The sequence below is a fragment of the Orcinus orca genome, chromosome 1 (genome assembly GCF_937001465.1).
Source record: "Orcinus orca chromosome 1, mOrcOrc1.1, whole genome shotgun sequence".
Taxonomy (NCBI): domain Eukaryota; kingdom Metazoa; phylum Chordata; class Mammalia; order Artiodactyla; family Delphinidae; genus Orcinus; species Orcinus orca.
The window spans coordinates 168,172,011-168,313,053 of NC_064559.1; the positions used below are offsets into that span (position 1 = coordinate 168,172,011).

Below are 141,043 nucleotides of genomic sequence, written 5' to 3' on the forward strand. Positions count from 1 at the left end.
AACACAGAAGGAGGAGCAGGTTTTTAGGAGGATGCAGAGTTCCATTTATGGTCTATTGCAGCCAGCCTAGGCTGCTTGCATGACAGACAGCCCCAAATATGTTGGGGGATGGGGTGGAATATTGGGTTGGAGCTTAGATCCCAAATGGTCTAGCTTCCTGTGATGGTCCCCCTGGCACCCTTTGAGGTCACCCACCTTCCCCCCTACCTGCCTGGAGCTCTGCCCAGGCACATAGACTCCTGCCTGAATGTGGAGGGTGGACCCTGGAGGACTTCTGTTGGGGGGCACACACCAGGGGTGTTGGGCCACCCACAGTTCTGCAGGGTCACCAAGACGGCTGCTGGGTGACCCGTGGGATCTGTGGGAGTGGCCAGACCCTAGGAAGGCAGCCTGGGGATCTAGGGCCTTGGGGGTGGGTTAAGCTTGGTGGAGGGGAGAGGGGGTTACCCAAAGCTTGCTCAGACCAGCCTTGGGCTGGGAGGTCTTGGGCCACCCTATTGTCCCCAGGTAGGGGGAGATCTTTAAAGAGGGTTTGGTTTTTTATGGAGGGGTCAGCTGTGAGAGATGTGTGGTGGCAGGGGGCATCATCCCACCAGCCTGTAGGGGACTGGAGATCCTCCAGGATGGCAGCCAAATCCTCATAGGAATGAAGACCCCGGAAGAGCACAAACAGGGTGTTTGCAGGGAGAATGAGGCACCCATTGGCACTATCAGAACATTCTATCCACAGGATTCTATAATCAGATTAGCTCCCAGGAAGGATGAGAAGATGGGGTGGGGAGAGAAAGTGGGCGAGGAAAAGGCCTCCACTCTGAGCTCTCCTATTCCCACCCGGCACTGTTCTAAATGTTTCACCATCTAATTGCCCTCCTCGCTGTTCATATGGGGAAGCTGAGACCCAGAGAGGGAAAAGGACTTGTTGGGGTCCACATTGTCAGGGATAAGTCACGCCCCAATCCTGCCCTTCCTCTGCAGTGTGCTGTTTCCCTGTCCCCTTTGGTGACAGTTTCATCCGCCCCCACAGGAATGGTACATAATTTGCAGGACCCAGTGCAAAATAAAAATGTAGGGCCCCTCATTCGAACATTATTAAGAATTTCAAGATGATGGTGACTGCAGAGCTTGAAAGCCCTCTGATTGCAGTTTCCTGCTGATGGAAGTTCACAATACTACTCATGAATTTTTTTTTCTAGAAAATGAGCATGAATACGATAAAGTCTCTAGATCTAACCACCAATTTACAGGAAATACAGGGGACAGAGGAACATGTTAAATAATGTCACTGGTAAGCAAATAAGAAAAATCCAGATGGTGAAAAAAAATAGAGGCGAGAACTTTTAGATCAAGAGACTTACATACATCTCAGGATCTAATGCACTGTGTGGACCTTATTGGGATCTTCATTCAAACCAACTGTTAAACAAAATCATGAAATGATTAGAATTGGATATTTGACAATATTAAGTGTTTCTGTTTAATATTTTAGGTGTTATAATAATATTACACCTAAATAAATAAATATAACTCTGTCTTCTCTAGTTTGCTCAGGCTGCCACAACAAAGTCCTACAGACTGTTTGGTTTAAACAAACAGAATTTTATTTTCTCACAGTCCTGGAGGCTGGAAGTTCAAGATCAAGGTGTCGACAGGATTGGTTTCTTATGAGGACCCTCCTTGGTTTGTAGCTGGCCCTTTTTCCCCTGTGTCTTCATATCTTCTTCCCTTTCTATGTGTCTGTGTCCTAATCTCCTCTTCTTATAAGGACACCAGTCCTTTTGGATTAGAGTCACTCTAATGACCTCATGTTAATGTAATTACCTCTTTAAAGACCCTATTGCCAATACAGTCCATATTCTGAGGTTAGGACTTCAACATATGAATTTTCAGGGGACCTAGTTCAACCCATAACAGTTGTGATTATGTTTTTTTAAGAATTCGTATCTTTTAATATTTTATTCTGAAATGTTAATGCATTAAATGATATGCTATCTGGGGGTTGCTTTTAAATAGTCCAGTTTGTGGGGGAGGGTTGCAGTGGAAGTAAAAATGAAACAAATTTGGCCATGAGCAGATAATTGTTGAAGTTTAAAGACAGGTACGTGGGGTGAATTATTCTATTCTCTTTACTTGTATACAGATTTGAAATTGTCTACAATAAAGTGTTTTTTTTAAAAAAATGCTAACCTTCAGTGGCTTTCCATCATTTACGGAGTAACCTCCAAGTTCCTAGCCTGGGACTCTTTCATTTCACCTGTCTGCTTCCTAACCGCTTTTCAGCCTACAGCTTCTACCAAACTCCCTGCAGTTCCCCAGACATAGCAGGCCGGTCCTCATCTCTCCAACTTAGCTCCTGTTCTTGCCTTCGCTTATCATGCGCTTCCCCTGCTTTTCTTCTCCTCCTCCAGGGTTCCCACCTCCAAGAAGTCTTCCCTGATCTCCAGGCTGGGAAGGTTACCTCCTTTGTGATTCCTCACCCCCATGTTCCCTGGTGCCAATCGACCTACGCAGTCACCATCAGCTTCTTTCCTCCCTCTTCTCCTTCTCTACTTCCTGACCCCCAAACATTCCCCACCGCCATCCACATGCATGCGCGTGCTCCTACCCCGCAACACACACACACGCGCACACACGCACGAACACACACGCACATGCGCGCCCGCACACACGCATGTAAGCCTGTGAACTACTTGAGGACTGTGACTCACCTGATCAGGTTTCTGGGTCCCAGTGAGGTGAGCATGTGGCCAAGGGGAGCAGGGATGACTGGGAGATGCAGGCCTTCATGTGGCGGTTGTCACTCTTGTGATAACACAAGAAGGTTTCACTGCAGCCCATGGGCAGCCACTGAGGGCAGGGGTGACTTTTAAGGAGCGCTGGTGTATACAGGGGGGAAGAGGTTGCTCCCTGCCTCTTCCCCAGGGAGATTCTGGCCTGGTGTCGGGACCTGGTATCACTGGAACCCTGGCTTTCAGGAGCTGCTTCTCATGGACAAGTGTTGAGAGGTTCCTAAGCCCCTCCTTTGCTCCTTGGGACCCTCTCCCAGCTTGATACCCCCTTGCACAGATGAGGAAACTGAGGCTTGGCAAAGAAGTCACCTGCCCACTTTCTAGCTGTGTGCCCTTGGGGCCTTAGCCTCTCTGAGCTTGGATGTCACCCTAAATAGTCAAGATGTGTGACATGTGCCTGCTCACGATGACTGTTCCTCTCCCCGGACAGAATTGAAAGACCCATCGTAGATCAATATTCCCAGCCTGCCAATCCCTTTATTAGTTACATAGCATGGGGTAAGTCCCTTCCCACTGCCAGTCTCAGTGTTCCCATCTGCCAAATGGGCATGCCTTGGGGCTTGCTGGTCACTGTCTCCCTCATTGTCCTGGGGCCGGGGCAGTGTGAGGCACCCAAGCAAGAGATAACAGATCCAAGGGCTTCTGGGTCCGCTCCCACCTGAAACAGTGGGGCTGCCTGCTGGAAGTGAGATTTCTGCAGACCCAAGTGTCCTAGTCAGAAGAAATGTGCTCAGTCACTTACAAATACCCACAGGCCTGGGGTATGGGGTAGACCCCTCAGGAAGCTCACAGACTAGAGATGATGCACCCCACCCCATACCAATGAGGGATACCCAGTGGCTGCAGTCTCAGAGGAGCCCCTGACCCACCTGGAACTGAGGAAGGCTGGGACCTACCAATGATGAGTGATGGGAGGGGGCGATTCACCAGGTAGAGGGAGAGGAGTAACAGCACCAGGGAGTACTGAGCAGGGCTGGGTCAGGGCGGGCTTCCTGCAATCTGTGCACTCATTTTGTGCTATTAGTGGTCATCGATGAACATTGACTAGAGCCATCAGTTCATTAAGGTTTGCAAAATGAAGATATTCTGATTCTATTATCCCATTATCATCTTTCAGCTAGGCTATTTCTCCAAAGAGAAACTTCCCTTTATTAAATATTAGGTTACCATTAGAAACAGTCACTGCAGGTGACTAAGCAGGTGTGTGATAGGGTCAAATTTGCCTTTTCTGAAAGAAAATGTTAAAAGGCCAAATAGCAGAGAATAAACAAAGGACATTGTTAAAGCGTTATTCCCTAAAACCACCATACTCTAAAGGTTTTACAGAGGCTTCTTCTAAGCCTTTAAGGGACAGATACGTTCTATTGAAGTACACTGTTCCAGAGCAAAGAGGAAGGAAAGCTTCCCATTATTACCATGAAGACTGTTTAACACGGATAACAAAACACAACAAAGCGCAACATAGAAGCAATAAATCAATCTCGCATAAATATTGGGGGAGTGACTATCCTAAGTAAAATAATAATTATAGGAATTGTGATGGTTAATTTTATGTGTCAACTTGATTGGGCCACGGGGTGTCCAGATATTTGGTCAAATATTATTCTGGGTGTTTCTGGATGAGACTAACATTTGAATTGGTGGACTGAGTAAAGCAGATTGTCCTCCTTAATGTGGGTAGGTCTCATCCAATCTGTTGAGAGCCTGAGCAGAACAAAAGGCTGAGGAAGGGGGAATTCTTTTTCTCTGCCTGACTGTCTTCCATTTAGGACACTGACCTCCTGCCTTCAGATTTGGACTAGAACTGGAACTTAAACTATCAGCTCTCCTATTCTCAGACCTTCAGACTCAGACTAGAACTACATCATCTGCTGTCTTGGTTCTGGACTTCTCTGCTTCCATAACTGCATGGGCCAATTCCTTATAATAAATCTCTCCCTCTCTCCATATATATATATATATATATATATATATATATATATATATATACACACATACACATATATATATACATACATACATATATACACACACACACACACACACACAGACATGCACACATATCCCATTTGTTCTGTTTCTCTGGAGAACCCTGACTAATCAGAAATATCATTCAGTATCCAGAAGCACATTAATAGCACACATCTGTAACTAATCTTTGCATGGTTCAATTTTAGAAAACCTAGTCATGTATATTAATATAAATAATGTAATATTATAAAATGTCATCATTAATAGATCAAAAGAGGAAGAAAATTGTTATCTTCTGTATAGATGCTAAAAGGACATTTGATAAAATTCAAGATTAATTCCTGATTTTTAAAAACTTCTTGATAAAATTGGAATAGATGGATACTTCCTTAATGGGGTCACGTATATCAAGGCAAAATCCATCAGCATGTGTAATGGTGAACAACTTGAAGCCTTCCCAATAAATTCATGAGTGAGGCAAAGATGTCCCCTCTCACCAGACTTAACATTACTCTAGAGATATTAGCCACTAAAATTTCACAAGAAATGAGGAGCATAAATATTGGAAAGAAAGAGACAAAAGTATTGTTATTGGTATATGATATGATTATACACTTGAAAAGCCCAATAAAATAGAATAATTATTACAAGTAATATAACTTGGTAAGATAACTGGGTACAAAATTAAAACATAAAAATTAATAACTTCCCTATACATGTACAGTGAGTTATAGAAGATACTTAAAGGAAAAATCCCATCTATGAAAATAGCAAAGAAGACAAAGTACAGAAGATAAAATGTCTAGCAACACATTTAATAAGAAAAATGCAAGATATACATGAAAAAAATTTAAATGCTACTGGAAACCTAAAACAAAACAGGAATAAATGGAAGGGATAATTTGTTCTGTGTAGGATGATAGTAAAAAGAAATCAGTTTTCCCTATATTATTATATACATTTAGAATGTTTCCAATAAAAATAAAAATAGGGTTCTTAGGAGTGTATATTAATTAGAGTAGGCTAATTGCTTTAACAAACAAACCCTGAGTATATAATGGCTAGAACATGATGGATGTTTATTTCTAACTTACATAAATCCCAAAATGGATGTTCCTGATTTGTGGGCATCTATGTGTGTGTCTTTCTCAATCAGAATTCTTTAATCTTTGGCTCTGCTATTTTCAACACATGGTTTCCAAGGTGACTATGCTCATCTGCCTGAAGCTGGCAGAGGAATATGAATGATTAAGCATGGCAGGTTTTCATGAGCCAGTCTGAGAAGTAATACACATCACTTCTACTTGCATTCCATTGGCTAGAACTCTATCACATAATTATATTTAATTACAAGAGGTTATGCTATGTTGTCCGAGTGCTCAGGAAATAGAGGAACTGAGTTTAAAGCACTTTTTGTCATGGGAAAATTGACAGATCCTTAAGTTCACGTGAAAAATGTACATGGGGGGCTTCCCTGGTGGCACAGTAGTTGAGAGTCCGCCTGCCAATGCAGGGGACACGGGTTTGTGCCCCCGTCCGGGAAGATTCCACATGCCGTGGAGTGGCTGGGCCCGTGAGCCGTGGCCTCTGAGCCTGTGCGTCCGGAGCCTGTGCTCCGTGGCAGGAGAGGCCACAACAGTGAGAGGCCCGCGTACCGCAAAAAAAAAAAAAAAAAATGTACATGGGGAACATTATAAACAATTTTATGCAAAATTTGACAACTTAGATGCAGTGGACAACATCCCTAAAAATGCAACTCTAGCAAAACTGACAAAAGAAGTTATAGAGAACCTAAATAGCCCCATATCTATTTTAAAAATGGAATTTGTAATAAAAATCCCTCCCACAAAGAAAACTCCAGGCCCAGATGGGCTTCACTGGTAAGTTTTCTCAAACACTTAAGGAAGAAATAATAGTGATTCTACACAAGTTCTTTCAGGAAATAGTGCTTTTAAAAATCAGCAATGAGGGACTTCCCTGGTGGTGCAGTGGTTGGGAGTCCGCCTGCCGATGCATGGGACACGGGTTCGAGCCCTGGTCTGGGAAGATCCCGCATGCCGTGGAGCAACTAAGCCCATGCGCCACAACTACCGGGCCCGCATGCTGCAATTACTGAGGCCCGGGAGCCTACAGCCCGTGCTCTGCAACGAGAAGCCACCATAATGAGAAGCCCGCGCACCGCAATGAAGAGTGGCCCCCGCTTGCCGCAACTAGAGAAAGCTTGTGCACAGCAACGAAGACCCAACGCAGCCAAAATTCAATAAATAAATAAATTTATAAAAATGGGGAAAATAATATTTAAAAAAAAATCAGCAATGAGGGACTTCCCTGGTGGCACAATGGTTAAGACTCCACGCTCCCAATGCAGGGGGCCCAGGTTGGATCCCTGGTCAGGGAGCTAGATCCCACACGCATGCTGCAACTGGGATTTCGCATGCCACAACTAAGGAGCATGCAAGCCGCAACTAAGGAGCCTGCCTCCCACAACTAAGACCTGGCACAACCAAATAAGTAAATAAATATTTTTAAAAATCAGCAATGAATGGTGAATTTTATTATCTATGGAGAAAAATAATATGAGCTCTTCCCAACTTGATTTAATTTCAGTTTTCTTAAATTTACCAAGGCCTAGGTGGTCCAGTGGTTAAGACTGGTGGTCCAGTGGTTAAGACTCCACGCTCCCAATGCAGGGTGCCGCGTTCAATTCCTGGTCAAGGAACTAGATCCTGCATGCATGCCACAGCTAAGAGTTTGCATGTTGCAACTAAAAATCCTGTACGTAGCAATGAAGATCCCACATGCTGCAACTGAGACCCGGTGCAGCCAAATAAATAATAAAAATTTCTAAAAAATACTAGATAACATCAATTAAAGTTTTAAAAAATGTACCAAGGTTTGCTTTGTGGCCCAGCATGTGATCTATCCTGGAGAATGTTCCATGTGCACTTGAAAAAAACGTGTATTCTGCTGCCTCTGGGATGGTAGGGGTGGAAGTTGGCTGGGAAGGTGCATGAAGAAATCTCTGGGATGATGGAAATGTTCTGTCTTCTCTTGAGTGGTAGTTATACATTGTATGCAACTGCCAACATTTAGTGAACTGAACACATAAGATCTGTGTACTTTATTATATGTAAGTGATATCACAAAAAACACAAAAAGAATAGCTGGGTAGATGATAAAAAAAGAATCCAAAATTAGACACAAACACATATTAGGCTTTAATTTGATACAGGTGTCGTTTCAGGTGAGTGGGTAAAAATGGATTATTTAACAAATGATACTGAGATAACTGGAAAAAAGTAGTTTGGAACCACAAATTACTGTTCACACCAACATTAATTTTCGATGGATCAAAGATTTAAAGGTAAATAAATGAAACCATGAAAGTACTGAAGCAAACATTGATGATTCTTTTGTGGTTCTGAGTTCGAGAAAGGGAAAGACTTTCTCAAAATGATTCAAACTAGACGCCACAGAAGAAAATATGAATATGACCACTAAAATTGAACATGTCTGATTTGAAAAAAAAAACCACAAATAAAATTTAAAGAAAATGAATAAACTATCATATAAACATGAGAGTCCACATGTCAATTTTTTTAAAGATCAAAAATCTGAAAGAAAAATGGTCACAGGACATGGACAGATGGTTCACAGAAAGTGTATACAAATGGCTTGTAAACATATGAAGAGATGTCCATGGTCAGTTACAGTAAGAGAAATGCCAACAAAAACTACATCAAGTTACCACTTCCCCTTAATAGATGGCATAGACCAAAATTTTTGATAATGTGCTGTGTTGGTGACAGTGTAGGTAGCAAGCTCTCTCATGCATTGCTGATGGGAGTAAAAATTGTTACAATTCTTGAGAAGACAATCTAGAGATACCTATCAAATATAAAACTGCATATACTCTGTGACCCAGACATTCTTCTAGGAATGAATTCAACAGACACACTTCCACATGTCCAGAAAGATGAATGATGGAGATAACCAGTGCAGCCTTGTTCACAGTGGCAAATAATGACCATCAAGAGGAGGCTGGTTAAATAAATGACCGTGTCTGGATGTAATGGGATTCCATGACACTGCTTGAAGTAGATTAATGTGGTCCCTCAGAACATGGACTCTAGAGCCACAATGCCTGAGTCCTAACCCCAGCTTTCCCACTTACTGGCTGGGGGACTGACCTTGAGCCAGTTACCTAACCTAACCTCTCAGTACCTCAGTTTTCTAATCTCTAAAATGGGATAAGTAGCAGTAATAATAAGTCACCTACCTCAAAATATGCTGAAGAGTAAATGAGTAAAACTGGTCTTACGGCATTTAGACCAGGGTGTGGCACGTGGTAAGTACCAGGTACGGATAGACTAGAATTATTACTGATCTGAAACCATCTCCAGAATATATAAAGGACAAAAAACCAAAATGCGGTTCCAGTGGTATAAAACCAGGGTGTGCAGCATAGTTCTACATATTTATGCTTGCATATGTATAAAATATCTCTAGAAAGAGGCACTAGAAACTAGAGATTGCATCTGGGGAGTGATTGGGGTGGGAGAGAGTTCTCGACGAATAACTTGTATACTTTTAAATGTATTTTTTACAAAGTATGTGTATTATCTATTCCCAAATTTTAAAATAAAAAATGTATATTTTGAAAAGAAAATCCGTTGAAGTGATGTAACTCTCTGTGTCCTGATTACGGTGGTGGTTACACAAATCTATACGTGTGTTAAAATTCATAGAACTGTACATAAAAAGATAAAAGTAAATTTTTCTGTGTGATGATTAAAAAATAAAAATTGAAAAAAAATGTCCCTTTGGCTCTAATGCATAATACAGAGCAAGCCTGGTCCTCCAGGAGGCCAGTGAGGAGCTGATTGCATTTTAGGAGAAAAGAAATTCTTAGAACCTGGGGAAGGAGCATCAGCGGTGGGGACAGAGAGGAAAGAATTCAGAAGTGTAGAGGAAAAAGGCTTGTGCTCCATTCTTTTTTTTTTTTTTAATTAATTTATTTATTTATTTATTTTTGGCTGTGTTGGGTCTTCGTTTCTGTGCAAGGGCTTTCTCTAGTTGCGGCAAGTGGGGGCCACTCTTCATCACAGTGCGCGGGCCTCTCACTGTCGCGGCCTCTCTTGTTGTGGAGCACACGCTCCAGACGTGCAGGCTCAGTAGTTGTGGCTCATGGGCCTAGTTGCTCTGCGGCATGTGAGATCTTCCCAGACCAGGGCTCGAACCTGTGTCCCCTGCATTGGCAGGCAGATTCTCAACCACTGCGCCACCAGGGAATCCCTGTGCTCCATTCTTTTATGGAATACACCCCGACTTAGCACACACTGTTTGCTGGGCAATGTGCGCTTTCTCCTCATAACAATCCCAGAGGATGATGGTTATCTTTTGTCATCCCAATTTTCCAGATGAGGTAAAAGTGATTTGCCCAAGGTATAAGTGGCAGAGCCTTTGAACCAGGTCTGACTCCAAAACAGGTTCTTTTTGAAACTGCACTCCTTCTCAGATGGGACTCGAACCCAGCTGCACCTCAGATTGGGACTTGAACCCACAATCCCTGATTTAGGAGGGGACACGAACCCACTGTCTTTTAATTGAAACCATTCACCTGGTGTCAGGACTTACTGAAGCTCAGGTTCTTTTGTCTCATGGCAGAAAGAATTCAGTGTGAGGTGAAGAGATGGGCAAAGAGTGGGTTTATTAGCAAAGGATGCTAGTGAGAGATACAAGCGAGCTGGCAAAGGAGTGCAGCCCTGAGAACAAGGAGGGGTACATTTTTATAATCAAAGAAAAAATGGAGAGGGGAGAAGACCACCTTCTTCCTCGTTCTTGGGCAGATGTCAACACTCACATCATTATCTCCTCTTTTGACCCTGCATGGTCTAAACGGGACTGTCATGGCACTATTTCAATAATATGTATTTTAGCAAAAGTGTTGCAACATGTACTAAAGTATGGTCATTTATCTCAGGTTTAGGTATAATGTTCCCTTTCCCCTACTTTTTTTTTTTTTTTTTTTTTTTTCACCTTTCACCTATATTCCTGTTTTGGCTACATGCAGAAATGCTACTCTTCAAGGGCTGTTACCTCTCTGACTTCATGTAACAAGATTCAGACCTCATATCTATTGTCCTGTGTTTTAACTATCAGGGTTTGTGGCTTGAGTGTGCCTGGTGTTTGGATGCACCTGGTCTTCCTACAAGGTAGTGTAGATTGTTGCTAGGTTACTGGATTCTTTTCTTGAGTGGTCATTAGCTTACAAGAGTCTCTCAAACTACCTTAATATTCCCTTTCTGTCTTTAATCCCCTAGTGGGATTTCTAAACTAATTATTTAATTATCCTACTCTATCCCTATCATTTTCAGCTCAAAAGACTTCTTTTCCCTAGTAAACTAGATCTGGGGAAGTCTGGGAAGGCTTCACGGAGGAGGTGACATTTGAACTGGGGCCTTGAAGTTTATCCAGGATTCTATCCCGCACAATTTCAAGTGCTGCCATTCACAAGGTAGTCTCGGGCTCCCCCTGCAGTTGTGCAGGGCAACTCTGAGTTCTTCACACAGAAATGGAGAAGGTGCACCAGTTAGACTTGGCTGTCTAACAAATCACCTCCCAAATTCAGCAGTTGATTTAAAACAATAAGCATTTACAGGTCAGCTGGCTAGTTCTGATCTCAAGCAGGCTTATTCCTGTACCTGAGTCTGCTACTGAGTCAGCTGTAGGGTGATCGACCATCCTGGTTTGCCTGGGACTGTCCCAGTTATAGCACTAAAGGACCCGCCTCCCTGGTGACCCCTCAATCCTGGACAAACGGAAACAGCTGGTCACCCTAGTTGACTGGGGCTGTCGGGTCTAGGTGGGCCTGGGCGAGGATGGCTGGTGCCTCTCTATGTGGTGTCTTTCATCGTCCAGTGGGCTAGCCCAGGTTGTTCTCATGGCAGCAATGACAGGGGTCCAAGAGAGCAAGTAGACACGTGCAAGTCCGGTTAAAGCCAAAGCTCAGAACTGGCACATCGTCACTTCTGCCACATTCTGTTGATCAAAGCAAGTCTTAAGACCAGGGGTAGGAAAATAGCCTCCCCCTCTTTATGAGAGAGGCACATTGCCAGGGGCATGGATATGGGAACAAGTGTGGGAAATGGGCCAATATCATAATCAATCTGTCACATAAGGGAAGTCCTGACTCAGGTGTAGCAATAAACCTGGCTGACCTGTAAATGGTTATTGTTTGAAACCAGCTACTGAATTTAGGAGGCGGTTTGTTACACAGCAAAATCTAACTGATATACTCCCAACTCATGGGGTATATTTGGGGAAGGGCAGGAAGTTCAGTGTGGCTAGAGCATAGTGGGCTGTCAGAAGATGGGAGAGAGATAAGAATGGCTGGGTCTGTGTGTTTTCTCATCTCCTGGACTGGCAAATGAGGACAACAGGAGAGGGACCATGATTCCTTTATACAGATGAGAAAGACTGGGGCCCAGATAGGGCAGGCACACACCCAAGGCCACACAGCATGGGTAGGGACTGGAACCAGGGCTTTCCCTGCTGGGCCAAGGGAGGCCATGGGAGGAAGGGGGGCTTGATGGTGCTTTTGCAATCTCTTACTTAAGACCAAGAGGCCATCAAGTATTTGTAAAAGAATGGGGAGGGGTGGCTTGATGGAGATGGGTGGGTGTTGAAATCACCAAAACCCACTGGCACCTATACTTCTGCAGGACTGTGCTTATTTATTCCCTCAATTTGAATGACTGGATTTTTCCCCTCCAGATATTCCCTGGGGCTCCCTCTCTATCAGTAGTAGCAAATGGATTTACAGGTTTTTAATTAGGCTGGAAAATTATAGACCGCCGGAAGCCTTGACCATGATTCTCCCACCTCCTGGGGAGGCGCCCCTAGGCCAGGAGATCAGCCCAGTTCCAGTGAAAGGACCTTCCTGCTGATGAACCGGCCAACCAGGCCCCTGTAAATCCACTGACCTGCCACTAACTTATTGTGTGTCTTTGGAAGAGCTGCTCTTCTCTATGGGCCTCGGGCTCTTGGTCTGTACCGTGAAGAAGGGGACGAGGGAAGACACAGTGTGGGGGGATTTGAGAAAGCAAGGAGACCTGGAAGTGGCGGGGACAACCATGAGCTGTGCAGAGGACATTACGGGCCCCAGAGTGGCTGTGAGGAGCGGGGTGGCCCGTGGAGCGGGGAGGAGATGGGAGAGGCTCTGTCCTCTCTTGGAAAGGGTAGATGATATTCCTCTTTGACCAGCAAGCCCACTGTGTGCCCAATTGCACGTAGTCTGCACGGACTCACTTCAGCTTCTCCGCACTCCTGGAGTGGGTGTTTGCTACCGTGATAGACAGACGGGGGAAGCAACTGCCCTGTATCACACAGTAGGTGTGAAGCACACGCAGTCTGACTCGGATTCCTGGCTTTCTCCGCAAATCTGCTGAATGTCTGCAGCCACCCTCCCACCGCCACCTGCCCGGGATTAAACCGGATGTGCTCCACTGGCCCTGCAGACACACCCTCTGCCTTGCCCTCTGTTCCACCAACTGCATCACATGAGCCCCCTCGCCTCCGACTTCCGGTTCCTTCAGCCCCCGGGAAGCAGCAGCAGGAGCTCGGAGGGTGGAGGTGAGGGAGACTGGGGATTTGTTCCCCGGGCCCCTCCCTGCTGGGCCAGGCTGCATCCTCTGTCAGGTGGCACCCCCCAGAGCCTCAGCCCTCAGGGTCCTGAGCAGGGCTGCCTTCACAGCCCTACAGGCGCTGACTGCTGCCCACTCTTGCTGGGCTCAGGGAGTTTCACCACCCCTAAACCTGTCACTGGACTCATTTCCATCCTGACTCTGAGAAGGACCCTGGCAGACACCCCCGCAAGGCTGTTCCTGCCCCCAAAGTGCCCTGTGCTCTGTCACCCATAATTCCTCCTTTCCCCTCTCCCTGCCCCACAAGGCCTTCCCCTGTGGACACAGGGTTGGGAGGAAAACAGACCGATCAAGCTGGTTCCCAGCAAAGAAGTGTTTCCCACCCATCGGTCCCTACAAATCTCCAAAGCCAGTCTTTAATATTTCACCTTAATCAACTCTCTTTTCTGTAAAAACTTAAAAAAAAATTGAATCTGAGTTTTTAGAATAAATTTTTAATTTTAGAACAGTTTTAGATTTATAGGAATATTGTGAAGGTAGTTCAGAGACCGACCAACTCTCTTAAACTTTATTTTAAAAGGAAACTTTTCATTATTCCTGCAAATGAAACCAGCATGATGTGCCTCAGACTTTCATCTTAAAAATGAACAGTGAAAACAAAACAATGTTATTAAAATTTTTAAATTAAAATAAAAAATTAACAGCCCAATAGAAGTATTAATAAATCTGATTGATTTATATAATGCATTTTGAATGCAGAATTGGCTGGGATCTGTGCGTGTGTGTCATGAAGTGCTCCCCAGTGCAGGGCCATCACCGGGCACCAGGCTGTTTTCCACCATGACCCACGTCAGTGCCCTGCCAAGAGTCCTCTGAGGAATGGACCAGCTATAGCACAGCCAGCGTTTCTGGAGTCCTGCCTCTGGTGGGGCACTGTTCCGATGCCTTACATCTATTAACTTGTCAGAGCCTCAGAATAACCTGATGAGGTACCAGGTACTATTACTACCTCAATTTTTAGAGGGAGACACTGAAGCAGGTGAAGGAACTTGTTCAAGGCCACAGGCCAGAGCCACACGGGGGTAGTCAGGCTCCCAAGTCTGCATATGGCTGTGCTCTATTACTGAGAGCAGAGAAAACAGGCGTTTTCCCCATCCCACGGCAGCCTCCCCGGACCACGGCAGCAGCTCCGAAGTCACCTCTGTTCTCTCCCGCCTGTCCATTCTTCGCTCTGCAGCCGTGCGCTCTCAAACACGTGGAGCTCTGTGTAATAGAGCTGCCCTTTCAGACCTGCCCTTGCTCAGCATTGCACAGTGACATCCACCACTCCTCAGTTTTATTCTCCCCCAACCAACTTTGTACTCTGCAATTCCTCTATTACATAGAAGAGGTGAAAGACTAGAAAATGAACACCCTATATCCTTATCCAAAATTCAACAATCGCTAACATTCTCTCTCTACCTGTGTGTATTCTTCTATTTTGAATTGAAACAAAGCCTTTCTTCATGTGTCCTTGGCAATAATACCAGGTTTGATGTGCTTGTTATTTTTTTCTAAATACACTTGAAAATAAATACATTACTGTGAAAAGAAGATATTTGGCCATGTATCGCCTAAAATCACCCTGTGCATCCCTCCCGATATGACCGCCACACACTGGGGAAATCAGTCCCTAATGTGGGATGGATCTCCGTGGACCTCCATGGTTGTTTTCAGCAAGGATGCCACCTAAACTCACCAGTTCCCTCTGGTGGCAGGGCTGGGAGCTGTGTAGGGAGATTCTGTGGGGTCTAGGTGGGGAAGGCAGAGGCATCCTGGGGGTCTTCCACCTAGGCTGGGAAGGGAAGTAGGACAGTGCAGTCATGGCTTTGCACTGGCTGTTCCCTGTACTCTTCCTGTGTATTTGGAGGCACCCTCCCTTCCTTTAAGTGGGTGTCTGCTCAGAGAGGCCTTGCTAACCACCTAGCTACAGTTCCCCCACCCCGCTCAACCTGCTTAATTTTTCTTCAGACAAACACTTCAGACCACGACACTGTTTTCTACACTAGTCTGTCAGCTCCATAAAGGCAGGGACACAGCTCTCTTTACTCAGCACTACACTCCCGTGCCTGGCACAGAGACTGACACTAGCACGTGCTAAATAAATGAGGGTTGAATGAGCAGATGAATGAATGAATCAGTGGCCTGGGGTTCAGATTCAGACTCTAGGCCTGGTGCTGTCACTAGGGGAAATCCAGCCTCCGCTTGCATGCCCTCAGTGACGGGGATCTCAGTCCCTACATTCCTGAAAGATGACCACATTCGAAGAGTTACTTTCTAGGTTTTTCCCACAGATACGATTTTTTATGTTTTCCCCAAAGCTGAGACTTATGTTTATTTCAAACAGTAATGTAACTTCCCAAGGAAATGAGAGGGAGTTCGTGCCTGCCAGGGACTCAGGGAGGGCAAGGACCCTCTGCTTTCTTCTCACTCCCATTTACGCATATTTCTGAGTAAGAGCCCAGTTTCCCATCAGGCTCTGGGTCCATGGGGTCCCCACTGCCCCCACACTTCCCTACTGGTGGAAAGATGGGAACATCATCCTCTCACCTGAGAAGACTTGTTGACAAAATCCTGAACTGGATGAGGCAACGGAAAGTGCTCCAGCTGAGACGCAGCAGGCCTGGGTTCTCTGCCACAGAATCACTGTGTAACCACGAGCCTTACCTTCCATACCTGTAAAATGGGGACAGTGAATTTGCTCTGAGCCCAGGGATAAGAAACTATACTAGGTCAGATTTCCAAGCCCCAGGGGCCTTCTGCAAATAGCAACGGAACCACCCCATCCCCAGAGGCTCCGGGCACAAATCAGCAGCAGAGAAGCACCACGGGGCCCACTTTACCTAAGCACAGGCAGAATTGTAGCAGAAGAACAAGGTAAGTGGCTCCCGTGGCGGCCTGATTCTGAGCTGTTGGCGTGATGTGTGGGACAAATTAAGTTCATAAAATAAAGTCAGAGTGGGCTGTGGCAACTTGGCCACAAACTGTGCTCCTTGGCCACCTTGGCTGGGGACCTGGCATGGTTGCCCCTTGGAAGGCCCAGCCCATTGTCCACCATGTCCACCTGCCCTCCCCACAGGCCACACTGAGTCTGGGCCCCAGGCATTTGCTCAGGCCGTGTTCCTGCCTGATGTACTCTCCCTGACTGGCTCAGCCCCACAGTTCCTGATCCAGAGAACAGGGTCTGGTGGGAGTTGAGGTGCTCCTGGGGGTGAAGTACCTGGGCCAGTAGTCGAGGTTCAAGGCCCAGTTTTAGGGTGAGGGCTGCCCCCTGCCTGGCATCCAATGGGTTAGGAGTGAATCAACTCCCAGGTTCCATCAGGAACCCCTCCTATTGGGATTCTCACACCCTGTGTACTAACCTCCCATGCTTCAAGGTCAGCATCAGGATGCCTCCTCCAGGAAGCCCTGCTGGAATGGCTCAGATTCAGCCCCCTAACTCCCAGGCACATAAGCTTCTCCCAAGGTGGGAAGGTCCTGGGCTGGGCCCAGCAAGATCATCCCTGGCCACCCTGTGTAAGATGCCAGCATCCTCCTTGCCTTAACATTTCAAGTCCCCTTTCTCTGCTTTAACCTTTGAGCATGGTCCTCATCTGATGCACTTTAAATTTGCTGATTTGTTAATTCTCTGGCTCTCGCACTAGCATGTAAGCTCTCTGAGGGGAGGGCCTTTGTTGTTTTTGTTTGCTTTCATATTTCTGTGCCTAAGCAGTGCCCGTGTGCAGTAACCTCAAGTATTAGTTAAACAAAGAATGAATTAAAGGAAGGATGCACAGCACATGCAGAGACTCAGGGGTGTGAAAGGGCGTGGGAAGCAAGAAGGCGCCACCGAACGCAGGATTCCTAGAGTGTGGTCTCTAGGTGGGAAAAGGTAGTAAGGCCCAAACTGAGAAGGGTCTTGAATGCCGGGCCAAAGGTTAGAGGGGGGTGGGAGCTACGGCAGATGGGGGAGCAACAGTGTCACATCGGGGTTTAGAAAGACCCTTCTGGCTGGGTGGGAGGGAGGACTGTGGGGCAGAGAGGAGTGGGAGTGGAGAGAACAGTGAGGAGGCCATGGAAGTAGTCAGGCGAGAGAGGGCGGGCACCTGAGGGGGGGCGGTCATGGTGGGACCTGGAGGGCGAGCAGGAGGCCTGGGCTGGGCAGGGACTGACAGGCAGTGGGGAGCATCCTCTGGGACCGGCTCTGTCTGGCTAGCCTCGTCCCGCAGGGCTGCCCCACGAGGGGCAGGGAGCCAGGGGACCCAGTCTGGCCCTGCCTCTTGGGACTCCAGGGATGCACGGTGCCTTCTGTTAATGGCAGGAAACTGCAGCCAGCATTGCCCACCTGGTGTCTGCCATGCGGGGTGTGGAACAGGGAAATTAAACCAGTGTGGGGAGCTCAGCTGACGCCACGTACCTGGCTCCTGAGGCTTCGGGTGTGCGACCCTGTGGGAGAAGGGAACCGTCACTGACTGAGCACCTACTCTGTGCCAGGCATGGGATCGATGCTCTATATGCATTTGATCCTTACAGACAGCAAAGTGGGTACTATTACCCCCATTTTACAGATAGGGAAACTGAGACCCAGAGAAGCTAAGTAATTTGGGGGATCACACAGTGGCAGAGCTCTTTCTACTCCACGATGCTGCCTTCTGAAAGGAAGCCAGGCAGAAGGCACACAGAAAAGGAATTTATGATCAACACGGCAGCCCAGCAATGGAGGGGTTGCTTAGGGAGGGGTAGGTGGCCCGCCTTAAGATGTGCAATTAGAGATCAAGTGAATGCTTGGTGGTGTCTGCGTGGAGGGGAGGGGAGGGCGAGCTGTCTTCTGGGTTCCCCTCTAGCTGGGCACCTCACGGGGTAGGAAGGCCTGAGCTGAGGGACAGCTTTGCCTCTGCCCCAGGCCCCCACAGATCCCCTTCCCAGGAGAAAATGCCCCCTTCCTCAGGCTAGACCTGATACTCTGCAGAGCCACGGACCTGCCACTTTTGCTTGCTCTCTATCACATAGCCCTGGAACCATCAACCCTGCAACACAGGCCCAGAGAGGAAATGGGGCTGGCCCAAGTCACAGTTATGCCCCTGGAGGATTGGACCAAACATGTTCAGTGGTGTCCAAGGGCTCTGGCCACTGTCTAGTCCGCTGGCCCCAGCCCTGCCCTGGCCACCATGATCGTCCCAGCTGCTGGACACATGCCTGCTGGTCGGAGCTTCTCAGAAGAACCAGGAAGCTGGAATTGCTGTGACTCCCGGCCCTGTCCCCAGTACGGCCTTTGGGGACTCTGCATGCGCCTGCACAGGTGTGCAAGCTGGAAGTGTGGGTGGGGCCAGAGCATTTTATCTCTTAACATGGCTTGAGGGTTGGGCTGCCTGGGGTTCCATCCATTAAAGCAGCTTCTCTTTTAGTCCCAGGGGCATCTCTCAGGTGGCCAGTCCCCACTGGAGGGCTAATGACCTGAGTCCACTCCACCAATTCTACATGTTCCAGACCTGATGAAGGGGATGCAGTCTCAAGAGTCCTGGGTCTGAATCCCAGCTCTCCCCCCAGCTGTGTGACCTTGGGCAGGTTCCCTCACATCTCTGGGCCTCAATTTCCCAGAGGGTTCAAACATTCCAAGAGCAGGACACAGCCTGTACTGTAGTTTGTTTGTTTGTTTGTTTGAATCAAATTGGTTGCCAACATTTAAAACATAAAAGATCCGGAAATTTCACACAAAAAAATCTAGATTTTCAGGTTTCACTGAAAAATCAGAAGATCTGGGCTCACTGGGTTCCCACCCCCGTCAGGTAATAACCCACTAGAGTAAGTCATTTTCTCCAGTCCTGACAGGCCAGGCAGCCCCTGGAAGCTGGTGGGTTTTCTACCCCTGAGTCAAGCTGGGAGCCCCCAGCCTCTTGCCTCAGCAACCCCAGAGCTCCTGGCCCAGGCCTGGTCATTGTATATGTGCTGGGTTGATGAATGAATGAATAAATAGATGAGCACAGCAAAAATGATAATAATAATGCCTGCTCCCTGCCCCCCACTTTCCCAGAGGAGCACAAGGAGGTCCTGGCATTTTATAAACCTTGAAGTCCCAGGAATAACAATAACCAATATGTAGGTAGCACTTACCAGGTGCCTAGCTCTGTCCAAGGCAATTTTCTTCCATTATCTCATTTGTCCCTCACCATGCCCCTGTGAGGTGGGACCTTCTCCATCCTGGGGAGGAGAGGGTAACAGGGAATAGTATGCCACTTACAGGGTTGGTGGGAGGATTAACTGAATTAATGAAGGTAAAGTGCCTGGAAAAGAGCCTGGCACACAGCAGGTGCTCAGTAAGCACGGGCCATTGACACACAAGCCAGGTACTTTCACAGCAGTGATCTCGTGTGGTGGACAGATGAGCCCCCCCAAGCTGGGAGGGGTTGAGACTTGCCCAGGGTCACAGGGCAAGTGGCTCGGAGAGGATTCTCAGATGCGGAGACGCGTGACTTCCTGCAGCGGGGGCCGCTGCTATGGAGCGGGTCCTGAGGGGGCTGGGTCCAGGAGAGGGTCTCTGGGTAGAGAAGGTGGGAGGCAGGAGAGCAGAGGTCTGGAGCCTCAGCAACATAATTCCAGCCCTGGCTTGGCTTTGGCACTCTGGGCTTCCTCTCTCCCCTCCCAGGTTTGCAGCTGGTGTCTGGAGGCTGCCGCCCTGCAGCCTGAACCCAGTGCCCTCCCTCCGGCTGACCCACCCGCCCACCCTCTCGGCCCAGCTCCTCGCCCTCCAAACGGGGGAACCAAGTCCTGGGGACAGGCAGCCTGGCAGGGTGGAGGTGCCTGGGTTTTACTCCTCCCAGCCCTGCCACTTACCGGCTCTGTGACCCTCTGATTCTCCTTTCCTCATCTTTTATGACTCATCAAAATTGTTTGCCTTGGGCTTCCCTGGTGGCGCAGTGGTTGGGAGTCCACCTGCCGATGCAGGGGACACGGGTTCGTGTCCCGGTCCGGGAGGATCCCACATGCCACGGAGCGGCTGGGCCCGTGAGCCATGGCCGCTGAGCCTGCACGTCCGGAGCCTGTGCTCTGCAAAGGGAGAGGCCACAACAGTGAGAGGGCGGAGTACCGCAAAAAAAAAAAAAAAAAAAAAGTGTTTGCCTTGAACCAGGCACTGGGCTCAGAGCCTTGCATGCATCCTTCCACGTATTCCCGATGACAGACCCGTTTCATGGCTGGGAGGATGGAAGCTCAGTCTTTCCCCTAGTTGCACAGCTGGGAGTAGATTCAGAGTCAGGTCCGGGTGAGTCCAAAGCCTGAGTTCTTTAAATGAAGAAAGTGATATGTACCTCATCTGGTCATCGTGAGAACATAGAATAAAAAATAAAATAGGGCTTCCCTGGTGGCACAGTGATTGAGAGTCGCCTGCCGATGCAGGGGACACGGGTTTGTGCCCCGGTCCGGGAAGATCCCACATGCCGCGGAGCGGCTGGGCCCGTGAGCCATGGCTGCTGAGCCTGCGCGTCCGGAGCCTGTGCTCCGCGGTGGGAGAGGCCACAACAGTGAGAGGCCCATGGACCAAAAAATAAATAAATAAATAAATAAAATAAAATAGTAGTTAAAGCTTCCATAGCCTTTAATTACCGTGCCAGTGGCTGTTCTAAATATTTTACATTCTTTTTTTAATATACTTTTCCATTATGGTTTATCACAGGATATTAAATATAGTTCCCTATGCTATACATTAGGACCTTGTTGTTTATCCATTCTAAATGTAACAGTTTGCATCGGCCAACCCCAAACTCCCAGTTTGTCCCTCTCCCTGTCCCCCTCCCCCTTGGCAACCACAAGTCCCTTCTCTGTGTCTATGAGTCTGTTTCTGTTTTGTAGATAGGTTTATTTGTGCCATATTTTAGATTCCACGTATAAGTGATATCATATGGTATTTGTCTTTCTCTTTCTGACTTACTTCAGTTAGTATGATAATCTCTAGTTGCATCCATGTTGCTGCAAATGGCGTTATTTTGTTCTTTTTTATGGCTGAGTAGTATTCCACTGTATATATGTACCACATCTTCTTTATCCATTCATCTGTTGATGGGCATTTAGGTTGTTTCCATGTTTTGGCTATTGTGAATGGCGCTGCTATGAACATAAGGGTGCATGTATCTTTCTGAATTATAGTTTTGTCTGGATATATTCCCAGGAGTGGGACTGTTGGATGATATGGTAATTCTATTTTTAATATTCTGAGGACCCTCCATACTGTTCTCCATAGTGGCTGCACCAAAGTTTCATTCCCACCAACAGTGCAAGAGGGTTCCCTTTTCTCCACACCCTCTCCAGCATTTGTTATTTGTAGACTTTTTAATGATGACCATTCTGACTGGTGTGAGGTGGTACCTCATTGTAGTTTTGATTCCCATTTCTCTAATAATTAGTGATGTTGAGCATCTTTTCATGTGCCTACTAGCCATCTGTATGTCTTTGGAGAAATGCCTATTAAGGTCTTCTGCCCATTCTTTGACTGGGTTGTTTGTTTTCTTGTTGTTGAGTTGTATAAGCTGTTTGTATATTTTGGAGATTAAGCCCTTGTCTGTTGCATCATTTGCAAATATTTTCTCCCATTCCATTGGTTGTCTTTTTGTTTTTTGGGTTTTTTTTTTTTTTATGGTTTCCTTTACTGTGAAAAAGCTTGTAAGTTTGATTAGGTCCCATTTGTTTATTTTTGTTTTTATTTCTATCGCCTTGGGAGACTGACCTAAGAAAACATTGGTACGATTGTTCTAAGTATTTTACACATGTTAAGTGGTTTCACCCACACATCAACAGTATCAGCAGGCATCAGTGCTCCTATTATCATCTCCCTGTTATAGATCTAGAAACTGAGGCACAGAGAGGTTAACATGCCCAAGGTCACAAACTAGTGAGTGGTAGAATCAGAATTTGAATTCAAGCCTTCCAGCTCCAGAGTCCTTGCTTTCACCCACTATGCTGTGAACATAGAGCATCATGCATGAGGCATGTGCTGAACCCCAAACCCACAGGAGCTCTCCCCATCAGCTCCGTCATCAGTATGTCAGCTGCAGAGCCAGCAATGAGGATGCAGGCCCCAAGGATTCCTGCCCCAGACTGCTCCCCAACCCCATCACTCCAGCCCCACCCCACGGTCTAGTCGGGTACACAGGCCATAACCACCAGGACAAAGAATCAACAGCCTGAGAACAATGTAGGAGTCACACCACCCATCTCCCTAGAAACCCAAGACAGGGCTGGCCCAGCTGATGCAGGGAGGGATGAGGTGTTTGCCTCCTGTTCTTTATCCTCACCCGGACCTCCCCCTCTCAGTTCCCTGAGCCTAGACAGGGAAGACACCACAATCTGGGAGCCATGAGCATACTCTCCACTTTCTTCTCTCCTGTATCCCACCCCTCCAGGTCCCCCTAAGTGAGGACACTTATGACGCTGTTTCATTATGCTCTTTCCAATTTCTGGGCCTTTGCTTGGACTACTCCTTCTGCCTGAAGGCTCTCTCACACCCCTTCAGAAAGACCTCCTTTTCCCTGTAAGCAGAGTTTGTCTCGCATTCCTCTGATACCCTACGGCCCCCATCGCCCCTTTCATGTCCCATCACACACCATTGTGATTGTGTATGTGTCGTTTCAAGCACACAATGCCCTCTACACACATAGCAACAAACTCAGAAACATGTAAGCACATAGAAATATACCACTCTCTTCTCACAGGGTACACTCCCACACCCAAAGGCCCACGTATGCACTATGACCTTCTAACCAAGACACGCATGTACGTGCTTACACTCAAGCAAGTATCAAGGTAACATCTGTGACTTTACATATGTACACACACACACACATACACATACACACTCACAGCACACAATCCAAGCACACAGGGCCAAGCTGCCCACAGAGAATCACATACTGCAGAAATAGTCAGGCTTCTACACTCTTGAACACACATAGATGTTCAATCATGCAGAAACATGCAACAACACCCACCAGTGGGATCACACGTGGGGATGCCGAACTGCGTACATTCCGGAGTCATTCCCTGGGTAGGCTGGCCTGAGGCTGGGAGACTGTCTCCTCGGAGACAGTTGGAGCCTGGGTAGCAGGGCCTGGGAAACCAGGCTACCACCTCCCACTGGAGCTTGCGCCCGGAGGGGAAGATAAACGATGTGTCTATTGGGCTCCTGGGTGGAGGGTCCTGTGCGGGAGGGGGGCTCTTGGGATGATTCCTGGCTCCTGTTTCCTACTTGCCACTTGTGCTTTCAGACCAGCAATCCCCTGCCCTCAGGCCAGGCCTAAGCTTTTCCTCTAGGCGTCCTTGGCAGCCTAGTCCTTAAATAATGGAACCAGCTTTTACCAGCATTCGCTGAGCACAGGGCCAGACTGGGAGAACACCACCCCAGTGGCCTCACAGGGCTCAGGCTGGTGTCTACCCTGACAGCACTGACACCATCTGGAGGGATCCTCTTGACACCTGACATGTAGGATTATTCTGCACATTTTAAAGGAGTGGAAATGGAGGCTCAGAGAGGTAAAGAGACTTCCCCAAAGTAACACAGCCAGGGGGTGGTGGGGCAGAAATGGACCAGCCTTCCCAAGGGAGCTCCTGGTGCCTGGGCTCCCAGAACAGCACTGGGTCACCCTCACCTACTCCTGGGGGAAGCAGCAGGAGCAGGGAGACCCCAGGGTGAGGTGGAGTCTTTTCTGGGGTCTGGGGAGGCATTGAGGTAAACTTTGCTGTGGTGCAGCCTGGACTTTCTGCCTCTGAGAGGTCAACTCCTTGACAAATCAGGAGAGGGACTCCAGGCCTGAAAGCCATAGACATTGGTGGAACAGCAGTGGCTGCTGTTACCTGTACTCCCAGCCCCATTTCTGGGTCCTAACAGGCTGTGACCCAGTTACCAGGTAGAGGCAGCATCCCTGGAAGATTCCTATGGGACTGCAGGCTCCTGAAGCCCCTGACCCAAAGGGGTTGAATATCTCAGTTTATTGTGGGCACTGCAAGGGAATGGCTGGGTCTGGCACCAAGGGTTTCAGAAATGACCACAGGAAAAGCTTATAGCTAAGAAACCTCCATGCCAGGCTGATTGCCTTTAAAAATTAGGCAAGACAGCCAGGAGCAGACAGAGCTCAGATCTAGAGGAAGCATGAAGCTGCTCTAGGCCTGGGCCTCCCCAGCCGCTGGACTCCAGCAGAGATTTTCAAACTATGTACCCCACTTGGGGAGGGGGCCTGGGTGGAGGACTGCCAGCTTTGGGGCTCTAGGATTCCTCTCCACCCTTCAGCAGGAGCACTCAGTGTGACTACAGGCTCGCCAGTCTTATTTCTGCTTCCTGGGCCCACAGGAAGACTGCATTTCTCACCTAACTTGCCAAGGTGACAAAGGCCAGTCACTGGGTTCTTTGGAAAGAGTGTGAGCAGAAGTGATGTACGTTGTTTCCAGGCCCAGTTTTAAATCCCCTAATGTGACACTCTTTGCTCTTTTGTTTGCTTCTCATAGTGACAATGTATTGAACTTACATCATAGATAGGAACACTAAGATGGAAGCAACTTGGATCCCTGAGTAATCATGTGGAGGAGAGATGCTCAGGAGAGCCACTAACCCACATTGTATTTGTGTGAGTGAGAAACAAACTTTTATTGTGTTACCCCACTGAGATCTCAGGGTTTATTTGTCATCTCAGCAGAACCCAGACTAGCATGGCTAATATATTCCTCTTGGATGGATTTTATATCTTGAGGTTGCACAAAGATTTTTATTGAAGAAAGAACTCTGTGACTAAAATCCCACGTCCAAAGTGTCCTCTCTCAGGGTCTCCCAGTTCTGATGTCCTGACATTCTGTATTTAGACAGCTGTGGGCAGTGGAAGTCAGGTGGCTTGAACTTGGTCATATACCCTGACTATGTGGCCTTGGGCAAGCTTCACACTTTTCTGAGCCTCGGTGTCCTCACCTATAAAGTAGAGGCAAAGATGCTTCACCTACAGGGCTGCTGTTAAGATCAGTGAACAACTTGTAAACTGTAAAGGGGGGAGATTTGCTTCAGGGAATGCACTGACAGTTTGTCATTATGCTCATCCCACCCACCACAGGCAAGGTCAGGGGAAAGAGACTTCAAGAAGGCATGAAATTTCATTCATTCAGCTGGGGGACACTTCCAGCCCTGTGTGGGGCCCTGGGCCACAAGGCAAGGCTCTGCAGAGAGACCGTCTCTCTTCTCAGCTGTATCTTCTCTGTCTTGGAGGAGGGGGTGGCATCTGACCTAATCACGGTGATGGCTCATTAAGAGGTTACTATGTTCCTGGCCCTTAATGATTCAATTAAGCCTCACTCAGGCAGGTACATTCCTCATCCTCCTTTTACAGAGTAGGAAACTGGAGGCACCGAGAGACTGAGCCTCTTGTCCAAGGTTACACAGGTAGGATGTGGGCAATGCTGGGATTTGAACCCAGGAAGTCCTACAGCAGTGCCTGGACACAAGACCTCTGGGCTATTCAGACCTTTTAGCATGTGTAGCATCGGTGTCTGGGTGGCGGATGCAGGACGGAGGAGGGGAGGCTGTCCAGGGAGTGGGCTTCCAAGATTTAGCCGAATAGTAAAATTTCTCTGTTGCTTTGTCCCCTTCTGTCTCTCTGACTCTCTCTCCCCAGTTTCCTTCTTAAGCTCATTTGACACCACTCTTCCCAACTTCATAGTTTTCCTCGCCTCACTTTAATTCTTTCAGAGCCTCCTCGCTGCCCTCAGGATAGAGCCCAAGATCTGAGGCTTGGCATTCAAGGCCCCAGGAGGTGCCCTTTCCAGTCTTGCTTCCTGCCGCTGCACTGTCTTGTTGTCCTGTGCCCTGTGCTCTACTTAGATTGAACTGTGTGAACTGCCTTCTCTTTCCCACCCCATGTCTCGCTCCATGTTGTCTCTGCCTGGAGCTCTCTCCCCACCTTTCCCACCAGCTCACTCAGCTCCAGGCAGCCGTCCCGGGGTCTCCAGGTTTGGCCATGTTTTCTGCAGTGCTGTAGCCCAGGGCTGTGTCTCTCCTCTGATTCTCTGGGTTGCCACAGTCTCCATCTCTGTCTGAACCTTAACAGCTCCTCTAGGGCAAGACCTGGGCTGGGACCCCAACATTGCCCAGCATAGGGCCTGGCACAGAGGGGACATCAGTGACCTTGGGTTGCAGGCGAGGTCTCAGGAACTCTTGAGGATGGCCTCACACAGAGTGACAGGTGGAGAGGAGTCGGGGGTAAGACCCAGGGTGGGGGGAGGGTGTGAGGACTAGGGCATAGGGAGACTAGAGTGGCTGGAGGGGGTCATTCGAGTTCTTGGGGACAGATACCCAGACTGATTCAGAAGGATGCCAGGGCCAAACCACAAACATCCCTTTAGACCGTGGCCAGGCTGTGGCCCTGGCATTAAAAATTACACGTATTATCTAATAATAGATATATATAAAATAGACGTGTTGCATTTTTATAAGAAATAAACAGACTAGTCATATGCTTTATTATCCAAACCAGAACTTTCTGAGAAAGAAAGGGATTGCAGTGAATAATTATGTGGGACAACAGGTATCAATCAGGACTGTTCTGGAAACCCCAGATGTATGGCCACCCTGGGTATAAAGCATAATAATGAACACCTTTGAACCCAACTTAAACGTGAGAGATGACTAATGCTATGGGCTTCTTCCTTATCCCATTTCCCTGCCTCCCCTACAGAAGTAACCATTATCTTGAATTTTGTTGAATCATTTCCTCAGTTAAGCTTGTATCACGTATGTATGAAAACCTAAACAATATACTTTATTTTTGCTTGTTTTTGAGCCCTCTAACTGTTGGATTTTGTCCTATGAAGTCTTCTGCAACAAGCTGTTCTCCCTCAGCGTTGTTTCTAAGATTTCCTCGCATAGTTGTCTGCAGCTATATTTGATTCATTTCCACTGCTGTATAGGATTTCATTATACGGAGATGGCATAATTTATCAATTCATTTTCCTTCTAAGGACATTAGCTTAGTTTCCAGGTTTTTGCCATTATAAATGGCACTACTATGAACATTTTTGTATGGGTCTCCTGATGCTTGTATGCATGAGTTTCTCTAGGGTTTACACTTAGTAATGAAATCACAAGTTCAAAGTGGTTGCAGTAATTTTCACTGCATTAGGAGCATAGGAAAATTCTGTTGCTTCACATGCTCACCAATACTTGTCACTGTCAGATTCATTTTGTGTGGAAAATCTCATTGTGGTATAAATTTGCTTTTTCCTGATTACTATAAGGTTGAGCATCTTTTCTTCAGGTTTATTTTCCATTCATATTGCCTCTGCTGTGAATGCTTGTTCATATCTTTTGCTATTTTTTGAGTTATTTGTCTTCTTAGCATTGGTTTGTAAGAGTTCTTTATGTATTCTGGCTAGAATGCTTTGTTCATTATTTGTACTGTAATGTATTCTCCCAATCTGTGGCTAGTCTTTTAGACAATGAGAAAAAAATTAACTTGGAGGAAGCAGAGACTATACATGGTGATAAATACTCACAGAAAACAACAACAAAACACTATTAACATCCTGAAAGAAATACGAGAAAATATTGCATCATGAAAAAAGAACAAGGTACAATAAAAAAGGAATAGACATTGAAAAAGCAAAGAGCTCTTGAAAATATGATCAGAGGAAAAATAAAAATCTCTGTAGAAGGTTGAAAAAATGTTCTAGATAGAAAAAAAAAAGAGGTGAAAATATATATATAAGAAATGTAGAAGACCAGTTCAGGAGGGCCAATATTGGAATAATTAAGGAGATCCAGAAAGTAAAAAACAGAGAAAATGGAGGCGAGGAAATCGTTCTGTTATAGAGGTAGCTCTAGAAAATTTTCTCCAAACTGAAGATGAGTTTCCAGAATAAGAGGACCCACTGGGCGCCCAGCACAGTGAATGGAAACAGATTTACTCAAAGACACACTGAGGACACAGGTGCCTAAACACTTCCAGGGAGAAAGAACAGGGTTCTGTAAACAGGAAACAAAATGGCATTGGACTTTTCAACAGGAACTAGAAGACAATGGAGCAAGCCTTCAAGATTCAGAAGGAAAATTATTTCCAGCTTAGAAATCTATATCTCATCAAACCACCAATTAAATGAGAGGCACTTTTAGAAATGCAAGGTCTCAAAAAGTTTACCTCAGATACCTCCTCTCAGAAAGCTGTGAACATAAGTTTGTTTTTATGTCTGTGAGTCTGTTTGCTTTGTAAATAAGTTCATTTGTATCATATTTTAGATTCCACATATAAGTGATATCATATGATATTTGTCTTCCTCTGTCTGACTTACTTAACTTAATATGATAATCTCTAGGTCCATCCATGTTGCTGTAAATGGCATTATTTCATTCTTTTTTACGGCTGAGTAATATTCCATTATATATAGTCTTCTCAAACCAATTGTCTATTGATGGGCACTTGGGTTGTTTCCATGTCCTGAGATTACCAAAGGGAAAAGGGATAAATTAGGTATATGAGATTGACAAACTATTATACATAAAATAGATAAGCAACAAGGATTGACTGTATAGCATAGGGAACTATGTTCAATATTTTATTGTAACCTGTAATGGAAAATAATCTGAAAAATATACATATATATATATAACTGAGTCACTTTTCTGTACACCTGAAACTAACACAATATTGTAAGTCAACTATACTTCATTTTATCCTTTTTTTTTTGACAATGTGGTGCAGCTTGTGGAATCTTAGTTCCCTGAGCAAGGATCGAACCCACGCCCCCTGCAGTGGGAGCATGGAGTCTTAACCAGTGGACTGCATTACAAAAAAAAAAAAAAAAGCTATGAGCAGATGTTGCCCCAAATAAGGTCGTGAGGAAGACACGGGATGTCAGAAGCAGGAGATTCAACACAGGAGAAAAGTGCAGAGAAGCCTCCAGATGATGGGGAAGGGAAAGCCCACAAGGAGAGCTGAGCAGCTGGTCTTGCTATCAACCAGTCCAGGATGGAGAGTCAGAAATCTGCAGCAACTTCCCAGTCAAGTAAATTGGTAGAGTACTAATATGGGTGATTGTATTAATAGGAGTTTACACAAATGAGGGAGAGTTTGGGGATAAGGGATGAATACTTAGAAATGAAGCAAAAAATAAAATGATAAATAAATAAATATCCATTACTAACTCCAGGAAAAACACAGTTATGCAGGAAAAGATGCTAATCATGGCACACTGTGAATAGCATTTATTTTGTTATGATCACATAAAAATCCTTTCAATATATGACACTAAAGCTCAGGCAACAAAAGAAACAATAGATAAACTGGACAACATAAATAAAAAATAAAAACTGTGTATCAAAAGGCACAATCGACAGAGTGAACAGGCTACCCACAGGATGGAAGAAAATATTTGTAAGTCATGTATCCAGTAAGGGATTAACATCCAGAATACATAAAGAACTCCTACAACCCAACAACAACAAACAGAAAACTTAATTTAAAAATGGGCAAAGGACTAGAACAGACATTTCTCCTAAGAAGATATACAAATGGCCAAGAAGCACATGAAATGATGTGCAATATCACTATCAAGGAAATGCAAATCAAAACCACAACGAGGAGACTTCCCTGGCGGTCCAGCGGTTAATACTCGGCACTTCTACTGCAGGCATATGGGTTCAATACCTGGTTGGGGAAGATCCCGCATGCTGGCAGTGCGGCCAAAAAAAAAACACACCACAATGAGATACCACCTCATACCTGTCAGGATAGCTACTATAAAAAACAAAACAAAACAGAAAATAACAAGTGTTGACAAAGATGTGATCCCTTGTGCACCGTTGGTAAAATGTAAAATGGCGCAACTACTATGGAAAATAGTATGGCAATTCCTCAAAAAATAAAAATGGAATTACTATATGATCCAGCAATTCCACTTCTGGGTATATTACCCCAAAGAACTGAAAGCAGAGACTTGAAGAGATATTTGTACACCCATGTTCATAGCAGTATTATTCACAATAGCCAAGAGGTGGAAGCAACATATGTGTCCATTGACAGATGAATGGATAAACACAATGTGGAATATACATATAATGGAATATTATTCATCCTTAAAAGGAAGAAAATTCTGCAATACGCTGCAACATGGATGAGCATTGAGGACATTATGCCAGTGAAATAAACCAATCATAAAAGGGCAAATACTGTACAATTTCACTTACATGAGGTACCTAGAGTAGTCAAATTCATAGAGACAGAAGTTAGAACGTGGTTGCCAGTGGCTGGGGACAAAGGAGAATGGGGAGTTACTTAATGAGTACAGAGTTGCCGTTTGCAAGATGACAGTTCTGGAGATGGGTGGTGGTGATGGTTATGCAACAATGTGAATGTACTTAATGCCACTGAATTGTACACTTAAAAATGTTAGGTAAATTTTATGTTATGCATATCTTTCCACAACTAAAAATAATTTAAAAAATTTTAAAATCAAAGAATCACAACCATATTGGAAGGATGGGTGACGGTTGACTCAGAGAGTGAGTGTGTGAGAGTCCGTGTGTGTAGGTGTCTGGGGGTGCAGGGGGGTGGTGGTGAGAGAGCTAAATCATTGTCTTCATGGTGGGAAGTCAAAAGATAGTGCCTGAAACCGAAAGATCAAGAAATAGAAATGTGGGACTTCCCTGGTGGCGCAGTGGTTAAGAATCTGTCTGGCAATGCAGGGGACACGGGTTCGAGCCCTGTTCCGGAAGATCCCACATGCCACGGAGCAACTAAGCCCGTGCACCACAACTACTGAGCCCACGTGCCACAACTACTGAAGCCCACATGCCTAGAGCCCGTGCTCTGCAACGAGAGAAGCTACTGCAATGAGAAGCCTGTGCACCGCAACGAAAGTGTAGCGCCTGCTCACCACAACTAGAGAAAGCCCGCGTGCAGCAACCAACACCCAACGCAGCCAAAAATAAAAGAAATAAAAGAAATAAATTTATAAAATAAAAAAAAGAAATAGAAATGTGTGTTATTTAACTATAGGGAGGTAAATACCAAAAGAATCAGCTAAAAGATTTGAAAGTGTTTGCGTCTGGGGAGAAGGAGATGGAGGTGGGGAGTGAACGACCTAAGGTTCTCATAACAAAGTGTACAGAACGAGTTGATTCTTTAAACTATGTGAAGTAAAACTCTGATAAGAAAAAATAAAATAAAAACTCAACCAAAACAAAAGCAAACAGAACATTGCTGAGCCTCCCCTAGAAGGCCCTGTGACTCAGGAGATGGGTATCCAGGGCCTGACGACCTCTGAGTCACCTTGAGGAGCCTGTTGTCACGGGCAGAGTGGCCAGGGCGTCTGCCCTCTATCCTTTTTCCCAGATTAAATGGGGGACGCAGAGCTGGCGGCCCTGAGAGAAGCGAGACACATCTGGATGGACGGAGGAGCATTGTTTATTTGAATGAGCACACATTTATTTTAATGTGTATTGGAGAATATGATTAGCATATCAAACCTGTGATTTCACGGAGATTATTGCTTAGGACGAAGCGAAGTTTATTAAGTGAAAGGATTTAAAGGGAAATACTAGGATGACAGTAGAGCAGTAAGGGGAAATGGAGAAAGTCATTCCCCGGCGATAAGAATGACTGACTGGTCATGGGAAATACTGACCTAGTCCAACCCTCATGTTAGGGATGGGGAGCCCAGCCCAGAGAGGAAAAAGGACTTGCCCAGTGTCCTCTAGTAAGGCAGTGAAGGAGACAGATGTGACTCCCCTGAGAGCACATGGCCAGGAGGCAGGAAACCAACACTGGGTCTGTCTTGCTCTGCTCTGGTCAGCTCTGAAACCCTGAAACGCCTTCATCCTCTCAGTTCCCGGGTGCATTCCTCTGTATGAGGTTCTGCAGCTAATAGCAGTAATGTTCACGATAATTGTAGATAGTCCTTAGGAAGTGTTTACTGTGTACCAGAAAAAGCAGCAACAATTATAATAGCAAACACATATACAAGGTATACTGTGTACAGAAAACTCTTCTAAATACTTTACTTATATTCACATATTTCATCCTCACCAACCCTATGAGATAGTGTGGCAGCCAGTCTCTGAGATGGCCCACAGTGATTTTTGCCTCCTGGCTATTGCTCTCCTATATAGTCCTTCCCACATGGAATAGGGCTGACCTGTGAAACCAACAGGATATTGCCAAAATGACGGAGTGTGACCTCCCTAGTTAGGTCACAAAAGACACTGTGACTTCCTCCTTGCTTTTTCTCTCCCCCTCTTGGATGGGGAAAGCTGGCTGCCATGTCATAAGGACACTCAAGCAGTCCTGTGGAGAAATCTGTGTGGTGAAAAACTGAGTCATCCTGCCAACCGCCAATATGAACGTGCCAGCCATGTGAGTGAGCCAACTCAAACCCTCCAGCTGCAGTTAAACCTTCAGAAGACTATAGCCTGGCCAGCATCGTGACCCAACGAAGTTGCTCCCAAATTCCTAACTCACAGACAATGTGGGGGATAATAAATATTTGTTGTTGTTTTGAGTTGTTGTTGTTTTGAATTTGGGGTATTTTGTTATGCAGCAATAGGTAATTAATACTCGTAGGTAACATTGTCATCCCCATTTTATAGATGAGGAAATTGAGGCACAGAGAGTTCAAGTAACTTGTCCCAGATCACACAGTTAACAAGTGATTTAAACCATGGCGGTTTGGATCTGTATAAAGTTCATGTAATAAATTAGAATCCCTTTTACAGGAATGAAGACACTGCTGGGAAAGAGAGAGAGAGAGAGGGAAACACAGGGACAGTGGCAAAGAGAAATTGGCAATTGGTTCCCAGTACAGCATAACAGACTTAGGCTAGACTTCTGTAAAGTGATGATAGTGGACAGTGGGAGAGCTCTGCTGCCCTTGCAGCTCAGCTGTGATCAGCTTGGGGCCACTGGTCTCTGTCCCTGGCTGCGTGGTTGACGCAGCCTTGGATACCTCGGGGTGGGGGTGTGATGCCTGTGGGCAGCCCCTCTCTGGGGCTCTTATCACCCTGCACTGACACTGTCTGCCCCCAGACCAGAGATCCTCAAGGGCAGGGATGGAGTCTTGCTCATCTGTGCCCCTTGCCTGGTGCAAGGCCAGTCAGAGCAGGCTGGGGGAGGTATATATGCAGAAGGCTCTCTGGCCCTGGCCCTGGAGAGAATTCATATGGTCACACTACCCTTTAACAAATTATCACTGGGCACACAGAAGGGACCAGGATGACCCAGTTTCTGACTTGAGCAGCTCCTTATTGGATGGAGGATACAACAATGATAGCCCAGTGCGATCAGAGAGATTGGGACACGGCGTGTTGTGGGAGGCCAGAGGGGTAGGGAGGACCTCTCTAGAGGAGGCCTGAGGACTTCCCAGAGGAGGAGGAATGTGAGCTGAGGCCCAAAGGATGCACAGACGTCAGCCAGCGCAAGGCTGTTCTCAGCAGAGGGTGCAGCCTGGCAGAGGCCTGAGGCCTGAGGCTCTCGTGGAGGACAGGGTGAGGGAGTAGAATGTGCAAGGGGTGGGCCACTTAAAGCAGGACACAGAGACTTGGGATGCGCAGGGTGACATGCTGACAGCAGCTGGAATGTCACCTGTTTCTGTCTCGTGGGGAATTCATTGCACTTGGGGTTGGGCTTGAGGGTTTTCTTTGGAAACCCAGGACTGGGCAAGGCCTGTATGCTTGAGTCAGCCCAGGATGGAGAGAGAGGACAGGTGAGGACAAGAAGTCACTTGGGAACAAGTTGTACAAGGGCCTCAGTGTCCATTTGGTGTATGGTGTGTGTCAAAGCTTTCTTCATTTGCCCTTCGCTAGATTAACCAACTTAGGTGCCCTGAAAAATTCCCATTTCTGCCCTCTGGGTTCAAATGCTAGGCCTGCCATTTACTAGCTGTATGACCTCCCCACCGCTTAGTTTGCTCATCTGTAAAATGGGATCAACATAAAACCTGCCTCATGGAGATGTTGTAAGGACTAAATGGGTTAAAGCGTTTAAAACACCTAGATGGTGCTTGACCCCCTCCCCACCTCCAGCAAGTGTACAATAAGTATTAGCTATTATTATTACTTGATATGGTTTTCCTTTTAACCTTTTCAAGGATTTAAACATCATTTATCTAATGCCTGTTATATGCCAAGGCTTGTATCTATCCTCTGAAAATAGGGATGAATAAGACATAATCCTCCTAGGCATACAGAAACCATGGTAAAGGCAACAACAAACAAACGTTGATCAAACGTGCCCTGTAGGAACCCAGAAATGCAGAAGAGCTGGTTCCTGTCCTCAGGAAGGTCACAGGCTGACTAGGGAGAGAGAGAAGTAGTCCAAATTGGGTGGGGGCTGAGAGGAGCCTGGAGAACCTCCAATGAGGGGGTTTTCGAGAGACAAGGAGTTGCCCACTTTGGCAGCTGGATGTATGTCGGACAGTATGAGCAAAGACCCTCTTGGAGGGGAGGTGAAGGAAGGCTCAGTCTTTATTCTCTGAGTGTTAGGAGGTTATCAGGGTTGTTTTTTTTTTTTTTTGCGGTACGCGGGCCTCTCACTGTTGTGGCCTCTCCCATTGCGGAGCACAGGCTCCGGACGCGCAGGCTCAGCGACCATGGCTCACGGGCCCAACCGCTCCGCGGCAATTTGGGATCTTCCTGGACCGGGGCACGAACCCGTGTCCCCTGCATTGGCAGGCAGACTCTCAACCACTGCGCCACCAGGGAAGCCCTATCAGGGGTTTTTGACAGGGAATTATGTTTGAATAACAGTAACATAACTAATAGCTATCATGCACCTACAGTACAGTGCATGCTACGCATGTCCTCTAATGTAATCCTCACAACCTTGTGAGGTACTGTCACCATTCCCATTTTACAGATAAAAAAACTGAGCCACAGAGGTTAAGTGAGTTGTCCAAGGTCATGTAGCTAGGAAGGGAAGGAACAGACTTAAACTCAGGTAGTCTAACCCAGAGCCCATGCTCTTCATCTCTTTACCCTGCTGCCTCCCAACTTTAATCTACACAATCTTAAAACTAGAATAGACCTTTGAAATTCTCCATCTCTACTTTGCAGAAGAGAAACTGAAGCTCAGAGGTGGGAACTGACTTTCCTTGAGACCACAGAGTGAAGGAGGGGCTGAGATGAAGCAGTCAGTCTTGGCTGCAGGAAGGGCTCCAGAGTCCCAGGCATCCTGCTGTCACAGTGGCCATCGTTGTACTTGGAACAAAATCCAAACCTCCTGCTGGGGCCTACAAAGCCCTCATGTGATCAGAACATTGCTGACTCTGACCTCGCCTGGTCACCCAACTTCTCCTCACCGAGCTCCAGCCCACCTCAAGGCCTCTGTCCTGCTGGTCCCTTTGCCAGGAATGCCCTTACAGCCAATCTTCCTATGGTTGGGCTCCGTCTTAGTCCATATGGGCTGCCATAACAAAATATCATAGATTGGGTGGCTTGAAAACAACAGAAATTTGTTGGGAGCCTGAGAAGTCCAAGATCAAGGCGCTGAAAGATCAAGATGCCAGCAGAGTTGGTGTCTGGTGAGAGCCCACTTCCTGTTTCATAGATGACTCTCTTCTCGATGTGTCCTCACATGGTAGAAGGGGCCAGAGATCTTTCTGGGGCCTGTTTTATAAGGGCACTAATCCCATTTATGTCCTAATTGACTCCCAAAGACCCCACTTTCAAATACCTTCACATTTGGGATTAGGTTTTAACATATGAATTCTGGGAGGACACAAACATTCAGTCCACAGCAGGCTCCTTCTTGCCATTCAGAGAAATGTCACCTCCTCAGAGAGGCCCTCCCTGATCACCTCTCTAAAGTTACCTCCCATCACTCTCACATCACCCTACTTTATTTTTTCCATAGCAGTTATGATGATCTGAAATTATTATCATTTCTTGTTTGTTTGTTTTCTTGCTTTTGTGTCTGTCTCTCCCAACTAAGATGTAAGATGTAGGAGAGCAAAGAGGGACGTCATCTATTTCTACACTGTATCCCTGGGCAATGCCTGGCACATAGGAGGTGCTCCATAAGTTTTTGTTGAAAGCATGCTTGCATTTCATTGTCTGTCCGTTGATAGTCTGTCTCCCCACCAATCAAGCTGGTACCATGTCTGATTCACCTTGGCACTCCTAGGCCCAGGGTTGGCACAGAGCAGAGCTGGGATGTGCTTGCTGGATGACCGAATTGCTAAGGGGCTGTCCTCTGTGGGAAGAAACAAGGCTCAGTAACAGGACTGCTGATGAGACAGAGTGGCTTCCAGGCCTGAGACTAACAGCTCCTGAAGCCCCTTCTTCTGCCCCTCTGCCATGGATGTGAGGCAGCAAGAGAGGAGGGGAGGGTGGACTTACACTGGGCCTAGACATCTCCCAGTCTGTCTCTTTTAGTGGCCAGTGCCCTCAAACTCATTGTCCAAAAAGGCTGGGCTGGTTGGGCCTTGCTTACCAGCAGGTAGCTAAAATCTAGTCACCCGTACCCTGGCATGGATGAGATGGGGCTGAGACCTTCCAGGGGAGAGGTCTTATTCATGCCAGCAGAAGCAGACAGCAACCCTGGGTATGTGTCCCCTATTAGCAGGGATGAGGCGTCCCTTCTGTGGGGTCCCACAGTCTCTGCCCTTCTCCATCACAGCAAGGACTACCCTGTCGCCCCTGCAGTTCCCCCTGATTGTCTGCCCCTCTGCCTGGCCCAACAGAACACTGAATGAGAATGAATGGATCAAGTTTGTGGGCCAGGCCCAAGCCACCTGCCTCACATCCTTGGCCGTGGGAAGTCTCACATGAGAATGCAACATAGGCATGTTAACCAGCTACACAGACGTGTAACATCCGGGTCGGAGTCTTGGAGGGGTGCAGAGGTTCATTCCTGCTCCCCCAGCTTCTCCCTGATCACACGAATCCCGGCACCCCAATCCCTGTCCACTACCATCCCTGCTCCGTGTGCACATGCCCAGGCCTGTGCACCCGGGAACATCATCACCCCTCCCGTCCAGATTCACTCCTAGGCCTCCCTCAGCCACCTATCAGCATGTCACCTCCTCCAGGCAGCCTGTGCTACTTCCCTTGGGCCGTCTACCACCTCTGGGGGTAGGGGCCTCGCCTGGCTCATCCCAACGTCTGCAACGCCCAGCACGCGGCGGGCCTTGAGCAGGGTCACCGAGCACGGGCCTAGGGAGAAGTGGACCAAGGGCATGAGGGAGGAGGGAAAGGAGGCGGCAGCGGGAGGAGCGTGGGGCGGAGGCGGCAGCGGGGGGCGGGGGGGGGGGGGCGCGCGCAGGCTGAGGCAGCCCAGGCCTGGGGCCGCGCGCCCAGCCTGAGCCCGCCCCGCCGCCGAGCGTCACGGAACCTGCTTGAAATGCAGCCGAGGAGCCGGGGCGGGCGGCAGCGGCGGCGGCGGCGGCGGGGGCAGCGGCAGCCCCGGCGCCGCGGCAAGGACTCGGAGGGCTGAGGCGCGGCGGCGGCACGGGGTGCGCGGGGAGCGGCGGCCGGAGCCCGGGGCCCGCCATGGGCCGCCCCGAACGGGGCGCGCTCCGGCCGCTGGCGCTGCTGCTGCTGCTGCTGCAGCTCCAGCATCTCGAGGCGGCGGCGGATCCACTGCGCGGCGGCCAAGGTGCGTGCGGCCGGTCTCCGGCCCGGCTTTGCGCCGCCGAAGCGGCCAACAAAGCACGGCCCGGCGGCCGGGGGGCGGGTTGCGCCGGGGCCTCCGAGCCCGGGCCTGGCAGGGAGGCGCCCGGGTGGGATATGCTCCTCGGGACCCAGCTCTCCCTTAATTTGCCCTAGACCCCCGCCCCCGCGGCTTCCTGTGTGGTGGGCTCTGCCCTCCGGCACCTGCTCTTGGGGGATGGGCGCCGTGGGGGCCGGGCGGGCCGGGAACTTTGCTGGGGGTGATCACTGATGCTTTCGGGAGGGCTGTGTGATTCTCGCCGTTGGCGTTAATTTGACACGCGCGCTCCGCGGCGGCGATGAGCGGAGCCCGGAGACTACCCCGCCTGACAATGCGTTTCCGGCGACCCCTGCGTGTGGCAGAGAAAGAGGGAATGCGTGCGAGGCGGATGTGCCCGCAGCGCCCAGTGCGCGTGTCGCGGCGTGTTCAGGGGCTCCCTGTGGGCTGTGTCTGCGTGCATCTCTCACTAAGGGCCGTGTGTGCGGGTGAGTGTTCTGAATGGGGGGCATACCTAAGTGGTGGGACACCGACTGTGTGTGCCTGCCACAGAGCAGCCCGTCATCCCAGGAACCCTTACCATCCTGCCCTCCTTCCTGATCGAGGGTGCCAGAGGCCTCCAGGTCGTTGGCTTCAGCATCGGGCCCTCTCCTTCACTCAGTAGACCCCTCCCCGCGGCCGGGATCGCTTGTTCCGGGGATCCGGCTCACGCCCCCTCTACCCCGCGCAGGGTCGGTCAAGGAGTGCGAAGAGGACCAGTTCCGGTGCCGGAACGAGCGCTGCATCCCCTCTGTGTGGAGATGCGACGAGGACGACGACTGCTCGGACAACAGCGACGAGGATGACTGCCGTGAGCGGCCGGCCGGGGAGGGAGGGAAAGGTGGGGGACTCCTTGCTCAGCGTCCACGTGGCTGCAGCCGCCACCGGGCCACCTGCCTGGACCTTTACTGCCGGAGCCTGCAGCCGGGAACCCTCCCGGGAGCCCTTTCCCTCCAGGCACTTAGGGACCCAGCGGGTTCTGGGCCGGCAGGTCCTGATGGAGCCGGGGGCGAAGCCCGGCGCAGCACGGCCCGGGAGGAGGGCACGCCACGCCCAGGTTGCTGGGCCGGAACTGTGGGGCGGCGACGCGACGGTCCCTGCAAGCGTCTAGCTTTCTGCGATCAGGCCCTCCGGGACTCTTGCCTAGGCCCCACGGAACGCGCTCGTGTCTCAAAGTTCCAGGCAACTCTGGGCCTAGCCTCACTCCTTTTCCTGCTGGGTTTTGTGAATGAATGGGCTCCCCGGGGCCCCTGATTGGCTGTGCGAGGACCACCCCATAGGTCCCTGTGGCCGGAGCAGGCCAATCGTGGAACGGCTGGGTGTGCAGTTTTCTGGCGCTCTTGGCGTTGGGGCCCTGCCCTGGCCCCGCCTTGGCCACACCCCCGCTCCTCCCCTGGGTAGTAGGTGCAGGCGGGGCGCTGGCGCTCGCTGCCTTTCTGCCTAGTCATGGTGAAGACCTTTCTTGTGCCACCCTGGTTGGCCGACTGCGCTCTCCTGCCAGCCAGACTGAGGCATGAGTCATGGGGCAGAGCAGGAAGGAGGGGGCCAGAGGGATGAGTTTGTTTCCTGGAAGGGGGGTGAGGATCCCAAGGCCGCGCGTGAACCATGGTCACATGCAGGTGGCCGGCCGCCTTTGCTGAGTGTGGTGTCTGTACACCTGGGCACGACTGCTTTGGAAGTTGTTTCGTGAGGTGCACGTGGTTTCTGTGGGACCTGAGGCGAGTTAGCAAGCAGTTGCCACAGTGGAAGGAGTATAGTTCCAGGAACAGATAAACAGGACTCTATAAAACACAGACGCGGGCAGTCATTCATTCATCGTTACTGAGCACCTGCTGTATGCCAGGCACCGGGACACTTTGGAGAACAGGCCCACCCCGCAGGCCAGGGAGTGCAGGTTCTGTGGGAGGAGGGCAACAGGTGGACAGGCCCACAGCACCACGCAGTGGCAAGAGGGGTAGAGAGACCACCTGGACAGGCATTGTCTGTTGAGTTATAGTGGTTTTTTTCGGGGTTTGCTAGTCAGCCCCCAGGTTCATTCTCAGACCAACCCAGATTTGGCTGTGTGACATGGGCGCATCTTTCCCTCCTGTCTCAGTTTCCTCTCCTGACCACTTGGGCTAATGATTCCTGCCCTGGTTTTGAAGACCAGTTCTAGAAATGTAATTGAAAGTGATGCGACTAACATGTGCCGACTGTTAGCTGTGTGCCAACCACTGTGGTAAGTGCTTATCTTATATAAACTCCTGTAACCTTCAGAGCAGTCCTATTTTATACACCAAAACAAACCAAAAAACACAAAACAAAAAAGCCCCAAGGCACTGAGAGATCAAGTTAGTTATTCCACAGCTGTTGAGCTGCTAAGTAGGAGCTTAAATTTAAGCATCTGACTCCAGAGTTCTTAGTCTAATTATGACCCTAACCATTTCCCAATGATATTGAAATTCTGAAAATGCCTGAGCCAGGGTAAAATGTGATAGTGAGTCTCCTCGCCTGGACTTGTTCTTCTGTGGTTTCCTTACAGGGGGAGTGCTGAGGATGAGGCGAGGAAGTGGAAACTGTGCATTTCTGGGCTGGTTTTACCTTATCTCCCTGGCTCTGTATAACAACAGTTTTGTTGGGGGTGGCCGTGAAGAGCAGACGTGTTTCTTGTCATCCCCCTTTGTAGATAAGGACTCTGGCTCAGAGAAGTTGAGTGATTTGCCTAAGGTCACACAGCTGAGAGTGACAGAACTTGGTCAGGGTGTCCACCTGCCTCCTAGCTCAGGGGCACTGTCTGCTCTGGTGGGAGTGTGGTGCAGAAGGACCCAGGAGGGTGATCCGGGTGCTTTTCATCTCCATCAAGGCTCTGGGCAAGATGGAGGAGTGAAGTAGCAGGTGGCTGGGCGACCCCAGATGGGACCAGGGCCAATCTGACAGCCACTCTGGGCTCCTGCTTTCATTCTGAGGTGGATGGGGTGGAGTCACAGGCAGAGGGTTAGTGAACAAAAGCAACCGACGTTGAGGGCTTTGCTGTTGGTGTCAAGTATCCGTCCCCCACACTGGGCTTTTCTGGGCTTTTCTGGGCTTCTCTGGGCTTGTCTCTCCATCTGCCAAATGCGGGGTAGCTGTTCCTCTACCATCGGTTATACCCGTAGGAAGTCTTCACCTGGCGCTGGTGAAGAGAAGGGAATGGATGAGTGTCCACACCACCAAGGTCTTTAGAAGGGGACCCCTAGGGGCCACAAAGAGAAATCTTGAAGAAAGGGGTGGGAGCTTTGGGTGGCTGTATGAGGCGTGGTGTTGGAAAATGGTCTTTTGTCACCCCTTCCTTCCCTATCTGGGGAGTTCCCTCCATTCCGGGCCACCTGCCCGAGCTGCATTTCTTGGAACCATCCTCCCTGCCTTATATTTGACCACTCCAACCATTCCACCCTGTGAGAGGGCCTGAATCACCCCATCTCTGTACCTCTCGGCCTGCAAAATGGGGATTGCCATTTGTAAGTGAAGTCTGTGTGGGGCAAAATGCGTTCAGGCTCCCAAAGGGGTCAGAATGCAGACCGTGAATTCTGAGAGCTGATGGAGGTTGGAGGGAGGGAGCTTGTATGTGGGGGAAACCAAGGAAGGCTTTCTGGAGGAAGAGACAGCTAAGGCAGGCCTTGAAAGATGGTAACTAATGCCATTCCCTCAGAGCTTACCATTTAAAAATAGGTGATGCAGTCTCCGCATTATAGAGGAAGAACTGGGGTTCAGACAGGTGAAGTGACTCCGCCAAATTCACACAGCTCCTCAGGGTTGGAGCTGGAACTCAAAGTAAGACCTTCTAAGTGCGGAAGCTTACCCGCAGCAGATGGGACTCGGCCTTTTGGAGACACAGATCTGACGGGGATGGGGAAGGGAAAGGCTCATGGGGTTTCAGTTCCCAGCTCAAAGGGCCTTCAAAGTGGAGGAAGGGGCTGGAAGCCCAGGGGCGGCCCGGCCAGGGGAAGGGGTGGGGTTCCTGGCTGCACCTGGGTCACGTAGGCCAGCTGGCGCCTTGGCCTCAGTTTCCTGTTGCTGCTTAGTGTCTGGGAGCAGAGACATGGGTTCTGGTCTCCAGCCAGCCCTTTGCCCCCAGAGTAGCAACAGCAACAACAATGAACGCTTACTGAGTACTTGCTGTGGACCAGTTGTGCTGAGATTCTACATGTATCACCTCGTGCACCTCGAGTCTATAAAATGGGGTGACTCTTGGAAGTACCCGCATTTTCCTCATTTTACAAAGGCACAGAGGGGTTAAGTAACAAGGGTGTATGATTTTTTTTTTTTTTTTTTGCGGTACGCGGGCCTCTCACTGTTGTGGCCTCTCCCGTTGTGGAGCACAGGCTCCAGACGCGCAGGCCCAGCGGCCATGGCTCACGGGCCCAGCCTCTCCGCAGCATGTGGGATCCTCCCGGACCGGGGCGCGAACCCACGTCCCCTGCATCGGCAGGCAGACTCCCATCCACTGCGCCACCAGGGAAGCCCAAGGGTGTATGATTTTTAAGTGAAACTGAAACTGCTGGGGTGTGAATGCAGGCACCCAACTAATGGAACTTGTGCTGCATCAAGCACTAGCTGACGACCTCAGGCAAGTCCTCCCAGGCCTCTGTTTCCCCATCTTGAGGGGACATCAACCCCCGCACTCCACTTCCAGCTCTGGGAAGAGCTCTGCGCTTCTCCGTGTGGATGGACTGCTTAGACAGGTGGACCAGTCGTATGCTCAGTTTCCTCTACCTGTTTAGGCTTCTTTAGGCTGCCCTGTTCTCCCAGCCCCCATCACCGCTCCGTTCCAGTTTTAATAAAGAGTGGCCGCAGCAAGGTCTCCCGTGGCCGGGAGTTCATTAGCTGGCAAGGCCAGGCTGTAGGAGTGCTGAGGCCTGCTGGGAAGTAGCCTTGTAAATAATTAAAGCTCGGCCACAGCTCCCAGCTGGGGCTGCAAGCCCGCATCTGGTCTTCAGTGTGCCGCCTGGCCTAGCCCATTCTCACACCCCTGACACGAGGCCCAGCTTCATGTCCTTTATTGGATGGAGTCATCTGACAGATCGTGCTGCTCTCTCTGAACCTCGGTTTCCTCATCTGACCCACCAGCTCCACCATTCGGAGTCCTCCCGAAGCTCCCATGTACCCATAGGATAGGGTCGGCTTAGACTCCTCTGCATCTGGCCCTCTGTGACCAGCTTCCGCTGCCCCACTGCCCTCCAGCCCCTTCCTGCTCTTCCTATGAACCTGTGACACCAAACTTCTGTCACATTCTGGCCTTTCTACTGCTTCTTACTGCTAGGCCTTTGCACATGCTATTCCATCTGTGTGGAACACTTTCTGCTCCCTCACCTGGCTACCTTCTTTTTGTCATCTTAGAATCATCAGTGCAGGTATCACCTCCTCCAGAAAGCCCTCCCTGCTCCCCTCTTTCCCCAGGGCTGAGATACAGGAGTCGAAAGAGGGGACTTAGAGATGTGTGTTGGAATAACTCAATGTGGCCTTGAATCAGATACTCCTGGTTTTCTATCCCAACTGTGACCTCTGGCTGAATGGCCTTGGAGGTGATAATAGTTTCTCCCTCCCAGTGATGAGGATTAAGTGAGATAATGTGCCTGGTAAGCAGTAGGTGTTCAATGAATGGAGTGGGTCTGTCTGTTCCTGGAGGAGGAGTCTCACTGAGGTCTCTAGATACCTGTCTGCCAGGACCCCCCTGGTTCTCCTGCCCGCATTTGCTTAGCCCGAGATCCAAAGGCTCGCGCAGCTGAGGCGTGCCTCAGCCAGAGGGTTCCCCAGCCACAGTGGAGGTGGTCCCAAGGCCATTCGGCCCTGAGATGGACCTGGGAGTGGAGGAAGGTACCCAAGGAGGGCCTGAGGGAAGAAATGAATCAAACAGGCCTGGTTGGTCTCAGTGAATGAGTGGCCGGGGCCCTGGGAGGGGCCGAGGAAGACTTCCCTCAGGCCGTATGCTTGTCCCAAGGCTGGTTTCCAGACCTGTCTGTGCCTGGGAAGGGGAGGAAGCCCTACAGCCCCCATGGCTCTGCCCCACAGGGCCTAAGCTTCTCCCTTCCCTAGGGCCAGGTCTGTGTCTCCGTGGCTGGCCCCAGCAGGCCTTGGGAGTGTTTGCTGAAGACTCTCCCATGGGCCTTCCTGGGGGCTCTCCTGGGACGGAGTTCCCCTCTGGGAACCCCCTGGGCTTTCTCAGGCCTGCTGGGGGTTCCGAGTGCAATAGGCCTCAGGGCTGGTTGGCTTAGTCCTCTCGGTTGTCTGCAGGCAGCTGACTTGACAGTTCTCCCTCCTTAGGGAAGTAGCAACAGCAGGTGAAACCAGAGAGTTGCCCCAGGGAGAGGGTGAGGAGCGAGAGGACCCATAGGGCTGATGGAGCAGGAGGGTATAGGCTTATTTGTGCCACCCTTCAGGGCTGTTACCAAGTGCAAGTCTCCTGGCCCAGGGTCTGTGGTCAGACCCCCAGGCCAGTGCCATCCCCATGAAGCCAGTCCTGGGCCTAGGAGAGGGTGTGGGGCCCTGCTCTGGGGGCTGGGCAGCCAGGCCTCGGGGCCCTGGATCTCAACAGCTCTGCAAATGCCCGCAAGCCCAGATCACCCAGTCTTTGAAGGCCTGGTGGAGATGCCACCTCCCCCAGGTGGCCTTCCCTGACCTCTTGTCCTCTTGCTCCCTAGTCCCTGAGCACCCACAACATGTCCCTGTTCTCCCCTCGGTCTCAGATCTGTCTTCTCCACATTGTCTGCTCTGCTATCCTTGTGCTGAGCACGAGGGATTCCAAAATAAATAGCTCCCTTGAGGGAATTACTACTAACAGATACTGACTACTCACCCCCATGCCTGGCACGATGTTGGACAATCTGCATTCATTAATATTACTACTCACAACCCTGTGAGGGCTGTTTTCTTATTATTCCCATTTTAAAGATGATGAAACTGAGGCTCAAAGAGAAGTGACTTGGCCAATGTCATGATGTTTGAGTGCTAGAGCCAGGATTTGGCCCAGGCCTGTCCACTCTGGAGCCCAGACTCTTCCTTAGCGTCTTCCTCTCTGAGCTTTGTCTACCCAGTTGGGGTCAGAGGGCCTGGGGCTCAGAGGGCATGGAAGAAGAGGGTGAGGGGCTGCAGTGTCCAGTGATGCCTTCCTGCACTACAGGTTTCTGTCTAGGAGGGACTGTCTTTTCTGGAGACCACATGGGGCCCCAACATAAGGCCCCCCTTGTCCAGCACCCCCCCATGGGTGTGACCCTCCACAGTTTCCAAGGGCCTTCCTTGGCCATTGCCTGTGGGGTGGTGAGTACTGTTTCCATTGTACAGATAGGGAAACTGAGGACCCAGTGATATGTCGCTGATGCAGATGACTTCAAGGGGTGTCATTTCCAATATTGCCATCCTTCCTCAGAAAAGGCCAAGAGCCCAAGTCATCCAAAATGTGGACTTCGGTTCTCTGACCCCCATGCAATTCGCTGACTCTAGGTCTCATACATACATGCTTTTCTTCTGCTTGGATTGTCCTTCCCTGGCTTCTACCCATCCTTCAAAACCCAGCTCATTACCACGTCCATGAAGCCTTCCCTGTCTTCCTGGTGTGATCTAACCTCTCCTATGTCTGGATGCCCATGGCTTTGTGCACCCTTGTAATAGCCCATCATAGGAGCTCGTGGTTGCTGGGAGAGTCTGTGGTGGGGGACCACAGGGCCTGGCCCAGAGCCGAGGCATTTGAGGGATGGTGTGTGCATGAATGAATGGACTGAGGAAATGTCCCCGACTTTTGAGGGTGAGAAGCATATATTGGTCAGATGTAGGGGACCCAGGGGCCTCTGAGAAGGCCCTGGGGGGTCCTTGAAGCTGGAGAAGGGAGCTGAGCATCCTTTAGGGACCATAGTCAGGCCCCCTCTTGTGAGCTGGGTCACCTGAAGCCCCGAGGGCACCAGTGACATCCACAGTCACACAGGACCTGGGCATGCAGGCCTCTCAGTGCTCACACTGTAAACTTGGGAGCTTCCCAGCTCCAGGCTTCAGAAGGTGAAACCGAGGCCCTGGTGGCTGGACATCAGCTCCTGGTGTCAGCAGGGACCCATTCTCAGAACTAGGGTGTCCTCAGTTCCTGGGTTGGGACTGAGTCAGAACAGTACGCTCCCAACTCCCACCTGCTGCCACCCCGCCCCCCCCTCTCCTTTTCCTGCTGGACCAGGGAACAAGGCGTTCTCAGGCTGCAGGCGGGCACTGGCTCCTGCACACAGAAAGGGCTTGGGACTTCCCCACGGGGACCGCAGGTGCATACTGCCCCTGGCTGGGGCCTGCTGCCCACCCCCAGATCGCTGGGAACTCATCTAAAATAATATTGTTAACTATAGTAAGAGTTCACGAGCATGCTCACTGCTGGGGGCTTTCTCATGCAATACCTCCCTCAGCCGGTGCCTGGACGCATCATCACTGCACTTCACAGAGAAAGAGCCGAGGCTCTGAGAGGTGAAGTCACTTGCCCCAGGCAGGTCAGCGGGTCAGCGGCAGGACTGGGCCATGCCTGTCTGGCTGCATTGTGACACAGGTGAAAGGAAGAGATACACGTTCACACATCCCAGTCACAGCTACAGTGGGAGTGGCCTGGGGTGTGCTGCGACCGCCCTTCCTTTCTAGGTACCCCAGGCATCCGTCCTTGCCAGCCCCTGCCAGTGGGTGTACCGGCTCCCTCCTGAGCAGCTCTGGCCCCTGGGTGCCCCCAGGCATGAGCGCGGCCCCAGGTGGCAGCTTTGATCATCAGTTGTGCTCGCCATGGCTCCTCTTACAAGCCAGTGTATGTCACAGGCCGTAGGAATAGCCCCTCGGCTGCAGTGGCTCAGGAGCGGGCCCTGCCTGTGAGCTCCCCCATCCCCCTGCACCTGGTTTGACCTCCCTGACCCTGTCAGGGCCCAGGCCAGGTGCCCACAAGCCGGCTGCTTTGCGGGCGAGGAACCCAGCTTTTTATCAGGCCCCTTGGAACACCCAAGGCCCCTAGTCTAGTGACTAGGAGAGTTACCCAGAGAGGCAGGGCCATGGGGCTCCTAGGTCCACACAGTTCCTATGACCCCTCATGGCCTCCACGCACCTGCCCCTTGGATATGGCAGCCCAAAGCCTCTCTGAGGTCAGCCAGTCTGGGAATGGTCACATGGGAATGGTGAACGTGACCACCGCCCTCCCTTGCTCACTGGCTTTGAGATGCCACAAGGGACTTTACCCCAGCCGCTCTGGAGACTATTTCCGTTTCCGGCCCTCTCAGCCTATTCGAACCACAGTATGGCCTCTTCCAGTTTGTGCCTCACAGCAGCTCTGGGAGGAAGGTGGTGCAGGAGTTCATTATCGTCCCCATTTTCCTGATGAGGAAAGTGAGGCTCAGCAAGGGCATGGGTCTCCCCTGGGGCCACACAGCCTGTTACTGGTAGTGCTGAAGCTGAAACTCACTTCAATTGATTTCCTTTGTTTTTCCAACGGAAGTAAGTTTTTCTGATTATATAAAGGTAATTTCATACTTGTAATTTAAAGAAAAGAAAACACACAGACAATTCAGAAAAGGGAAAAGAGGAAGGTAGGAGTCCCCCTTGGTTATACCACGGTGGGAGCTGCCTGTCCTCCCAGAGGTGTTCTTGCATTCTCTGCATGCGAGCTGGTGTGCATGAACATGTGTGTTTCTGGGTTTTCTTTTTTTTTGGTTTTTGGGTGTTTTTGCAAAACGAGCTTGTGTTATGTCAGTTGTTTTCTCCCCACATCATGCACATCTTTCAGTGTCAGTAACAGTAGGTACGTATTATCGTTTTAAAGGGCTAGATAGTAGTCTACTGCATGAATCTTCCCTAATTTAATGACACAGTCTCCTATTGATAGACATGTGTTTAGTTGGTTATATATATATATATATATATATTTTTTTTTTTTTTTTTCCTGTTCTACACAGTGCTGGGGTGAATACCGGTACTACACCTTTGTGCATTTGTCTGGTTCTTCCCTTAAGAGGAAGTCCTAGGAAAGGCATGGCTGAGCATGTGCGTTTTCATCCTCACCTTGTCGCAGTCCCTCAAGGAGATGTTTTCCTATCTCACAACACCCCCTGACTCCGCATGGCCCTTCCCAGCCAGGCTGGCGGCCAGCAGGACCTCCCTCTTCCTTGAGCACAGGGCCACCTCACCCTGGCCCTGTGGGGCAGACCAAGTAGCCAGATCCAGGCCTCACAAAACAAAGCAAAGAGAAGGAACAACTGTGTTCTGGCCCCAAGGACTCCCCACCCCCACCAAAGAAAGCAGAAGGGAGTATAATTGGTCTTCATTTTTCTCAAAATATTTGTAGAATCTGTCTCCTCCACAGCTTTATAAAAGTTGTTCTGCCCTTGCCCCTAACTTGCTGTGTGACCCTGCGTGAGGCGCTCTCCCTCTCTGAACTTCATCTCCCCTTTACCCATTGGTCCTTGCTCCACCTGCACTGTAACCAGCACTCTGAGCAGATTTCTTCTCCCTGGAGCTGGGCTCAGGACCAGTCCTGGCCTGGGGGAGGGGGACCTGTGGCCCTCGAGCTCCTTAATGCCTGGTGAGGGTTGGTAGGAGTGTACCTGGCTTTGTGGGTAGATTCCAGGCAGGCAGATGGAGGGTAGCTGGACTTTTTAGGGTCCACTTCCAGAACTCAGCCCTAAGACCCAGGTTCCTTGGGCCACTTTCCCTTTTGTCTTCTTCCTGTGCCCGTGACTGCACTGGATGCAGTGGAGTGATGGAGAAAAATGGAGTCAGGCCACCAGCCCTGTGACCCACTAGCCAGGGTCCCTGGTATGGGTCTTATGTTGTGAGCTTTAGATCCTTGGTCTCTGAAATGGGGATGATGAGCCCACCTCTCAGAGGTGTGCAGGCTGATGTAAAGTGTTCTGCCCAGACCTGGCCCTGAAATGAGCATCCCCTTTCCCCTTCCCGAGCCCCTGATCCCCACCAAGTGGAAGCGACCGTCAACAGCTTTCCTTCTCCTCCTCCAAGGACATAACAAGAGGGCAGTTGCTGAAATAGCAGCAGGAGAGATGTAGGTCAGCTGGCCAGTTGGGAGGACTTGGCTGCCTGGGAGAACAGCAGTTTCTCGGGCCGGGAGGGACCGTAGGAATCATCTCATCCGCTGCCATCTGCACCGGGGGCCCCAGGGTGGCTGCTTCCTGGGTGGCCTAGGGGAGCTGGTTACGCAGAGAGAACCAAGGAGAGCTAGTTAACCATCCGGGCCTGGCATAGTTAGTTATCTAAGAGGGGACCTTGGTTCACCAGTGGGTCCAGTTTAACATCAGAGAGTTGGCAGCTGAGAGAGGCAGGAAGGGCCTGTTGACCCAGGTTAAGCTGCTGGTACGAATAGCTGGAGGCCAAGGGTGGGCTTTCCTGGTGGCGCGAATCCAGGGATATTCGTGCCAGTGCTCTTCCCGCCCTCCCTCCCTCTCCACTTCCTGGACCCCGAGCTGCCATCTGCTGCCCCCATCACTCTCAGAGCCGCACACGTGCGTGTGCATGGAGTGTGCGTGCTCAGAGAGCAGGTGTGCACCAGGAGGGAGGTGACTGTTCTGGACGCACAGAGGCTGCAGGGACAAGGTGACGCTCTTCCTCCCATGCTGGCCAAGGCCGCCCAGCCAAGGCAAAGCCAAAGCCCCCCACTGGGCTGTTTGTGGTGGGGAATTATTTGTAGCTGGAGAGGTGCCAGCGGTCTCTGTTCCCAGCCTGCCCCCTGCCATGGCAGCCTCTCCCCTCCAAGCCTCAGCCTATAGCCCACTGTCTGCACCCACCCACGCCCCACGCAGAGGGCTGAGGTTGATATAAACGCCATGGCCTGGAGACCAGGCCCACCTCAGCTCCACCCCTGCTCCTACCTTACCTAATGGCCATCAGCAGGTCTCTGCCCCTCTTGGGTCTCTGCTCATTGGGAGCGGGGCATCTCCAGGCCCCTCTCAGCCCCAATTCCCTGGGATTCTTTTGTTTTCCCCTGAGAATCACGGAGTTCACAGGAGCTCCGCCATGGCCAGGACCCAGATGTGGCGGTCCAAGGAGCTGCCCCCGTTCCCTGAGGCCCAGAAGGCCCAGAGCAGGGAGCAAGGGCTGTGAAATCCAACCCATCGCACAGGGGATGTGGCATAAACCGTATGTGCAAAGCTGGAACCAACTGTTAATTAGCAGCACCTATATCTGCTCGGGGGTTTCCGCCTGTTTATTTTTTTGCTGAGTCTGACCAGGCCAATTCTTTAATACCCATAGCCCCAGGCTTTAAATATGCTGCATATGTAATGCTCTCCTGTCTCCTCCTCTTTTCATCCCCCATCTGCACAGCTGCCTGCTTCTTGGAGGTGCGCGGACAAGGCACACGCGTGGCCTCCCAGTGTCAGCTGGACTGGGGTTTCCACTGCAGTCCTTCCACGTCCTAGTTAGAGGCCTGGGATAAGTCCCTCGAATCTGAACCCCAGACTCCTGCTCTGTGCACGCGGGTAATGAGCAATTCCTGGTCTGGGTACAGTACCTGAAGCCTCACTGGATCTCACAGAGCCACTCGGTTCTTCCTACACCGGGAACTGGGCCATACCAGGACACAGAGGTCTGCCAGCCATGTGGCTGGAGCCCCTGTTCTCTCTGCCACCCCTTCTCCCAGACCCCTCGCCCTCCCTCTCCCTGGCCTTTGGCCTCTCCCACACTTGCAAACGCTGCCCTGAGTTCTCCCCCTGGAAGCAGAGACCTGAGCCCTTGTCGCTGTTGATCCGTTACGAGCGAGTCCCCCCCAGGCCCTCACCCTCACCACACCAGGAGCCAGGTAGCCTCACCTTGTCGCTGACTTGCTGAGGGACTTGGGCAAGTCTCTGCTCCTCCCTGGGCCTCAGTTTTCCCACCTGTGAGGATTGGATCAGGAGAGTGAGTCACTTTGGACACCGTTTGAAATGCAGATTCCCTGACCCCTGTCTAGGTCTGACTCCAAACCTCTGCTTGCTGTGCGGCCAGGTGGGAGCCATAGACGTGGGGGTGGGAAGCCCCCCAGGTCCCCTACGTCTGACTGCTTCCGCATTGCCTCATCCATGAGCAACTCCACTGTGGCTCAGATAACAGCAGGGCCTCTAACTAGGCTGCCTGGGATCGAGTCCATACTTCACTGCTTCCTAGCTGTGGGACCCTAGGCAAGTTACTTCACCTCTCTGAGCACTTGTCTCCTCTCTAAAATGGAGCCACCAACACCTAACCCTCTAGGTGGTTGGACGATGATACGAGTTTGTTTAGGAAAAGCACCAAGAATAGTGTCTGGACGTGATCGGTGCTCAATTCAAGATTTGCTCCACTTATTTTGACCTCTTTTTCTGAACCTCCATCTCCCATCTGTCCTTTAGGAATCCCCTCCCATGCCAGGCTGCTGCACTGCTGGGTGGGCTGGGAGGGGCCAGGGAGCACCCCCAGAAGTCACCTTTGTCCCTGCTTCTTCCCCTGCAGCCCCAGGCCATAACTTACTGTCCTAATTTAATTAGGAAGAGTCCTTACAGGGACCTCATTAGGAAATGAGCCCAGAGCCTTGGGGACCTCCAGGAGGGGTGGGGTGCAGGAGGAGGTTGCATTGTGTCTGATCCTGCCCAGCCCTTGGCCCCATGCCCCAAATGTGCCCAGAAAGATAAGGGAGCCGAGCCCCTTAGACCTGTGACATGGAGTGTGGGCAGCCAGGGCCTCCATCCTCTGCCCCCTGCCCAGCTTTGGCCTCACCCCCCTGGATGGGGGTGGGGAAGATTGAGAGATGAGGTTTCTCTTGTTCTGCTCCACCTGCCCCTGGTGCCCAATGTCTCTGGCCTGGCACAGAGCAAGCCTTGGTGAATGTGTGTTGAGTGAATGAATGAGTGAGCTGTGGCTCTCGGGGCTGGAGCAGCGTCTTCATTTGGCCAAAGCAGGCTCCCAACCCCCATCCCAATGCCGGAATCCCCTCAGCAGCCCCAGGGGCTGGAGATGGGGAGGGGGCAATTGTCTGCTTGCATACCTCCAGGGACAGGGAGCTCACTGAGCAACCTGATAGCTTTTTCTGTCCCTGGATAGCCCTTCCTGTTACAAAATCTGTCTTCCTTTCAATCTCAAATCTGTCTCCAGTGACGCTTCTGCCCTACCCAGGTCCCAGATCTGTTTCTGGGACCTCTGCTCACAAACACTGCCCCCTGCCTTCACTCGAAGCCTGCTCAGTGTCCCTTCCTGGCCTATGATAGCTGACATGCTGTGTGGCCTTGGGGAAGGCCTATCCCCTCTCTGGCCACTGCTTCTTGGAGCCTGGTGGGCTGCACAGTCTGGGCTCTATAAACATTGGCTGCTTTCTGTAACCATGACCTACCTCCCAAGGAAGTGGGGGGCTGAAGACAGATGTGCCATGTCCAGCAGTAAAGGTGACACCTCTGCAGACAGCTTATCTCCGGGTCAGCAAGGTGGTAGTGCCCAGACCCCGCGACGACCTGTGGCTGGGCACACGGGCACTGGGGGCTGTGCACGGACCTCTTCTGCCCTGAGACCAGTCCACAGCATGGACACTGTCCTGGCCTTGGTTAGGAACCTGGGAGTCATCACAGCCCCCGTCTCCCTTACCTCTAACGGCCACCAAGGCCTGATCCTCCCCTCCTACTTGCCGGTCCAGGCCCTTTCCCCATCCCACTTCAGCCTCCCCGGACCATGGTAGCAGCACCAACCTCGTCTCTGTTCCCTCCCTCCTGTCCACTCTCCGCTCTGCCACCGAGCGCTCTCAAACACGTGGCGCTTTCTCCTGCCCTTGCTCAGCGTCCTACAGGGACGTCCCCCACTCACAGGATAGTCTACTTGCTAACATTCAGGGCCCTTCAATGCCCAAACACATACCTGGCATCTCTCCTGCTGCAGACCTCACCATCCACTTGTCCCCCCAAACCCCATGGCTCTGTGCTCCAGCCACACCCCACATGTGTTTGATGTCACAGGGGCATCATCACACTCTCACATGTGGGTCCCTCTCCCTGGAACGCCCTTCCTCTGTTTGTTCAACCCCACTTTGCTTTAAGAGTCTCCATTTCCAGGGAGCCTTCACACCCCAGCTGAGTCAGGGCCTCCTCTGGGCTCCCCCGTCCCCGTGTTTCCTTCCATCTCCATCCTTGCCACTCTGCGTCAGGATGGTCCGATTAAGAGTCTGTGGTTCACACCAGACCACGGGCCTCAGGAGGATGGGGCAGGGGGACCTGGCTAGGGCCTGCGGAGAAGCAGGGAAGGGAGGAGAGCGGGTGGGGCTCTTTGGCTTTTCACACGCCCAGCGCCCCTCCCACCCCAGGCTGTGTTTCTGCTCCTCGCGCTGCACCTCCTGTGCCACGTGCCCGCTCGCACATGGTGTTTCTGTGAGCCCCCGAGAAGTGCCTTGTGTGGACTGGAGCCTTCGAGTCTGAGCTCCAGCATCCACTGCAGGCCTCCTCTGTGCCAGTGCCCTGCTGGGACCTGGGGAGGATCTGCAGATGGAAAAGCAGGCCTTGGCCGCCCAACTCAATATGTGACCTTGGGCAGTTGGCTTCTCTGAAACTCAAGCTTCCTTGGCAGTGAAAGGGGTGGAGGACCCATGTCTCCTTCCCCTTTTCCTTGGGCACATCTGTGCTGCAGTTGGGGGCAGACGTGGCTTCACAGGACCCTGAAACGGCAGCTAGACCAGAACTTCCTCCCCGCTGGGGCCTGTGGGGCCTTGGGCCAAGCTTCACCGGGATGAAGGGGGAAAGGGGTTATGCTCTCTGTTCGGTGCAAAGACCCACCCCCATGTTTGCCTGCGCTTTGGCATTACCAAGCGCCTGCTCCCACGCAGGGTGCCCGGCTTGGAACCGCCCCCGTTTTAAAATGAAAAGTCTTATGTCCAATGGGACACTTGGCCTGCCGGCCTGCACCCTGCCCACCCCTGTCGCTGCTCCCCCGGCTCTGCAACAGGTCTTCCCCCATTACCTGTGGGTTCTGCTGCCAGTTGGGCAAGGCTCACTCTAAAGAAAGGGAAAGCTGATTTCTTCCCCACGTTTTGGGAGAATTCAAAGAGACATAGACCCCCTTGGAAGGTCTGGAGGAGCCAGGGCTGAGCACCCCTGTTGGGGTGCTGGTGTGGACATGGCCAGGAGGCCTGGCCTTTGTTCTGACCCTGCCTCTGACACAGCTAGCTGTGTGACAGCTCCCTCTGGGCCTCAGTTTCCCCAGCTCTGCCCTGCTCACCTCACATCAGTACAGTGAGGATCATTACCTCGACAGCCCTGCCTTTGCGTTCCTGCCGCCCTTTATATTCTTCAAGGCATTTTTCTGTCTGTTCACGTCCCATTCTGGCCTTGCTACTCCCAGGAGGCGGGCGGCACTAGGACCTTTATTCCCACATCAGATAGGAAGAAGCTGGGGACACAGGCCGTTTGCCTTGTACAAGGTTCTGTGGTTTACAGAGCCCTTTCCGTGTATTGCCTCTGGGCTCCTAGTATCCCTTGGGAGGTGGGCTCAGCAGGATTTGCTGTACCCGTTGTACAGATGGGGACACTGAGCCCACAGTCGCACGGGATTTCGACTCCTTAATGGTTTGGGAGAACGTAAAGGATGAAGCCTGATGGGTGGGTGGCCGTGCTGTGGCCGTGGTGTGTGGTGATTACCCGTAAGTGGGGGTCACTGGCTGGCTGGTCCTCTTCCCCTCCCTATTCCCAACTTTGTCAATGGCTTCATCAGAGACAGATGCAAGGGAAAGGAGGACACAGAGAGGAGTGGGGAGAGAGAGGACGTGGGGTGCGGGGGAGAGCGCTGGGGAGGTAGGGGGGAGGGGTGGGGTCCAAGCAGCATTGCTACTTCCTCTTGTGGTTCTCACAGCCTGTCTGCACCGATTCCTGACAGATGGAGGGAAGGGGAGAGCTGGTGCCAAGAGGCTGTCACCGCAGGCAGGCAGAGCGGGGGGGGGGGGGGGTGCTTTGTGGCTAGTGTTTGTACGGGGAGGGGGCAGCAGCTGGTGGGCTGCCTGCTGGGCCTCCTGGGAGCCTGCTCCCCGGGAACCGTGGTTGGCAGGGTTGTAGATGCGGGGGGGGGCAGGAAAGTGGGCAAGGGGTGAGCCTGCCACCTGCCTGGGACTGGCCGTGCCCTTGCCCCTGTCCAGGCAGACAGCCACCCGTCTCTCCTCGGCTCCCTGCTGCCAGCAGGGCCCTCCCTCCAGGGACACCTCCTACCCCCCGACCGGGTTTCGGGCTGGGTGGGGGCTCTGGAGGCTGATGCTGAGCTGTGGTCAAGGTGGACCAGGGCAAGGAGAGCACAGGCACCAGGAGGCCGTCGGGATCACAGGGCCACGAGGGGCTCAGAGCAGTGAGGCCTGACCTCATGTCTGCAGGGCCAGGGCGCATTCGCTGAGCCGCCCTGGGTGCTCCCCAAAGCCCCCTCCTGCCGAAGGGCCTTTTGCTTTTTCTCCAGGCTCTGACACGTGTACAGGGGTGGGCAGCCCTGGCCCGGGGGTCGGTTTGGCAACTTCAGTAGCTCTTGCTTTTTTAGATCGTGGGTTTCTCCAGGCAGGGTTGTGTCTCATGCTCTCTTTCCCAACTCCCGTTGGCCAACACAGGGCCCAGCACAGCGGAGGGGCCCGGTGAATGCTTGTTGAATGAATGGATGGATCTCTTGCTTGCACATCTCCTGGGACGGAGACCTCACTTCTTTATAAGGTAGTTCTTTTTATTTCCAAAAACAGAGTTCTTTCTGAGAGGCCCTGTGGGTCCCAGGCCTGTCACAGGGGCTGTACAGAGCCCCCTGGCTAATCCTGCTGCCTTGGAGCTGCCCCGTAGAGACCAGAGAACCCCCGAGCCCACCTGGCTCCTCAGTGGCACCTGACAGGGCTGGGCTCCACTAACCTGGGCGGGGGGGTCAGTAATCATAGCCATCGTTTATTGAGCTGCCACTCAGTGCCAGGTTGTACCTCACTCGACCCTCAGGTCAGCCTGATAAAATAGGTACTGTTTTTATCCTTCATCATGCAGAGGAGAGAAATGAGGCCGAGGTAATGAGAAGCTTCCCCAAGGTCGTGGGGCTAGTGACTGAGTCAGGAAGTTGGGGGGGGAGCTGGGGGGAGGGGAAGGCCTCCTGGGGCAGGACTTGGGGGGTGTGTGGGGCTTGGCAGGGCTGAGGAGGGTTATACGCTGGAGGTAGATCTGACCCTGCACCACACACTGTCCACTCCCTCCTCCCTACACAGTTCCCAGACACATCCTTGACACCAGGACTCCAACTGGGTGTCCCTCAGGTGAGCCCTGGGGACCAGGGCCCAGAGCCCCTCCTGTTCCCCTGGTTGTGCTCCAGGGGGAGCCCCAGGACTTTAACATGGCCTGTCCTGTTGGGTGATCTAAGGTGTGCAGGGTGATGGCTAGGGGCCCAAGGTGTGGGGATGGGCAGGTGGGAGCTGGGCCTCCTTCCTGCTACTCCTTAAAGTTGGTTCTGGTCAGAGGTGTCCTCCACATTAATATTAATGATGGCAATCATTAATGATAAATTATGGTGTTCCCGGCCCATGCCCGGGCTGGGCTGGGCGCCCTGGGGGAAAGCCGAGGGGAGTAGAAGGGGGGGACCAATCCTGAGAGCCGTGGGTGCACCTTCCACTGCATTTTTCTCTTCCCCAGAGCCTGACACAGGCTGGGCCCTCGGGGGTCAACTTAATAAAGTCTTAGTGGTTGAAAAACAGATACCTCTCTGGTGGGACACCTACTGCCCAAGGGTCTGCTTCTCCCCTTCCTCCATCACTGACAGATTGATTCCACTAACATTACTGCCAGGCCCCGTGCCCACCCAGCACGGCCCCCACTGCCTGACCTCACCCCTTGCCGTGGCTCTCGAGATCCTTCCAGGGGCTCTCAGTGAGCGTCATGGGTGACTGTGGTCCCCTGACCCCCCTGACTGTGTGACCTTGGGCAAATTAGCTCCCCTCAGAGTGCCTTGGTTTTCTCATCTGTACAATGGGGTTATGGTAGTTTCCTCCTCAAAGGACTATGAGGAGGATTAAACGAGATGGATGATGAGCACGGCGCACGGTAATCACTCAATAATGTTTGTTCTTATGCTCAGGATGGGGTGGGGGGAGGAAATGAAGATCTCGGAGCACCTTTGCTCTCCACGCATGACCTCAGGAATCCTCTGACAGCTCTGTGAGGGGGGATTTGTCTTGTTCCTTTGCTGACAGGGATGGTGAGTCACAGAGAGGTAGGGTGACTCACCCAAGGCCTCTCAGCATGTGAGTGGCAGATCCGAACCCTGGTCTCTCAGGCTCCGAGGCCCATGCATTTGTCACTGAGCCAGGAAGGGACGAAGGGCTTAGCCTGAAAACTCCTTTGGAATTGGTGTTGCAAAGGCTCCCGGCTTCCTGTGCTGATCTTCAAACCTCCATCCCCCAGATCCCAAATCCCTCCTAATCCTGGGAAAGAGGCAGCCCCGGGTCACATCCATCAGCAGCTCTGAGTGCTCTCCCTGGGCCTCTCATCTCCCGCGTGAGCTGGGGAGTGGCAGGCGAGGGCCTGGACTTCGAGGATGGGGGATTTCCCGACTCGGTTGAAATCTGTCACAACATTCATGTTAATTAAGCCTCGTTAATTCAGCCCTCTGCTTAGGCAGAGCTCCTGACAGCAAATTACTCATAAGTGAGGCAGTAAATTTATTGCTGCGTTTTCCCAAACACTCAGCAGCAAAGAACATGCCCCGGGGAAAGTCAGAGGAAAGGCCTGGAGGGCAACTGCTGCATGGTTCCTGCCAGCCTGGACCACCAGGGACCGTGGCCCAGAGAACGGCGGGGGTTCACCAGGGGACCTGGGTGAGGATGGGCTCTGGTCCATTCAGAGCAGGCTGCCTGGAGACAGAGTGAGCTTCCCCTCACTGGAGGCATGTAAGTGGGAAGGCAGGGAGCATTGCAAGTCCCCCTGGGCTGGCCCGTCGTCTTCCCGCCTCATCCGTCTCACCCGGCAGACCGCGCTGGCTCTGTGCATTGTTTCCTCTGACAGTGCCTTGGAGTCACACAGTAGGGCTCGTAAAGGGTGAGTTGGGATCTGGACGTGAGCCCCAGAGACCACCCTGGTGTCTGTAAACACCTTCCTCTGCAGTGAAGTCTGAGGAACCGAAGTGTGCAGGCAGGACCAGACAACCCGGCCAGGGGTGCTGCGAGGGGTCTCTCCCTGTCCTGGGTTATAGGGTGCTCTTGGAACCAGGATCAGGACCACATCTGGGCAGATGACCCTTGAGTCCGGACCCCCCTTACTAGGCTAGGTATCAGACCTCCAGGTGAGGATGCAGGCTCTCCCGGTCAGTGGGAGCCCCTCTCCCTCCCTGGCCCCACAGTCCTTCCCCCTAAGGTCTGCTTCCTTCCTTGGTTTCGAACTGGGCCATGCCTGGGACATTTGGAACAAACCCAGGCTCTGGGTACATAGAACTTTTGAAAAATTAATTAGAGCATTAAATGGTCGCCCTCTGGGAGAATCCCACCATCTGGCTGTCGCAGGAGAGGCAGGAAAATCTATGCATATCTGTCTGTAGCGTGTGAGCATCACATGAAGCCACCTGTGTGTGTGTGAGTGTGTGGCCCGTGTGCTGCGGTGTGTGCACCGCATGGCGTGTGTGTCTGTGTTTGGTATGTGGTGCACATCTGAGTGTGCAAGTGGGCGGTGTGTTTGTGTGCATGTGTGCCCATCTGCATGTGCTGTGTGCATGCGCCCGAGGGTCTGCATGTCTGCCTGAGCACACTTCTGTGCCCAGGCCTGGCTTCTGGGGGCAGTGAGTCAAACTGAGCTGTGTGCAGAGAGGGGGCAGCCTCTCCACCCTTCCTGGCTGAGGTGATGCTCACAGAAGGGCAGGTGGGCCGTGCACAGGTGGGACAGGGGTAGGTTTGGCAAGTGCACAGCAGGCCTGCAGGGGGTGGGCAGGGTGGGATTCTCATCCCCTGTTTGACAGATGGGGAAACCCAGGCCTGCCCAAGCGCTGAGCCAGTGTGTGGAGAGGCCAGGACTGGAGCCCTGGCTCTGGGCCCCCTGTGCAGTGCTCTTTTCACACCTTTGGCTTCTTTTATGCTGTTGGGTTTTCATGGAGGCTCAGAGAGGTTCTTGAGAGGGTACCACTCACATTTCTCAGGGTTGCTCAGGCGGCAAGGTCAGGACTTGCACTGCAGATCCTGTATCCTTCTTACTGTGTGGAGGAGGGTGGAGTCAGGGCAGAACACTGGGCCGATGGATGGTCACTGACTTGCTGTGTGGCCTGGGCCCATCCTGTCCCTTTCTTTTTTTTTTTTTTTTATCAATTAGTTTATTAATTTTTGGCTGCGTTGGGTCTTCGTTGCTGCGCGTGGGCTTTCTTCGTTGCTGAGCAGGGGCTACCCTTCATTGTGGTGCGCAGGCTTCTCATTGCAGTGGATTCTCTTGTTGCGGAGCACAGGTTCTAGGCACGTGGGCTTCAGTAGTTGTGGCACATGGGCTCAGTAGTTGTGGCGCACGGGCTTAGTCACTCCGCAGCATGTGGGATCTTTCCGGATCAGGGCTTGAACCCGTGTCCCCTGCATTGGCAGGCGGATTCTTAACCACTGAGCCACAAGGGAAGCCCCATCCTGTCCCTTTCTGAGCCTCATGGGTGTTGTAAGAACTAAATAAGGAGATGCATGCAAAGGGCTTTGTAAACCTCAAGGTGTGGTAGATAGACGAGGGCCTGGCCCAGGGGCGGCTGTCACACTATGCTGAGGGCCACGTGTCTCCAGGGTTCCCTGAGGAGCAGGTAGGAGGTGGGGCCCTGGACGGAGGCTGGTGCCCTCCCCAGCCTTGCAGACTGTGAACCTTTCCCCGGAACTATCTGGCTGGGTGCTGAGTGCCAGCCCTTACTGTCTTCCAGCTCCAGTCTCCCACGTGTGGCTTGTGAGGATGAACTAGAGCAGGAACAGGGCTCAGAGAGCAGTGGGACCCACCTCTTCTCCAACGGGTGGTGACACTAGGTCCAAAGAGGGTGAGTGCCTTGCTCAAGGCCACATAGCAGCTCAGGAGTACCGCTGGGACCGGAATGCAGGCCTCCTGGCCCCTGGCTCTGTTCTCCTTGGTCCTGTGTCTTTGGAAAGGGAGAAGGAGAACAGAGAGGTGGTTCCTGTACCTGCAGGGAGGGAGGTGGGGGTACCAGCCAGCTGGAGAGAACTTAGGATCCCCTGAAGCTCCAGTTCATTATGCATGAATGAAGGATTTTTAAAGCATTGTTTCAATGATTGTTGTTTTTACTGTGTATGCAGAATGCTGGATGGTAAAGATGGTTTGTATCTTGGGCTGTAAGTTCTGTATAGATAGAAAAGCCCCAGGCCTCAAGATTGCACATGTTCTTTCATTTATTCATTCATCCAGCATCCATTTCCTAAGCATCCCCTTGGTGCTCACCATGTAGATCTTATCCTGCCTCCAGTGAGCTGCTAGTCTGGTGGGGAAGGGTCGTTGAGTGACAGGAACACGGGGTGATGAGGCTGTGGCCAGAACAGGCCTCAGATTCCATGTGGGCTCATGGAAGACTTTTCAGTAGAATGGGAGAACCCCAAAGAATGAGGAAGATGTGCCCACCAGACACCCTGGCCTCACATGGGCTTGACCTTGGACAGGCTAACCATTCACCCAGAAATGGGCCGCTGGGCACCTTCCAGCTCCACTCCCCTCCCCTCCCCCATGCAGCTCTCCCTGGGCTCGGGCCCACACCCAAGAATGGAGGAGAGGCCCCCTTAGAGGACCCTGGCTGTCTGTAGGTCCATGGGTGGAGATGGCAGGGCGTGCTGGTGGCTGGAGCTCGCCGCCTGTATGCCTAGGTGGGCCAGTCTTGACTCTGCCCCACTCAGGGTTATGATCACGGGGGGATTAGTGGCGACACCACTTCTAAAATAGCTTGTCCTTTGAGCCCAGCTGGCTGCCTGGCCATGATTCCACCTGGACCTTTTTCTCCAAGGAACAGCCCTTCTTTATACACAGAGAAACCATGTTAGGAAGAACCAGGAGGCCCAGGATGACAATGGCCAGGCCTCCTGATGCCCTTTAATAATTGTAACAAAAACTTCCTGAGGACCTACTAGGTACAGAGCCTGGGGGTGGGAGAGCGAAAAAGAAAAGTTGAGAGGAACTTGCATCACTACGTCGGGCACTGCTGTGTTATCTTATAAGCAACTACCCTGCAAGTCAGGATGCAGCATCACAATTTTAGATGAGGGAAACAGGGGCTCTGAGAGGTCAAGTAACCTGGCTGAGGTCACACAGCTAGTAAGGGGCCAAGCCAGGATGTGAGCTCTGCTTCCTTAACCTGCCCCTCGTGGGAGGAGGGCCACAGAGGGCTGCAGACGAGCATCTTCCAAATCTCTGTACTGGGAGAAAACGTCCACTTGAAGAAAAGGCCGAGGAGGATGGACTTGTCATGGGTGGTGGGCGTGCTCACGGAGCAGGCTGTTTCAGAGGCAGCTTCCCTATCAGCCAGGCTGTGGTGGGACCTGTCTTGTTGGAGGAACCATGCTGGCTCAGAGCCCGAGTGACGGCCCCCTGTCAGAGGGGCTCTGAGAAGTGGCAAGGGTCTAGGCCAGGATGCCAGTGGGGCATGAGGCTCTGCTGGGCACCTGCCTCACTCCCTCTCTCAGCTCACTTCCCACGGCCGCAACCGTCTCCTCCTGCCCAGCTCTGGCCGGGAGCCCTCACAGAAGTCCTGCTGGGGCCCTGGCCGTAGACACCGAGCTGCGGCCCTTGGCCATTAACTCTGCCCGCGCTGCCTGTCCCTTAGCTGGCTGCAGAGAGGTGGGCGGTGCAGGCCAGAGCCCTGGGCGCCGGCCCAGCAGGACCAGCACCCGAGACACGGCCACCTCTGAAGATCTTGCCTAATGGCAGGGCTTGCCAGCACCTAGCAGGTACTTGGCGCACAGCAAGTACTTGATTCTTTCAGCTTCCAGAAGCAGAGACTTGAGACTTTTCAGTGGGAACAGGGTCATCAGAAGCTTGGCCCTCCCAGGGTCCCTCCCAGAGTGCAGGACTAAGGGTGTGTGCTGGACCCCGACTGTACCAAACTCTTCCTTAAGTGGGCCGGGACCCCCTCCGCCATGAGCTCTCGCCAAGCGGTCCAGTGGCAACACGTGGGCCTGCCTCTTCTCCCCCACTCCGGCAGAGCCATCTCCCAGGAAACGTGGAATTTTCCCTCATTCCCTTTATGAGGGTGCCAGGGCAAACAAACAGCCTAATCCAGATGAGCGCTAGGCCACAATCACAGTCTCTTTAGGGGTTTTCTCTCTATTTCCAGCAATTTTGAGAAGCCTGAGTAATTGGTATTCCACACAGGTTAATAGAACTGCTGTCTCCTCTGTATTATGCCTTAATTTCCTTTATCACATAGCAAGTTGGAATTAATCGCCGCTCTCCTTCCTTTTTCCCACCAAAACACATTACCAGCCTGTCTGCTGGTTAAAGTCATCTTGTGGCAGCTCTTGGCTCCTTTCCACTTCCCTGGGAATCTTTCTGACCAGAGCCAAAGAACAAGGAGGGGTGAAAAATCCATTTGTACGAAGTGGGGATCTCCTGTTGAGAACTTATTTCCCTCCCTGTTCAAGAGGAAGGAACGTGTCCAGCCTCCAGCCGGCACAGCTGACTGAGTCCCCTGTCGCTGAGAGCATTCAAGAGGGCGGGATGGCCATATGTCAGCGGTGGGAACAGAGGATTCCTGCACTGCTGGGGGGGGGAAGGGACAGGCCTTTGCCACTCCTGGCGCTTGGATTAGATTCTGCGATTTGAAGCTTCTAGGATTCTGTTGTTTGTAAGTTTAAAATTTTCTCTGTGATTTCCAAGTTGAAAAGAAGCTGTGAATCCATGATCCTACTATTGAGCCATTTGGGTCTAAGTACTTTTAAATCGTGCGCTTTAAGATTCTAAGATATTCTCATGGAATTGGAGATTCTGTTCTGTGATTCTAGGCTATTTTATGATTCCATGAGCCTCTTAAGCTGCAGTTCTGCTCCATGACTGGGTCTCAGGAGGGAGTGTAATTGCTTTGCCGAGGCTGCTTTGGGAGTGTGAAAAGCCCAGGCCTTCTCTGGCCTCAGTTGCCCCGTTTATGAAATTCGAGGGTTGGACCAGAGGGCCCTCCAGGTCCTGCCTCGCAGGTGTGTTCTGCCTGCAGCTCCTTTAGCTCCTTCCGAGCTTCGTCCACACAGTGCCTCGTCAGCGCTGGCCACCCCACGGCACCTCTGGGAACCCAGAAGCTTTTCCCATCTGAGCCACACCCCTTGCCCACTTGCCCCCGGCCCTCTCGCATTCCAGTAGGAAGGCGACCCAGCTCTCCTCCAAAGTCCCAGCAGGAAAGCCGGTGGGGGTGATAAGAAGAAATAAACCGGATCATTGACAAGAGCCCCATCGTCTTTGTGAGCTGAACAGTTCACTCTACAATTTCAACATCTACAGTCTCCTTAAATCTTGCCTCCCAAGGGGTGTAGTTACTGATTGTTAGCCCCATTTTAGAGGTGGGGAAACTGAGGCTCTGAGAGGTTAACTCACCTGTACTGGTGAGTTCCAGGACCCTGTGTCGCTTGCTGCTTGCTCAGCTGCCGGCCACGTGCAGGCTGGATTGAACGAGGCGTGAGCAGCCCGAGGTGGTCAGTGTGATGAGGGAGCCCAGGGGCATCTCTCCCCAGAATCTGCTGCAGGGTGGGGTTGCCACCCACACACTCACGCTTCTCCCCTGGAACCACCCCTGGGATGTTCAAGGGCTTCAGAGAATGGACCTTGTTTCCTTCCCAAAGCACCAAGAAGCCAGACAAGAAACTGCCTTCTTCATCTGCTTTTAGAATCTACCTTTTCCTTCTCGATCAAACGGCATTTCTCAGGGCGGGCTTCCTCAGCCCCCACTGCTTCCCCATTGGTGCAAAATCACCCCTTCTTTGAGGTCCAACTCAAAAGGCTCCTAGCTCACCGCCCCTGTTCCCCAAGCACCCCTCACCCCCAGAGACGAGCAGCACTGGTGAGAGCTCCCCAGGGCTGAGTTCAGCATCCTTGTTTTCAGCTGGGGCACTGAGGCCCAGAGAGGGAGATGACTGTCTGAGGCCACACAGCAACCTCGCCACCCTCGATTCTGATCAGGACTATCCTACCTTGTTCTGGGTTGCGGCCGGCCATTATATCTGAGTTCTTGTCTCCTCAGCTTGGCTGTAATATCTGTGAGAGAAGGTCCACCTCTCATCCTTTGCTTTCCTTGTCAAGCATTAGGGATAAGATGCCCTGGGTTCTGGTCCTGCCTTGAGCTCTGTGACCTTGGGACAGTCCGTTGCCTTTCAAGGGCTTTTGCTTCCTCATCTCTCGAAGGGGGTGATGCCCCCTGCCTCACAGAGTTGCTGTAAGGAGCCAGACTGAGGGGCGGGGGGCTGAGGTCGTGAATCTGCCCTCTCAGCACCGCATTCATTCAGGATCCCAGTTCTGCCAGATTTCCTTTGGCCTTCGCTGAGTTTCCAGCCAGAGACTCTCCTTGTCCCCAGAACAGCCCTGCGGTTCCCCACGTCTGAGCTGCTGCTGCTTTGTGGCCCCTGCTGTAGGGCCCTTGCCCCCTCTCCATGGAGCACCCACCCTGAGCCATGCACGTGCTCTGCTGTCCTCACCACCCAGCTGCACACCTGCCTCCCCTTCTAGATGCGGGTGCTGACTGCGCCAGCTCGGGGCATGTAGCCCTGCCCGCATGCCGGGAGTGCCCTCTGTCTGTCCCTTCCACTCTCCACCTGGAGGGGTACCAAGGCAGGCCTGTGAATGGTGCACATGGAAAACCTGACTCCTTTCTCCTCCGATGTCTAGATGAGGAGACCAAAGCACGGGGAGGGCAAGGGACTTGTCCAAGGTCACCCCAGCGGTCAGGGGCAACCTGGAGTAGTGCCCAGGGCTCTGAGGCCCAGGCCACTCAGTGGCACCTCCCCCGCCACAACCCAGGCCTGGGTTTGCAGAATGCCCCCAGAATAGCCCTGTGAAGGGCTTTCCCATAGCCAAGGGCCCAGCTACAGTGGGAGGGGAAGGTTTGCATCTCCCTGAGGCCAGCTCCACAGGGAACCTTGGGATGACTCACTGAGCCCACTCTGGTCTGGTGGAGCCTCCCGGGGCCTCCCAGGCTGTCAACAGGGAGATGAGTGATGTCCAGCCAAGCTGCAGAGCTTCGCCTCGGCGCTGACGGCCAGGGTGGGCACAGCCTGGAAGGCTTGCTGCGGGCACTGTCCAGGTAGGTCTGACCTGCCAGAAATATGGCAGCAAAATAAGTACCCTGTGGTGACTCGAGCTTGCTAGTATCTGGGCTCTGGCAGGCCCCAGGCAGGAACTCCACTCCTTTGGGCCTTGTCGGAGGTAGAGGGCGTTGTCAGACGCCATCAACAGCTGATGCTTGAACTGACCTTGAGGAGTGGGGAGAGTTTTGCCAGGTAGAGATGAAGAAGCACCTCCTGCAGGTGGAGCTGCACGAGTGGGACACCAGGTAGGCAAGCCCACGGTTTGTCCATGACCGTTGGGTGGATGTGGAGGCGTTGGTAGCTAGGGGTGGGCAAGAGCAGTTAGCGGGGCAGCCTGAAGTGTTCCTGAGCACCCTGCTAAGACACTTGGTCAGATTCTAGGGGAGATGGGAACCCAGCCGGACCAGGAAAGGTGGCTTTCTGATGATGGAGAGGCCTCCAGTGGGACAGTGGAGGATTTACAGTGTGGATTTCCAGCCCCCTACCTGGAGTCACAGCGGTGGATTGGGAGGGCCTGGGGACTGAGCCACAGATCCCCTCCTTTGCCAGCCTCACTCTGGACCTCTTTTTAGCACCATAACTAAAAAGAAAAGGAACTTAGAGGTCATCTCGTCCAATCCAGTCCCGTCGTGGAGGAAGAGAGCCAGGCACAGGGAAGGCAGAGGACTTATACAAGGTCACACAGTAGAACCAGGTCCCCAGGCCAGTGGTGGGAGAGAGCCCGGTGCCAACCCTGTTTGCAGTGAAATGGTCTTAACCTCTTTCCAAATAAAAGCTAGCAGCCTCCCAGACACAGGCCTCAACTACTTTGCAGAGCAGTGCCCTAACCCTCGGGCCTCCTGGTTGGGCACCCAGTGGGCCAAGGACCCCTGGATGGCCGGCAAGGGACTGAGGGTGGCAGAGAGCCCATACCAGCCTCCTGGGCAAGAAGCCCAGGGCCAGCACAGAGGGGGTGCCCCAGAGAGGGTGCCCCAGAGAGGCTGCAGCCCAGCCAGCCCCAGGGGATGGATTTCCCAATAACAGGGTGTCACTGCCCATTTATCACCAGGATAGCCCAGTGGGGCTCCTCTCAAAACGCTTCTCCTACCAGCCTAATTGGTGAAAGCGTTTGCATTTTCCACTCAGGTGGGGCTGCTTCCCAGCTGCTGCCTTGTGGTCAGAGGGTGCGGCATCCATTACTGCCTATGGGGGGTAGTGGGGAGGGACTGCCCCTCCCCCAGACAGGTGGGGGTCATCACTCCGTCATTCACTGCTTCGTGCCACCTGGCTGCTTGGGTAGGAACGACTGGCCACCCGGCTTTTACTCCCTTAGCGAACCCGACGCAGGCTACTGACAGGCAGCTTCTCAGGCCCCTCTGGCCTGACCTCCTCGCCCACCGCTGCAGAGTTTTGTCCAGGGAGCCCTGGGTTTCCCACTCGAAGTCAGCGGGGTGGAAGCAACAGAGCCCAGAGAGGCCTGGCGGTGTTACCCAGCTTGTTGGTGGCAGAGCCCGGCTGGAATGAGACCTGGAGCCTTTCCCTCAGCTGCAGAAGAGCTGTCCCTCTTCCCGCGGGGGCTGGTGATGGGAGAACGAGGCCTGGAAGGTGGAGTCCTTGGCAGGCTCTGAGGTCTGCTCGTGGGAGGCGGAGCTGTGACTGACTGGGGTTAGACAGGAAGGTCCCCAAGTTCAGAGGAGGCTGAGTCCCCACTGGGGCCAGCCAAGTGCTCTCACCTGAGCGGAGGGACAGTGTGTGGCTGGGAACCAGGCAGGGCTCTGGCTGGAGGTCGTGGAGGGTTTCCTAGCCACACCTTCTGCTTTCTGGAGGCTCCTACCCTGAGGATACTGTGAGTTTCCCTCTAGCTGTTTCCTTGCAACCTCAAATCCCAGCGCCAAGTGGGTGTCCCGTATCCAGAGTGGGCAGTCCTGAGCCTGGAAGTTGGTCAGGGAGTGGCCGTCCTCTCCATTGCTGCCTGCTTCTCCGAGCAGCACCCCTTGCATGGTGCTCGGTCCTTGTGCAGGCGCCCGCCGGGGACCCCTGCTGATCCCATCCACCTCTCCCCCACACCCGTTCCCCCCCCCGACCCCCTCACAGCTGTCACTGGCTTAATACCCCTTTGTCCACAAATCACTGCGACAGGAAGACCCCTTTGTCGTCTGTCCCTCGGAGACGCGCATCTTCCCTGTGGCGACAGGGAGACCCACATAGCCCAGTGATGGCTTGGACCTCCCTTGGTGACAGCGGGGCCGGGGTCGGGCAGCGTCCGAGAGCAGCTGGGATGTGCCAGGGCCTGGAAGAGGGACTTGGCTGTGGGAAGCCCCAGGTGGTCCCCTGGAGCAGCACCGTGAAGCACAACCCACCTGTGTCATAGAGTCACAGACCCAGAATGTCAGCTGGAGGGGGTCCTTAAAGATACGTTCACCTGAGGAAACTGAGGCCAAGGGGGGGGGAAGTCACACGGTCTGTCAGAGGTGTGGGACCATAGGTATTCTTTGAGCACCTGCTTGGCATCAGACCCTGTGAGGGGGACGCTGAGATGACGGAAATGTTGGCAGGCACTGGTGTGTGGAGTCAGGTGGACACCCGGCTGAGGACGCTGTGTCCAATTTAAAAGCAAAGGCGCCCTCCCCAAAGAGTGACCCTCCCACCCCCGCTTCATTCTTTTATCTTCTGCCTGAAGCCCTTCACATGCCCACCCCTCCCCGCCAGCATCTGCTGCTTCGTTTCCTCTTACTCCCCAGGTGGGATGCGAGGGTGGAGGAGAAAGCGGACTCAGATGTCACCTGCTGATGGATGGTGGTGGCCTGAGCCCTGGAGCCCGCTGGGCAGCACAAAGCCGCAAGCTGAGCCCCTCCCACCGCGCTCCGTGGGTGTCGGGACACTGTGGGAACGGGTTGCCTTTCTGGCACCACCCAGAGCCTCGAGTCTGACTGTCAGCGTGGACTCGGGGACACAGTCCCTTGCAGGATGGGGTCGGGGGGTGTCCACAGCTTGTCGACACGTGTGCATCACGCAGTGACTGTCCTGGAGTCCCGTCAGGAGGCTGAGGGTGTGTGGATCAGGGTGGTGCAGTCTTAAAAACTTGGGTCCTTAGAGAGTGAGCACCTTAAACCCACAAAAGCTATTCTAAATGTTGTATTAGACTCACGGGATCTTTAAACTGAGGGTTTTTAGGAACATCATGTGTCGGGGGCGGGATCGGGGGCGGGTTTGAACCCAGTGCTGCTGGACCCCAGAGCTGCTGCCACTGGGCTGTGAGCCCAGGGTTTCAAGGCCCCGCCAGGGCTGCTAAGGGAGTGAGGGGGTCCCCTCTCGCCCTGCTTCCAGTCGTGCAGCTCCATTTTACTCTATTTTATATGCTGGGGTTTCACTTAGGAAAAGCATCCCTCTGCTTCAAAATAAAGTTTTCCAGGCCCGGTGCTATGCTGCAGCTCTGGGCCGGGACCCGCCTCAGCCTGAGACGGTGGCTGTGGCCGGCGGGTGAACAGGCAGGCAGACCGGGCTTCCCGGGAGGGGATGCAGGTTGCTCTGGGCCACTGGCTCCTCCCCCTCTCACTCCTGCTGTGTTGTTGCTGCAGCCAGAGAATACTCCGGGTCTGTCGTGCCATTGACTGGGGTGACAGTTTAATAGTAGCTTCCTGGGCTGTCATTTAAATCTGCCTGCCAGGTTAGTAGGCCGGGGCCGGCTGGCACGCCCCTGCCCCCACCCCGGATCTTCGTTCTGCTGGCAGTGGTCGTCTTGGCAACGCCGGGGCCTGGCGAGCTCTGCAGAAGGGTAACCGTCGGGGGGAGCAGCTCTTTCATCTCCCCGACCCGGGTACAAGTGGCCCAGCTGCCTTAGGGCTGGGCGGCAGGGCCAGAGCCAGGCCGCTCGGTGCTGGTCCGAGCCTGAGAGAGGAAGTGGGAACAGACGAGTCCCTTCTGCGCACAGGGCTCCAAGGTGAGGGTTTACCTCTTTGCTCTGCCAGACTCTCAACTGCCCTGGGAGGGAAGGGACCTGCCCCAGGTGGCTCCGAAACAATGTTGAGCTGGAATCACCTGTCTGTGGGTCTCTGCTCTGCCCTCAAAGAATGTTCCCTGGGGCCCACGACCTGTCTGCAGAAACCTGAGGGCAGGCAGAGCCTGCATCTCTCGCATCTCCCTGTCCCGTGTGGCCTGGTATTCGTTCCCCCCGACCCCATCCTGGGCTTGCCTCTAGACATGTCCCTGCTCTTAGGACTGGGGTCTCCCCAGTGGATTCCCCTCAGCTTCACTTTGCCCCAAGTACTCCGGGAATGCCTTCTCCTGTTTTTCATGGCTTGGTGGAGCTGGCCCAGAGACAGAAGATTGGGTCCCAGCCTCTGCTGTGTGACCATAGGCCAGTCCTTCCCTTCTCTGGGCCTCATCTTCTGATCTGAGGGGCTGGCACTATAGCAGTGTTTCGTGAAGTGTGGTTCATTGGACACTTGTTTCTTGGGAAATTAATAGACATGGCATCCAACAAAGACATTCCCTGGCTAAACAAGTTCGGGAAGTGCTGGAGGAAACAAAATTAATCTGCTATCTTTACTGTAGGCCTCTCAGGGCCCTTAGGAAGCCAGTGGGCATCATGAATCTTCAAGGGGAAGGTAATAAATCTTAACCCAAACCTCTGGGTGGACGGTCCTGCAGCTCCCTGTCCTGCCCTCTGCCTCTCTCTTCCTCTGCCAGGGCCTGATGGTCCGTGTGCACAGACATGCCAAATCCTGAAGGAGGCCCAGGCAGCTTGGAGCCATGGGTTTTGTTGGCTGCCCTGTGCTTAGCAGGGGCGGGGTGAGTCCCTAGGTGAGCTCAGGGAAAGCCAGGTCCCTGCACTGGGCCTCTGAGGGGCAGCCTGGTGCCAGGTGGGGCGAGTTGGCCCCTGGCCTAGTGGAGCTCCCAGGTCCCTTGCCACTTGCCTCCTCCCCAGCCCCAAACGGCCATTCCGCTGGCTCCTCCACACCCCATGGCCTGTTATCCCTCTCCCTGGAACACCCTTCTCTGCTCTCCTCACTCCCACGGCTTGGATGACCTCTCTTCCTTGAACACAGTCCCCTCTTCCAGGAAGCCTTCCCTGCCCCCTGGGATGGTTGGGTGGCCCTCGCCTGGCTTCCTGGCCACACAGTGGGACTGGGGGTCAGAATGCCTGGGCTCAGGCACAGCCCCTCCCAGAGACACGTGCTGTGCCTTGGAGCAGCCCCTTCTCCCCGGGCCTGACTTCAGCTTCTAGAACAGGAGAGCCGCAGAGGGGACTTCAAGCCCTGGGCTCTGACAGGACAGAGAGTTGTGATTGCCAAGACGAAGCCACACCGAGCAGCTCCACCTGGCAGTCCTGGCTAATCTTTGTTTTGAAGCCTCCTGTCTGCACTGGGGCTGCAGGATGAGCATGGGTGGGGAATAACAGCACGAAGGACGCACATTGTCTCGGGGCAGGACGCCTCTGGGGGCGGGGAAGCTGGGAGGTGATGAGTGATCATAACAATTTTGCAAGATCATAGACTCTGGGCACAGAGGGCTGAAGATTCAGTCAGCTCCGCACTTGCATATCCAGATGAGGAGGCAGGCCCATGTGGCTGATGAGCCCAGTGTCACTCACATAGCAGCTGGAGCTGCTGACTTCACACACCGCAAACTTGCACCTTTCTGCTTTTCAGTTCATAAGGTCCTTGCACCATCCTTAGCCTGTTTGCTTCTCACAACAACCCTCTGTGGTGAAGCAGAGATTTTATCCCTGAATGTAGGTGAAGAAAGTGAGGCTCAGAGAAGTTGTGTAACTTGCAAAAGGTCACACAGCCCACAAGTGGCAGAACAGAGTTCCATCAACCGTGAGCAGCCTGACGCTTTCCTTGGCCTGCGTTCTTGTTATAATTAGCAGCTCCCCCTTCTTTTGTCCTGGATTTCCCATTCTCTCCCCCTCTGCCCTGGGGTTGGCCCCTCCCCACTGCCCTTAGGAATCCCAAGTCCTTTGTGGCAGCCCATCTGTTGCCATGGCACCAGATTATGATGTCGCAGATCCTGGATGACTGTGTACTGCTCCTGGGCTGTGGAGTACAGGGATTCACAGAGGTGGGAATTGTCCAAGGGGTGACTGGCATGGAGGGACATAAATCCCTGGAAATATAGAGCCACGGCCTCGAGCCCAGCTTGGGAATCACCCTGGAAGCTGGAGCCAAGGCTGCCAAGGCCAGGAGAGTGGGGGCTGGCATGGTTTGCTCTGACAGCTTCAAAAGACTGCCCTGCCCTCATCTCTTGGTGGGGCTGATGTAGCCTCTTGACAAGGGGCTGTTGGGCTCTTTACACTGCACAACCTGACACTGGAATGCTTGCTCAGATCCCTTTTTGCCTTTTGACCTTGTGTGGCAGTGCTGCCTGGGAAAGCCACCATCCTCACTTGCCCAGAGAGGGAAGGAACTTGCCCAGGGTCACCCAGAGAGGAGGTGGCCGTGCCAGGGTTCAGGCTCAGCTCTGCTTCCAAATCCTTCCACGTGGTTACACTTCATACAGGGTCTGCCAAGGTGGTTTAGTCTAGTCCCCAGCCTGAAACTGACCATGCTGCCTCAGTTTCCCCAGGGTGGTCCATTAGCAAAGCAGAAGTTGTCACAGACCCAGGTTTATTTTACCGCACATTTCTGGGCACATTCCAGGGGAGCCCTTCATGCAGGTGTCTCTGGTCTGTGGTGGATCCGCCACATTGCCTTGTCCTGCAGCCCCTGGGATCTAGTCCAACTGCATTTGCCTCTCTGGGGTCCTCATTTTTTGCCCGATAATGCTGAGGTGGCTAAGGGACTTAGTATAAAGAGGCCAAGCTTTGGAAGCTGCCACATGGACTTGAAATCCCACTTCTGCCACTTACCACCCTCACCTCTTTGAGCCTCAATTTCCTCTTCTGTAAAATGGGATTAAAAACAGCTGCCAGAATAGCTACGAGGAATCACTGGGATATTGAGTGAAAGGTGGCAGGGCAGAGCAAGGGTGGAAAATGTCCAAACTGGTCATGACAGTGAAACAGGTCTGTTCCCCAAAACACCACCATGGGACATGCACCCGAGCCTGCCATTTCCTGGCCTCAGCGCTGCCCTTCAGGACTGTGATGTTGCTTGTGGCCGCTCTGGCTTGTCAGGACTTGGCACGCTGTGGGAGGCCAAGCTGACTCCCAGGCTCCCAGGATGCCAGGGAGGAAAGGGTCCATGGCGAGCATCTGGCTGGCCGAGGCCCAGCGATGGAGCCCCTCCATCCCCTTCTTCGTCAAGCCTGCCTTGCTCTCCTGGGGTTTGCTGGTCATGCACTCGTGCTGACGGGCTGGGCGGACTTCTCATCCGTGTGCTCAGGGCACAGACACAAGCTCACTGAGCACTGAGCTGAAGCTTCCATGGACTTCCCACCTATTCTTGGGCTTTTCTTCCGTATCTGATGCCCCTGGGCATTTTGTTTGGAGAGCCATGGTGGGGAAGAGGGACGTCTGACTGTGAGGTCCAACTGTGGCTCTGCTCCCGCCGAGGTGTGACCTTGGGCATGTAACTTAACACCCTGGAGCTGAACTTCCCCACATGTCAAGTAGGGACAGAACAGGCCCTTTGTCGTGGGGTTTCCTGGTAAAGTGCCTGGCACAGAGACTGGCACACAGGATGCACTTGGAGAATGTTAGAATCGGAAAAAGAAAGCACTGGAATATATGTTTCTTTTTTGAATGCTGAGCTTCCTGTGGAAGGGGCGCCCTGGTGCTCATATTAGGAAATGCCCCAGGTGCCGTGGTTCATAAGTATACTTCCTTTCTGATGCACTATAAGCCGTGATTTACCAAAAGCCGTGATTTACCAAATACCACATTGGTATTTATCACCCATGTGGACCCCTCAGTGCAGGGCTCAGGGAGGGCTTTTTGGGGGTCCTGGACTGGGAGGCAAGTGAGCTCGTTCTGACTGCTGCCTTGCTGTGTTTCCCTGGGCCAGCCCTTTTCTCTCTCTGGGTCTCAGGCCCCCATCTGTAGGTAGACTCTGATTCCTCTGGTTTCTTCCAGCCCTGCACAGGCAGAGATGTTCTTCTAAGGAAAGTGTGAACAAAGCTCAGCTTAGAATGCAGATGTACTGCAAGGATTTCATTGAAAAGAAAGGCAGAAATGGAATGGATTCAGGAGGCCTAGCATCTGTCCCCAAATCCCTATTAGGCTGCTCAGTGGGGGAGCAGTCATGTGGCTCCAGAGGGGGCCAGAGGGCCTGTGGGAGGATTTACATAACCCAAGGCTGGTCGCTGGGAAGGAGCTTCCCGGGGAGAGGGAGAGCCTGGCCCTGGAGGTGCGGGAGCAGAGGCTGCACAGCTACGTTTCCGATGGGTTCAATGCCCTGCACTGAAATCTACCCTGAGTTGGGTCCTGTGCTGAATCTGATGCAATCCCTGTGCTGGGGTAGTGTCAGGCCAGTGGAGGGACAGGGAGGGAGAAAAGTAAACCCTGTTGGTCCCTGTGTTCTTGTCCCAGTTCTGCTCCCAGCTGGGAGTTCTGCTCCCAGCTGCTCCGACCTGCTGTGTGCTTCCCCTATGAGGGCACAGAACACCCCATTTCCTTTGCTTCTAATTAAGGCTCAGACCATAAAAACAGCAATAGCTGCTACTTACTGAGCATCTGCTGTGTGCCAGGGTCTCTGCTGCCTGATCTTCATACATTATAACTTCTTGTTACTTCTCCTTGGAGCCCTTTGTTTCTTTCTCCCCATTATATAGATAGGAAAACAGGGGCTCAGAGCTTAAGTAACATCCCCAAGATCACACAGATAGAAAGAGGCAGAGCTGGGATTCCAACCCCCTGTGTGGCCATAAGCGCCTTGGGAGCAGGGACTTATTTGGATGTCTTGCCCACAGATTCTCTTTCCCTCGCTCTGAACAAAACACACCTCATTAATCTTGCCACAAGGGGATCATTTACTTTTATAATTTATTATCACCAGATCCCTGGTGCTTGCAGAAGGAGCCTCGACTTCAGTCTGGTTGTGGGGAGCAGGAAAGGCAGGTAAAGGGACTGAGAACTGGCTTAAGGGGCTAAGGCAGCTACCGTATGTGATCAGGGAAGGCTTCCTGGAGGCTGTGACAGTGGACCTGGACTTGGGAGGAAGAGAGACGTGTGATGGGAATGGGCATTCCCCTGATGGATGAATCCTGTCACCCTTGTTGAACCTGGAGAGCAAGGCCAGGGATTGCCCGTCTCCTCCTGGTGTGGAATGAATAAGCCTTTCTCTCCTGTCCATTCCTCTTGGTCAGGGAGGCATTCGTGGCCTCCTGGGGCTATGGGAGGTCACGTGGTCCAGCTTGCAGACCAGCACAGTCTGGTCACCCCGTAGCCACCTGAGTGTATGTCCTAGAAAATCCTCCTGTGCCCACCAGGCCCCTCACACTCTTCTCCTTGCCCCACAGCCAAGAAGACCTGTGCGGACAGCGACTTCACCTGTGACGACGGCCACTGCATCCGAGAGCGGTGGAAGTGCGATGGCGAGGAGGAGTGTCCCGACGGCTCGGACGAGTCCGAGGCCACTTGCAGTGAGTGTTGCCCCAAGGCTGGGGGAGGGGACCTGGCTCTGGGCTTCAGTTTCCTCATCAGGTCTTCCCGGTTGGGAGGTTGGGAGGCTCTGGTGAGGTGATCTGTCAGGCACAGCCTCAGACTCACTTTGTGCTGAGCCCTTGCCAGCTCCGGGCTGACAGTCCGGTGCCTCTAGCTGCTGGTGTCTGGTGACCTGTTTCTGGACTTTCTTCCCAGCCCTCCGGCAGGTTGGGCCCTGCTCCTGTAGTTCCAGGAGCTAGAAACAGCCCCTTTGTGCCCTGCTGCCCAGAAGTAGCCAGAGCACATCCTCCAGGCCTCCCCTCAGCCTCCCCCACTAATTTGTTTTTGAGGACTCTAGTTGTAATTCTAATAGTGCTAATGGCGGCTGGTGCGTATCGAGCATTCAGTATGTAGCGGGCACTGTGCTAAGCGCTGTGTATGCTTTCATTCATCTAATTCCCACAGCGGCCTCATGAGGCAGGTACTGTCACTTTCTAACTTTTGCAGAGGCGGACACTGAGGCTCAGAGAGGTTGAGTGACTTGCCCAAGGCCACTCAGCAGGGATTTTGAGACCCCAGCTCTGTCCTCTGCTCTGGGCAGGCTGATGGCAGCGAAGAGAGCCAGGGGTGAGGCGAGGGCCAGAGCGGAGCCCCAGGCCCCCCGCCTCCCATACTCAGGCTTTGTCTCTCTGGGATTTCTTTTCCAGGCCCTAATCCTCAAAGCAAACTTACACCCACCAGGTCATTCCATGACATTTGTTAAATTAAAAAGGAGATGAGACGGGGGCAGGGAAGGACCCGGTGGTCCCGGAGGCAGAGCTTCAGCAGAATGAGCCTGAGACAAAAGGCTGAGGTGGGGGCCGCACGTGGAGGACAGGGGGCGAGGCGGGGGGGGACCTGGTTGGGGTGGGGGTGGGGCTGGCAGGGACCTGCGAGTCACAGTCCCGGATCTTCCTTAAGGGTCACAGTCACTCCAGAGGCAGAGGTGGGGACAATGGAGGCCAGCGTCCCATCTAGGGCTGCGGCTGGTGATAACTGGGTTTCCTTGTCTCCTAGCAACAAGGCTACCAGTCTCCGTGGGAGAGAAAGAGAAAGGGAGAGAGAAAGGGAGAGCAGGAGCCGTCCCCGCCCGAGACAGGGCACCCCCTCGTTCCCTTGCACAGCTGCCCTGCCTTCCCCGGACTTGCTGCAGGCCCTATTCTTCCCTCACCCCACCAAGTAGCCAAAGCTGGTGCAGTCCCAGGTGTCTGGGCCCAAGGGCAGCCCAGTGCTTTGTCCTGAGCTTGGCTTCGGGAGGAACAAAGCCCAGCCACGCCCACTGATGACTCATCCTCCTGGCAACCTTGGGAGGGGGGGTGGATCTGTTTAGAGAGAAAGAAACTGAGGCTGGGACAGGTTCAGCCACTTGCCCAAGGCTGCCCAGCTAATATAGGGCAGAGCTGTGTGCAGCCCAGAGTGTGTGTTTGGGCAGGGGGCTGTGGCCACCATGGCAATCAGCTCGGTCATCCAGACCCCATGCCTGCGGTTTCCCTGGACACTGGAGGTGGGAGGGGAGGGGGAGCATCGTCAGGGTCATTCCCGGGGTCTGTCCTGCTGCCTGAGCGCTGTGCTCCCCCGCCTCCCCAGGTCTCTGTCTCTTTGCATTGATGCTCCTTTTCATCTCCCTCCTGCCCAACCCTGCACTGTCGGGCTGCCTCCCTTCCCTGCTTGCCCCTCCTCCCTCTCGCTCTTGCCGGCTCTCTCTCTGCTGCCCTGCCCACGTTTCCCTCTGTCTTCCTCCCTCTCGCCATCCCAGCACTTGCTGCCTTCCCATCCTCTGGGCTGTGCGGGTGCCCTCGGGCCTCACGCCTCCTGCCTCCCAGGCCTGCTTTGTGTTCAGCTGTAGAGCACGGTTATCTGACCATTGAGTAACTGGAGGCTTAGGGAAGCTGAGGGCCCTGCTTCCAAGACGCACAGGTGGTTCATGGCTGGTCTGCCTTCCAGGACAAAAGGCAGGCTCCACAGTGTCTCTGAGGCTTGACAGGGGGCTCCGTGGGAGCTGCCACCGAGGCCACACCCTGGGGGTCGGCGGCCCGGCTCTCCTCTGGGCTCTCCCAGTGGTTCACTGTGAGGTCCTGCATACTTTCCCGCCCCTCTCTGGCCCTAGTTTCTAACAGTCCAGAATTCCAAAGACTGTGATTCTAAGACTCCTGGACTCCTAGGATTCTGAGGCCCTCTTTCTCCCTTGCCTGTACCCAGCTGGGGCACAAGGCCCAGGATCCCACTTTCCATGCACAGTTACATTGGTCACAGGTGGGCAAGGTCTGTGGGTGGGGAGGGCTGCCTGGGGGAGGGCAGCCAGAGTGGGTCCTTGAGGGTCAGGCAGAATTTGCGGGAGCAGGATCTGGTAACAGGCTTGCTCACAGCCTCAGGACCTGGTAACAGGCTTGCTCACAGCCTCCTGACCAAGTGAGAACCCGGCAGCCAATTCACTGCCCATTTAATTGGCGTTGTCATAGCAACCTCCACAGCCTACCAGGTTCCTGGGGACTGTGCCAGCTTGCAGGATAGAGCCCCCTGCCTACCTGCAAAGAAAGATTATAGGCAGTAGTAAAGGGTAGTGGGTTTGATGTCTGATATATTTGGGTTTAGGTCCTTTAACCTGTGAGACCTTAGGCAAGTTGTCCAATCTCCCTGAGCCTCAGTTCATTTGTCTGCAAAATGGGGTAATGGTGCCTACCCTACGGGGGTTATGAGGATCAAATAAAAAAAATGCACGCAACGTGTCAGTGCGGGAGCAAATGGCAGGGTTATTTTATGATTACGTTTTGACTGTAGGCCCTCTCCCCAATTTAGAGCCTTAGAATAGTCTAAGTGAGCGGGGTTTGCAGGGAAGGGAAAGGAATTTGGGAGCAGGTCCCCCTTCTTGTGTTCCCCCATTATGTCATCTGCCCCTCGCTGCCTGGGGTTTCTCCCAGCTCTGTTTCCTTCTGGTTCCGGGTTCTGTGTCTATCAAATTGAGCCAGGAGTCACAGTGGGAAAGCGGGGACGTTTGCCTAATGAAAGTAGCATTTCAGCTCTAATTATAGCTCACTTGACTGGGGCCATTTGTGATCCACCTTCAGGCATCTGTTGGGAGGGGCGTGGGATGGGGGTGGGGAGGTTAGTTCAAGGTGAAGGAGTTACAATTCTGGGTGCTGCTTATTGAAAATGAGGTTTTTTTCATGCGTCTTAGAGCCTTCCCATCTGAAAGGGGGACCTCACAGATTAACCAAGCGTACCTTCCTATCAGAGACCAGAGATTTTATGAGATCCCAGCAAGGTTAGAGGCCAACCCAGCTGACCCTGTGAGAAGAAGCTTGGTGTAACTGCCCCCTTCTGCACAGTGGGACGTCCCATGTCGTGCCTCCTGGGGCAGCAGCTAGACCCTGTAGTTCCCACTGCCTGAGCCGCTGGTCCCCTCGGAGCTGGCAGTCCCCGTGCGGCGGTTGTCTGCCCCTGTGCCTCTTGTGACCTGACACTGCAGATGTGCTTGCTAAATAAGTAGCTGTCAGGCACTTTCATTCTTTTATTCAACAGACATTTCCCTTTTTGTTAATTTGTGAACTTATGAATTAGAGAAAGTACCATTGGATTTGGATTTCTGGTGCAGGCTTCTCTGGGAATTTATAAATGCCTCCGGCCACTCCAGGGTGCAGTTGCAGGCCCTTGGTGACTTGGAGGATTCCTGATGTCTGAGAGACAGTGGGGCTTGTTACTCCTGCCTCGGAGAACCTGGGGTTACTTGGACAGCAGGCCAGAGGCATCCCTTGCGGCATCTGTTTGTGTGTGTGTGTGTGTGTGTGTGTGTGTGTGTGTGTGTGTGTGAGAGAGAGAGAGAGAGAGAGAGAGAGAGAAGGAGGGAGGGAGAGAGAGAGGGCAGGAGAGGACAAGAGGTGGAGAGAGGGAGAGGTGTTCAGTTCAGGGGTGGAGGCTGCGTCGTGGCAGGCCGTGTGGACTCTAATAATGTGTAATGTGCATCCCCAGAGGTGAGACCAGGGCCCTCCCAGCCCTTTGTATCTGCACTTCATGAAATAAAACTAGGGCAACTGTTTGCTGAGTTCCAAGTTTGCTCCAGGCCCTGAGTGAAGGGATTTCCATGTTTCCTCATTTAAACCACCCACCAACTCTGGGAGATTATGCAGCCCCTTTTTCAGGTGAGGGGAGCCAGGGTGCAGAGAGGTTAAGTGACTTGTTGAAGGACCTTCATGTTAGTAAATGAGATTTGGACCCAGGCCTGTCCGGCTCCAAACCCATGCTCTGTCTCCTGCGTCGTGCTGCCTGGGGCCTTTAGCTTTAGTTATCCTGAAAGTGGACGTCAGACGGCCATCTGCTATCTCGCAGACTCTGTCTGAGCAAAGGTCCGGTGAGCCTCCTCCCTCCAGTGACCCCTCTGCAGCCCAGGGTTGCTGGGAGACCGGTGGGGCCTACTTTTCTCACGGGCAGTGTCCAGTACCATAAGTTAAGTGGTGCAATTGGAGTTGAGGGACCTGGGGAGGAAGCCCAGCTCTGCCCTTCACCACAAGACTTCAAGCAAACGACTTTCACTCTCTGGGCTTTGCTCTCCCCACCCACCTCGTGAGGAGATACTGCACATCAACACTCCCCAGACTCACTTCCCAGGGCTGAGCGGTGAGAAGCCTCACCCAGGAGCCCGCGGGGCAAGGTCTGTGTCCTGCTTTGGGGAACAGCTGCACCCCAACGGAGACGGCAAGGTTCTAGGAGAGACAGCAGTTGGAGCACCCAGCGTCTAGTAGCCGGGCAGGTCACTTCCCCTCTCTGGGCCTCTGCCTCCTGTCACTCCAATGGCTGCTCCTCAGTGTGCCCTCCAAGGCCTCTTGTGTCCCGGCGTTCCAAGAAGGTGCCTTGGCTCTGTGAGGGTAGGAGGGCTGGTGTCAGGCACTGCTGAATCCTCGAGAGCCTGTAATTAGAGCTGTCTATTTAGGGACACAGCAAATGTCTTATTAATTATAAAGAAAGGAAGCAGACGGATTGTTTAATCATTGTCCTTGCTGAAAGGTTATGCAATTAACTGTATAAATATTCATTCAGAGTTCAAGCAGCTGCCTGCTGCACTGGGGTATGCAGAACCAGGCCCCCAGAGATGGTGTGGACAGGTCAGGGGCCATTTCAGTCACCTGGGCTTTTGGGCAGAGAGTTTGGGGCTGGTTCTGGGCCACTTCTCTACCCACAGGAGCAGGAGGGGTTTGATGGAAAAGGGCAGGGTTTTTAGTCCAAGGAACCGGGACTCTGCCCCTCACTGCTGTGCATTTTGGGCCAGTTACTTGGTCTCTCTGAGCCTCAGTTTCCTTATCTGTAAAATGGAGTGCTTACCTGCAGGACCACTGCCCTACTCCATTCCAGGGGTGCCACTGACATGATGATCTTTGCGAATGGTGCCCCTGGAGTTTGCACTCACAGCCTGCAGGGCCCACTTACCTGGCAGGGTGAGGGTCAGGATGACATGGGAAAGTATCAGCTCCTCAGAATGGAGCAGCCTGACCCACTGTAGGTGCCCAGTGAATGTGGCTCCCTGCCAGCTCCTCTGTTTCCTAAGGCCTGGCGCAGGGATATATGGCTGCCTCGTCCCTCCATCCCGTGGTTCCCTCAGGGGCTTGCAAACATACAGAACCTCCTCTATCACTTTTCTGGGAGTGAATTTAAGGGATGAAATATCCTATATCTTTTAGACTTGTAGAATGATAACTCAGGGGTTCTCAAATAGGGTGCATGAGAATCACCAGGGGAGGTGAAGTGGGGGGGAGTTGGCTAAAATGCCTGGGCTCTGCCCTCGGAAGTTTGGATTCAGTCTAGAGTGAGCTGGAGCCAAAGAACCTGCACTTCCAACAGCCCTCACACACCCACCCCTTAGTCAGGACTCCAGGACACACTGGTCGCTGCAGCCCCCTTGTGTTCTGCTGGGCCCAGAGTGGGAAGTGCTTTCTCGGGTCCTGCAGGGCGTGGGTGATGGAGGTGCTCTGGGCCCCTCTCCTGACTCCCAGGCCGCTCACCACCCTGCACTCGCCCCGAGGAGGCCGTTGTAAAGGGTCTTTGAGTGCCAGTGCTTTCCAGGGCTCTACACGACAGTATCTGTAAAGGGAAATTTCTGTAAAATGAATCCTGTGAATCCCGTATTCCCAACAGGTCGCCTTATATTTGTGAAATGTATTCCTAGGGATAACTTTGGGATCCACAGTTAGGGGTCCGAGGTACTCCTCTCCCACAGTGTAGTAGTGTCTGGGGGCCTTGACTCAGATACCTGCTCCCAACCCCACCTTGTCTGTGTCCTTTTCTCCATCTCTTGTGGCCTCTCGCCCCAGCTATGGAAGTAAGAGGAAGAAAAACTGGTCTGAGATCAGAGAGAAAAACTGAGGGTAAGGCACCAGTAACCTGCCACCTGCAGGGTGCAGTGGACTGTGCCGTCTCTGGCATCAGACATAGCTGACTGCATCCTCACTCGGCTCTTGACAGCTGTGTGACTAGTACCTGGTGATGGGTGCCGTGTCTGGTACACAGCAGTGCTCAATAGCTACTCACTGAGGGAACAAACAAGTCCTCAGCTCTACGCGTGGAGAGTAATGGTAGGTATCATTAGTGAGCACTGGCTGGGCGTTCTAAGTGCTTTACAGACATTAACGTAGGTGTTCGTAACAATCCTGTGGGATAGGGAATAATATTGTCCCCACTTTATGGGCACAGAGATGAGGATTGCTGGCCAAGGTAGATAGCCAGTGAGTGACCGAGCTGAACCCAGGCAGCCAAGCCCCAGAGCCCATGGCCTCGACCTTCGTGCTGGAGGCCCCAACCTAATCTTCCCCCTGCTGGGTTGTTGTAAAGATTAAATGGAAGCGTCTAGCTCTGTGCCTGGCACATCCTGGAGACCACTGAGTTCGGCCTCGTGTACCCCCTGAAAGGCAGAGGGAGCCAGCCGCGGAGGCCTGAGATGCGTCTGCCTCAGCTGGGTCTGTCACGTGGGACCTTCTGGGACTCTCAAGATGAGAGCCATCCCCAGGCCTGATCAGGGTTCTCATTCTTTCTTCCAAATTGAGAATCAACCCTGGGGCTTCGAGCCCCTGATTGAGTCAGCCTCTGATTGCAGCTGCAGTAATTATAGCTGTGTGGTCCCACTGGGCCCTGCCACTCAGCGGCTGCTCCCAGCCAGGGGAGGGGGCTTGGAGGGAGCTGTTGGGGCCTTGGTGAGCCCTGCACATCTGCAGTCATGGAGTCACTGATCTGGAAGGCAAATTGAGGCCCACATGGGGCATATCTCACCCAAGGGCACACAGCTGGAAATGGCAGAGACTCATGCAGGGCAAGGCGGCTCCACATTGCTGGAGCCTAAAGGGAAGGCTTGGAAGGGTGGAAGGTCGGGCCGGTGAGGCAGGCGAGGCAGGCAGGGGTTGGCTGGATCAAGGAGGGCCTTGAGGGCCAGGGGCCAGGGGGCCATGAAAGGGTGTTAGGCAGGGCAGTGGTGGGGTCAGTTATAGGATTCAGGAAGTCTTAGGGGAAGACAGGGGCTTCTTCTCAGACGAAGAAACTGAGACATGGGGCAGGAAGGCCCTGGTGGATTCCCAGGGCCTCGGGCCAGGTGGCTGGAGCCAGGCAGTAGGACCGGTTGGCACCATGCCCTGTGTCCCCCGCGGCTAAGCCATGCACGTGTGTCTGTCTCCACAGCCAAGCAGGTGTGTCCCGCAGAGAAGCTGAGCTGTGGACCCACCAGCCACAAGTGTGTGCCTGCTTCGTGGCGCTGTGATGGAGAGAAGGACTGCGAGAGTGGAGTGGACGAGGCCGGCTGTGCCACCTGTGAGTCCGGGGTCAGGTCCCCAGGGTTCGCCAAGCACAGTCAGGCAGCCTCGGGGAGCAGTGGCCGCTCGTGGGGAGGGGCCAGGTTCTCCAGGGGGCTTGGCAGGTAGAGAGGAAAAGGTAACGGTCAGGACACTAGTAATGGCCGGGCACTTTGCAGAGACATTCTTTTTCATCCTCACAAACACCTCACGAACAGCCATTATCATCCCCATTTGTGGGTGAGGAAACTGAGGCTCAGACAAGCGAGGAAAAGTGCCCACGGCTGAGTGCTGGAACTGAGATTCAGATTCAGGTCTGGACAGCAAAATCCATGCGTTCTTAAACCATGCCTGCCTGACATCTGCTCATCCATTCCATACGTCTGTACTGATCTCTGAGCAAGGGCAGGGAGACCAGGGTGGGGACCGTAGTGAGAGATGGTGGTGGCCCGGGCCAGGGCACTGGCGGTGTCAGGGGTAGGGAGGGGGACTGTCGCTAAAATCTCAGATTTGAGCCCCCGTGCCATAGGGCAGGAAGACATTCCCAGCAGCCTCGGCAGGGACAGATGGAAGTGGTCACTGGGGCAGTTCCACATCACTGAGCTTCAAACACAGGGATTATCTCCTTCCCAGGGAGCGGGCCAGCAGGGCCTGGGCCAGTGGGGAGCACAACCCGACCGTGCATGTTTGATGGGCACCTACTGTGTGCCAGGCCCGGAGCCAGGCTCCGAAAGGGCCGATAAGGTGACTGCTACACAGTCCTCCCTCTGGGAGCTCATGATTAACGGGGTAGACAGACTGGCTATCGTTACAAGGCTGTGAGGCTGGGCTGAGATCTGGGCGATCCCTTGGGGGCTTTTGCCAAGCACGTGCCCGCCACTGTCTCCCACCCCCTCCCTTCATCAGCTTCTGTATTTCATCCTATCCATCCTTCCAGGCCCAGGGGAATGCCATCTCCTCTGGGGGCTTCTGAGTCACAGCACTCTAGGATTCTGAGTCTGGAGTTTGGATATGTCTGAAGCCGGAAGCATCTGGTTATGGGGGCAGATCCTGGCTGGGGCCAGCAGGTTCAAAGCCCCATTGATGGCATTGGCTCATTTCTTCAGCTGTGATCATTTTGTGGGGCCTCACTGGCCAGTGAGAATCCTCTTCCCTCCCCTACCCCCTGAAAATCAGATGTTTCCTCAGTCATCAAGGCCATCAGCCACTACCGCAGCGGGTAGGAATAGCTCTAACGAGGGCATGTTGTAGCAGGACTGTTTCCTGTTAATTATAGGAGATAGTGGTGTTCGAAGGGCCTGTGGGGCTTCTCTGCTTCAGCTCCCAACCACCGGGGGAAACAAAAAGAATTCTCCCTTCTCTCATCCCTCAGAGCTTCTTCCATTCGTGAATGCTGGGCGAGGGGGGTCCCTGGGCACAGGCCTGAGGATGTAGATCTTCAAGGTGCTGTCAGCTTCCAAACCTTGGAGCGAACTCAGGATAAAGACAGCACTTCTTCTCAGAACTCTGATCGTAATGAGTCCTCGCTCCCTGTCTGGACAGGAAGGAGGGGAGCTAACCTAGGCATCAGCTTAATCTTGAGGGCAGACATCACAGGGTAGGGTGTGCTTTTCCCACCAATGCCCCAACATCCCAAAAGCCCAGAAAGGGGGAAAAAATGCATCTGTCAGAAACTTGGTAGCGCTGTCAGCAACACATGACACGAGCTGCCCTACATGGTGAAACTGAAGACATCGTTCTCTTTTATGTTCCCTAACGATGAGAAAGGACTTTTTCCCCACCGGAAAATAAAAACACAGACTCTTGGCGCCCCCACGTGGAGATATCTGGTGCTGCCACCACCGAGTTACCTGTGGCCACAGCTCCTGCATCCACACCCTGCCTGGGCCCCCAGGCCTGTTCTTGGCCTCTGTGTAAGGAATGAAGGAGGGAAGGAGGCCAGGTCGCTGCTCTAGAAACAGCCTACACTCCAGGATGGGAGGAAAACCAGAAAGCCGAGATGAGTTAGAGTAGGAAGTAAGGGCCCCAAACCTGAGTTCTGGTTCCCTCATCACCATGGACTGACTGTGTGACCCTGGGCAAATTGCTCCTCTCTCTGGGCCTCAGTTTCCCCATCTGTAAACTGGTAGCTGGGCTGGTGGTCACTAAGGCTCCCCCAGCCTCTGAGCTCAGAGCAGCCCACCAGAGAGGGGAAGCCCAGGGCCCCAGGCAGGGCCAGTGACCTGTGCCCTTAACTACTGCACATCCCTGAATTACTCCTCACACCAGGGCCGTTCCAGCCTCCATCCACACCACACCCACTCACTGCAGGGAGCTCCTCTGTGCCGGGCCTTCAGAACAAAAGTGGATCAGTCTCAGAGCCCACCCCCATGCAGTTTGTGGTCACAGGGCAGACAGAGAAGGACACAAGACCCAGACACCTGAGCAGGCTGTGAAGGGTACCAGAAAGGAGAGTGGAGGTGGGTGGAAACTTGCCAAGCAGGGGAGCATGAAGTGTGTTATGAAAGAGGTAGAATTTGGGCCCTTGAAGGATGCAAACTCATCGTTGCGATATACAGAGACAGTGGTGGGCAAGAGATGGGCGCCCAGCAGATGGGGCAGCTTGGGCAAAGGCCGGGAGGTGGGAAAGTGTACAAATGGTCCAGTGTGCGACGTGAAGCCGGAGCATGTGCGGGAGTGAGGTGATGGGGCAGAGCAGTAGCTCCGTGCCAGTGGCCTTGGATGCTAAGCCCAGGGACTTAGGATAGTTCTGGGCAAACTGGGGACGGGGAGGGACCTGAGCTGTGTTGTAAAGAAGCAGGTCCAGACCTTGTTCCCTGGGAGGGTCAGTGTCATGTTACATATCATTTCCTGAGAACATCACAAAGCCCTTCAAGACAGGGCGTGTTCTGCAGCTTTAGAGACTCTCCTAGTCCCACCATCCTGCTGGGAGCAGCACAGGAATTCCTACTCCCAACGAGGCTGGGGAGGTTCAGGGTGGCAAGTGTGCTGCCCCAGGTCATCCAGCATGACCCTGGCAGGACCCGGATTGGAGGCCCCCTTTGCTGTCCCCTGTTCGGCCCCCCAGCCGGGCTCATTCTGGCCCGCGGGTGAGGGTCAGGGCCCCTGTAGCGGGACCAGCGGGCCGGGGCACCGGGGATGGGATGGGGTCCGGCGGGCCGACCAGCTCTCTGTCCCGCGCAGTGTGCGCCCCGCACGAGTTCCAGTGCAGCAACCGCTCTTGCCTGGCCGCCGTGTTCGTGTGCGACGGCGACGACGACTGTGGCGACGGCAGCGACGAGCGTGGCTGCGCCGACCCGGCCTGCGGGCCCCGCGAGTTCCGCTGCGGCGGCGACGGCGGCGCCTGCATCCCCGAGCGCTGGGTCTGTGACCGCCAGTTCGACTGCGAGGACCGCTCGGACGAGGCGGCCGAGCTCTGCGGCCGCGCGGGCCCCAGGGCCACGTCCGCGCCCGCCACCTGCGCCGCTGCCGCCCAGTTCGCCTGCCGCAGCGGCGAGTGCGTGCACCTGGGCTGGCGCTGCGACGGCGACCGCGACTGCAAGGACAAGTCGGACGAGGCCGACTGCCGTAAGCCACCTCCCCTCCGTATCGCCCAGAGCCGCGGGCGCGCGACTGTCCGCCGAGGGGCCGCGTCTCCTCGCCCTACTCTGATCCTAGTAATGTTTTAACGGTGGCAGCAGGACTTGGGAAAAGTGAAGTGACTTGTGTGAGGCCACGTGGCTGCTAAGCTGCGGAGCTCAGGGTCTTCACAGGTACCTGTGACCTTCAGTAACGCTCCCCCCCACCCCCATACCTCCCATCTCTGCCCTTCCCTGTCCCAAGCAGTCACCAGTGGTTCCAATGCCAGACACCTTGGTACACTCAGGAAGCCCCCCACCCTGCCTACCTGCTGGGCCTGCTCATCCTTCAAGGCCTTGCCCAGGTTCCTCTGATGGACCCAGCTGGGCTGCGTCTCTCCCCTGAGCTGCTGCAGGTCCCTGGCACCTTCTCTTACAGCACATCCACACTGTGATGCCCTCGTTGCTCGCCCCTCAGCCCCACTGTGCACCCTTGAGCTCCTAGAGGATGGGGAGTCTCTTAGTAATCTCTGTTCCCCACCCCTGCACAGCACCGCACACACACTGGGCGCTCAGGAGGGGTTTGCTGAAGGGATGAGGTTGTTAAGTAATGAGCACGGAGACTCCAAAGAAGACCACGTGTCTGTTTGGAGGGGTGGCCCTGGGGAGAGACGGTGGAGTGGGAAACAGGAGACCTGAGTTGTAGTCCTGCCTTTGCCAGCTAGAGTGCTGTATGACCCTGGGTGAGGCCTTCCCCCTCTCTGAGCTTCAGTCTTCCCATTTTGTGCCTTGGCCGGGTGTCCTCCGAAGACTCCCAAGCTCAGCGACCGGTTCTGTTTTTGCCAGGGGTGGATACGGAGTGGGGGTGAGGGTGGAGGTTGGGGGAAGAGAGCTGTCCCAGCACCACAATGGCCCTGACTCTCTCCCCTTCCCCTCTCCTGGCAGCGCTGGGCACCTGCCGTGGAGACGAGTTCCGGTGTGGGGATGGGACTTGTGTCCCTGCCATCAAGCGCTGCAACCAGGAACAGGACTGTCCAGACAGGAGTGATGAAGCTGGCTGCCTGCAGGGTGCGTGTGGTCAGCAGCAAAGGGGCAGCATCCTCTGAGGCGAATGCCTGAGCTCCTCCCCCTGGCTCCGTAGAGAGCAGCGAGGGAGACATCACTCCTTGGTCCCTAAGATGCTTCTTCCCTCAGAGCATTACTTGCCCCTAAACCACCCAGATCCCCTTCCTGGGGTCCTAGTGGCACTAGACCTGGATTTTTAAGGACTTTGCAAAAGCTGAAAGAGGCCTAGGGGGAGGGGACATGAAGGCACTGCAGGAAGTCCAGCCCCCACCATTGGTCCACACCTACGCCTCCAAACAGCCTCCCTCACTCGTTCCCAGACTGAGCAGAGGCTGAGTCCCACTTCCCAGGGAGACCACTTAATTCTCAGATGGCTCTGCGGTCATCACCCTGCAGCAGCAGCAGGGACCCGGACCCAGTGGTCATCTGGAGAAATGGATCAGTGATTGGGCAGTGACGTGGCCTCCTCTATCTAGGGCACTTGGAGCATAGGTCCCCCTCAGGAGATGGTCAGTGCATCCGCCAGGGTCTCTGTAGAGCTGCTGCTTTTCCCTCCAAGTTCCCTAATACTGACAGATCAGACGCAGAGCCCCATGCCCTGCCCTCCTAGATGATGCTTGGGTATCCCGATTATCCCTAGGGTCCTGTCCTTCTGTGAGCAGAGCTCCCTCTGGCCCTGTATTCAGCTGTCTGTCCTGGGTCACTTTCTGGAGACCAGCAGGGACTGGGGCTGGAGCTCTTCTCACCTCCCATGGGCCCAGCCCACCCCAGCCCTCCCTGCCCAAGGTCTCACCAGTGCTGTCCACTCTCTTGTCCGGCCCGACAGAGTCAACATGTGAGGGTCCCCGCAGATTTCAGTGTAAGAGTGGCGAGTGCGTGGACGGCGGGAAAGTGTGTGATGCTCAGAGGGACTGCCGGGACTGGTCAGATGAGCCTCTGAAAGAGTGTGGTACAGTACCTCTCTCCGTCCCGCTGCTGGACTAACCCTCCCTGCCACGCCCCCTCCTGGCCCTCAGCCCTCGACTGCCCCTCTGCACACATTCTGATCTGACCCTCTCTCTGGACTCGTGCGCTGTCCCATGGTCTCAGACGGGGCTCTTTGCCTTTGGGGCCTCTTGCTCTGCTACTCTGCAAATCAAAGGGCCTTTCCTTTCCAGATGCTCAGAAATTATGCTTCCTCTCACAAATGCAGCCTCTCCTCACTTCTTCCACGTTCAGACCTCTGAGTGTGTGCTCACTCTGAAGTTTCTCTCTTCCTCATTATTTTTGCCCAGCCGACCTAGCCAGGGCGCTGGCCTCTGAGGCCTTCCAGCCCCCTGCAGGAGACCCTGCAGGGGAAGAGGTGGGGAACAGCAGGCGGGTGGGCAGACGAGGCACATCTGGAGGCCACTGGGCTCAGGCCAGGCCCGGGTGAGCATAGGGCAGAGCCAGCAGCAGAGGGTAGCACCATCCTGAGAAGCTTTCTGGGAGACCAGACTCACGGGCTGGACATGAGTTAGGAGTGGAAAGAGGCGGCTGTCCTGATGGCCAGAGCTGTAGGGGTGGGTTCCAGGCTAAAAAGAACAGGAGAGTCTGGACCGTAGGTGGGCGGGCATCCTAGAGAGCACGCAGGAAACCCAGCGTGGGCTCCAGGAGGGTTCATTTCTGAGGTCAGGGGACAGAGGATTTCTTGGGGGACAGAGCCTAGGTCAGACCCTCCCTCCCCTACCCTCCTGGCAGACCCTTTTCCACCCAGTACCTCCCCTCCTAAACCCTCAGAGGAGCTTCATCCCCTGGAGCTCCCTGGAATAGCACGTTTCTGCCCCTACTGAAGATTAAGAAATTGATTTCGGAAGGAGGAGTAGCTGGGTGAAGGTCCCTCGGCCTCCACCTGAGCTTGCAGGTGACAGACTCCCCCCAGGCCCTGCCATGGAAAGTCCCAGAAGAAGGAAGTTATGGAAAAGAAGATAAGGAAGCAGGAGCAGCGGAGCCTAGCCACCGCCCCCCACCCACAGACTACTAACCTGCTAAACTCTCTTCTCTCTTGTCTTTTGCATGACACACCAAAGAGACGTATGTACGCATGTGTTTGTGTCTCTGTGCTGGTGAGAGGCCAGTGTCTGTACCCATGGCTCCTTCTCTGAGGAAGGCAAGGGAATTGCATCACGTATCTCTGTGCGGCTCCCACGTCTGTGTGAATGTGCCTGCCTGTGCACGTAAGCTGGTGTGTGTATGTGCATGCAGGTGTGGGCATGCAGGTGGGCGTGCGTGCTGGGAGAAGGGCACTGCCCCTTCCTTCAACAGGGGACCTCAAATGCTCCTCAGGCCTCTCTGGGCCACCTTCCCCTCTCCCCACCCTGCAGGCCCCCCAGCAGAATCACCTCCAGGGTAGGTAGAATTGGGAAGGCCCGGAGACTCCCCTCAGCCTCTGTCTCAGCACTGGTCTTTCAGGGAAGGGTTGACGGAGATAGACAGCTCGGGACCCGCTACCCATTCTCTGACCCCGACTCGCCTCAGCCCCGGAGGACTCAGTTCCTTGGTCTTTCATCAAAGCCTGAGTCACGTGGAGCTCTCCCCTTTCCCCTTGCAGAGCCATCCTACACATGCCCCTCCACCCAGTGGTCGGTAAATACAATGGTTGAGCTGCTGCCCCTGCAGAAGGCGGGGTAGGAAGTGAGTGAACTGGTGAACAAATGAATGGACGGGAGGGAATAGTGTGGTGTGGGAGAGGTCAAGGAGGGCTTGGAGTGACAGAAAGAGTCCTGGAGGTGGTACCCTACAGAGACCACCGCAAAGCTACCACAGCTCAGCCCACCCCGAGGGGCTGGGGCTTCCCAGGGCTGGGCCTGGCTGAGTCACCCCCCGGCCCCTGAGTCATGGGGTTGCTATGGTCTTCTTCTTTCAGTTCTGCCAACATCCCAGAGAAACAGGAGGCGGCCCAGGGGTAAAGAGGAGCATTCCCTAAGCATGGCTCAGGCTGGAGGTGGGGCACCACAGCTGTGCATGGCCTGGGGTGGGCAGCTCAGACCAGCTGTGTGCATGGCCCTGGCTGGCCGGGCACAGCTCTGCCTGGCTTGGCTGGAGTGGTGGGACGTGGGCCTGATGGGCAGAGGGTGGCACGGCACCTTCCCTGGCTGGCAGAATTAACCCTCTGTGGTTCTAAAGCCCAAAGATGCTGTGAGAACTTGCTGAGCCTTGGTCCTGGCCTCCCTGACCTCCGCTAAGACCCTGCCAGGAGGTGGTAAGGGAGTGGAGGACGGGGGAACCAGATGACCTCCTGGCATCCCTTCATCCCTTGCTGCAGTTGGTAGTATTGGGACCAGGCCTGTGACTAAGTGTAGGAATAGGGACAGGTGCTGAAATGAGAGGAGGTGAAAAAACCCACCATAGTTCACGGTGGGAGAGAACTGACTTAGCAGCAGCTCCGAGGAGAAAGAGGCCTGGCAGTCTTAGATAACCACAGCTCAGTAGCGGGCAGCCCTTGTCGTTCAGACTCCTCTGGGTGGCAGACTAGCTCTGGGCCCTGCGGGAGAAGGACACAGACAGATGGAGTGCAGGCAGAGAAAGGCACTTGAGTGGCGGGGGACCAGGAATCGGCGCTTTAAGGAGATTCTGGGGGAGCCATTGGACTCTGGTCAACCCCACACAGAGCCAGCTGCCTCAGGAGGAAAGCAGGCTTCCCGAGGCTGGGGGTGTTTAAGCAAGGGCATTTCGGAAGGGATTTTTGGGGTCCCTGAGGGTTGGACGTGGTACCTGCAGGCACCTTCAGCTCTGAGGTCACAAGGAAGGAGGAGCCATAAGAAACGTGTTTGTGAAAGGAAAGACCTTAGGCAGCCTAGCTGCCTTCAGCCTGGTGGTGGACAGAGCCCTGGCCTGGGAGGCAAAGGACCCGAGTTCTGGTTCCACTCTGTCCTGTCTATGTGACCTGGCCCTCTCTGAGCCTCCTCTTGCCCAGTCACCTGGCTAATGAGGCTGAGGCTCTGGGGGAAGCTCGCTGCCCCGAGTCTCTGCTTCAGCTCTAGGCCCATCCCTGTCCTGCCCCCACCCCAATCTGAGCTCCTGGACCCTCAGGAGCCCACGTCCCTCCCCAGGGCTGAACGAGTGTCTGCACAACAATGGCGGCTGTTCCCACATCTGCACCGACCTCAAGATCGGCTTTGAGTGCACGTGCCCATCGGGCTACCGGCTCCTGGACCAGAAGACCTGTGGTGGTGAGCCCCTCCCCGAGCCCCTCAAGGAGGCGGCTCCTCCGGCCAGTGCTGACCTCTGCTCCCCCCCACAGACATTGACGAGTGTGAGGACCCAGATGCCTGCAGCCAGATCTGTGTCAATTACAAGGGCTACTTTAAGTGCGAGTGCCACCCTGGCTACGAGATGGACACCCTGACCAAGAACTGCAAGGCCGTCGGTATGGACACCACAAGGTGGGGGGGGGTGCAGGGGAGCAGCTCTGAGGGAGTCCAGGAAGCACTGTGCTTCCCATACGTGAGGAGCGGGTGTGCACACCTGCGTATACACACACAGATGGCAGGTTGCACACACAGTGCTCAGAGTGTAAATATTCAGCACACACACGATGCACTGTGCATGCACACCCGCACAGACGCTGCACAGCGCCACCCGGTACAGCCCACAGAGTCTGCACTCACACGACACACAGTGCCAGACACAGGCTGGACCGTGCTGGCTACACACGGCACGGGCAGCCCACACAAAGAGCAGGCCATGTGCAGACCTAACGTTGATCGTCACGTCAGCCAACGGAATTCACTTATTTTATTCAGTTCTTTACACTGAACACCTAACATTGTTGTAGGCACTAGGGATTCAGCAGTAAGCAAAACAGACATGAATCCCTGTCTGTCCTCATGGGACTTACACTCTAGTTGGTGAGACAGACAAGAAATCAGAAAAATAAATACAGTGCATGGCAGATGGCGATGAGGGTTCAGGAGAAATATAAAGTAGAGAAGTTATAGTTTTCGATAGAGTGGTCAGGAAAGCCCTCACTGAGAAGGTGACATTTGAATAAAGGCCTGAAGGAGACGAAGGAGTGAGCCATGCATCACCTGCAGGAGCCGAAGGCAGCAGCATGCCTGCTGTGTTCAGATGAGAACGAGGAAGCCAGGGCAGCCAGGGCAACCAGGGCATAGGAGGAGATGAAGTCCAAGAGGTGACTTGGGGGCAGATCACAAAGGCCTTCGAGACCATTCTAAGGGCTGACTCTCGGTTTCACTGTCAGTCGGGGAAGGAAGCCTTTGTGGGTTCAGAGTAGAGGGACAGGGTGTGCCTTACATTTTAACTGACTTCCTCTGGAGGCTGTGTTGGGAATAGACTGTCGGGGGCAGGAGAGGAAGCAGGGGAGCTGCTGCAGAGGTCCTTGCCATCAGCCAGGAGAGAGGTGATGGTGGCTTGGATCAGGGCCTTGCGTGGGAATAATGAGAAGTGGACAGTATGAATATATTTTGAAGGTCAGGATTTATTTTGAAGCAGCAGGATTTGCTTATGAATTAAATGTAGAATGTGAAAGAAAAAAAAGGAGTCAAAGATGACCCCAAGGTTTTTGACGAACTAACTGGAAAAATAGGATTGCTATTTATGGAGTTGGGAAAGACGGTGAGAAAAGCAGGTTTGGGAGAATATTAGATTGATCTGGACATGTTAAATTTAACAAAACTGTTTAGACATCTAAGCAAAGTATTGTGTAGGCTGTTAGATATACGAACCTGGAATTCAGATGCACGAATACCCATTCTATAGGTTATAACAACACAGCAGCTACAATAATTGACATGTAGCCCGTAAACCCAAAACATATACCACCCGAACTGCACAATGTACAGCACATACATTAGCCCATCACATGTAACGTGCAACCTGTTCTTACCCCCACATGGGACAGGTGTGACACAGAACAGGGATTACATACGTGCAGTGGAGACAACATACAATGGCCCATATATACACAAACCCCTACGTGTGAATATCTAAAGTGCAGTTACTCAAAAACTCAAGTCATAAACACACAGGGTTCCTGTCACAGTCACAGCTCTCAGTAAAAATCACCTCAAGGTACCCTGTAAGCCAGCTCCTGCCCTCAGGAAGATGAAGTGTCTTTGCTCTCATTTTGAGGTGAGGAAAATCACAGTTTGTCAGTGGCGGAGCTGGGGTCTTGAATCCAGCTTTCCTCCTTTCTCCTTGCGCTTAGACCTCTAGTTTTCCATGGTATCTGTTTGTCCCACACCTTCCCTGTCACGCCAACCCTGCTTTGAAATAATCTCCATCACTACACACAGGTCACACACCCAGCCCCAGGCCCCACCTGGCTCTGTGCTGGTCCTACCCTGTCCCCAGGGAGCACATTAGCCTGGCACAGATGGACAGTGACAGGAACCAGGTGGCCTGCAGAAGTGTCAGCTGGAAAACAAGAGGGGGAGAAGGTACAGGGGCAGGTGTTGCCATTCAGTATTGCAGGTGCCCAAGAGTGGCCCGCTCCATCTGAAAGCAGGCTGGAGGAGTGGCGGCCTGTGCGAAGTGCTAGGCCCTCATAGGCCTGGGGGACAGTGACCCTCCCCATGGAGTAGCCAGGAATGTCTAGCTCACTGAAGATCTTCCCAAAATCTAATCCTAAATCTAAAAATGGGTTTGTGTGTACACGGGAGGTTGTGTGTTGTCCCTTTGCACGTATATAGTCTGTGTCATGTTATACACATCCCACCCCTGCCTCTGGCTCAGAATAAAGTGAAAACTCTTCCCCTGGATCACAGGATCCCTTGTGATCTGGTCCCTTCCAGCATCTGCAGATTCGTCTCATGCCAATACACTCTGTATAAACTAACGTCTCACAACGACCTTGAATCTCCTCCCTCGAGTCCCACCCCCAGCCCTGAGGGCCGTGCTCCATGCTGCAGCCTCAGTCATCTTTCTAAATCATTTAACGCTCATGTTGCCCCTTCTTGAACACTGCAGTGGGGCCCAAGCAGAGGAGGTGGCAGCTGCTGGGGAGAAATGCATTCTAGGTAGAGGGACAGCTTGAGCAAAGGCCCCGAGGCAGCAAAGCTCTGCCGTGGCAAGGTGATGACAGGTAGTCTGGTGGCCGGAATCAAGGTGTCAGGGGGGTGAGTGATGAGGCTGGACAGGGAGCTGGGGTCATGCTGCAGAAGGCCTTCCGTGCAGGCCAGAGGAAATGGGGAGTCATCAAAGATTTGGGGGGAGTTTGTGTGCAATAAAAAGAATAAAAATCCCTCTGTTACGCATGGGGCTTTGCACTTATGCTTTTTGTAGCCATCATTTCACCTGCTTCTTTAACCTGTGAGGTAGGAGTCGTCACCACTTTTTACAGGAAATGAGGAGTCCCCCAGCAAACCAGGGGCAGAGCCTTGGTCTCCAGATCCCCCACCTCTTGCACTGACCCTTTCCCTCTCAACCCCCCTGCATGGCAGCTGGCAGAAGCCCGTCCCTAATCTTCACCAACCGGCATGAAGTGCGGAGGATAGACCTGGTGAAGCGGGACTACTCGCGTCTCATCCCCATGCTCAAGAACGTCGTGGCGCTGGACGTCGAAGTTGCCACCAATCGCATCTACTGGTGTGACCTCTCCTACCGCAAGATCTACAGGTGAGTCGAGGCCTGGGTCCTGCAACCAGGCCTGGGGGGTGTGGCTGGGGCCAACAAAGAAGGAGGAAGGGTGGCCGCTGCACCTCTTCTGCCTCTATATTTCCCCAGGACAGAGATCGGGCTTAGGAAGGCACGGGGGATCACAGCGGTTGTGGAACTGCCAGGACTTCTCCACCTGCTGGGCCTTCCGGGGGCTGAGGGCTTGGATGGGCGAGCAGCTTTGAGCCCCACACATGGAGGCTTTGACTGACCTCTGGCGGCCTGAGGGGGCAGTGCGAGACACAGGAAATGTTCAGCCAGGGCGGAAAGGAAGAAGCCTCTGGGCTTTGGTAGGGATTTTCAGAGCAGCTCACATATATGTGTGTTGGATGCTGGGGACTCAAAGATGACTCAGACCTGGTCCTGCCTGGAGGATCCCACTCAGAGCATAGCGAAATCCACTGTGATGAGCATGAGGGAACAGTATAGAGGAGGCCTCTGACCCAATCTGGCGGTCAAGGGTGGCACTACCTGCAGTCCAGCCCTTCACAGCACAGTCAGTGGACTCTGGCGCTTGGGAAGGCTCCTTGCACACGCAGGAGGTTCTCTCCTAGGAGCCTCTGCGTGCCCAGGCCCCCTTTCTTTGTCCTGAGATCCACTTGGCAGGACTGCCGATGACCAGGCACTGGGCGGACTGTTGAACGAATGGTGGATGGATGGGTGGAAGCAGTCCGCGGCGTGCTGCTCACCGACAGCTCGATGCTTATCACGCCCCAGCACACACAGACACACTCACACTCGCACACCCAGAAACAGCTTGAGCAGTGCCTGTCCGATGGTTGTGACGGAAAGAGGCAGGATTTGATGATGCCCTGGTTATGGCGCTGTGGGAGGATGAGTCAGAATGAATTCCCAGGTTCACTTTGGGAGTTTCAGTTTCCGGCTTGGGAGGTTTCGTGGACGGTGGTACCGTTCTCTGAGATGGAAGCAGGGGAGGAGTTTCGGGTGGGGGATAGGCAGTCTGTCTGTGTGGCTGAGAGGAGGGGAATGGGGATGAACAGTTTGGGATGTGTTGAGTTCATGGTGTCCATGGGACGTCCGACGGGGGCCAGTTGGCTTTATAGTCTGGAACTTAGACAGTTGTCAGGATCAGAGGGTCAGAGCTGTGGATGGCCGTGGGCACTGTGGAACTAATCACCCGAAGAGAGGGTAAGTGGAGAAGAAAACCTTGGGAAATAAAGCATTTGGGAGAGAGAAAGCCCTGCTAATTTTGCCTCCTGAGTGTCTGCTGTACTGTGGCCCCTTCTGTCCATTCTTACTGCCTCAGCCCTTCTGCACACCCTCTTCGTCTCTCACCTGGATGCGGTCACAGCCTCCTAACTGGTCTCCCTGCCTTCATTCCCTCCTCCTCCAATTCCTCGCGTATTCTGAAGGTGCCACAGTGATCTAACATGCCTCTCTGGCCATGTCCTCCGACCTGTTCAGTTACCCCTCCACAGTGAAATCCTGAGCCTTTAGCGTGGCACACAGAGCCCGTCAGGATGTGGCCCCTGCCTACACTTACTTCCTGTCTTACACCCCACCTACCCCACTCCACCCCCACTGGATCCGTCACTGTTCCAGAGCACACGCCTCGGCATCTGCACGTGCTGTTCCCTCTGCCTTTGTTCTTTGTGTTCCTGACAGACTGGGCCTTCAGGGCTCCACTACAAGTCCTTCTCCAGCCCTCCAGGATGATGTAGTCTCCATTACTCTGCTGCTATAGCCTCTGATACTTTCCGTAATCACAGTGTATTGGTGTCATTATCTGGCTGTAAATTTCTGTCCCTACTAAACTGAGCTCCTCCAGGCCAGAGACCGTGGCTGACTTGAGCCTGTATCCTTACCCTGGCGGCCCAGGGAATGTGTTGAGTGGAAATGAGCCAAGTTCCTCTCCAATGCACTGCTGTGGCCCAGAGGGAAGAGAGAGGGGAAGGGCAGCTCCAGATGGGCCCGGGGGTGGCACACCTGCCCACGCCAGCCCTGGTTGCTCCTAGCGCCTACATGGACAAAGCCAGCGACCCGGCGGAGCAGGAGGTCCTCATTGATGAGCAGCTGCACTCTCCGGAGGGCCTGGCAGTGGACTGGGTCCACAAGCACATCTACTGGACCGACTCAGGCAACAAGACCATCTCAGTGGCCACAGTTGATGGCGGACGCCGCTGCACTCTCTTCAGCCGTGACCTCAGTGAACCCCGGGCCATTGCCGTTGACCCCCTGCAAGGGTGAGTGTTCCCACCCCCAAATTGCCCCAGGCGCTCAGTCCTCATGTGTCTGTCACAAGAGCTGCCTTGAGGGCTTCGGAAGGCCCTGGGCCACCCAGACACAAGCCACAGGGAAGAAAGTCCGTGCGGGCCCCTCAGCCTGTGAACCCCTGACCCAGGGTCCCTTGCGCACTGGTCGCCAGGGCGCTCCCAGGACTCTGCTGCTCTCTCACCATATCATAGAAGCAGAGCATCTCAGAGCCGGGTAGGGCGCTAGAAATTGCCTGGTAGATACTCCTGGGGCAGGAAGTCTTCCCTCAGGCTGCTGCGCGCTGCAGGTGGGCATCTGGCGACTGCTCGCACTTCCAGAGACAGGAGCTTGTCACTTCTCATACGGCCTGTTTCATTTTGGGGCAGCTCTGCCCATTAGAAAGTATTCTTTTGTTTGTTTCGTTCTCATGTTCCCATATCTGCCTCTCTTGGACTTCCTCCATTGGCCTCCGGAGTTACCTCTAGCATGTCTACTCCCTGCCCTGCAGGACAGCCAGCAAGATTTGAGGACTGAGATTACTGGGTCAGCTCTGCTCCAGCCTGCCCGCCTCCATCCCCATCCCTGTGGCCCACAGCCTCTGGGCCCCTCACCACCCAGGCTGCCCTGCTCTGCCCATGCCTCCATATCGGGGGTAGGGATTCTGAACAGAGCACGACTCCCTCCCTCCCTCCCTCCCTCCCTCAGTGGGGATGTCTGAGATGGCATGGTTTTTAAGCAGCTGCATCATATTATGTTTACCAGGATCACCAGCTTCTTCCTGCTCCTGTTTCCTTAATTGTTAAGCAAGGATAAGAAAACCCTCTTCTTCCAGTGAGGGCAGCTGGGGGTGAGGCTGGCCACCTGAGAGGGTGTGCCTGGCCTTGGGAAGTGGCGGACAGCTGCTGCTTTAATAGGCAGCACAGGTGCATCCAGGCACTCTGCAGACAACTGTCATCCCATTTAACCCCCACCTCAACCCTGTTCTCTGTCTGCTATCACACAGACCTGGGGCTGCACCTGCCATGTCCCCCAGACCATATAGTTACACCCAGCCCATTCCTGGTCCATTGTGGCTCGGTCAGGGTCCCACCAGAAAACCCACTGCACACTCATTTTAAGATAATTTAAGGCCGGTTAATAAAGGGAGTATTGACAAAGGAGCGGGTAAGGTCTCATGCACTATCCTGGACTAGTAACAGGTAACAGGCCTGAGGGGCAGGAGCAGGGAGGGTTACCCGAGTTGGGAGGGAAAGAGCCGGGTAGAGAGGGTCACCTTTAGGGCATTAGCCAGCTGGAGGCACCTCTGTAGGGGGGAGTTAGGGGAAGAGACATCCTGACCTCAGTCTCTCCCCTTCCCCCTCCGATATTTTGCTGAATACAACTGGAAGCCAGACGGCTAGGGAGCCCAGCCCAATGATGTGGTTCCCACATGCGCCAGCCTTTTGGTATACAGAGCAGAATGGCGATGGGATTCGAAGTGGCAAATGGAAGGGATCCAGAACAACCACGCAGCCCCCCAGCCTGGAGCCAGCCTTGGCTTGACACCAGCTTTCAGCAGAGGCATTTTGGGGAGGGTTAAGCACACGGGCTCTAGAGTCCAACTTAATTTGAACTTAAACTTGAAGCCTGGCCTTACTACTTATTCACAACGTGATCTTAGGGAAGTCAGCCTCTCTGAGCCACAGTTTACTCATCTGTAAAATGGGACTGATAATTACACCCTCCTGGGGTAATTGTGAGGCTACTTCATTCAACAAGTAGTAAATAAGACCTATAGGCCACACACGAGCTACCTGCCAGGTACAAAATGAGGAGTGAGGCAGATGAGGCGCCTGCCCTCAGCGGAGCATGTAGACTAGTGGGGAAAACAGACAGTAAACAAATTCGCCACATACCGAAGGCACACGTAAATAACCGACGGTGTGAGCGCTCTGGAGGGAGAAAACAGGGCGTTTTAAGAGTCAATAACAGGGAGAACCTATTTACATTGAGGGTCGGAGGAAGGTTCTCTACTGAAAAGACGTTCTAAATGGCACACAAGTGGGGGCAAAGGCTCTGTGAAGGCCTTGGTGCCCTGAGGGATCTAAGAGAAGCCCTGGCGGCGGGTGTGGAGTTTGTAAGGGAAGTGGGCAGTGGTGGCAGGAGAGACAGCCAGAGAGGTAGGCAGGGACCTAGTCATGCAGAGCCCTGTCGGATGTGGTAAGGATTTGGGATCTGATTTTAAGGTCAGTAGGAGAAACCATCATAAAGTTTAAAAACTGGAGAGTAATAGATCTTAAAAGTCATCACAAGAAAAAAACATTGTAGCTCTGTGGGGTGCTGGATGTTGACTAACTTCTTGTGGTGCTCATTTTGCAATATCAAATCATTATGTTGTACCCCTGGAACTAGTGTCATATGTCAATTATATCTCAATTTCAAAAAACAGGATAATGACAGCTTATTTCCATTTTTAGAAGCTCATTTTGTCTGCTCTGTAGGGATTGGATTAGAGGGGCAGTGATTACTGCATTTGTAAGTACATGAGATGAGGCCACTCACCTAGTAAGTACTCAATAAATGTTCAACAAAAAAGAGAGAGAAGCCCTGGACAGAGTTCTAGCTGTGTGACGCTGGCTAGGTCATCGGCTTTCTCCTCTGTCAACCAGGAAAGTAAGAGGGTTGACGGGGCCCTTCGCTTCCTGCTCTGGCACGCTAGGGCTGTAGCTGGAGCTGCTGAAGTGGGACAGATGGGCTGACAGGCTGTTCAGCTGAGGTCAGGGGGACTCGGGGAATACAGGCTTCTCCAGGGACTCAGATAAGGCGAAGACCGACACGCCTGCCAATGCTAAGGTTTGATGGCTCCCGTGAACTTCAGAGGTCTTTCCAGTCCTCACTAAGCGTAATCTTCAATATTCAGAGGGCCACTGAGCCCTTGTGACCCACACCACCCAAGTCATGTCCCCTGACAAGAAGCCCATTGAGTTCTTCTCTCTTCTAGGTTCGTGTATTGGTCTGACTGGGGGTACGAGGCTAAGATCGAGAAGTCTGGGCTCAACGGTGTGCACCGGCAGACACTGGTGTCAGACGGTATTGAGTGGCCCAACGGAATCACCCTGGGTGAGCCCTGCCTTCCCCTGCTGGGGGGCCTGTTCTAGCGCCTGGAGCTGACCACTGCCTGGGGCTCCATGGGTCTTGTTGCTGTGTCCCCTTATAGTGCCACTGCCTGTGTTTCCTGATGGTTGCCCTGGGCTGGCCTCCTTCTGAGGCCCGGCCTGGAGATGTGGGCAGAAAAGGGCCACAGAGGAGCAGAATTCCAGGCTGTGGTCCCAGGCTCACAACCCGGTCCCCTTGTCCCTTTTTCCTGCTCAAGATTTGCTGAACCAGCGCTTGTACTGGGTGGACTCCAAGCTGCACCAGCTGTCCAGCATTGACTTCAGCGGAGGCAACAGGAAGATGCTGATTTCCTCCCCTGACTACCTGAGCCACCCTTTCGGGATAGCTGTGTTTGAGGTGAGCTCCGTGAGGGGAGGCGTGGCCCCATCAGGAAGCTGAAGCCTAGGAAAGGCTGTTCAAATAGGATGACTCTCTGAGACTCGTCCAAGTGGAAACAAAGGGACAGGGAAGCTGACTGGCTTGTTTGTACATAATACGTGAGCTGTCTTCAGACAGAGGCTATGCAGCCCCTTGTCCACCTGGCAGCCTTTCCTGTGCTTCCTCCCCAAGGCCCCTCCCTCAGAGCACTTCCCACAGGTAAGTAGCTAGACCAGGTACCCTCGGCACCCAGCACTGTACCCACGTATACAGAAGGTACCCAATAAAGAAAGGGAAAAGGAATACACATTTCCTTAGTATCATTTACTATTGGAAATGGCCTGAGAGATGCTATTCAATTCAGCACACTCTCACTGACCTTTGCTGGACCCTGGGGTCATAGAAGTGAAGCAGACATCATCCCCGTCCTCAAGAAGCTCACAGGAGGGTGAAGAGTCAAGACCCTCCTGTGTTCTGACCCTAACAACCTTTCTCCTTGGGGAATGAGGAAGCCAGAAGCGACCAAGTTCTCGCACACCCATACCTCTTCCCCAAAACTAACTCTGCCTCCAAGGGGAGGGAAAGCAAGGGGACAGTGGCCTGTGGTGGGCATTGGCAATATTTGCTTGGAGTGACATCACCCAGCACAGCTCTGACATTGTGGGCAAGGCTCCAGCTCCCAAGTCCAGCCTCTGCTTCGAAAGACAGGTGTGTTCAGACACATGTGTGTGTGCTTGTACGTACATGTGGCATGTATGTGTACGTGCCTGTGTATACATAAATGCGTCTGTTTAAAAATGTGCATTCCTGTATGTGCTAGTGCTTGTGAGTGTACATATGCACACCAGTGCTTAGACAAGTTCATTTTAGGCACAAGTGTGCCTTTGGGTGTGTAGATGAGCATGTGGGTATGTGTCTAGATCTGCACATGAGGCTGCACGGTTGTACCTATAAATGTGGATTTGCCTGCAGATACACATTTAGGCTTGTGTGGACCAACCATTGGATGTGTATGCGTGTATACCCAGAGGCTGTAGGAGGCCCCATAGGGATAGTGCTTGCTAGATCATACATCCTCTCCAATCTTGGTCCCAGGCCCCAGTAATGGTAACAGCTACAGAGACCCAACCTCGGTTTCTGCTGAACTCCAGGAAGCAGGCCTAGCTCAGCGTTAATGAGCAGCCTTCAGGCCAGAGCACTGAATAACCCTCTGAGACAGAAGGGAACCAGAGCCTATGCCACAGATCAGAGCTGAGAGTCCTGCTATGAATCTGTGGACAAGAGAGTTCAGGGGAGATGCCAGAGCAGTGCTTGTGACTATGGTTTGAGGCCGCGCCCTCAGGCTGAGGTCATGGGTTTAAGCTCTAGGCTTCCCATCCTCTGTATTTGTACCCCACAGGACAAGGTGTTCTGGACAGACCTGGAGAACGAGGCCATTTTCAGTGCAAATCGGCTCAATGGCCTGGAAATCTCCGTCCTAGCTGAGAACCTCAATAACCCACATGACATTGTCATCTTCCATGAGCTGAAGCAGCCACGAGGTGAGCCTTGCCCAGTCCCAGGTCCCCTGCCCACATCCTCTCCCTCTAGCAGGCAGGCTGTATTCACATGCACGTCACGTCTCGGCATCCCCAGAAGCAGTGGCAACAGGCCCTGTCGTTGGTGGACTGCCTTGCCTTCACATATTTACTTCATTTTGCCTCAAGCTCTTGGTGAACCAAGGCTGGGTAGAAATAAATAAACATGCAAATGTCCCATTTTTGCCATTCTTACAAAGTATGGATATCACTGTTCTCATTTAACATCTGAGGAAACTGTAGCTCATAGGGGTAAAATAACCTTAGCAGGTGGTAGAGCTAAAGCCTAAACTTAGGCCTGTCTGATTCCAGAGCTCCTTCTGCCATAAAGGAGCACATTGCTTCTCATTTGCTATTTGTTCGTACTTTGCAGTGGTATAAAGTAACGTATCCTAGGGCGGTCAGTAAGTCAGCTTGCTGGTTGGCAACAGACGCCAGGAATCCTGCAATTAGGTTGTCCCTTCCTCTGTCACTAGGATATACTCATTCTAACTGTAATGGGACGGGTAAAGGTGGGAAAGCAAAAAGGGGTAAGGAGATAAGGTTGGTGCCTGATTCTAGATTAGAAATTTAAATAAGAAAGAGATACGGCATGTGGCATAGGGAGAAAAAAACATGGACTTTGGAGTCCAACAGACCTCAATTTAAATCGTCTCCAAAATTACTAGAGGTATAGCTTTGACAAGTTTGTTCTCTTTGAGCCACAGTCTTTTATCTGTTAACCTGGGCATAACACCCCCTCCCCCCGAGTTGTCATCAGCATTAAATGAAAGTGTGGGAATGGACTTGAGGACATGGGGAGGGGGAAGGGTAAGCTGGGACGAAGGGAGAGAGTGGCATGGACATATGTACACTACCAAGTGTAAAATAGATAGCTAGTGGGAAGCAGCCGCATAGCACAGGGAGATCAGCTCAGTGCTTTGTGACCACCTAGAGGGGTGGGATAGGGTGGGAGGGAGGGAGATGCAAGAGGGAGGAGATATGGGGACATATGTATATGTATAGCTGATTCACTTTGTTATAAAGCAGAAACTAACACACCGTTGTAAAGCAATTATACTCCAATAAAGATGTTTAAAAAAAAAAAAGGAAGAAAGAGTGGGGATAAAACAGCAGGTACAGTGACGGAAGGTGCCCAGTAAAAGTAGTAGAGAAATCGTTTTGATTTAGCCGAGTGGGAAGGGCCTTGTGCGTGGGGGAGGGAGAGCCTGGCACATCCCGTCTGTGCCCCAGTACTCTCTCTCCCCGTCTCTCTCTGTGCCATTAGCTGCAGATGCCTGCGAGCTGAGTGCCCAGCCCAATGGAGGCTGTGAGTACCTGTGCCTTCCTGCTCCTCAGATGTCCAGCCACTCCCCCAAGTACACTTGTGCCTGTCCTGACACAATGCGACTGGGCCCTGACATGAAGAGGTGCTACCGAGGTGAGCAGAGCTACTGGGAGGGATGGCCCCTGGCAATGCCAGACCCCATCTGCTGAAATTTTCCTCGACTTCTGGAAAACCATGAGCGCCTGGTCTTCCTCCATCTTCTCTGGCTACTTGTTGCCCTTTGCAGGCTCCTCTTCTGTACCGACCTTGAATGCTGGTGTCCCATAGGGTCCCCCCAAGGCTTTCTCTTCTCACTCCTGAGAAAAATGCACATACACATGCAACATTTTAAATTCAGTTTCAGGGGGATCAGGAATCCCCTGAAGACCTCAAATTAAGAAACCTTGATCCCCATGGTTTGATTCCTATTTATATGCAGGTGACTGTGATCTTGCCTGTTTCTCACCCAGAACTTAACACACTATCTAGCAGCCCTTTGGTGATATGATTGGGACTAACAGTCAGTTAATGCTTCAACCATATAAATGTACATCCATCCTCCAGTCTCAATGGAGGCACGAGGCCTTTTGTTTGAGCATAAGTCTGCTGCAGCATTCATCATTTCCAGGTTCAATTGTTTAAAGTGGAGTGAGAATTTGAACCTAATAGTGTGCCAGTATACATGCAAACTCCTTCTAGATTTATATAATTTCCACTCCTCCCAGTCTTTTATCGTGGTCTTGCCCACACCTAATTCTTATAGCATTGTCCTAATGACTCATCTTTATCAAACCGAAATGCAGTATAAACACAGACAAGATGCTTGGCATTCAGCTAAAGTAAAAATCATAGCCCATTCAGTAGGATCAGGGAAGGAGTTTGAGCTGAGCCATGAGGATGAGTTCATAAGTATACTTCATCGAGGCAATAATTTAGGCACTAAAACAGCAAAATTCTTTGTCCAGTGACCTTCATGATATTTCCCCCACAGCACCTCAGTCTACCTCAACTACAACGTTAGCCTCCACCACAACGAGGACAGTAGCCGACACCACCAGAGCCCCTGGGACCACCGTCCACAGCCCCGCCTACCAGAACCACAGCACAGAGACACCGAGCCTGGCAGCAGCGGTCCCAGGCTCAGTTAGTGTCCCCAGGGCTCCCAGCATCAACCCGTCTACCCCAAGCCCTGCAACCAGCAACCACTCCCAGCACTGTAAGGAAATGAGTTCTGCCTTCTTTCATGACGTGGGAGGGTCCTAGGGAAGCCAGGATCGGGGGATCTGTGGGAAGAAGTGGTCATACCAGAGCTAAATATTGGCTGTCTACAGGAGGAAGCAGCGGGAGGAAGAGTGCCAACCCGCAATTTAGGAGTCATGGGTGCTCCTACCTTATAGAGGGGCTCGAGGGAAGCTACCTCCTATCTCTGAGCCTCAGTTTCCTCACCTACAAAGTAGGGTAATAATAACCCTTCCCCTACCTGCTTCGCAAGGTTGCCACGAGAGACAGAGGCATCCGTGTAAACAGAAGTGCTCATGCACACAGCCTCTGCTGACTCTGATAGTGTGTCTGTGTCACACGTTACTGACATGTATAAGGGAGCATCCCTCAGATTTGGAAGTTTCAAATGCCCTGGTCTCAGTTCTCAGCACTCTCAGTAGGTTCCCCATATAGTGATATCCATAACTATGGTCTGTTAGTGCCTCTCTGCAAACCCTGGGATGAAAATAATTAAGTTCACCACTTATTAAATCATCGGGAGCAGTAATTGTCACTGCTAGAAATGTTCTATCTCATTAACCAGCAAATACCTTTTAAATTGAGTTACCTGCTGGGGGAGTTCATTTAAGAGGATAAACTATCTTTTAAATTTTTTCCCATATGTACATGGCCCAGAAACTAAGCAGCGTGGTAGCACGTTAATAATCAGGCCCATCTTGCCAGCAGGAGCGCTTTCAGAGTTGAGCGCTTACCCTGAAGTTTGGAGAGGCAGGTGGGTCGCGTGTGAAGTCCAGTTCCTTTCACTTGGGCTGAGCCTCCGACCAGGGGGTCTCCCCACTGGCTTCATCACGCTCTAGGCTTTAATATCCCTGTCCTGTGTTTGCTTGGGACCCGGAGGGAGAGGAGAACGGCATTTCCACAGTAAACTTTGTAAGCAGTGCAGCACTTCTCTCCCCTTAATAATTAGGTTCCTTTGGAGTAACTTGGAGAAACAGACACACTGAGAGGATAGCATTTGGGCCGTTGCTAGGAGACAATCATCTCCTCTCTTGGAGCAAATGATAGCTCCTCTCCACACCTCGGAGGGCTGTCATGAGGATCCAAGGGAAAACTGCTTTTTAAACTAAAAAGTTCTGTACAGATGTTATACTGAAGATGAGTGTAAGAGAGTGGAAAAGATGGCACAACCTACTTTTAAAAATATATAGTACGGGCTTCCCTGGTGGCGCAGTGGTTGAGAGTCTGCCTGCTAATGCGGGGGACACAGGTTCGAGCCCTGGTCTGGGAAGATCCCACATGCCGCGGAGCAACTGGGCCTGTGAGCCACACCTACTGAGCCTGCGCGTCTGGAGCCTGTGCTCCACAACAAGAGAGGCCACGATAGTGAGAGGCCTGCGCAATGCGATGAAGAGTGGCCCCCGCTCGCCGCAACTAGAGAAAGCCCTCACACAGAAACGAAGACCCAACACAGCCAAAAATAAAAATAAATAAATAAATTTATGAAAGAAAAAAAAAAACTGATGATGCAGATGGACAGACAGAAATAAGAGAGACAAAACAACAGATACTGGCTGAAAAAGGCAATTGCCCCAGGTAGTCAGCAACATAAAGACCTAAGGGCTCAGCCCCGAGCTTCCCACCACCCAAATACTGTGGAAAGGGTAAGGGATTTAGGTCACAAATCCTGGGTTTGAATCCCAGCTCTGCCACTTCTCTGTGGGTCCCCCAAACCCCAAGAAGACTCAGTTTCCTCATCTGTGAAATGGAGATGACCTCAGTCCTGATAAGATCTGGAAAGACTAAATTATTGAGCAGTAGCCGGGAGCATCATTCTGGAACGGGGGCAAGAAGCAGTTGGGTAGTTTTTACTGCTTGAGGCCAGCAAGGACTTGGGACTCACAGTGATGGAGCATCGTTCTGCTAATGTTTGTGTTTTGCAGATGGGAATGAAAGTGGCAAGATGGGCTCAACAGTCACTGCTGCTGTCATTGGGATCATTGTGCCTATGGGTGAGTGTGGCCCCAAGTCACTGGTGAGAAGAGAGAGACCCTGCCCAGGGTCTGGGTAAAAGCACTGGAAGGACAGAGCGCTGAGCACACGGACCTCTCTCTCTGACTTCTGCCCTGGCCGCCTTCCTGCGCACCTCCCAGTCCTGATTTACTTTGGCTTCTTAGCTTGGCACACCAGGCTCTTCAGGACCTGGCCCCAGACAGCTATCCACATATTTCCCCCACTACCCCTCACGCATGCTCTACACACCAGCCATGTGAAGCCGAACTGTAGGCTCCACGGGGACAGGTCTGGTGTCTCTCTTGCTCGCCACTCTCCCCAGCTCTTAGCAGTGTCTGGCACAGGGGACGAAATAAAGTATTTGTCGAATTAATGAGTAGAAAAAACATACATTAACAAAAATTCGTAGAGCTGCTTGCCATTCCTTTAATGGATCGTGCTACCTTGCTTGCTTTCTGTTTCGTTTTCAACAAACATTTATCAAGCAGCTATGATGTACCAGATTCTGTGATAAGGGGAGGGAAGGTGATTAAAAATAAGTAAGACATGGTTCTTGTCCTCCAAAAGTTTACAGACTTGTTGGAGAGACACACATAATTTGATTCTGACGTGGTAAGTCCTAAAATGAAGCCGTATGCAGTTCAGTAGAAGTGCTGAGGAGGCACTTATCTTGGAATTGGGAGAGGAGGGAAGCGGACAGGGGAGGGTTCCTAGAGGAAAAGTTATTTGAGCCAAATCAGCCAAGTGAAGAAGGATCAAGAGCAACCCAAGCAGGTGAAGACAACATGGGCAAAGCCAGGAATGGGGATGGCATGGGAGGGCGGGAGTGGGGTGGGTTTGGAATGTGGCCAGAATATAGCATTTGGTTAAACCTCACAGAGAGCCACGTGGGCTGATTCATTCTCTCTTACCCTGATATTCACTTAGTATCCTGTCTCTCATACCAGTCTCTTCTCTTGGTCGGATCTTTGAATTGCGATTGTCCATTCATCGTTTTATCTCCCTTACTTGCCCATGTGTAGTACCTCAAGGATAAGGACTTGGCCCTTTTATCCTAAGAATCCCCAATATGGTGGTGAGTTAGCGAGTGAATGTTTTAAAAACTTCAACACCATCCAAGGGACTGTGCGAGGTGCCAAGGATCCAGGGAAGAAAAAGAGAAAAGACTTTAAGAGCTTTCCGTTTTGGGCTTCCCTGGTGCCGCAGTGGTTGAGAGTCCGCCTGCCGATGCAGGGGACACAGGTTCGTGCCCCGGTCTGGGAAGATCCCACATGCCGCGGAGCGGCTGGGCCCGTGAGCCATGGCCGCTGAGCTTGCGCGTCCGGAGCCTGTATTCCGCAACGGAAGAGGCCACAACAGTGAGAGGCCCGCATACGGCAAAAAAAAAAAAGAGCTTTCAGTTTTTAGTAAGACTTAATGATAAAAAAGGTGATACAAGAGAGGTGTTACTACATATTATAAGGTGCTGTAATAGAGACCCGATGCTCTGTGGAGGAGAGGGAGTGGCACTTCTAAAGAAGGTGGCATTTGAATTGGCCTTGAAAGGCTTTATTAGTAAAGGTGATGGTGAGACTATTCCAGGCTCATTTTGAGTAGAGTGGAAAATACTCAGCATTGTTTAGTGAAAGAGAAATCAACTCCTCTCCTGCCATACTCTGCTCCACAGAAGGGCATGTGTATGCTGTTTCCCTGATGTAACCTGCCCTAATAGAATCATTATTTTAAATTTCTGCTTATCTGAGGGCTGAAAGAGGAATATTCTTTCCCTGATATTTCCCTGGGAGGCAGAGTATCTTTTCACAAGCGTATTGGCCAGTTACATTTCATCCTTTATGAATTGCCTATTCACAGTCTCTTCTTATTTTTCTATTGGTTCCTTGTCTTATTCTTACTTATTTGTAGAAATATTTATACATAATTAATGTTAGACCTTTGTAATATATGTTACAAATCATTTCTCCCATCCTGCCACTTGATTTTTAGAATTTGTTTATGGTCTCTTTTGCCATGCATGAATTAAAAATGTTTACGTATCAGATCTGTTAATCTCCTACATTATGACTTCTGGGCTTTGTGTCTTGCTTAGGAAGGTCTGCCTCATTCTAAATTATTAAAATATCTCTCTATATATTTTTCTACTATTTTAAGCATGTTTTAGTATTCGATTATTAATCCATTTGGAATTTAGAATGCAGCAAGAGGTAGAGATTTAAGTATTTTTTTCAACATGCTTGTCTAGTTTTCACAAGACCATTACTGAATAGTCCATCTTTTCCTTCTGACTTGAATTGTCATCTTATTGTAAACTATATGCCTATACATACTTTGATCTGCTTTTAGGCTGTTTATTCTCCACCAATCCCTATATACTATTCCTATATACTCGAAACACAACTTTATGATATGTTTTAATGTCTAATAGGGTATTATTATTCTTGGAACATTTTCTTAGCTATTTTTATTCAATTTCTCTTCTAAGTGAACTTTAGAATCATCTTGTTAATTCTATAAAACTTATGATGGAATCTTATGCCTTGGGTATATAAATTGATGCGGGGAGAATTTACATTTTTACAACGTTGAACCTTCCCATCGAGGAACATGACATATCTCTCTATTTATCTGAGCCTTCTTTTATGGCCTTCAGTAGAATTGTATAGGTCACATAGGACTTGCACATTCCTTATTGGGTTATCCCAAGTATTTTATAGTTTCTTGTTGGGCTATTACGAATATTTTCTTATTCCATCCATTTTCTGATTGGTTATTGCTGATTAATAAGAAAGCTATTGATTTTTTTCTGTTGTTCTTGATGAACTAAAATCATTTCTAATAGTTTTTCATCTGCTTTTCTAAGATTTTCCAAGCATACAATATCTGTTAATGACAGTTTGATTTCTCCCTTTCCCATGTGTGCCCTTCAATTCTTTATTTGGTCTCACTGCATAGCTAGATCTCTGGGACAACAAATATAGCAGCGATAACAGACATCCTTGCCCTGTTCTTATCTTTATGTATATCAGTTATTATTGATTATTATAATCTTACCAAAGTATTGTAGAAACCCCCTCTGTAGCATCCTAGACAGCTATCACCCAGCCTCCACTTGAATGCTCACGGTGACTGCTTACTATCTTGTGAAGCTGCTTGCCCCATTTTCTCCCGGCTCTATCTGAGAACTTCCTCCTTTACACATTAATATATCCATTTATTTTAACTCAGAACCTGTGTTTCCCTGCTGTGTTCCCTTCTAGAGATGCTCTTCTTCTTGCAGAGCCCCAGCTTTGGAAAGAAGCACCCCACCCTCCACCCTCCAATTTTGGGAGAGAATGGTTTCTTAGAGAAATCCAGGGAAGTAGCAGTATTAGGGCAAGAGTGTGGTGAAGAAATTCACTCACTCACTCAGCATGTTACTGAGCACCTACTCGCTACTGGGCACTGGGCACAGTGAGAGAAAGAAGGCACGGTCCCTGCCTTCAAAGAGCTTAGTCTAGTTGGGGGTACACATATATAAAGTACAACACTGTGGTCTGGGAACACGTGCGAGGGAACAACTGACTGTACCATGAGAGGTTGAGAAAGACTTCACATTTGAGCTGGATCTTGAAGGATGAGTAGTTAATGAACAAAGAGCTAGGAGAAGGGCTTCCCAGCAGCAGAAAAAGAGTATGCAGAAACAGAGCCTGGGAACAAGGGGCAGCCAAGCTGGAGAGGTGGCGAGAAATACACTGATGTCTGGGCAACGGGCTGGAGCCTGCTGGAGATCCACTGTAACGTGTCTCTTCCTCCAGTGGTTATAGCCCTGCTGTGCATGAGTGGCTACCTGATCTGGAGAAACTGGAAGCGGAAGAACACCAAAAGCATGAATTTCGACAACCCTGTATACAGGAAAACGACAGAAGAAGAGGATGAGGATGAGCTCCACATAGGGAGGGCTGCTCAGATTGGCCATGTCTATCCAGCAGTAAGTGTTCCTTGCTGGAAGAATTCCTTCCTTCCTTTCCTCCCTTCTTCCTTCCATCCCTTCCTCCCTTCCTTCCCTCCTTCCCTCCTTTCCTTCCTTCTTTCCCTCCCTCCCTCCCTCCTTCCCTCCTTCAGACATTTATCAAGAACCTACCATGTGCCAGGCACTGTTCTAGGCCCTGGGGACACAGGAATGCTGGGGTAGGTGGTTGGGATAGAAGGGTATCAGGAACACCTTGTACCTAGAGGCTCTTCCTGGAGGAAAGAGGCCTGTCTTTGTGCTGAATACGTTTTCAGAACCTTTGGCCTAGAAAGGCAACTGCGGCCATTCAGTTCAAATGCATTCATTTCAGTGAACAATGTATACCAGTTATGTGCCAAGTACCACATAAGATACCAAGTGTTCAAAAGTAAAGAAGGGATGTACTTGCTCCCAGGGAGCTGGTGGGGGAGTTAGTTGGCTATTGAACAGCTGTGTGCTGAGTGCCATGGTGGAAGCTCAAGGGTCCCCTCTTCTAGGAAGCTTTCCCTGGTTTCTCTGTTCTCTCACCACCTCTCTCCATCACAGCACCTGTCACACTATAGTCTACTTGTCTTTTTACTCATTGGTCTCCCCGCTAGAACGTGAGCTCCTTGAGGGCAGGATTGTCTGATTAATGTTTCCCTGGTGCCTAGCACAGCGTATTTGGCTCCCAGTAAGTATTTGTTGAACCAATGCTATGGAAACATCAACAAAGGTGACAGAAGAACTGTGTCCTTGGAAGATTCATAGCAGTCTTCCACGTAGAGAAGGAGGAAAGTGGCATTCCAGAAAGAAGCATGTGCAAAGGCTGAGAGGCACGACAGGGCATGGCTTGTTGGGGGATCAAGGACCACAAAGTGGCTGGAGCAGATGTCATGGTTGTATAGCGGAGTCGGGGCTGGGTGTGACCTCATGGGTCATCCAGTCCATCCCCCTGTCAGGCGATCAGCAGCTTTGATCACCCACTGTGGGCAGAGCCCTGTCTTGGGGAGACCAGAGAAATGGAAGACCCAGCCCCCGCCCTCAAGGAGCTTTTTGTCTTGCCGGGGGAACCAAGGTCACAGCTGCACCAACTCCCGAAGAACCCTCTTTCCGAGCTGCCTGTCGTCAAGTGCAAGGTAGGGCAGTGCCACTCTGAGTCTGAGGGGCTGATGAGCGAGGGCATGAACCAGGCAGGTGCAGTCAATCCTAGAAGGCTTTCTGGTTCTAGAAGGCTGCAAACTGTGAGTTGGGTGTCGGGGCAAAGATGAAAGATGGGTTAGTTGCAGACCAAGGAAATGGCATGTGGAAGAAATGACTGAGTACGGGGCAGGACAGACAGAATTGCTGCTGAAGCTAATTGTTCGTGAAGGGGAGACTTGGGAAATGAGGTCAAGCAAGTGAGGAGCGTTAGCAGATGGCCTTGAGGATCCTTAACCGTGGCCAATCCAAGCAGACAGTTGCTTAACCAATTTTTAAAGATCAGAGGGGGCACAGTGGAAGAAATGTTGAGCTTAGAGTGGAGATGACTCCCAGTTTCACTATTCCACAGCTCTGTGATCTCAGTCCCTTCTTTCTGATTACTTTTATTTGTAAAATGGGAATAATAACCCCCATTCTCTCTGCTGCCTAAGTTTATAAAGTTCAAGTGAGATAGCACATGTGAGAGTGCTTTGTGAGTTATAAAGCGCTCTGCACATGTAAAGTGTCATTGTTTCCACAGAAGGAAACAACCACTCAGGAGGAGCTATTCCTGATGAATCTAAGGCCTGAAGAATTAAGCTCCTGCCAACTGCAGAGAAATAGAGTAGGAGAGTGAGGAAATGGACATTTAGTAAGAACCTACTGTGTATCAGACGCTACTCAGTGTTTTACATGTATTTTCTTGTTTAGTCTTTACAGGAACCTATATACTTGATATTGTTAGCCCCATTTTGCAGATGAGGAAACTGAGACTCAGAGAGATTGAATAACTTACCTAGGATCACAACTAGGAAGTGGTAGAACCAGGATTGAAACTCCTATCTGTATGTACACAAAAGCCCATGCTCTTTCCACTGTTTCTCAGGGTATATGGCCTTGAAGCTGTGGAAATCAGTATTCTCAACAGCCTGTTCTCTCCCCTGTCCCCTTCTCAGGTAGCTCCACCATCACTGCTGGGACCTGACTTTGGCCTAGAGATCTATCTTGAGGAGAGTGGGAGGGTCACAGACTAGAAAAAGATAGTCTAGTGGAGCAAGGCCATGACATTCATGCAAAACCACAAATAATCCAAAGATGATTTGAAAGGCAGTGGAGTTACTTTTTATTGTTTATAGAATGTTCAGAGACGGAAAATGCTAGTCTGGTTCTATCTTATGCTGGTTAGGTTGATTTAGAATACTCTGGACCCCATGTGTGTTAGGTGCTACATTAAGCACTCTACATACATAATCCCATTTGATTTCCCAACAACCCTATGAGGTAGGTCCTATTAGAACTCCCATTTAACATGATGAAACCGAGACTCAGAGAGGTGAAGTGGCTGGCTCAAATTCATATAGCGATGAGAAAGATCTTGAAACAATGGGGTCTATCCGAAGGAGGGTATCCAGGAAATGGAATAGTGGGACACAGCATTATATCGGGACCAGGTTGGGGAAGCTAGATGTGTAGCCTGGAGAAGAAAACACTCAGAAGGAAGGGAAGGGAACACAAACACTGAAAATTTCAAGGGTTGTCTGTGTAGAACTCTCTGAGTCTAAGAGAGAGAATCGGGGAACGTCGGAAGATATAAAGAAGCAGATTTCATGACAATATAGGAAAGAATTTAAGTCCACTGTCCACAATGGAATAGACTGGCTCAAGGGTTAGTGGGTGGTCAGCCATTTGTGGCAGAGGGAAGTCTAGTATCTAATGACTAGAAAGTTGGGGAGAGGGAAAGAGGGATTAAACTTAATTGATCTCCACTGCCTTTCAATTCTGGATAATTAGTTGGGAGGGGTACAGCCAGTTACCTTCCTGATTGTGACTAGCATGCTAGAGACAAGTAGCTAATGGCCTGGGATTAAACATTTGCCAAAGCTAACGCACTGAAGTTGAGCAAACCTAAAATCCTGTAAGGGAGGATGGAGAAAGTTTAGATCTCCACAGCCTTCCTCTTTACAGAGGCAGAACAGAATAATGAAAAAAGCTATAGCTCTGGATTCATACAGATCTGGGTTCAAATTGAGTTCACCCGCTTGCTATATGATCCAGGACAAATGCTGTTTAAGCTCGTTGAGTCTCAGTTTTCTCATCTGTAAAATAAATATGACAAACGTGTCTTCTGAGGTAGCTTCTTGAAGAGTATGTGAGCTACTGCCTATAAAGTAATAGAATTTCTGGTACCTTGTGATCCAATAAATAGCTCCAGTGGGTCTAATGATGATTTCTTTGCTCTGTCTCCCCCAGCGAGTGGCATTAAGCCTTGAAGATGATGGACTGCCCTGAGGATGGGACCACTCCCTTCCTGCCTCACGGAATTCAGTCCCATGCACTACACCCTGGATGGTGTATGCCTGGATGGAAGGGTTTCTGTACATGAGTCTGTGTGTCTGTGTGTGTGTGTGCGTGTGTAATTTTTTTTAATTTATATTGCGGAAAGGTAACCACAAAGTTATGATGAACTGCAAACATCCAAAGGATGTGAGAGTTTTTATATGTATAATGTTTTATACACTTTTTAACTGGTTGCACTACCCATGAGGAATTCATGGAATAGCTACTGCTGAGTGACTAACGTGATGTACATAACCAAATGGGGCCGATGGTACAGTAGCTTACTCATCATTTAAAAATTATATTTACACAGGGTATTTGGTTTTGGGGGGCTTTTTTAGGTTTGAGAGTTTTTTTTTTTGTAAATAGAATGATTATGCTTTGTGGCTATCCATCAACATAAGTAAAACGAAGAAAACACTTCAACTCCCTCTCCCGTTTAGATTATTTATTAACATATTTCAAAAATAAGATTAGTTCTATAAGTAATTTAGAGAGGTGAGAGTATTTATTTTTGGTATGATTGGCCTACCACCCGGACTCTGTGTGCATTTATGTTTATGTGAGTATGTGAGTGAGAAAGAAAAATCTGTAGAGAAGAGGCACACCTATGGCTGTTGTTCAGATACATAAAGATAAATATATTTTAAAACAGTCCACAAGAAGGGTTATCTGTAGTTTTCAGAGAAGCCTTTGGAAATTTGGATCAGAAAAGAGATACCATGGTTTGTGCAAACATGCAGTGGGGAGAGGTAGATCTTTTCTGCCTCTGACTGTTCTTGGGATTCCAATCAGTCAGCAAAAGGCCCTCAGCTCACCCGTGGCTACTGTGGTTCTCTTCTGTGGCTAAAGCCAGTGTACAGACTTCACACAGTGCCCAAAGTTCCCGCGAGCTCAGGTGAGAACATGCCTGAACCTTGGCTACTCCTTGTTTTAAAGTTCAGCATTTCAAGTAACTTCATTTTCTTTTAGGACACTTGGGTTGAATTCACTGTTTCCTCTGAAGCACACTGAGGGTGCCATCCTTACTTATAGAGAGCTAAATGGAGATGTTTCTTGAACAGCCCAAGTTTACTGTTGGGACTGGCTCAGGCACTGACCTCTGAGTATGCTGTGTGTTGAGGATGAGGATGGAGGAACGGGTTTTGTTACATCTCTATTTCTCCCTTCCCCTTTCTCTCTACCATTTCCTTTAGGTGGAGAAAACAATTTAAAGTGATACATAGGTTTGTTGCCATCATGTGTTCACATAGATGAAACTAATATTTGGCTTAAATCAGAAAAAGTGGCCAAACCTAAAGTCCTGTTTGAGGGGGAAACGGCGTACACAATATTACAGTATATTGGATATATATGTTCACACAGGGATTTGGTTCACTGCTTTGTAAATAAAAGGAGAAACTCTGGGTATATGTATAGATTTTTTTTTTCATTGTGGACACTTACTTTGCTTTTCCTGGGCCTTGGGGGAGGCAGGGAGAAGTGCACTTTTCTTTTTGTGGGGTCTACCATTGAAAAGATAATCCTACAGTCCCAGAAGGAATTCAGTCCCCGTTGGCTCTTATCCAAGGTGTGGTCTTAACTCTGCTGTTCTGCCACTTCACTCCCACTGGACAACCAGGGACAAGGTGTGACATGGAAGTGTTTGGTTTAAGTAGGAGCAGAGGACATGTATCTAACCTTAACATACCTGGAACTTGACACTTTTAAGCAAATTCCTCCCCTTCTACTCCCCAGCTGTCCCCAACTCTGTGAAGCTTGGATGTGTCACCAGCTTGATACCCTCTGAATTTCCAGGCAGACATTCTGGGGTTCTGTCACCCTGTTCCTAGGACCTTTCTCTACGTCACTCATGGTCTCCTGTCTTCTGAGAAAATAACTGTATTCTGGAGCCTGGGCACTAAGCTTTGCATAAGCAAGCAGTTTCTTCATGATATACATGTGTTGATAGTCCTGAAACATTCATTGAGAGGGTATATGCAATTGACCTAGAATGACCAAAACCAAACAGAATTTTAAGAACAGGTGGCCAACTCCTATAGAGCTTAATCACTTACTACTATTCTTTCAAGAATGGAAAGTAAAATTATTTTTGACTGAAGAAAAATCATGAAAGTGAAAAGCACTGAAATTTACACAAAACAAGCAACTTTTTCTGTAACCTGCCTCCAAAGAAATAGAATTTCCTGGGGAAATGATAATAGTGACTAATGCATAGTTTCTAAACTTTTAGTCAGATCCTGTCCTTCACAGAAAAAAATAATGAATAGGGTCAGGATGATTCAGCCTGAGATCTCAAAATGATGATGAAACACAACTCTCTGAGAGACATCCATGTTTCCTGAATATGCTACAACTGCAGTTTGGAAGAGACAGTTACGGAAGCAACCTACAAAAAACTGTGGAATACTCATGTGTTGGACGGCAGTAAATAAGATGAAATCTGAGGAGTCAGGTTCATTCTTCTCTATTCTTGGATGCGTTTTGAGGTACAGTTGCGCTTCTGTGGCCTTTTGCCCCTGCGTCATCATATACCTACAGCCAATAATGGATCACAGAGTCATTGGACTACAGAGCTGGAAGGAAGCTTAGAGATAAGGCCTGAAGGGCAGAAAATTTATCAGACATTTTTTTATATGTGTAAAAGAAACTAGTCCCAGCCCTTTTCCTCGCTTTCCTTTTCCAGGAGACTACTTTGGGCTGCCCGAACATTGTATCAAACCTGCTGCCTATCTTATGACCTATCTTTCTGGTGGAATTTTGAAAGCACTGGCAGAAATATCCTTCCAGAAATGAGGAAAACTAAAATATTATTTATTTACTCTTGATAGCATGATTACATATAAAACAGATTGAGGTAAACTGTAACCTCAGAATGAGATCGTATTTAAATGTACAGCAATAAGTACTTTGCATCCCTCCAATTCTGTGTGATTGCAATATGTATATTCATCCGCTGAAACTATTTGCTAGGTACCAACTAAGTGCCAGGTACTGCAGATGTACAGGTCAGTCAAACACTTTCTGTCCTGACAGAACTCACAGTAGCAATTAGAGGAAGACATGTGGAAACAAAAAAAAAGGAATAGATATTTTGGGGGCTACTGTTAGTTTACAAAGGTGTAAGAATGGGGTCAAGAAAGGCATTGTAGGAAAAGTGGCCCTAAGCTAAGTCTTAGAAATTAAGTAGGGGTGTCCAAGCTGCTTCAGGCAGAGGACACACTGAGCTAAGACACAGAAGCATGAAACAGCATGGGCATCTTAAGGAACTGCATGTAATTCATTGTAATGAGCAAAAGGCTCAAGGGAGACTTAGCAAGAAATGAGGCTGGATGGAAAGACAGGTTCAATGTAAGCACTTTATAGAATACTTCTATTTAGTTTCTGATTCAATTAATGAAACATTTCTTGGTCATTTACTGTGTATAAGGCACCAAGTGCATCATGGAAAATTGATCAGAATGTGTTGCCAGCACTTTGCAGACGTGACAGTCTTCACTCTCAAGCTTTCCTGTGGCCAAAGGGAAACAGTGACTGCTTTTCATAAATTTGAGTTGAAGTTTTTTGATACGGTCAATGAAGACTTGATAGAAGGGCAGTGGGATTTTCACAGAAGGGTTCCATGTTGTCAAGAGCCTCTGGGATTTTCTCAACGGTGAAAAAGAAAACTGGAAATTTTGAAGACGTGGGGTCTGCAGAGGGGACCCCAAGCACTGCCCAGTCGGGTGCTAGGGGGAATGGGGAGAGAGCACAGGAATGTGAGCCTCTCTACCCCACTCCCTCACACCTGCTATACACTCATCATTTCACAAGATATAAATGAGTTATCAGTTAAATGCTTCAGAGTAAATAATTCCTTTTCCTGGCAATGCATGAAGATAGAGTATCAGAATCTTCTCACACTATTTTTAGGGTATTGGGGATTTTCAGGATATGGAGAACTTAGAGGTGGAGGAATTACAGCTTCAAATTTTCAGTTAATGTAAGAAATCAGGAAGCTTTGTTCATTCAGGCTATGCACCATGTACATAGTCAAGAATCAGCAGAAATCCTCTGCATTTGCAAACACTTTGTGCTATGAAGAGTAATTTTAAAAAGCCACCTGTATATGTATATATATATTTAAAGACGTGAAGGTTTTGATACTTTTTTACAAAAATTACAAGAGAAAACAAATATCTGTGCAAACCATGTGTTTTAAAATAGCATTTTGTTCTATACAAGCTGTTGTTGATGTGGGGTGAGCTACTGGTTTGCAAACTCCATCACGTTGTACACAAATGAACTTTCCTTGTTTGTCTTCCTCTGAACACCCCCAAGTGACCATATTTGATGTAACAGGCATGTTAGAATGTTGGGTCACACTAACCATTTACGCTTTTTTGTCTTGTCCTTCTGAGTTCCGTTAGCTTCTGTACTCAGTCCCCTTTGCAGTCTGGTTTCTCTTCCAGAGGCAAAGGGTGGTGTGCTGCATCTCACTAATTGTACCAACATCATCTTGGTGAACTAAAAACCAAATGTGGACATTTGTAAAATCAGTGCACTGTTTCTAGAGAGAGATTAAATTCATTTTTTTAAAATATGAAAGTACTGTGATGCTTTAACGAGGGGGGGGGAATGAATGATACTGTGAGATAAGGACTGTCAATATTATCATTCTCATTTTAGAGATGAGAAATATGAGTGAAGAAACTTCCCAGAGTCAATAGTTATGTTTAGTGCCCCCAAAGTACGTGTAGCACATGTGGTGTTCTCTGCCTCGATTTTCCTTTTCTGCCTCTTCATCTGGCTAACTCCTATTTGTCCTTGAGTACTTTCCTTAGGAAGCCTTCTCTATTCTCTCAGACTCAGACCTAACTCATAGGGTTAGGTAATTCTGTGCTTCCACAACAAATTTTTCCATTTGTATCCCAATATTTCTGCTCTGCCTCTAACCCCCATGCCAATGAGGTTGCTTTTACCAAGGTCACCCAGGACTTCCTTGATTATAAACCTTGTAAATATTTTCAGTCCTTATCTTCCTTGACCTGGAAGCAGTACGTAACACTGTTGCCACTCCTGTCTTGAAATACTCTTATTTTGGCTTACATTGACACCATACTCCTGGTTTTTCCCCTACCTCTCTGGCTACATCTTAATCTCCTTGCCTACGAGTTTCATACTTCTAATCTTTCCATTTTCCAATCCAGTCTACAACCAGCCAGAGTGATCCTTCTAGAATGCAATAGGTCATGTCACCACCACCTCTTTCCACTTTCCTGCCTAAAGCCCTTCATCCATTTTCCTTCCATTTAAATCCAGTAGCCTTGGGTTTTAGCCCAAACTCCTTAATATGGGTTGTAAGGCCCTTCATGATTAGTCTTCTACCCCTTCTCCAACCTCATTATTATATTCACAACCTTATTCTGTATTCAAACCACACAGTTCTGGGCCTTCTGTCTGGAACATTTTCTTCAGGAAGACTCCCCTTAGACCCCCTAGACTGGATTAGGAGCCACTCCATGTGCTTCCATAGTATTCTGTGCTTCCCCTATTTGTAAATTTTATCCCTACATTATAATTGCTTGTATGTTCCTTGATTGCCTCCTCTGTAAGCTCTATAAAGGTATATCTTGTTCACCACTGTATTCCCAGCACATGACACATAGATGCTCATTAAATTATGCTAACTTCAGGCACATCAGACACATAGACCATGCTTTTTCAGCTGTACTATGTGGCCTCATACCCCAAAACCTGAAATCACCTTATAGCCTGATTGGAGTCGGGTGTCCTTTTTTTTTTTTTTTTTTGCGGTACACAGGCCTCTCATCGTTGTGGCCTCTCCCGTTGCGGAGCACAGGCTCCCGACGCGCAGGCTCAGCGGCCATGGCTCATGGGCCCAGCTGCTCCGTGGCATGTGGGATCTTCCCAGACCGGGGCACGAACCCGTGTCCCCTGCATCGGCAGGCGGACTCTCAACCACTGCGCCACCAGGGAAGCCCAAGTTGGGTGTCCTTTAAATTTTCTCAGCATTTTTGATATTTGCCATATCTGCAGATGCCCAGATTCATCAATTACATTATAATTTTTTATAATTTCACTCTTGGAAAATAACCTTGTGGTAATTACCCAATGTCTCTAAATACTTAACTCCAACTACCACCTCAAGATTGTCATGAGGATTCGAAGAACAAGCACTTGTAAACAGACTCAGCCTAGGGGTTGACATTTATTAGGTGCCTAATACACGGTGGATCCCTTCTCTTTTTTATACAAGTCCCTTGTTATCACCCACATCCACTGTTGTTTTTTTTAATAAGATGCCTTATAGTAATTTACAGTTTACAAAGTATTTTTCAATTTCCAAGACATTGTTTCTTATTCTTGCAACAGTTCTGCCAGATGTATAACATTATTATGCTCATTTTAAAGATAAGAAGCCTGAGGTCCAAAAAATTCAATCAGTTCACCTTTGGTCACAGTGAATCACTGTCACACAAGGGATTATTTTAATACAAATCTCCAGTGACTTTTTCCCCCCATCACACCCACTCTACACTCTGCTACCAATTCTTTTTCTGGGAGAAAAGTAGTAATGGCAAGACTGGGAATGAGAAGAGACCACTAGCCCAAATACAGAATAGTGTAGTTACAGGCGCCAAGAATGATGCCATTTCGGCATTGTCTCTAGATCCAACTCCATTTTCCCCTCTGGCTGGAACTTAGATGAACTACAGCAGGCTTCTACTAATTAGGAGTTTTGTTGCCCTTGGCCTAAGCAAGGAGGAAAATTTTTCCATAGCCAGAAAGCCTTCACAGAGGTCAACCACTTTGGCCTGAAAAGACAAGAGCCTCTTGGGCAGTAATTCTCAATCCTGACTCAACTGGAGAGCTCTGCAAAACAAAACAAAACAAGGATACCGACACACAGGTCCACTGTAGGAGATTTTGGTTGAATTGGTTTGGGGTAGGGCCCAAGCACCAATATTTTTTTAGGTGCTCCAAGGCGATCCGATTGCGCAGGCCGGGCCGAGAATCACTGCTGGGTAAGCTGTGCTGGGGAGTGGGAGATCAAATATTCAACTTAAGTCCTATTCACAGCACCTCATCTAGAGACCCGTGAGGTAGAAAGGGAAAGGAAGAAATAAAAGGTAGAAAGAGATAAAATGCGGGATAAGTGCGGCCGACTTAGCTGCAGGGATATGAAAAGCTCCACTGCGGATTCAGGGAACGCGTGGCTGAGAAGGATTTCTAGAACTGATCCTTAAACAGGCAGAGTTCAGTCGGAGCGTACGTTAGACGCATTCACCGTGGTACGCTGCGTTCTCCTTTGAGGTCTCCCTTTAACCCTATTTTACTGATGAGACGACCTAGGTCCAGAGACGGTGAACGGCCTTTTCCGACCCACACAGTCGGGTGTCCCAAATGGAGGTGGAGCCTGGGGGGACGCAGGATTCCGGGTGTTAAGCCCGAGGTCAGGCAAAGCGACCTCCAGACCCCCGCCCCCCGCCGCGGGGCCCAGAAGTCCACAGACGGCTTCCGGCCTCAAGCCCAGGAGAAGGCAGGTCGACCAGCCTCAGGCCCTTCACGCCTCGGGCTGAGCCGGCAGGGCTGCACAGACCCCGCCTCCGGGGAAATGCAGCTTCATTCGGACGGGAGGGGCGCAGCCGTCTTGTCCCACCTCCGGGTGGACGGGTTAGGGAGGGGGTCTCTCCGCTACAGGCCGTGCCGTTGCCTGACGTCACTTCCGCGCGCCGCCGTAAACGTCAGTGTCGGGCGCGTACGGCGGCGGTGAGGTTTGCAATTAAAGTTTGGTCTTGGTTGCCTTTTGCCAGCTATGGAGAGTGATTTCTATCTGCGTTACTATGTGGGTCACAAGGGCAAATTCGGCCACGAATTCCTGGAGTTTGAGTTCCGGCCGGACGGTGAGAGAAGCCTCCCCGCTCCCCGGGAGCGAGGACTAGGCCTGGGGGCGGGCTAGTGGGGAGGCCGGGGGTCCGGAATGTACGAGGAACTGGAGGAGGAAGGGACAGATGGCTGTGAGGCGCTGATTTGGAGGGAACGATCCTATGTCCTCCCCACTGGTTCTTTCTGTATGTGTGCAGGGACTTCTGTTTAGTGACGTTTTTGACCATAATGCTTCATTCAACAAACATTACTTGAGCGCCTATCTTGTGCCAGGTTCTGTTCCACATTCTGGGGTGCAGGAGTGAACGATGGACAGGCTTTCTCTTTCATGGAACTTGTATCCTCGTGCTGGGAGATAGTAAAAAAAAAAAAAAAACGATTCCAGATAGTGATGAGTGGTCAGAAAATAAAACAAAATGATGAAATAATTGCTGGTGGGCCGCTTTTAGAAAGGGTGGCCATTGGAAAACTCTCTGAAGAGCAGATGTTTGAACTGAGATCTAATTGCCAAGAAGGAGCCAGCCTTGTGAAGCTCAGGAAGAAGAGCATTCTAGGCAGAGGGAGAAACAAGTGTCAAGGCCGTAGGGCAGAGATGAGCTAGGCATGTTTCAGGTGCCCAGTGTGGCTGAAGAGTACTGAACTCTGGGGAGGATAGTAGGAGATGATGTCGGATAAGTATGCAGGGGCCACACCATGTAGTCTTTATAGTTCCTGGTAGAGTTTAGATTTTTTTCTAAGTGCAGCAGGAAGCAATTGGAAAGTTTCAAGCAGAGATGTAATCTGTTCTTGAAAAAGTATTGTAACTATTAGGTGCAGAACGGGCAAGAATGGCAACTACTTAATGGGAGATGGTTACAGTTGTTAAGACAAAAAGGATGTTGGTTGGGACTAGAGTGATAGTAAAAGTAGAGGGAAGGATTTAGGATACTGTTGGAGGCAGAACCAAAAGGACTGCCAATTGATAAGATTTGGGGCGTGGCCAGTATGGTGAAGGAAAAGGAGTCAAAGATGACAGAAAACTTCCAGTAAATGGGGGCACAAAGATGAACTGACAAGCCCCAATTGTAGAGAAAGTTTTGTTAACAATAGCAAGACAGTGTATTGGGTGTTGTGGTAGAAAGAAACAGAAGATTCTAGGAGCAGAAAGAAGGCACCTAACCTATCCTGAAGGGTCAAAGAAGGCTTCCTGTATAAAATGACACGGGGAAGGGGGGTGTGAATCTTTCGGAAAGTGTAGGAGTTGGTTAGGCAGATGAGTCAGGAAGGCATTTTGGACAGCATTAACAGCAAGGAGGCTGAAACCCCAAAAAGTGCATAGGATGTTTCAGGCAGAAACCAAGACAGTTGACCCTGGAACAACAAAGGTTTGAACTGCATGGGTCCCCTTATATGCAAATTTTTTTACAGAGTAAATACTATGGTACCACATGATCCACAGTTGGTTGAATCTCGGGTAAGGAACCGTAGATACCAAGGAACCGCAGATGCAGGGGGCTGGCTGACTCTTAAGTTATACTCGGATTTTCGACTGTGTAGAGGGTGGGCGCCCCTAACCCCCACGTTGTTTAAGGGTCAACTGTAGTTTGATTAACTCCAGCTCTGTGAGAGAGGACTATTATAGGAGTGAGGCTGGAAAGGGGCTCAGCTTAACAGTAAGCCACGTTAAGGAATTTGGATTTTTATCAAGAAGGCAGTGGGAAGCCATTGTCAGTATCAGAGTGTTAGAGTAACCTAATCAGAGCCATCTATTACTATATCACTTTATCCACTGTATGGAGAATGACCTGAAAGGAGAGAGACTTGAGGCAGAGAGACAGTGCAGTGAGGCGTCAATTAATTTGGCTCTTTTTAGTGTGCCTTCTATAGGGAAATAATTATCTCCTCTATTTCCTTTTATCTTCTCCTTCATATCCACCCTATATACCCAAATTAGCCTGTTAGATGCACATATGCACAAAGGGCCTTGTATACCAAATATGCTCAATAATAAATCCACAGCTTTTCCATCATAAGGATAGATGGGAGTTTTTCACAGTCACACGTTAATATATGTAAAAAGTGTTTTACAGTTTTCAGAAGTTTTCACCACTCTTTTGAGCCTTAGAAGGCCCTGGGTGCAGGTGAGTTATCAATTACTCCTATTTTTAGCTGAGGACATTAACCTGCAGAGACATGATTTGCCAGTCACAAAAGCCTGTTCTTTTCTCACACCTGAGCTGGCTTTTGCAAGAATTGTAATTGTCAGCTGTATTTTTGGCTAGGAGGCTATTTAACAGTGTTGACTGAAAAAAAAAAAAAAAAACCTAAAGATTGAGAATTATGTTTTATTCGGCAGAAATACTGAGGACTTAAGCCTGGGAGACAGGCTCTCAGATAGCTTTGAGGGACTGTTCCGAAGAGGTAAGGGATGAGCCAGGATATATAGGAGTTTGTGCAAAAAAAACAAAACAAAGACAAAAAAAAACGGGTAGAACATCCAAATATTACAATTAACTATTAATTAAAGAAATACCAGGCAGCTCAAGTTAAAGAAGTTAGCACTTTCCTATGTAGAGGTTCTTGCTTGGCTGCTTGAGATCATTCCTTTGATATGCACCTTAACTATCTAGGGCCAGTATCCTGTTTCCCCCATCCTGAATCCCCTTAGGGTGCACCCGTGGGGAGGGAGCTGGGAGTGGTGTGGCTGGTGGCTTGATGGCGGCAACATCCTTTGTTTACTGATAAGGCAGGCTTTATTTATATGTTTTTATTATATATTGAATTTGTTTTTTGCCCCTCACAGGGAAATTGAGATACGCCAACAACAGCAATTACAAAAATGATGTCATGATCAGAAAAGAGGTAATGAATCCTCTGAGAGCCGTTTAGCCTTTTGTCCTGTTTTTGTTCTTTCTGTGAGTAGTATTGAAAGATAAAGAATAGGGAAGTATAGACATGTCTTAGATAGCTTCTAAAGTTTTTCTCAAATCTTCTTTTAGTTTATATTTTCTTTAACAATGCTGAATCGGTAACGGGTAATCATTTGAAGTCTTGCAAATCTTGGTTTGAACCCTGAATCTGCTACTTACTAACCTTGTGATCTTGGGCACACTTCCTGGTTGAACTTGATAAGTTTCAGTTGCTTAATCTGCAAAAACAGAAAACCCGCCCCCCCCACTAGCTTAGTGTTTGATATATTCCCTGGTACCTAGCACTCAATAGAGCTCTTTTAATTTGCATTTGAATGGGGGAAAGGGAGCATGGGAAAGCAGTTAACATCACTGAATGCATGTTAGATGCCAGGCATGACACTAGGTATTACATCTGTGAGCTTATTTTAACCCTTACTGTAAGTCTCTGTGATGGGTGGTATTATATACCCTTTACAGGTAAGACAGTGAAGGCCCAGATATTAATTATGGGGCTTGTACAAAGTTAGACCTCCTAGTAAGAGATTGAGCAGGAATTCAGACCTATGCCTGCCTTTGTCAAGTCCGTGTGCTCCATTTTGGCATGATTTCTACCACACCAGTAAGGTTTCATCAAAGTTATTCTTTTAACCACTTTGTCACATTTGAAAATGTCTTAACAGTATATTCTCATGCTATTGTATTTAATTAGCAATCAGTATTATGCTTACCCACACATGTCAGCATCCTCAGTTTTTTTTAATGTGGACTAATATGTGAAATGTAAAAGACATATCTCTGCTCTTCGGAAGCATGTCATTTAGTTAAAATTAACCAGAGTTACTCACAGATCTTTTGTTTGGGGCTCAAGTGTGAGTTTTTTAGGTAGGCAAGGAGTAGGTCCACATGAACAGGATGTACCAAGAAATAGAAGCAACTAGTTGGGGGACTGAGGTGTAGTCATTGGGCACTTCTGACCCTGCCGTCCTCTTGGCATGCTGAGGTCAAGCCGGAATGTCTTCCCACTTACAGAGGTGCCAGAAGTAAGTTTTCATGAGTAGTCTTTTATTTTTCATCACTATCTGAGTCAGAATGCTGCTTAGCGATACAGTTTAAATTCTGTTTTTTAACTTGCTTTCAGGCTTATGTACATAGAAGTGTGATGGAGGAACTGAAGAGAATAATTGATGACAGTGAAATTACCAAAGAGGATGATGCTCTGTGGCCTCCTCCTGACCGAGTGGGCCGGCAGGTGGGTGTTTCAGCAACTATCCACAGTGCAGAAATCTTACAAATAAGATGAGGTTTACTGCTCTGCATGTGACACTGAATATACTCATGTATGGGTGTGCGATATGGAGCCCTACACAGAGCAGATTTCCAGCACGTTGGTCTAAGAAAGCACTAATCCCACACAGAGGATCGGGGAGAGCAGGTGGTGCTGCTCCCCACCTGGAGCCCAGCCCTTAATTTCCTCTTGTGACCCCTCCCTTGCTTCTCAGAGTACTTGCTGCCCATATTACTTACTGAGTAACGACTATGGACAAAACGTTGTGAGGATACAGAGATAAATAAAACATAGTTATTTCAACAATCTAATGGAAAATCATGCAGGCAACTAAGTATATCTGTTTAAATTCATGGCTTAGATATTTATTCTGAAAACATTGTGGCAATTAAAAAATAAAAGCCACTGTCATATTTGACAGAATAGGAAAGGTTTTCTTTCCACTTTAATGCTGCTTTCCTAATCCAGACTTCTAATTGATTTCGTTGTTTCTTCTTTTGTCCTGTACAGCCCATTTTTTCCTTCCTGAAGCCAGAGTAATCTTTAAAAATGTAAATTGGTTTATTCCACTAATTTTAAACTCTCCAGTGGCTTCCCACTGCATTTAAAATAAAGTCCAAACTCCCACCTTACCTTCTACTGTTCTCACCATCTCACACTGTGTTCAGACCTCACCGGTCTTATTTCTGTTACTCAGATACACCTAGGTGGTTCTTAGTTTAGGACCTTTGCATTTCCTACATGCTGCCCGGAACATTCTATCCAAGACTGTCTTTATTATTGAGGTCTTCACATGTCACTTCTTCAGTGATTGATGTCTTGCCTGTCCATCCAATCTAAAATGCCTTTCCCCACCACTTAAAAAAAAATCTGGTTTTTGTCTTCATAGCATTTATCATTGTCTGAAATTGCCTTGTTTGATTTTCCTTATGCATCCCTCTTCCTCCTCCACTGCAACAGACGTACACATACACATGCATACTCCTTCAGTACAAGGACTTTACCTATTTTTTTCCACTGCTATATCTCTAGTGACTGAAATAGTGCCAGTGTATAGTAAAAGCTCAATAGTAATTATATTTATTAAATTAATACGAAAACTCGTATAAGCTTATTCTAATTAACCTCAGAATGATGGGCCAACTCTTGAGGAAGAGTGAAAAAAATCTCATCCTCAGTACTTACTCAAGTTAACTTTTTAATTAACGTTCATGAGATCTTAGTAATACTATATATACGTATTTTGCTTTAGGATTGATAAAATTTTCAGCTCCATTAGCTCATTCAACATTCACAATAGTCCTGTGAAGTGGGCAAGGCATACTCCTATATACCAGCAACAACCTACTGGATAGTATAATTAAAAACAAAATCCCATTCATAACAGCAACAAAAGCTATACAGAACTTGGGAGTGAATTTAACAAGATATATAAAACTTATGGGGAAGGGCTTTACAGAAGGACATAAAAAGACGTATCATTTTTATGGATGGGAAGACTCAATATTATATCGATTTTCACCAAAATAATTTATAAATTCATTCCAATTCAGATCAAAATCACAACACAATTTTTCCTAAAACCTGATGGAGCCTCTAATTCATGGAAGATCAAAGGGGCAAGAGTAGCCAAGATAATTTTGAAGATTTCTTATAAAACTATAGTCATTTGTATGGTGACATTGCCTCAGGAATTGACCACTAAACCAATGGGACAGAATAGAGAACCCAGAAACATTAACCCATGAGTATACGGGAACTTGGAACAGTATATGACAGAGTTGAACTTTCAAATTAATAGAAAAAGGATGGACTGTTTAACAAAGTATACCAAGTTGATTGGCAATATATTTACAGAGTATTTTTTAATTAGACGATTTATAGAAATAAAGCAAAATTTTAAAACATGAAAGAAAATATAGACTGTCTTATTATTTCCGGGTAGAGAAGTTTTTTAAACTCCTCAAGGGAAAAGATTAGTAAATTTGACTTCTTTAAATTTAAAACTTCTTTTTATCTAAAGATATCAAGATAAAATAGAAAGATAAGCCACAGGTTAGAGGAAGGTATTTGCAAAACATAACTGGCAAAGCATTTCAATCCAGAATATATAAAGAACTACAAATTAATAATAAAAAGGTAAACTAGTGGCAGAATGTGTAAGGGTTATGAATAGACAATTACAGAACTGGAAAAACAAGTGGGCAATAAATTTATGAAAACATTTACAGTTTTATTTGAAAAGTGAAAATGAGGACAACAGTGAAATACCATGTCAGACCTATTAGAATGGTCAAAAAAAAAAAAAGGCACCAAATTTTAAAAAGGATATGAGAAAGAAAAGGGGGATTCATATATACTGGTGGAAACAACATTGCTACAACCATTTAGAGAACGATTTGTTAGTGTCTAGCAGAGCTGAAAATATGTTTACTTTCTAGGAATTTCCTAGAGAGATTTTCACATATATACACAAGACGCATAGAAGGATATCTTTGCCACATGGTTTATAGAAACAAAAGTCTGCTTCAATAGGGAAATGAATATTCTAAAGCATTTAAAACTAATGGACTTGATCTACCTACAAAAACTTTGTTGAAAACAAAAAACAAAATAAATGAACAAGCCAAACAAAACCACATAGATAGAGAAATCAGAGTAGTGGTTACCAGAGGGAAGGGGCTGGGGGAGGTGGGGAGGGGGTGTTGCAAAATGGGTAAAGGGAATCAACTGTATGGTAACAGATGGAAACTAAATTCTGGGTGGTGGGCACACTAGTATTTACAGAAGTAGAAATATAATATTGTACACATGAAACTTTTAAACCAATTTTAACCCAATATAGGAATTCTCTGGTGGTCCAGTGGTTAGGACTCATTGCTTTCACTGCCATGGGCCCAGGTTCAATCCCTGGTCAGAGAACTAAGATCCCACAAGCTGCATGGTGTGGCCAAAAACAACAACAGCAACAAAAAAACAATGTTAACTCAATAAAAAACAAATTAACAAAAACCCTTGTTGAATGAAAAAAGCAAAAAGATATAGTACGATCATTTATGTAAAATTTTTAAAATATACTACCTAATATAAAATAATGATTGGAAAGAATACACCCCAACTTCTGGGGAGGCAGGAAGGAGAACAGAGTGGGAGGTGGGTCTAAACTCTAATATTTCTTAAAAAAATCTGACACAGATATGATAAAATATTAACATTTTCAAATCTGAGTGTTAAGAAGTAGAGCTCAATAGATTGTAAGTTTGGGACTTCCCTGGTGGTCCAGTGGTAAAGAATCCTCCTTCCAGTGCAGGGGATGCGGGTTCAATCCCTGGTCAGGGAAACTAAGATCCCACATGCTGCGGGGCAGCTAAAGCCACTATTAGAGAGAAGCCCACGTGCCTCAACGAAGGCAGAGCTCGAGCGCTGCAGCAGCAGATCCTGCATGCCTCAATGAAGATCCTACATGCCGCAACTAAGACCCAATTCAGCCCCCCAAAAATTAAATAAATAAATAATAAATTAAAAAAAATAGATTGTAAGTTCCACAAGGGCAGAGATGTTTGTTTGGTTTTGCTGATCTGTCCCATAGGCACTGCCCTCCAATTCCCCACCCAATAGATTTTTTTTTTTAAGATTATAGTACTTGTTTCACTCTTCAGAAATTCAGACCCAAGGGCATACAGCTAGTAAGTGACAAAGCTGGGATCTGCTCAGGGTCTGGAATTCTTTTACTTGTCCCATGTTGCCCAGAAAAGTTAGATTCTTGGTATTCGTGAAACAGATTTATACATGTTACTCCACACTGTTAACAATGAAAACTCCTATACAAAGCATGATGTAAATTCTTCTAAATGGTGGAGCCTCACACACACAACTTCCTCTAAGAGTATAAGCTACTCAAGGGCTAAACCAGTATTTATCTCATACCAATTATTTAGCTCTTTATTTCCAGTGCCCAGTACAGTTTAGGGCTCAGATTGAACGGGTCTTGGGAATGTGGCCAACTGTATTATAGTTTATGTGATTTGGCACATGGTGAACCCTTCTCCTGTGTGACTGATGAAAAATCCAATTCAAACTGACGTTTCATGTTTCTAGGAGCTTGAAATTGTCATTGGAGATGAACATATTTCTTTCACAACGTCAAAAATTGGTTCCCTTATTGATGTCAATCAATCCAAGTAAGTATCCATGATCCTTATATCCAGATGTGTCTGTTTTAGAGCAGGCTGATATGAAACCCTTAACCAAATTGGGACCATTATGGTAAGATCTGGTACAGATGTAAGACAGAATTGGTCAGCTTTGTCCCCCTCAATAGAGAGACTCCAAATTATATATTTTCAAGGGCTTGCTCCTTTTGCTTTTGGTGTTTTAGTCAACCATTGCTAATAAGAGCTTCTCAGTGACACACACACAGAGTAATGCCATAAGAGCAGCCAAAGTGGGTAAGAATCTGGCCAGAACAGAAATGAAACACAAAAAAACAAGTGCTGGAAATAAACTGTAGAATCAATGAGTCTGAACACCTTCCTCCGTGTTGGCTATTCTGATAGCACATCTTAAAGCCTGACTTTAGTGAAACTTGAAATTATTCAGAATATAAGTTTAAAAATTCATTTTGTCAGTAGGGTAAAATATAAAGTTGAGACATGAATCTACATGCCACAAAGAATCCTTAGAATTTGGCAACCTCTTTGGCTCTTGTGCTTTGAGGATTTGGGGTTAGATATGGCTCACTTTTAGTACATGTTAGGCATAACTGTCTTCCTGTGAACAGTCTTGTTCTTACCCAGTTATGCTGTAGTAATCTTCAGCCTCTTGGTCCTGCTTAGTACTACTTCAAAAATAAGTTTTCCTAATTCTGAAAGTAATACATGCTCATTGTTGAAAATATAGGAAATACAGAAAAGTAGAAAGGTGAAAATAGCCCGTAAACTTATCAATTAGATAACCATTAATCTTAAAGTATTTCTTGTCTTTTTCCTTTGCTTTAAAAAATATATATAGTCTTTTAAAGCACAAAAAATGTAATTGAGATCAACAGTCTGTTACTTTAATCATGATTTTTTCCCACTTAATATAAGCATTTCCTCATTAAGAAGAAACCTTAACATTTTAAATTACCTCATAATATTACATTTTAATATATAGCACATAGGCTTTTTCTTTTTGGACACTGGGTTGTTTTCAAAGTTTTAATTCTGTAAATACCTCTATGAGGAATATCCTGGTACATAAATAATCTGGGTTAGTAAATGGTATTTTTTTGCTGAGTTTTCTCAGCTTTTTAAACATTTTTTTCTTCTTGCATCATAGGGATCCAGAAGGCTTACGAGTATTTTATTATCTTGTCCAGGACCTGAAGTGTTTGGTCTTCAGTCTTATTGGATTACACTTCAAGATCAAGCCAATCTAGATTGAATATTTGTGTGGACACAAGGGGGGTGGGAGTGCTGCTTTTAATTACCATTATCAAGACATTTTTGTGTATATCAGGGCAGGATTTTTTTTTATAAACTAGAAATGATTGTCTTTAATAAATACGTAACAAAATGCAATTTTTATTATAAAGACCCGAACATGTGCACTCTTCTCAATTACTTTTTAACACTAACATGCTATGTGAAGTATTGCCAAAAATCTAATCAACTCTATACATATACCTACCAGTTTACAGGAAGTAAAAGAATAGAGAAACATGCTAATAAATACAGTGGAAATCCAATCAATATCCTTGTCCTGGGAAACTCCAGGACAAGGGATCTGATTTCTTCAAAAAATAAGCTGCAAACATAAAATAAATGGAGATGGAGTGAGAACCTATAAAAGGAGATTTGAGAGACACACAATCAATACAACATTTGAACCCTATTTGGATCATGATTCAGGAAATGTAAAATTGACATCATTAAGGAAATTTGAACATGATATTTGGTATTAATGAAGTATTGTTAATTTTTTAGATGTGAAATAGTATTGTGGTTGGTATTTTGGGTTTTGTTGTTTTCATCCAGCTTAATAACTGAGGTTGGGGGTTTTAAAATCACCTTTATAGATATATCTGAAGCTACTTCAGTATGGGAGGAAATATTTGGTTTAATACATTATAAGGGATAAAATGCCTGGTCTCAAAATTTTTCCAATAATTCATTTTAAAATCAGAATACCAGCGGCCATTAAGAAGCAACCTAGTTGTTGTAGATAGTGTGGGAATTTTTTCAGCAGGTAAATCTGTAGGAACTTTTTCTTGCTGCTAAATTGCATGGCTTCCTTAATGAGGCAAATTGCTGACTGAACAGACAGTGGGCGCTGAAAGGAACTAGGTCTTGATAAATCTCATTTGACTGAGGGGAGGTGATTAGGCTGAGCTCAACATCCCTTAAGACAGGCCAACTTGGAACAGGTCCCAAGTCTGGTGACTCCTAGGCAAGTGTTCCTCCACAACACACACACACACTGTGCCTCCTTCAAAGATTACAGGGCAACAAGTTAGGTGCAGATCTGGGACCTGAGATGTCAGGCTTCCTGGCTATAGTGCACCCTCTGCTACAGAAGGGTACCTGGCAATCAGGTAAATTCGTGGCAAAGTAGACATCCGAAAAGGGTCACTCCAAATTTTAAAGAAACGACCTCAGGAAGCTGTAAAAGCCTCAAACAGGCTGTTCCTTATAATGCTCACAGCTTCTTTATGGTCTCAGCTGTACCCTGCACAAGAGCACAGGTTCAGTAAATGTATGACAGAAAATAAACCAGGAACTCAGAGAAGAGCCAGCTGAAAGGGAGTGTCCAGTCTTGGCGACCACAATGAGGACATGTGCACGAGCCAACCCCCTGAAAGGTCCCCTGGGGGAAGGAGGAAGGAGCAGTTTAAAGATGAAAAAGGTCCCGTCTCTCAAACCTACGAAGCCGGCCCTGGGCTGGGTGAACGTGATCTAAGAAGCCTCCAAGGGCAGGCAGGGACCAAGCGCGAGGTTGGGTGAGGGAAGGCAGAGTCTGAAGGGCAGGAAGCGGACCCCGCAGAGGTTTCGGGCAGGACTGTCTTGTTTGCTGCGGTATCCCTCAGACTAGCATGGCGTTCAGTAAATATCTGGAATTACCGATTGCTGGAGGCAGCCTTCGCGGGTCTGAGCACCGGCTAGTTGCGGACTCAGCCTACCTCCACAAGACCACTTTGCCTGGGAGAAAAAGCCAGGTGTGCGGGGTTAGCCCCGGCGCGCTGAGACCCGCCCCGCGCCCCGCCCAGAGCCGCAGCGAGGGTGCGCATGCGGCGCCCGCCGTTTACGACGGGCCGGAAAGTAGTGGCCGCAGCCAGCGCCGGCTGAGCCGGGTCGCTATGGGGGTAAGCGGAGGCGAGCTGCTGCCGGGGCAGAGGCCGGGAGGTGGCGAGAACCTGGGAGGCAGGAGGTCGCACCAGGAGGGAAGGAGGGGAGTGGGCTCGCGCTGAGAAGGAGCGGGGAGGCACAGCTCGTGCCGGGAGGGGAGGAGAGGGGCGGGGCCGGGCAGGGGCTAGGCGCGGGGCTGCCCGGGCGCTGTTGACGCCGTCGCCCTGGCTCTCCTCCTCTTAGAAAATTGCGCTGCAGCTCAAAGCCACGCTGGAGAATGTCACCAACCTCCGGCCAGTGGGCGAGGACTTCCGGTGGTACCTGAAGGTCAGGCTGTGGTGGGGGCGCCAGGGCCGCGTAAAGGTTTCCCACCCTGATCTCAGTGGTGAACGGGAGCTTTCTCTCCAGCTAGATGAGAAATGCTTATTAAATGTTTTCTTTTCTTCTGGGTGGAATTTTATGTTTGCTTTTTTAAGTTTATTGGTCAATTCTTTTTAAAAATTTTTATTTATTGTCTGCGTTGGGTCTTCGTTGCGGTGCGCAGTCTTCTCATTGCGGTGTCTTCTCTTGTTGCAGAGCACGGGCTCTAGGCGTGTGGGCTCAGTAGCTGTGGTACGCGGGCTTAGTTGTTCCCCGGCATGTGGGATCTTCCCGGATCAGGGCTCGAACCCGTGCCCCCTGCATTGGCAGGAGGATTCTTAACCACTGCGCCACCAGGGAAGCCCTACTGGTTAATTCTTAATTGGCAGTATCTTGAAATATCTTTTGTAATTTTTTCCTCTGTAACATATTTCATGGTATGTAAACAAACACTAAACGAAAGGCTACTTGAAGGGATCTTGTGATGATTTAGTAAGAATAATTTCACCTTCTCTTTTGTTGTTTAGGTTTTATTTACTGTGAAATCATTTAATTTTGTGCATGGCTCCATTCTTAATTCCCCATCCTGTATTGGTAAATCTGGTACTCTAGTGGGATGGTATACAGAGGTCCTCTTCTTAACTGAGCAGTTTGAGGTCCTTTACTCTCCCAGATCCCGGAGCTTCTGATCTGTTTTCCTTTTAGTCTAAATCCCAGAATCCTTCAGTACCTGACAAAAGCCCTATCTTTCAGGAAGCATTCTGCCCACCTTTATTTCCAAATATTTTGAAGCCCGAGTGCCAGGGCTTATTTGAGGAGTTGATGTTTCCTGGCTTCAAAAAGCAGAGTCTAGAGAAGGAGACAAAGAAGGAGTAGCAACAGAGTGATAAATACTTTTACCAGGAACCTACAGGGCCTGTAAGGACACACAGGAAGCTCCTAACTCAACGGGGGGGGGGGGGGGGGGACGACTTTGAAGCCGTTTCTGTACTACTTGAGCCTTGAATCCCTAGCCAGACTGGGGACTTCTTAGAGGAGGATGAGCAAGCCAACACGAGAAACACTTTGCCCAGAGAGAAGTCTGGTTATGTCCTTAGTGGGGCTGGTCATAAGGATGAGGTAAGATTGCTGACAAGATGATGAGCCTGCCCACCTCACACTGTTCTTACCCTTCCCTCAGCATCTGCCCAACTGAGCCAACTTCTTTACTAATACTCTTTTTCCCCCTCCCCAAGATGAAATGTGGCAACTGTGGTGAGATTTCAGAGAAGTGGCAGTACATTCGGCTGATGGTAACTGCTCCCCCCACCACTATACCCATATACAGACACACATAGGCCTCTGAGCAGGGATATGTGGCCCTCACCTCCCCGGCCTTTGGACCCCACTTTTTATGGTTTGGGAGGGCAGGCAGAGTGTGATCAACTGGGAACAATGGGCTTTGGGATGTGAGGCAGAGTTCAAAATCAAGGGGAAGTCCTTTCCTCGCTCTCAAGAAGCCTTCCCAGGATTCTTGTCCTAGCAAGTTGCTCACCCTGTCTGGGTCTTGGTAGATATAGATGGTGTGTATTTAAATATTGTTATAATATTAATTGATAATAAGTGGTAGGACTGGGTCTCCTGGGGACCCTTACATCTGACTGATATGTGACTAGAGGTTCTGTTTACTGCTTGCCAGGACAACGTGGCACTGAAGGGAGGCCGTGGCAGTGCCTCCATGGTCCAGAAGTGCAAGCTGTGTTCAAGGGAAAACTCCATTGGTAGGTAGGCCATGGATATTGACTGACCTCTGCCAGGCTGGCCATCGGCTTTGTGGTGCCAGACCGAAAGCATGCTCATGTTACCTGTGGGTGGACCCAGGCCTGAGGTATCCAAGCTTCTGCCGTAGACTCTTGCCCAGAGCCACATCTGGGTACCTGGGTGGGGCTGGGATATGGACTTAAATCGACTTTGTCTTCTCTTTTACATTTCAGAGATTTTGAGCAGCACCATCAAACCTTACAATGTAAGTTTCCTGCTGCAGTGGCAGGCATGGTGGGATCAGATCCAAGCCGGGAACTAGGAGGCCTGGGTTCTTGAGTTATATCTGCACCAGAATGACCCACATGGAACTGATGGACTTCATGTGCTTACTTGTTCGTTCATTCACTCAGTCATTCATTCGCTGTCAGTCATTCATTCACCTTACCCTGACTGAGTGCTCGGCAGGAAAAAGACTCGTAACTAGGCTATTGTAAGTGTTGGGCTGTGGGAGCCTAGGGGACCTCTGACCCAACCTGGCCACTCCGTTTCCATCACTGGGAACACTTGCCTTGTCTACATCTTGGAGGGCTAGTGAGCCTTCTCTGAATCCATGGATGAGACAGTGCATCCATCCTTGATATTTGATTTTATTAAGTATTTATACGTTACTGCATTAACAGATTAGTCCAAAGGTGAGGGAGGGAGTGTATGCTTTGGGTTTGTGTCTTCATCCATTCCTACTTGGTATTTTTGAAAAATGTCTGATTTATGCCAAATTCTCAGCTTTGTCCTGAAGTTAAAGGGAAAAATCACACAAGGACTTGCACTCAAGTAAATCATAATCTAGTGCAAGAGACAGACCAGCAAACAAAAACCAATCCAGGGCCAGACACAAGGTTGGTGTGCAGGAAGCATTTCTACAGTAAATGACAGAATGAGAATGAATGTGTGGGTGTGTCCTTGGGGTCTGTGGGCCCAGGGGTCAGGGAGGCATGAATTTCCTGGCTGTACCACCCCCCTCGGTGTGCCTCCTCCACATGCATATCCCACTTCAAAGGCTTTAAGTCAGCCCCTGCCTTGACAGCATGGCGGATGGTTAGCAAAGGGCCACAGCGAAGTGTACTGGGGCCTTTTGGATGACCTGGAAACCTTATGGGTTAACATTCTTCATAGTTTTTATTTTGATAATTTTATCTACCATTCATTGAGCATAGTATCGGGTCCTATACTGGGCAATTTACACCTAGCTCAGGTTCTCATAATAAACCTGTAGTGGTTTCCTCAGCTCCAGCTGACGATCTTAGGCCCAGAGGAAAAGAGAGGCAGAACTGTGTGTGAGCTCACATCCAGGCACTCTGACCCCAGAGCCCACATCCAGGAAGATCTCGTGGCAAGCAGATGTCAAGGCAGCCTTCTTCCAGAATGGGATGAGTTGCCCCTGAGTCCCATTCTGGGCTCTCAGGGGCTGTGGAGTCAACCTGAGGGCACAGTTAGACCTACCTCCTCAACACACTTCCTTTCTAGGCCGAAGACAACGAGAAGTTCAAGACGATAGTGGAGTTTGAGTGCCGAGGACTTGAACCAGTCGATTTCCAGCCCCAGGTGCATGTCTTCCTGGGGAACCTGTATCTTTGGGGAGGGCGTATAGGAAGTGACAGTAGAACTGTGCTTCCTACAGAGACCGTGGACTAGGAACTCTCATTTCTAAGAATAACAGTTGTTATTTATTAAGCATCTAATATATGTTGGGCACCAGGCTTGTCACTTTTAATGTTACCTCCCTTAATCCTCACAGTAACTCTGTGAAGTTATACATCCTATTTTTCAGATGAGAAAAGAACTTCAGAGATTTTGCCACTTGCCCAGGGTGATGTAGTTAGTAAGCAATGGAGCTGTAATTTGAACCCACATCTATCCGACTCCAGAGCCAGTGCTCAGGCCACTTTATTTGTGTAGCATTTTCACCTCACAACCCTGTGAAGTAGGCAGAAGAGAGAGTATTGTCATCCCCGTTTCATAAGTAAGAAAACTGAGGTCCAGAGAGGGAAGTGACACACCCAGGTGTTTCAGAAAATCAAGGGTAATGGACGGGTTTACCCCACACCTCCTGCCTTCTGGGCCAGGGCTCTAATTTGGAGAAACCACTCTAGTCCCAGGGCAGCTGCCAGGGCATGGAAGCTCAGTAGTTATTCCAGAACAGTAGCCCAACTGTATTTCTGTCTTCCCATGCCAGAGGTGTTGTGAGAAAGGCCAGTTCCCTGACCAGGCCCCACAGGCCAGACCAGTGCCTCCGTTCCCCCAGATTAACCGCTGCCTTCCTGTCACCTGCAGGCCGGCTTTGCTGCTGAGGGTCTGGAATCCGGGACAGTCTTCAGTGACATTAATCTGCAGGAAAAGGTACAGGACTTGGGGGCCTTGCAGGGAGCTCTAGGGCACCTGGTGGGAATAACCCTTTTGGTGAACAAGGCTCTTCAGTGGGAAGCCGACTCCACACTTCCATGCTTTTTGTTGGTGATTTTGGTGTTTACGATAGCCCCAAGTGTAGTGCTAAAGCGTTGCCTAGTGTTCACACGCAGGAAAGCTGGGTGTGCCTTACAGAGAAGATACATGTTAGACAAGCTTGTTCAGGTGTGAGATACAGCACTGTTGGCTGTGAGTTCAGTATTAGTGAATCAGCTATATATATACACATATATATATATATATGTATGTATGTTAAATAAGGTGTTTTTAAACAGAATCATATGCTCCCAGGAACCTAACCCTGTTATTTCCCCTGGGAGCAGTGATTCAGTATTCACTAATACAGTGTTTGTGGGGACTTTGTAGAACGTAACTACTGTGAATACCAAGAATCAACTGGACATGTTACTGCCTTGCAGATAAGGAAGGCTTGTGGTCAGGCCTCAGAGGAAGGAAGGACAAAATCGTTCAGTTTGCATAGCACCTAGTAACAGCCATTGGATTTACTGAGCTCTCATATGTGCCTGGCCCTAGGCTAAATACTTTTACATGTGTTAACTCTTGATTCTTTCAACATTCAGTGTAAAATCTACTTCTGTCCTCTTTTTTTTAAACAGAGGACAGAACGAAGGCTCAGAGAAGTTAGTGACTTGCCCAAAATCACAAAGCTAGAAGAGTAGGAATTCAGGCCCGAGCAGTCTGGCTCTGTCCTGGGTCTGACGTGTTCCTGAAGATTGAGCCGGAGCCTGAGCTGGGCCTTTGAAGTCCTAGTCCTCCACTCCCCATGCTGTCCAGGCTGCCTCGTGAGGCTAACACTGCCATTTTTTCCCACAGGACTGGACTGACTATGACGAAAAGGCTCAGGAGTCTGTGGGAATCTACGAGGTCACCCACCAGTTTGTGAAGTCCTGAACCCTCTTCCTGCACACTTGCCTCTTAAGAACTGAAAAGGGACAACGTGCCCCAAGCAGCACAGTGCAGAGGCTGGTCCCCTCACGTCTCGCCTCCTGGCAGCTGCCCAGGCCCTCACAGCCTGCGTGCTGGGCTGTCACAGCGTCCCGAGCCCCACCAATAAAGCCCGTTTGTGCTACACTGGTGGATGAACAACTGCTCTACTCCCTCCACTTCCCTTCATGTTGGAGGGCTTTGATGGCTTCTCGGCACCTTCCCACAGTACAGAATCTTAGCCTGATCCAATTTGCAAAATAGGAACACAGAGCTCCTAAGGGCTCTCAAGCTCTTGGGGAGAGCACAGGCCACCCCAGGGGACCACAGGTGTCAAACTCATTGGTACAGAGGGCAGCGGAGCCTGCGGAATGATGTCATGAGCCAGAACGTCACGTTGACCACCTTGGCTCTTGGGTAAACCCAGGCAACTCTGTTCATTGGTGTCACTGCATATTCCAGGGACAGAAGGGACTTTGGAGGCCAGCAGTTCCATCCTGGCATGAATCTTCTCTCTCCAATCCCTGCCAGATGGTCCTCAGGTCTTTGCTCACTTGCTGTGATGGGGCAATCCCTCTCACCAAGGGAATCCCTATGAAAGTTCTTCCTTATGCTGAGTCAGCCTCTATGCTTCCTTTAGCTCCTCCAGATGGTCCTGGTTTGTCCCCTTTGTGGTCACACTTCTGTGTTCTTCTGCCCCTGGACAGCCCTGTGGAGGTGTGACGACAACAGTCCCGGCCTCTGTGTCTCGTGGGCCTGGATCCCTGGGTCTAAAGAGCCTCTTACAGTGGATAGAGTTGTTCAGTGCACAGTTAAGTCATGAGGGCAAGCGCACGTCTTCATACCGGTGACTCCACCATTCGGAAAACCTGTCACGAGAGACCTTACTCCTCTCCAGTGTTCTGCTGCAGCCTGGAATTCTTTGGAAGAATTACTACCTTCATTTTCTGAGTGGCCCTCTGGGAAAGAGTCTGCCCACTCCGAGGCTGGCTGTGGAGCTCTAGGAAGGGGCTCCTCAGAGGCAGGTAAAGCTGGCCATGGCCAAGGGTGGGGAAGAGATGCCTGCCCTGTCCCCTCTCCAGTCTGGCAGCTGTCACGTGTCCTCTAGGTCCCCTGTGTTCCCGGCCCCTGGGCCTGTGCTTTCTGTACCTGACAGAGCAGGGCTTCTTTGGCCTCCCTCGGCCAGCAGCTCCACCAGCCCCCACCGACTAGAACGGTCCATTGCCTGGCCTGAAAGCAAACAAGGGAGCGTCGGGCTGGATAAACAGGCTTTCTGGGTTTTAGTCTCCATACTAGCCAGTATGTGTTATAAAGGCAAGCACTAAAAGGATCTCAAGGTTTTCTTTATATTGTAAATTATTTTCTCATCTTGTAGGGAGTAGAGGAACCCAAGTAATCAGTAACAGATGGAACATAGATTATGTCAACAGATGCAGAAAAAGTATTCGGTAAGATTCAGCAACAAACCATAGAGATGCTTAGCAAACTAGGAACAGAAAGGAACTCCCCTTACCTCACAAAGGATATCTACAGGAAACCCGGAGCAAATGAAATGTTTGAAGCACTCCCTCCATTCACGGCTGGGGTGAGATGAGGATATCCTGGATCACTATTCATCACTGTCCCTACACTGCCCCTGCCGCAGCACTTACACTGAAAAGAACGTAAGGTGCAAGGACTAAAAAGGAAGAAATAACTCACTTTTCACAGATTTTGATTTTCCACTTAGTGAATCCAAAAGCATCAGGTGCTGGATTTAAGATCAATATACAGAAATCAAATGCATTTCAGTACACTGGCAACATGTAAAACACAATTCAAGAGAAAATACCATTTACAATAGGAACAGCAACCAAAAAAATACCCCCAAAGGTAACTGGGAATTAAGTCTATCAAAGATGTTTCATGACCAATAAATTGGTCAAAATGGCAGAGTAGAAAGACCCTTAGCTCACCTCTTCTCACGAGCACA

At 50.5% G+C, this 141,043-nt stretch overlaps 3 protein-coding genes and 1 long non-coding RNA gene across 26 annotated transcripts; 3 read left to right on the forward strand and 1 right to left on the reverse strand.

The window, feature by feature from the left end:
- Window positions 1-13,876: 13,876 nt before the first annotated feature.
- Window positions 13,877-20,137, reverse strand: LOC117202865 (uncharacterized). 3 transcript variants are annotated; one of them, XR_004485373.2, is made up of 4 exons: window positions 19,532-20,137; window positions 17,838-17,866; window positions 15,992-16,117; window positions 13,877-15,236 (listed from the first exon to the last, which is right to left on the reverse strand). It is a non-coding gene; the product is annotated as an uncharacterized LOC117202865 (long non-coding RNA). The 3 variants fall into 3 exon arrangements; XR_004485374.2 differs by having other exon boundaries at window positions 16,285-17,866; XR_004485371.2 differs by having other exon boundaries at window positions 15,992-17,866.
- Window positions 20,138-37,579: 17,442 nt separating this feature from the next.
- LRP8 (LDL receptor related protein 8) lies at window positions 37,580-115,579 on the forward strand. 20 transcript variants are annotated; one of them, XM_033435473.2, is made up of 21 exons: window positions 37,725-38,022; window positions 38,804-38,923; window positions 74,663-74,785; window positions 82,479-82,607; window positions 85,772-86,155; window positions 87,091-87,213; window positions 88,037-88,159; window positions 90,095-90,172; window positions 91,281-91,400; window positions 91,472-91,597; window positions 94,632-94,806; window positions 96,822-97,049; window positions 100,040-100,158; window positions 100,412-100,551; window positions 101,972-102,113; window positions 103,417-103,569; window positions 104,447-104,671; window positions 106,617-106,685; window positions 110,478-110,650; window positions 111,613-111,789; window positions 114,083-115,579. In XM_033435473.2, the coding sequence occupies exons 1-21, from the start codon at window positions 37,917-37,919 to the stop codon at window positions 114,119-114,121; spliced, it is 3,072 nt and encodes a 1,023-aa protein (XP_033291364.1). In that variant the 5' UTR covers window positions 37,725-37,916; the 3' UTR covers window positions 114,122-115,579. The 20 variants fall into 20 exon arrangements, with proteins under 20 accessions (XP_004273881.1, XP_033291364.1, XP_033291375.1 ...); XM_033435474.2 differs by having other exon boundaries at window positions 37,726-38,022; window positions 90,095-90,133; XM_033435477.2 differs by lacking the exon at window positions 88,037-88,159 and having other exon boundaries at window positions 37,726-38,022.
- Window positions 115,580-121,896: 6,317 nt separating this feature from the next.
- Window positions 121,897-131,817, forward strand: MAGOH (mago homolog, exon junction complex subunit). Its single transcript, XM_004273836.3, has 5 exons — window positions 121,897-122,076; window positions 124,842-124,900; window positions 126,089-126,199; window positions 130,334-130,416; window positions 131,555-131,817. The coding sequence occupies exons 1-5, from the start codon at window positions 121,989-121,991 to the stop codon at window positions 131,652-131,654; spliced, it is 441 nt and encodes a 146-aa protein (XP_004273884.1). The 5' UTR covers window positions 121,897-121,988; the 3' UTR covers window positions 131,655-131,817.
- Window positions 131,818-133,292: 1,475 nt separating this feature from the next.
- CZIB (CXXC motif containing zinc binding protein) lies at window positions 133,293-139,206 on the forward strand. 2 transcript variants are annotated; one of them, XM_004273837.4, is made up of 8 exons: window positions 133,293-133,577; window positions 133,804-133,887; window positions 135,156-135,212; window positions 135,599-135,680; window positions 135,894-135,925; window positions 137,188-137,265; window positions 137,995-138,060; window positions 138,961-139,206. In XM_004273837.4, exons 1-8 carry the CDS (start codon window positions 133,308-133,310, stop codon window positions 139,036-139,038), a joined length of 747 nt encoding a protein of 248 aa, XP_004273885.2. In that variant the 5' UTR covers window positions 133,293-133,307; the 3' UTR covers window positions 139,039-139,206. The 2 variants fall into 2 exon arrangements, with proteins under 2 accessions (XP_004273885.2, XP_033291378.1); XM_033435487.2 differs by lacking the exon at window positions 133,293-133,577 and adding an exon at window positions 133,583-133,642.
- Window positions 139,207-141,043: the final 1,837 nt, after the last annotated feature.

Coding starts and splice junctions, on each gene's coding strand:
- LRP8 (XM_033435473.2), top strand. CDS start 37,917: ATGGGCCGCCCCGAACGGGGCGCGCTCCGGCCGCTGGCGCTGCTGCTG. Junction 90,173..91,280: donor AAGCATGGCTCAGGCTGGAG/GTGGGGCACCAC, acceptor GTCCCTCCCCAG/GGCTGAACGAGTGTCTGCAC. Junction 91,598..94,631: donor CAAGAACTGCAAGGCCGTCG/GTATGGACACCA, acceptor CCTGCATGGCAG/CTGGCAGAAGCCCGTCCCTA.
- MAGOH (XM_004273836.3), top strand. CDS start 121,989: ATGGAGAGTGATTTCTATCTGCGTTACTATGTGGGTCACAAGGGCAAA. Junction 126,200..130,333: donor CTGACCGAGTGGGCCGGCAG/GTGGGTGTTTCA, acceptor TCATGTTTCTAG/GAGCTTGAAATTGTCATTGG. Junction 130,417..131,554: donor ATTGATGTCAATCAATCCAA/GTAAGTATCCAT, acceptor CTTGCATCATAG/GGATCCAGAAGGCTTACGAG.
- CZIB (XM_004273837.4), top strand. CDS start 133,308: ATGGCGTTCAGTAAATATCTGGAATTACCGATTGCTGGAGGCAGCCTT. Junction 135,681..135,893: donor TTCAAGGGAAAACTCCATTG/GTAGGTAGGCCA, acceptor TTTACATTTCAG/AGATTTTGAGCAGCACCATC. Junction 137,266..137,994: donor CAGTCGATTTCCAGCCCCAG/GTGCATGTCTTC, acceptor TGTCACCTGCAG/GCCGGCTTTGCTGCTGAGGG.